Here is a 144,179-nt window from a genome sequence, read left to right on the forward strand (position 1 = left end):
AAATTTTATTTATTTATTTATTTTTTGAGACAGAGCCTTGCTCTGTCACCCAGGCTGGAGTGCAGTGGCGCGATCTTAGCTCACCTCAACCTCCGCCTCCCGGGTTCAAGCGATTCTCCTGCCTCAGCCTCCCAAGTAGCTGGGATTACAGGCATGCATCACCACGCCTGGCTAATTTTGTATTTTTAGTAGAGACAGGGTTTCTCCATGTTGGTCAGGCTGAACTCCCGACCTCAGGTGATCTGCCTGCCTCGGCCTCCCAAAGTGCTGGGATTACAGGTGTGAGCCACTGAGCCCAGCAACATGGCCCAACTTGATGACTATGCGTTTCCAGTTATTGGAAGCCCCCATGTGAGCCATATGTGCCCTGTCTACCAAAATCCTAGAGCAATCTGAGATGCATTCATAGACAGTCCATGTTACTTAGACAGCACCTCCACATATAAATAGCAGTACAGCAAAAGTTGCAGATATTTCAACAACCGAAAGGGATAGGATGGGGAAAATCAAACAACACTTTTCTGACACTGAAATTCTGTAAACCAATGTGACTCTATGGTCCAGAATCAAGGGGAAAGGATGGTCCTACATGTGTCCTGTATGGATGAAAACACATCTAGACATGTGTTCACATGTGAACTGCATATTTTATAAGAGTTCCTGACAAATGGACAAAAGCCAAAGGAGGCCCCTAGAGTGAAGCACATCACATGAGGAACACATGAAGGGCTTCATGTTTACTTTCAAATGGGGTTTTGGAGACAAAATAGTTATCTACAAATATTTTATAGCTGTCCTTAAAAGTGTAAAAACTGCCTGGTACTCAATACTCCAGCTCCATTCCAAAACACATTCATCTATTAAGCAAACATTTATTCTGCATCTCCTTAGAGTGAGGCCCTGTGTTAAGTGGCTATCTAGGGTACATAAGACTCTTCGTAAGTAATGAAGAGTCTAGAAGCAGAGCAGGTTAAACAAGCACATGAATAACCCAGCAACCATAATACAGGGGAGAGTATGATGGGCACCATGCAAGCAGAACAAAGCTTACTTTAGAATTCAGAGTCAGGAGTCATCATGTCCCACTAGCAAGATCAGAAACGATACCATGAAGGAGATGGCATTGCATTGGGTTTCAAAGGTGTGTACTATTTCTGTGAGGAGAAATATACTAAAGACTTATTCTAGGTGGGGGGTAAAAGTGCAAATACTTAGAGGTGAGAAAAGGGCTGGAAAACATAATGGGACAGAGCCAAAGAACTGAAGAGTTCAAGTTGACCAACCATAGGTGTAGAAATCTCAAGTATTAGGGGGTAAAGCTGGAACTTTATAGGCCAAACAGTGAAGAGCTTGTATCTTAGGCTGCAGAGAATGACTAGGTGCAGGTATTATTAAAGGCTTTGGAATATAGTGTCACGTTTGTTTGACTCCTAGTATAGATCAGAGGCAGACACAGAGACAGGAGGTTTGCACAATGGCTAGTTAAAAGGAAATGAAGTCCTGAAGCAGGATTGAGGCAGGTAGCAGTGGGGATGGACATGAGGAAAGAAAGCTGTGTGGTATTTCTGAAACTGAATCAACAGCAGCCAAGACACTTATGGAAATATGGGAGTGGGTGAGGAGAGATGACTCAATTATCAAGTCTAAGGGACATGGAAAGAGCAGAAACCCCTGCTGGAGGAGAAACTGACTCAGGGTCAGAGGAGGCCGAGTGAATACGGAAGACAGTGTGGCTACCCTGGCAAGTGGCTAGGATAGGACCAGGAGAATATTCTAACCCAAAGCCTTGCTCCAAGCACCTCTCAAACCTTCCCCAACTCATGATCACCTCCTCAGAAGCTACTTGATAAGGAAATATCTGAAAAGAACAGGCAAGCATAGAGCCAATCCACCCTTGAGAAGCTCCACTGGCTACCCAAGGTGACCCTCCGTGAAGGCAGAGGCTGTTGCAGGGTTAGAGAAATGCCCGCTCCACCTTGAGGTCTCCCAATAGGGGATATGAAGAGCTACCTTCCAGCCCTGAGCCTGCCACTCACTCCCCCTGAAACCTTAAAAGATGATCCTCTCTCACTTTGGGAGGCCAAGGCGGACGGATCACTCGAGGTCAGGAGTTCGAGACCAACCTGACCAACATGGAGAAACCCGTCTCTACTAAAAACACAAAAGAATTAGCCCGGTGTGGTGGCACATGCCTGTAATCCCAGCTACTCAGGAGGCTGAGGTAGGAGAATTGCTTGAACCCGGGAGGCGGAGGTTGCAGTGAGCCGAGATCACACCATTGCACTCCGGCCTGGGCAACAAGAGCAAAACTCCATCTAAAAAAAAAAAAAAAAAAAAAAAAGATGATCCTCTCTGAGTCAATTCCTTCATTTGTAAGACAGGGGTAGTAATGAGTACCCCACTCATTTCACAGGTTTTATTAGATTAAGTATGAGGAGACAGAATCTTGCAAAGCACACAAAAGCCAAGGGTCATTAGAAGTTGAGAGCAGAAACTACAACAAATTCCTATGTGTATCCTGCATGGAGCTGTCTACGGAAGGAGGGAGGGAGCAAGGTAGGCAAGAAAATACCATAGCCTGGGCGCCACAGGCAGCTAAGTGTTAGTCAAGGAATACTGCCTGCCAGATTTCAAGAACAGCCTGCTCCTGAGAAATAGGAGGGACCTTTAAAATCATCCAGGTCAACCCCCTTGTTTAACAGATGGGAGGCTTCGCCCTGAGGGAGGCCCAGTAACCTACCAAAGACCTTTAGTGGCGTGACAGAGGGACCAGGGATCTGTCCAATAACTGGAATGTCTGTACAATCAGTGTACACAGTATTTCTACCCAAATTATCTTACTTATCTTCACAAGTAGCCTTTGAGCTGAGTGGGAAAGTATTATTAACATTCCCATTTTTCAACCTGAGGTTGAATGACTTGTCCAGGGAAGGAGTCAAATCCAGACGGTCATACCCTCAGCCCACTTCTCTTTCTCTATACCACAACTTCATGCTCGTGCTGGGTTTTAGCACAATCATTTCAACGTTCATCATATTGCAGATTCCAAATTCTGTTTCATTACAAGTTCTTTTTCCTCTTATTTCACACTGCCTTCAGCAATATTTCACATTCAACCTTACCTGGTAGGATCCTACCGATCTTTTGTCTTAAAAGTTCAGTGCCCACATTTGGCACCAGAAACTTTTTTCTAAACTTGAATTATCAAAACTGGGCCTTCCCATATAAATCATCTTTACAAAGTATGTCCTCACAAGTGTATCATTTGAGATGTGCATGATTATTACAGCAAACACGTTGGACTAATTGAGTCAACCTTTAAAATGCAAGTACCAAGAAAGCAGCTTTCACAAATGTGTAGAAAACGAAAGGCAAATAGTTCCCGGCTTTATCAATAAAAGCTGATTTGCATTCATGGGAGGACCTCCAAGCGCAGTCAGCAACAGAGAAAATGATCCCGATAATTCCAGTCGCCCACATCCAAAGGTTCTGAACCTCAATGTGTGTCTTTATTGAGGGGGGTCCAGGGAAGGCCAAAAGGAAGAAAGTGCTAAGAAAAAACTGACTGGGAACTGTCTCAATGTCCTGTTGCCCTTAGTCTGTGGGGCCTGACGTTCCATCACAACCCTTATTTCAGGAGCAAGCAATGCATGTTTTGCTCCTCTTTTCAACTCAGGGAAGAGGATTAAAATTGCTCAGTCTCCTTGGCTTGCAGAGGCTTCTCGCGGGGATCATGTGTGCTGACCCCTCCAGGCAGCACAGTAACAGGCCTAGTGGCCGGGCTGCGCAGGGGCGCTCCCATGTAACCTGCCTCTCCCTGCACTTTCTTATAAACAAGCCTTCAGTGGCGTAGCAGTCATTTCTGCTGAAAAGCACTGGCATTCGTTCCTCTTATGCCCTCTCCTTTCTCACTATCCCCAAAACCAAAACATAACTTCCCACCCACCCCACTCTCGTCAGAAGCAGCTAACAGATGGTAACAGCCCAGCAGCCCTCCGTTTGGAGCTCAACAGACTCGGCAACCACCTGGTGAAGGCACCAGCCTCGGCCCCCCGACCCCCACCAGCGGCGCGCCCCAGGGATGCCCCCCGCTGGGCACCGCAGGCAGGACCCAGAGCAGCGAGGCCCAGACGCCGGGCAACCCCCCAGGGAGCGCGCTGCCCCGGGGCAGCGGGTGAGGCCGGGGGCCGGATGAAGCCCAGAGACCATCCCCACCCGCCATTAATAAAACGCAGGAAAAATTAAAGCTTCGTTTACCGACATGAGTGATCACGGTGGCCAGTCGCCGGGTGAGCTCCTGGGGAGGCATCTCTTCTTTTAAGCAAGACAGCATGTCACTGAAAAACCATTCCGTATAAATAAAGCCAAACAAAACTGTTTCTACCGCTGTGGTGGATGATTTTTTAAAGGCATCTTCGCCCAAGGATGCTCTGCCCTCGCCCTCTTCCTGGCTCTCCAGGCAAGAAACGAGAGTCCCTCGCAGCCTAGGCCAGCTCTCCCTCGCCACGCCCCGCAGGGGCTCCCGTGACAGACCAAGTCTGGCGCTTTCCCAGCGTCGCAGCTGGACCGAGAGGGGAGCGGCCGCTCTGCAAAAGGAAGCAAGTCGCCAGTCTCGCCGGAACCGCGCCCCGGCTCCTCGGGCCGGGCGAGCGCCGGGGCTTCCAGAATCGCGGTCCCGGCCGCCAGGTTTCCGGCGCCACCTCCAGGGACTGTAGGGTGAGGGATGCTCCGCCAGGTGCAGGGGAGGCGGCAGGTGGCCGCGGCTCCTCTGCGCCGCCGGCCCCACGCCCCAGCGCCCACCTCTTCCAGCCCGCGGGTGGCGCCCGGGGCTCTCGGGGAGGCACGCACGCTCCCAAGCGCCGCTCGTTTTGGGGTCGGGAACGCTGCGCACCTTTCCCTGCGGGGAGCCCGCGCTCCAGCCCCCGGAGTGGAGGCGACTCACGGTCCTTACTCGGAACCGTGGGGCGGGGAGACAGTGACTGAGGCGCTCCAGCCGCACCGGGGTCGAGATAATCAGACGCGCGCCGGCCAGGTCTCCGCCCCTCGTTCTTCCCCGCCCAGTGTCTGCGGAGGAGCTGCGGAGAGAAGGGGGCTGGCCCGGAGAGGTGCCGCCATCCAGCAGGACCTGGAGCGGGAGCCTGGGTGAGGCGCCGCTGCTTGCCCCACCTCCTGACCCAGGGGGCGGCTGGCGTGTGTTTTCCCCCCTTGGGATTGTTCCACGCAGTTCTTGGCCTCCGCTGGCCACACCTGCACTGGGAGCCCGGCGCCCCGGCTGCGCTCCGACAAGGCTGGGCACACATGGGCGCGTTCACCCTCTGTGTGGGCCTTTTCCTTCGTGCAGCTGCGCCCTTGCCACTGCTCCGTCTGTCACCTGTCAGGCGCGCCAGTGCTACCTTTTGGAGGGGCTGTGGCACATCCTCCATGCCGGTCCTCCTCCCCATCAGCCCAGTATTCCGTGGTTTCCCTAGTTGGGCCCAGACACTTTCTGACTGGCAGCAAAAGACTAACAGCAGGTCAGCAGAGCGCCACGGGAAACGCCTGAGCAAATGCGAATTCAGTCAGGTTGTCCCCCAATCCTTTCTACAGCGGGAGTCCCTGAATACTCAGCCGGCGGAATGGCGGGACCACCCACGTGGATGTTCTCAGCCATCTCTTTCCTCTTCCATGTGTAAAAAGCCAAGCCGCAAACACCCTGGATCCAAATTCTAGGAGTAGCCACCCATCCCAGGGGGCTGAGGGTATTTTTTAATGCTTTCTCTTTTCTTTGTTTGTTTGTTTGTTTGTTTTTGAGACTGAGTCTGGCTCTGTCGCCCAGGCTGGAGTGCAATGTCGCGATCTCAGCTCACTGCAAGCTCCGCCTCCCGGGTTCACGCCATTCTCCTGCCTCAGCCTCCTGAGTAGCTGGGACTACAGGTGCTCACCACCACGCCCAGCTAATTTTTTGTATTTTTAGTAGAGATAGGGTTTCACCGTGTTAGCCAGGATGGTCTCGATCTCCTAACCTCGTGATCCGCCCACCTTGGCCTCCCAAAGTGCTGGGATTACAGGCGTGAGCCACCGTGCCCAGCCCTTTTTAATGCTTTCTCTAACAATTGTGGGCTGTGGTTGAAAAGCGACGTTAGTTCACTGTGTCATGAGATTTGTAGAGGTTCTTCCCCCTGTGTAGTTTGGGCACTTTGCACTCTGCCTGCAAAACAGAGTAAGGATTTTCTTTTTCTTTTCTTTCTTTCTTTTTTATTTTTTCGTTTTTAGAGATGGAGTTTCACCATATTGCCCAGGCTGGTCGCAAACTCCTGGGCTCAAGTGATCATGCCCGGCCACAGAGCAACCATTTTCACAACCACCTTTTGCAAGAGATTCAAAAAAGGGTTAAAAGGCTGGGCGTAGTGGCCCACGCCTGTAATCCCAGCACTTTGGGAGACCGAGGCGAGCGGACCACAAGGTCAGGCGTTCAAGACCAGCCTGGCCAACATAGTGAAACCCCGTCTCTACTAAAAATACAAAAATTAGCCGGGTATGGTGTCACGTGCCTGTAATCCCAGCTACTCGGGAAGCTGAAGCAGGAGAATTGCTTGAACCTGGGAGGTGGAGGTTGCAGTGAGCCAAGACCGTGCCACTGCACTCCAGCCTGGGCAACAGAATGAGACTACATCTCAAAAAAAAAAAAAAAAAAAAAAAAAAAGGTTAAAGATCCACAGGAGGGGAGGCAGCTTTTGAATTACATTTCCACGGTGGTTTCTGGCTATTCAAGGGCAGCAAGTATTTTCAAGGAACCAAATGAGATGTTTCCTACTGATAGTAGTCAGCACCCTGGTGCCCAGTCAGAGCCAACGGTGAGTTTTGGTCAGCAGAAACCAACGCCTAGTAAAGAAGACAATGATGTGGGGTATGTTGGACTTGAATGTCAGAGCCACTTTGAAGATCCAGTAACCTCAGCTTCCTGGCTTAGGCCGGGTCCTTACGGTGAGAATCATGAAAAGGAAGAAGAGAAGGAATGGAGGAGAGGAAAAGGAGGGAGGAGAAGCTTATGATTAAGAATGAGAACAAAAAGAAAAGAGAAAGGAAATAAATCACACTCAGAGAGCTGCCCACATCTTTGGTACTTTCACAGTCCTCAAAGGTTTCCATGGAGATAAATGAGCTCAAGTTATGGTGAGATGTAGCAGGCAGTGCCTATCCTCAGAAACTAGTTCTGCTCTTATCTCTGACACTTGCACTCTCAGGGCCTTCACTCTTTCCCCTGGGCAGTAAGGAAGTGGGTCTGTGATCTCCAAGTTCCCTTTTCCAGCTCTGAAATCCTATAACTGGAATTAAGAAGAAATGATCGGCTGGGTGCATTGTCTCACACCTGTAATCCCAGCACTTTGAGAGGCCGAGGTGGGTGGGTTATCTGAGATCAGGAGTTCGAAACCAGCCTGGCCAACATGGCGAAACCCCATCTCTACTAAAAATACAAAAATTAGCCAGACACGGTGGTGGGCGCCTGTAATCCCAGCTACTTGGGAGGCTGAGGCAGGAGAATCGCTTGAACCCGGGAGGTGGAGGTTACAGTAAGCCGAGATAGCACCATTGCACTCTAGCCTTGACAACAAGAGCAAAACTCCATCTCAAAAAAAAAAAAAAAAAGAAGTGACATGTTGTTGTACTTGAGTGAATTAGAGAAAACGCCACTCTTTGAGACGAATTAAGAGTCTGTTTATTTAGCCAGTGGCTAAGAGATGGCTAACGTTTAAAGTTCTCTCGGCCTTGAAGAAGGGGCTAGTTTTTTTTTATACTTTGGTTTAGAAACGGGGGGCGTCTAGTTAAAACAATTTTACAGAAGTAGGCAAAAAAGCTAAAAGGATAAATGGTTACAGGAAAGTACACAGTTCCAGGTGCAGGGGCTTTAAGACTATTACAAGGTGATAGACGCGGGGCTTTGGGCGTTATCAATCGGACGAATTCCTGGGAACTGCGGATACAGCTCACCACAGTATCTTATCAGTTAATTGCATTCTTGGATGTGCTGGGAGTCAGCTTGCACAAGTTAAGTCCTTGAGGAAGGGGTGCCAGTCAAAGAGCCAAGATAAAGTCTGTCTGGCTCTTTTAGCTAAAAGAGAGTCAATTCAGGTAGAAACAAAGTTAGGTGATTAAAGGAAAAAGAAAGTCTGAAAACAAGGTTAGGCATTACAATGTTACTTGAGCTCACACCATCCTAACAGTCATTCCACTGCCATCTTTTTGTTTTCTGAAATCAGCCTGCCACCCTGGCATAGGGGTGTATGTGTGAATGCATGTGCACACATGGGGGGTGGGGCAGCAACTCTCTCTCTCTCTCTCTCTCCCCCTCCCTCCCTCCCACCTTTCCCCTACTCCCTTTTTCTCTCCTGATTTCTCAAAAAGTCAGATAAATAACTTAGTTTCAGCTTGGTAGCATGGAACTTTAGTGTGATTCCATTTTGGTTTGGTCTATTGGGCATAGCAAAGAAGCTCAGTTTAAATCAGTCACCTCCTATAAATTTTATTTAACATGTTATGTTAATAAACTTCCATTTGTTCTATGGTTAATCTTTTGCTACAAGGGGTCCCACCTAAGAAGTATGAAGGATAGAGGAAAAAAATGCTTCTCCCCTATGGTTTCAATTATACATCTTTTTTAAAAAAGTTAGTGATGTCCTAGAGTTTTCCATTTACATTTACAACTAATATAAGTAAATCTTCTTTCAAATAACATTACACGACTTCATATATAGTACAAGTATCTTATGACAGAGTATTCCCAATTCATTCCTCTCATCCTTTATTACATTTCTGTCATTTACTTCACTTATCTAGAAGCTATCATCACTCAGTACATTGTTGCTATTATCATTTTGAACAAACTATTAACTGCTAAATAAACTGAGAATCAGAAAAATAAGAGGTTATATATTACCTTCATTTATTCTTTCTATAATGCTCTTTCTTTAAGTAAATATGAGCTTTTGAATTATTTACCTTCTTTCTGAAGAACTTCTGTTAACATTTCTTGCAAGGCAGGTCTATTGGTGACAAATTCCCTCAGCTTTCATTTTTCTAAGAATGTCTTTATTTCTCCTTCATTTTGAAGGATAATTTCACTTGATACAGAATTTCAGATTGATCATTTTTTCTTTCAATAATTTCTTTCAATAATTTAAATATTTCACTTCACTCTTCTTGCATGGATAGTTTCTGAGAAGTCTAATGTAATTCCTCCACAGGTAAGGTGGCTTTTTTTTCTGGCTACTTTCATGATTTTCTCTTTGTCTTTGATTTCCTGCAATTTGAATATATGTCTAGATGTTGTTTTTTTTGTTCATTTATCGTGGTTGGTGTTATCTCACCTTCCCGGATTTGTGAATTGGTATCTACCATTATTTTTGGAAAAGTTACAGCCATTATCACTTCAAATATTTCTTCAAATGATTTTTCCTTTCACTCTTTCTGATCTTTCTGGTGTTTCCATTATGCATATGTAGGATATAATAAATTCCTCTTCAAAGGTTTCAGCCTGTAAATTGTTAAGTACAACGAGTTCTGAGATCCTCTCCAAAGAACCAATGTATCAGTGTGTTCAGCTCCCCGTTCTTTGTTCTTCATTTTAAAGTTTAACTTCCTCATTCTCCTCGTCTCCTTGCCCCTAGTTTCAGTAAATAACCCACCAGTTCTAATCAGTTGTTCACATCTGTTCCCCTGGTCACCTGCTCCATCCTGAGTCACCCGTGGTCACCTGCTCTGACCTAGGTCACCTTTAGTCACCTGTTCCATAACTGTCTTTCCCGCCGAAGCTACTCACCCTGTCACTCCGACTCATATCCCTGCTGTCTTTAAAATAGCCAATTGGAATTAACTTAGACTGTTTGGTCCAACCCTAGCCAATAGGGGAACAACACAGCAGTAGGGGCTACCTATGTCAGGAATAAAAACCCCTTCCCCTCCCTTGTTCAGGTGTGCTCTTGCCATTGCTCCATCCATGAGTCACACCCTTCTATAGAAGTAAAATTGCCTTGCTGAGAAAATTAAATTTATGTTTGAGTGCTATTTCTTTTGTGGCACCAAAAATTTGCTTCTAATACATATGTCACACCTTTTGTAATTGTCCCATAATTCTTGGATACAGGCATATATTGTGATATTACACTTCACTTTATTGCACTTCACAGATATTATGCTTTTTACAAATTGAAGGTTTGCAGCAAACTTGTGTCAAGCAAGTCTATTGGCACCATTTTTCCAACAGCTTGTGCTCACTTCATTAGCATTTTATATGCACTGGGAAACCAAAAATTTAGTGTGACTTGCTTTGTTGCAGTGGTGTGGAGCCACGCCTGTAATATCTCTGAGGTGTGCCTATATTCTGTTCGATTTTTTTTGTTCTTTTTTTTAATTCTTTTATTTTCAGTTTGGGAAGTTTTAATTGACGTATCTTTAATTTCACTGATTTTTTTCTTTGGATGTGTTCATTCCAATAGCTAAAGCATGCATATGGTACAAAATTTGAGTCAAAAGTGTATACAATGAAAAGGAATTTCTCCTACTTCTTTCTCTGAGCCACCACATTTTTCCTTCCCAGAGGAAACACCTGTGTATACATGTAAGTAATCGCATCTATGTTTCCTTTTGATTTTTTTAATAAAACTTATAGCATAATAGATGCATTTCTGTATCTTGCTTTTTTCATCCTTCAGTATATTTTAGAGATAATTCCATATCAGTACACATGATGCAGAAACTCTAGAATTTCAATTATTTTCAATGACTGCATAGTAACCCATTGTATAAATGACTATCCTATAATTCATCAGTTTTGCACTGATGGGCATTTAAACTCTTTTATCTTTGCTATTATGAATTTAGAAATGAATTTCCTTATTCACCCATCATTTCAGCATGTAGGAGTACACCTGTAAGATAAATTCCTAGAAATAGAATTGCTAGGTCAAAGGTTTGTAAATTTGCAATTTGGGTACTTATTGTTAAACTGTTCTTCATAGCATTATTGCCAATTTCTGCTTCCATCAGCAAAGTATAAAAATGCCTGTTTTCCTGCTACTTCCTCAATTACAGTATATTTTAAAACATATTTTCTAAAATGAAATGTATTTTTTTATTTTGAATAAAATTGAGCCCTTTTATTCTGTATTTGTGTTTTCTGTGAACTGTTGATATTGTGTCGATTTTTCTAATAAGTTGCTAATATTGTTGAATTATAGGTACTTTCTCATGTATTAGGGAAATTAGTCCATTGTCTGTGACATGAGTTGCAATTTTTCACCCGGATTGCTGTCTGCCACTTTTAGTTTATGTACTTTTGCTGCTTTTTAATTTTTTTAAGTAATTGAATACATCAGTTTTCTCTCTTATGGCATTTGGGTATTGCTTTATAAAATTTCCTGTGTTACAGAATGTATGAGGATTTAATGAAGTACACTTATACTTCATTTTTTCCATTTAATCTTTATCTGGAATTTATTTTGATGTGAGGTATGAGTTTGAGTTGGGATCCAACTTTACTTTTTCTAGATGGCTACCCAGTTGCATCAGTATCATTTGCTGAATTTTACAAGTTTTTTTAAAAATCAAGAATGTATGTTGAATTTTATCAAATACCTTTTTGCATTTTGGAGATGACAAATTTTTATTTTTCTTCATAATGATGTTTAGAGACGGGAGGTCTCACTACATTGCCCAGGCTGGCCTAGAACTCCTGGGCTCAAGGGATCCTCCCACTTCAGCCTCACAAGTAGCTGGGACTACAGGCACGAGCCACTGTACCCAGCTATTTCTAATAAAATAGAAATACTTTATTATAATTTTTATTTGATTTAGGATTTTTCCAGTAATATTCATGAGTATGAATTTTTTTTTTTTAATTTTTTAGAGATGGAGTCTTGCTCTGTCTCCCAGGCTGGAGTGCAGTGGTGTGATCTTGGCTCACTGCAGCCTCCACCTCCCGAGTTCCAGCGATTCTCCTGCTTCAGTCTCCTGGGTAGCTGAGATTACAGGCACACACCACCATGCCTGGCTAATTTTTGTATTTTTAATAGAGACAGGGTTTCACCATGTTGGCCAAGCTAGTCTTGAACTCCTGACCTCAGGTGATCTGTCTGCCTTGGCCTCCCAAAGTGCTAGGATTACAGGCGTGAGCCACCGCACCTGGCCATGAGTAAGAATTTCTATGGTCAATGTATATGTATGCTGTATGGGTGTTTTATGAGATTTTGGTATAAATGTTATGCTCACTTCATAAATAGAATTTGAAACGTTTCCTCTTTTTTCTGTGCTTAAGGCAGAATCAACAGCAACCAACTCTCTGTTCCTTAAATTTTCACAGAATTATCCTATGAAGTAATTTGGGCCTAGTGCTTCTGTGGATTCAGCTATGGAGAAATGCAGTTCTCTAACAACATCTATTTCTTTTTTTCTTTTATTTTTGAAACCGAGTTTCGCTCTTGTTGCCCAGGCTGGAGTGCAATGGCACAATCTCGGCTCACTGCAACCTCCACCTCCCAGGTTCAAGCGATTCTCCTGCCTCAGCCTCCCGAGTAGCTGGGATTACAGGCATGTGCCACCATGCCCGGCTAATTTTGTATTTTTAGTAGAGACAGGGTTTCTCCATGTTGGTCAGGCTGGTTTCGAACTCCTGACCTCGGGTGATCTGCCTGCCTCGGCCTCTCAAAGTGCTGGGATTACAGGCGTGAGCCACTGCGCCTGGCCAACAACTATTTCTTCTATGGTAATTGGTCTACTTAGAATTTCTATCTCTGGAATGTTTTGGTAAATTATATTTTCTTGGAATCTTGTCCATTTCATTCAAGTTTTCAAATTTATTACATAGAACTGACTGATCATGCAATTCTTTTAAGTCTTCCTGTATCTATGGTTATTTCCCCTTTATCATTTTGTATTTTGATGTGCTCCTCTTTCTTTCTTGAGCCAACCACCCTATTGTTGCCTTTTTCAAATCTCTTGCTTATTAGTATTCCCATTCCCATTTCTATTTTTTATTTTCTTCTTTTATTCTTACGAATTCCTTCTTTTGGCTTTTCTTAGGTTTCCCTTGCTATTTTTTTCTGAATTATTTAATTTACTTTTATTTTGAATTTTTAAAAGCACTGCATTCGTATATCCCACAGGTACTAATATGCACAGCTTTCTCTTTTTTTTTTTTTTCATTTTTAAGATATTCAGTAATCTCAGTTTTGAGACGGTTAAGAGGATTTCTTAATCGATTTTTTTTTTTTACATTTTGAAAATGTTATACAATTTTGCATTGTTTTATTCTCCACTCCTTTGTATCCTACGACAGTCTCCCGCCCCGTTTCTTCACCTCAGTTCTCTAAAGATCGAAGGTCAAGAGGACGGTTTCTTGCCCTGGAGCCTGCGAGAGGGTGGGCCCTTGCGGTTCTTGCGCGGAAACGGCGATAGGGACACCCAGGGCCTAAGGAGGCTGGGGACAGAGCAGATCCTCCCAGCCCCAACCACCACCCCGGAGTAGATGCAAACCCCCAGGGTCCCAAGGGCCGAGACCACACGCTGCGGGCACGAGCCCGATTGGCAGATTGTAGCCGAGTGGTTTCAACGGTAACGCCCCCACCTGAATGCCTCGCTGGGATTGGCTCATTTCTTGGTTCAGACCTGGACGGTGGCCAGAGGAGGACAAGAGGCTTTCACACCGAACTGAGGTGATGTGGACGGCAATGGAGACGCAGCCGCACTTCAACAAGCGGCGGGACCGAGGGGACATGGCGGCAACCTTTGCAGCGTCAGTGCTGCTGGCGGCTGCGAGAAACTGGTGGCGACATTGCCCTAGCCCGCTGCTGTTGCCAAGGTGACGGGGCATAAAGCCGCGGTGGATCGGTGCGTGGGGGCGCGGGGTGGGTGGTGAAGGGAGAAGGAGGCTCGAGCGGGAAGACAGGACGGCGTCCGCTTGTCAGGGGATTCGGCTTCCAGTCCCCCTTCCAGAGGGCGTCCTTCTGCAGCCAGGCCTCTGTCTTCCCCCGCCCCCACAAGGCACGAGCTACAGAATGCTTTTCTGTTTTCTCTTTTTCTATAGTAAGGAAGCGCTTTCTTTTCTCCCCCGTTTATTCATTTACTTCTGGTTCCCGTGTCCTTTTAACATGTCCCCCGTCATTCCCTGTTTAAGGACACAAGATGTTCCAGGCTCATCTTGTACTTAGCTCCTGCCTTGGCGTCATACATTTCTCCAAAGAATCCTGGTTCCTTTTTTTGGAGAATGCTATTTTACAGCCGTATCTAGACTGTAGGTTGTGTTCGTTGCTACTAGGATGCCATTGCTTCTAGACTGTCTCAGCAGACAACGCTAGGAAATTTTATGTATATATATATAGAGAGAGAGAGAGAGATGCACACACACACACGTATTTATGTATATATGTGTGTGTATGTACGTATATATACATATATATTTATATGTGTACACGCACCCTCCCCACACACATCCATACACGCATCAATCCAGGCACATCTATATCTGTTTTATATCTATCTATCTATCTACATGTATGTTTAAAAAACAGCTGAGTTCATACTGTTACCGCAGTTCCAGTTCAGCATCTCACGGTTCAATCAGATCTGCCCTTTCTATAATTGTAACTATTTTCTGAGAGTGAGAAAGCTGGCTCTCCTTATCCACAAGATATTCACTTCTTTGCTCAATCGTGTGCAAAAAGTAGATTCAAAATTGCTAACCCATACCACTGTGAAAAAACAGACCAACTAGCCAGAGTTCAATATTGGTTTACAGTTATGTTTGTCTTTAGTTTCTGTAATTAAAACTGTATTATACAGGTTATGAAGGCAGTCATAGAGGTTTTATGACTATAGAGTTACAAAGTCTCTATAATTAAGGTGTGGAACTAGTGTGTGAATAATATAAAAAGACAAGTAGAATAGAATAGAAAATCCAGAAATAACCCCAAGTGCCCATAGAAAGTTAAAGATAAAAGTGCTATCACATATCTTGGAGCAGAGTTGGGCTTTGTAATACACAGAGCTGGGCCAACTGGTTGGCCATTTGGAAAAAGATAAAATTAGATCTACACCTTATAGCATAACAAAAATAAAGTCTAAATGGATCAGGGATCTAAATGTGAAAAATGAAACAATACAAGTACTAAAAGAAAAAGGCTTTCTAACTATGACTCAAAAACCCATAAGCAATAAAATAAAAAGTTGATAAATTTGACCACATAAAACAAATAGCATAGCAAATACATCATAAAGTCAAAAGAAAACTGAAAAAAAACTGGATTTGGAGAAAATATCTGTAGCACGTATCACGGGTAAAGGATGAAGATCTTTCATATTTAAATTTGAATTTTAAAACTTTTCCAAATCAGTTTTCTCTGTTTACATTAAGCAGTGGCAAAGTGACTTTATCTTTTACATCAGAATATGTCAAAAAAGTAGCAAGTTATACTGCTTTTAAAGATAGAGTCATCCGTTTAAAAATACTTATTGTATCATGTGTCTTAGGGCCCCAGAAGTAAACCCTAACACAGGAATTCCTGTGCAAATAATTAGAAAGTTTCCAGGAAAAAATCGCAGGGGAATAGAGAAATAGAATAGAAAGGGAAGGAAGGCCAGTGAGCCAGCTGCTCTAAGCCTGTTCCCCTGGAGGTGGCTCACTGCTGCTTAACTCTAAGTCAGCGTGCATAGTCGATCCTTGCAGTTGTCCTTACCAGAGAACCAGCAAGCTGGTGTGTTTATGTCTCTACCGCGTCGTTAGTTAAGGTCTGCCCTCAGGGAGACCTAACTTCCCAGATACTTGGGGTTTTATAAAAATATAAAACTTTATGCTTAAGACTTAGTATAAAGTTGTCCATTCAGAACCTTCTTTTTAACTATTGTCCCTGTATGCAGGGAGTTTTTGTTTCAAATTAAACAAAAACTGGGGTTGCAGATATGGTTTATAGGGCCGTATCTCAACAGATCGACAAACTGAAGCTTTCTTTCTGGGTAGACTAGGATGCATGCCTTTTCTGTTCACTGTTGTCAAGTTTAAATGCAGTGTGCAACATGAAAACTGCAGTGATGTGTTATTAGTTGGGAATCTTTGTCATTTGGGATATCTACATGCTATCTGTTTTCAAAGCTCACTGCTGTATTAGCTATGAAGTAAAGCTTGTTTTAACAAAGCAATAGGCTTCATTAAGATCAAGGCTGTATATAAGTCATGGTTTCCTACTGGAAAGATAATTATCTTTAAAGTGAATGATAACCAGTGAATACATATCGGAACAACTTGCTCTGGAGATGTAAATGCAGAGCTTATTCCCTGTTTATACATCTTAAACACAGAATAATAATGTAGGAAATGTCTATTTTGATTTTTCCTAGGACTTTTTTTAGCCAGTGATATTTAGGATATGGGAGGGAAAATAGCCTAATGAAGCAAGTTGCTACACATGAATATCTAGAGGTGATACTAAGACTTTTGAAAAATAGACTTTATTTTATTTTTAAAATGGTTTTAGGTTTCCAGAAAAAAAGTTACAGGTTTACAGAGAAGATAGTACAAAGAGTTCCCATATACCTTGCACCCTATTATTCCTGTTATTAACATTTTATGTTAGTATGGTAAATTTGTGGGGTAATTATATTATGGTTATTATGATACCATTTTTTTCTTTTTTCTGGAGTGCAGTGGCATGATCTAAGCTCACTGCAACCTCCACCTCCCAGGTTCAAGTGATCCTCCTGCCTCAGCCTCCCGAGCACCTGGGACTACAGGCGCACACCACCGTGCCCAGCTAATTTTTGTATTTTTAGTAGACAGTGTTTCACCATATTGGCCAGGCTAGTCTCGAACTCCTGACCTCATGATCCACCTGCCTTGGCCTCCCAAAGTGTTGGGATTACAGGCGTGAGCCACTGCACCCGGCCAGTATGATACAATTAATGAACCAACATTGATGCGTCATTATGAACTAAGGTCCACAATTTATTCAAGTTTTCTTAGTTTTTATGTAAAGTGCTTTTTCTGTTCCAGAATCTTATCCAGGATACCACATTGCATTTTGCTGTCATGTCTCTTTAGACCCCTCTAGGCTGTGACAGTTTCTCAGATTTTTCATATTTTTGGTGACCTTGACAGTTTGGAGGAGGAGTATTCAGGTATTTTGTAGGATATCCTTCTGTTAGAATTGACTGATGTTTTCCTCTGGATTAGACTTGAATTTGGGGCTTTGAGGAGGAAGACTACAGATAAAAAGTGTGATTCTCTTTTTTTTTTTTTGAGACGGAGTTTCGCTCTTGTTGCCTAGGCTGGAGTACAATGGCGCAATCTTGGCTCACTGCAACCTCTGCCTCGCGGTTTCAAGCAATTCTCCTGCCTCAGCCTCCCGAGTAGCTGGGATTACAGGCATGCACCACCATGCCTGGCTATTTTTGTATTTTTAGTATGGGGTTTCTCCATGTTGGTCAGGCTGGTCTCGAACTCCCGACCTCAGGTGATCCGCCTGCCTCGGCCTCCCAAAGCACTGGGATTACAGGCGTGAGCCACCACACCCAGCCTAAAGTGTGATTCTCATCACATCAGATTGAGAGTTATGATGGTTGCTGTTGACCTTAATTACGTGGCTGAGGTAGTATTTGAAAGGGTTCTGTGCTAGAAAGTTACTCTTCTACCCTCCTTCCACACTGTACTATTAGGAAGGAGATCACAATGTCCAACTCACACTCAAGGGAAACATTTTTTTTCTAACTTTTCAAAAGGAGCAGTTTGTTTTGGATGAAACAGATAAAAATGTTGAACCAAGGAATTAAGGATCAAATCCATGAGATTTACTAGAAATTAAATACAAGTACTCATGTGTGCACATGAGTTTTCTCCAGCTGGCAGGTTGGATTCATTGTTACAATATAGCTGTGAAGTGCTATGTTGTCCGTGCCCCCTGCTCAAAGCAATTGTTTCCCACAATCTCTGTCTCACTCAGTTCTATAGTAAGACATGGACGCTTGGTCTCAAACATTATTTCTCTAAGTATTGTTATGAAACTATTATATCTGCTTAATTGATTTGTCAACATAATTACTCATTGTCTTTTTTTTTCAGAGTCTCACTTCATCACCATTATGGAGTGCAGTGGCACTATCTGAGATGACTGCAATCTCCGTCTCTCAGATTCAAGCGATTCTCATGCCTCAGCCTCCCGAGTAGTAGCTGGGAGTACAGGCATCTGCCACCATGCCCAGCTAATTTTTGTATTTTTGGTAGAGACCTGGTTTCGCCTTGTTGGCCAGGCTGGTCTCAAACTTCTGACCTCAAGTGATCCGCCTGCCTCGGCCTTCCAAAGTGCTGGGATTACAGGCGTGAACCACTGAGCCTGGTCAGTTATTGGCTCTTTTTAAAGATTGTGTTGCTTTCTGCCTCAATATTAATATGTTGGAAGTTACCAAGAAGTTCATGACAGATCTATTTCAAATTCCGGTGAAGAAGGAAGAATTGGCCCTTGAAAGAATCAATGTTTTACAATAATTTTGAAAGAGGGTAATGTTTTTCTAATTGATACACATAAAAACCGTAGCCAGGGATTTAAAATTTACCTTCTTGTTTAAGCTCTGTACTAAAATTGCAGAAACTAATAGCATGTCTTAGCATTTGTAATAAAGCTGTCAGAGAAAACCCAAGAAAAAAAAACAGCTGTACCAGATAGAAAAACTGAGTTGAACCTTTTTTTTTCTTTTTTTTAGATGGAGTGTCACTGTCATCCAGGCTGGAGTGTAGTGGCGCAATCTCAGCTCACTGCAGTCTCCACCTCCTGGGTTCAAGTGATTCTCCTGCCTCAGCCTCCCGAGTAGCTGGGATCACAGGTGCCCACCACCATGCCTGGCTAGTTTTTTGTATTTTTAGTAGAGACAGGGTTTCACCATGTTGGCCAGGCTGGTTTTGAACTCCTAACCTCAGCTGATCTGCCCGCCTCGGCCTCCTGAAGTGCTGGGATTACAGGCGTGAGCCATTGTGCCTGGCCTGAGTTGAACCTCTTTTTTAACAACAGGGTACTTTGTTCTAAGATTTGGTACAGTAATATCTATATATAGGCAGAATTAGTAAAATCAATGAATAACTATTCTCTTCCAGTGGTAGGGATGAGGTGTAGAAAGCAAATGGCTTTTTATTCCAACTCTGACATGAATTAACATTTTCCTCTTGGAAATACTATAAGGAGGGAAATTGTATGCTCTTTATGACGAGAGCCTGACCAGTCAGGTTGTTCCTTGTAGAACACAGAGTGAAAGGTATCTGGGCTTCTAAGAAACAGCATATGCCAGTTTCTGGTGTGATAAGAGCTTCTCTTCCCTAGTATTGCTAATTAAGATGCTATTAATAATCTGATTATAGTTGAGCCTTGAACGACATGATTAGGGGCACCAACCCGCATACAGTCGAAAATCTGCATATAATTTTTGACTCCCAAAAAACTTTACTACTAACAGCTTAATGTTGACCAGAAGCCCTACTAATAACAGTCGATTAAACACATATTTTATATGTTATACCTATGATATACTGTATTCTTACAGTAAAGGAAACTAGAGAAAAGAAAATGTTATTAAGAAAATCGTAAGGAAGAGAAAATACATTTACTATTCGTTAGGTGGAAGTGGATCACCATAAAGGTCTTCATCTTCCTCGTGTTCATGTCAAGTAGGCTAAGGAGGAGGAGGGAGTTGGAGGGGTTGGTCTTGCTGTCTAAAGGGTGGCAGAGGCAGAAGAGAAGCCACTTATAAGTGGTCCTGCCCAGTTCAGACCCATTTCCTTCAAGGGTCCACTGTATTTTCTTAGTAAACTGAGGCAGGATCTAGTTACATTGTAGCTGTGAAGTGCTGCATTGTCTTTGCCCCCTGCTCAAAATAAAACTGTTACCTTTCAAGCCCTGTCTGCCATGGTGCTCTAGCAGCGGGGATGTTTGGTCTCATACATATTTACCAATTTAAGTACTGACTTGACAAATGACTCTTGAGAATTAGGGGTTGGTGGTGTTTTGCAGGTAGCGACAGAAGGAAGAAAACATTATCAGGAGGGAATTCAGATAAAGGACAAACCATATTTTGACTGCTACTGACTTGTTGGTAAGTATTCCAGTTCCTTATTTAATGGCAGTATCTATCTAGCAAAAGTTGGTTTAGGGGGAAAGTTTATAGTAGACTTTGCCAGCTGAAGTTATAGGGGGATAAAGGTCACACTCCGCAGTGAACTATGCTGTTATATATAGTTCATTACTCTTGTGTGGCCTAGAGAGTGTGCAGCAGTTGCTTTTTGAAACATAATTTAAATATATACTATTATATCTGTGGTTCTTGTTGACCAGAAGGAGTCAGGAGTGACAGATAACATGTGACTATTGAAATGTGCTTAAGGCAACCTTTTTTTTTTTTTTTTTGAGATGGAGTTTGGCTCTTGTTACCCAGGCTAGAGTGCAGTGGTGCAATCCCGACTCACTGCAACCTCCGTCTCCTGGGTTCAAATGATTCTCCTGCCTCAGCCTCCCGAGAGGCTGGGATTACAGGTGCCCACCACCACTCCCGGCTAATTTTTGTATTTTTAGTAGAGACAGGGTTTCACCATATTGGCCAGGCCATTCTCGAACTCCTGACCTTAAGTGATCCACCCGCCTTGGCCTCCCAAAGTGCTGGGATTACAGGCGTGAGCCACTGCGCCCAGCCTATTTCATTTAATTTTAATTAATTTAAATTTAAATAGCCATATGTAGCTAGTGACTATTTATTGGACAGCGTAGTCCTAAACAACAGTGAACATTTCAGAGCTGACATCTGTAGTTAATTCTGAAAGTGTATCAAATGGATTCATAACTGTTCCTTTTGTTTTGTGCCTGGTGTTTACATCTGTCCCAGACTGACATGACACCCACTCTTGGCTGGCCCATTTGGTAGGGGCTTTAATTTTACTACCCTAAACCCAATACTTTCATCTGCTTTGTAAGTAGTAATGTTCATTTCTCAGCCAGATGAGCCTTTACTCCTTTTGTACTAACTGCAAAATAAATCTTTTCTTTTTCTCTAGATATTTTGATCAGTATCTTGTATTCCATTTAGAAGCACTCTACATATAATTCTGGCAAATAAACAGCCACCGATGATTAACTAGTAGCTCAGATTGTTCAGTAGTTCATGTAGTACTTGCTGAATAATATTCTGATTCATGTTTTTTCTTTTGTTCAGAACTGGCAGTAGAGGTCAACTTGGGAAGACAGCTGTGAGCACAAATATTAAAGAAGACAAAAGGATTCTTTGTGACACTGAGACCTTCTGCAGTGCTATAGTGGGGGAAATGCCAGTGTACACAGCTGGCCTCATTTAATTCTTGGGATGAGATAGTTTGGGATGCAGTGCTTGCTGTTGCTGAGCAGGCGATCACAACGCATACTGTGTTTCTTTCTTTGAGAATATTTGAATCTTGCCTGAATACTCAAAACCGATGAGAGACGCAGGTTTTGATAGCATAGATTTACACCATCATTAGTCATGAGCTCTTGGGAGGAAAGTAATTGGTTTTATCCTCTTCAGAGTTAGACCCTGTGGTTGGGTATGAAAGATGAGTGTCTGTAAAAATCTTTCTGAGAAATGTTACTTCCTCAAGAATCTGTCTCAAAAGAAAAAAAAGAAATTTATTTCCTAGTTCTGTAAAAATTGCTATATTGAGTGTTCTCTATCACTTAATAATATACTTATTTTATTATTAAGTGGACTTAAAGATATGCAGTGTATAAAATCAGCTAATTATGTTAAACCATGGTATCTCCCTTTATTGTGTTAGGCTGAATAGAACAAACTTTAAAATAATTTTTTTAAAGAAAATATTTGAATTCATTTTGTTTGGTATTATGTTTTTATTCAGAAAAGCATTTTATTAGTGCTAGGTGTGAACCTGAGCCTTTTGCTAAATACCAGCAGCAATCATGTCCTAGAGTTAAATCCCAGAAAAATTGCCATATTGTATATTAAAGGTTCAATAAATTACAATAAAGTATTTTTTCTTTAAAGTGATTTGGTCCTTATTCGTTAAAAATCATACTTTTTGCCGTAACTCCATATTTTCAAAGGAAGAAGATGAAATGAAATAGTACTCTATAGTAAATATTTTATTCCAGTTACAAAATTACACAGAAATGTGGCTTTTTGTAAAAAGGTTTAGTAGTTCCAAATTGGGCTGGGTGTGTTGGCTCACAGACTGGGCATGATGGCTCATGCCTGTAATCCCAGCACTTTGGGTGGCCCAGGCGGGCAGATCACCTGAGGTCAGGAGTTCGAGACACCAGCCTGACCAAAATGGTGAAACCCTGTCTCTACTAAAAATGCAAAATTAGCCGGGCATGGTGGTGCGTGCCTGTAATCCCAGCCACTCGGGAGGCTGAGGCAGGAGAATCGCTTGAACCTGGGAGGCGGAGGTTGCAGAGAGCTGCGATCATGGCACTGCATTCCAACCTGGACGACAGAGCGAGACTCTGTCTCAAACAACAACAACAAAAGTTCCAAGTTAGCTGCTGCTTGGCAGTAGCACAAAGACTGATCAATGAGGGTGTTCATCAGCACCATCTGCCAAGCATTATCTGCTTCTTATGAGAAAAAGGAAGCATTTGAACATAAGATTTCTCCCTCTTCTGGTGTGGCAAAAATTTTCTGGTACGTGCAAAGTAGTTACATAACAGCAAAGTTTTCTTTGTTAATGGACTAATATTAATCAGTAAAGTTTTTTTTTCCGTAACAATAACACGGAGTAGATATAATGGGTCCTATAACAGAAAAATTGACATTGAACGTGACCTTTTTTTTTTTAAAACAATAGACTTTATTATTTAGAGCCATTTTAGGTCAACAGAAAAACTGAGCAGAAAGTACAAAGAATTCCCATACACTCCCTGTTCTCACACACGCACAGTCTCCTGCACTTCTACATCCCACACCAGAATGGTACATGGGTTACAATCACTGAACCTCTATTGACACGTCATTATCACTCAAAGTCATAGTTTACATTAGGATTCATTCTTGGTATTGTACATTCTATGGATTTAGAGAAATTTATGATGACATATGTCCACCATTATAGCATCATACGGAGTATTTTGACTGCCCTGAAAATCCTCTGCTCTACCGATTCATCCCTCCCCGCAACCCCTGGCAACCACTGATTTTTTCTTTTCTTTCTTTTTTTTTTTTTTCAAGATGGACTCTTGCTCCGTCGCCCAGGCTGGACTGCAGTGGTGTGATCTTGGCTCACTGCAACCTCTGCCTCCCGGGTTCAAGTGATTCTTCTGCCTCAGCCTCCCAAGTAGCGGGGACTACAGGCGCCCGCCACCATGCCCGGCTAATTTTTGTATTTTTAGTAAAGACGGGGTTTAGTAAAGACCGTGTTAGCCAGGATGGTCTCGATCTCCTGACCTCGTGATCCATCCGCCTCGGCCTCCCAAAGTGCTGGGATTACAGGCATGAGCCACCACGCCCAGCCGACCACTGATCTTTCTACTGTCTCTATGGTTTTCCCTTTTCCAGAATGTCATATAATTGGAATCCTACAGTATATAGCCTTTTCAGATTGGCATCTTTCACTTAGATTGCTTAAGCTTCCTCCATGTCTTTTCATAACTTCATAGCTCATTTCTTTTTAACATTGAATAATATTGCATTGCTTGAATGTACTACAGTTTATCCATTTGCCTACTGAAAGACATCTATGTTGCTTCCAAGCTTTGGCAATTATGAATAAAGCTGCTATAAACATCAGCGCACAGGTTTTTGTGCAGACATAAGTTTTCAGCTCCTTTGGGTAAATACCAAGGAGAGTGATGGCTGGATCATATGGTAATAGTATGCTTCGTTTTGTAAGAAACTGCCAAACTGTCCTCCAGCTTGGCTGTGCTATTATATTCCCACCAGCAGCGGATGAGAGTCCTGTTGCTGCACACCTCTCCAGCATTTGGTGTTGTCATGTTTTGATGACAGACATCAGATTCTTATTTTTTCCCACTCAAATTATCTCAAATTATTTATCAAGGGCCAGGCGTGGTGGCTCACGCCTGTAATCCCAACACTTTGGGAGGCTGAGGCGGGCAGATCACTTGAGGTCAGCAGTTCGAGACCAGCCTGGCTAACATGGTGAAACCCTATCTCTACTAAAAATAAAAAAATTAGCCAGGTGTGGTGGCTCACGCCTGTAGTCTCAGCTACTTGGGAGGCTGAGGCAGGAGAATTCCTTGAACTGGGGAGGCAGGGGTTGCAGTGAGCCGAGATTGCACCACTGTACTCCAGCCTAGGCTACAGAGCGAGACTCTGTCTCAAAAAAAAAAAAGAAAATTCAAGTTTTGTCTTGACCACAGTTTATAATTTGTTAAAAGAACTTGTCTGACGTGCAATGAGTTCTACCAAATAGTATTGCCTAGAAAATAATACGTTAATGAATTTCGGGAAAGAGCCCCTGTCCTTTCTCAGTCCCAGTATTGATACTTGCCATTTTCTTCACCATAAAACTGCTGCTGTGGCAAGGTAAATGCTACACTCCTTGGAAGTATTGTATCAATTAAAAGTTATCACTGCCTTCAGTAAATAAATGTGCAAAAGGAGAGCCAATGAATAAGCTGCAGGAAAGGGCATCTACCCTGATGTCCATTCCCTACGAAGTGTAGGAGACAGATGGGGAGAGCTGCATAAAGATGAGACAAAAAATCGAAACAGGCCAGGCATGGTGGCTCTTGCCTGTCATCCCAGCACTTTGGGAGGCCAAGGGGGGCGGCGGATCACCTGAGGTCGGGAGTTTGAGACCAGCCTGACCAACATGGAGAAACCCCGTCTCTACTAAAAATAAAAAATTAGTCGGCCGTGGTGGTGGGTGCCTGTAATCCCAGCTACTCGGGAGGCTAAGGCAGGAGAATCATTTGAACCCGGGAGGCAGAGGCTGCGGTGAGCCAAGATTGTGCTGTTGGACTCCAGCCTGGGCAACAAGAACGAAACTCTGCCAAAAAAAAAAAAAAAAAATCAAGATTAAACAAAACCAGCAAACAAACCCTAACATGCTGTATTAGGAAAAGGTATAACTACCTAATTTACTAAGTAGCCTTTACAGCCCTGTGTCTTTTTTTTTTTTTTTTGAGACAGAGTCTTGCTCTGTTGCCCAGGCTGGAGTGCAGTGGTGCAATCTCGGCTCACTGCAAGCTCCGCCTCCCGGGTTCACGCCATTCTCCTGCCTCAGCCTCTCCGAGTAGCTGGGACTACAGGCGCCCGCCACCACGCCCGGCTAATTTTTTGTATTTTTAGTAGAGACGGGTTTTCACCGTGGTCTCAATCTCCTGACCTCGTGATCCGTCCGCCTCGGCCTCCCAAAGTGCTGGGATTACAAGCGTGAGCCACCGCGCCCGGCCAGCCCTGTGTCTTAGTGTGTTCGGGCTACTGTAACAGATGACCATAGACTGGATGGCTTACAAACAATAGATACTTATTCTCACAGTTCTGGAGGCTGAGAAGTCTAGGATCAAGTCACTAGCAGACTTGGTGTCTGGTGAGGACCCACTTCCTGGTTCATAGATGGCCACCTTCTTCCTGTGTTTTCGCATAATGAAAGGGACAAGGGAGCTCTCCAGGGTCTCTTTTATAAGGGCACTAATCACATTCATTAGGGTACAACCCTCATGACCTAATCATCCCCCCAAAGTCCCACCTCCTAATAACCCTCACACTGAGGGTTAGAATTTTAACATTTGATTTCGGTGGGTCGGAGGAAACAAACATTCAGGCTGTAGCATTCCACCCCTGGCCACAGCAAATTCATGTCTTTCTCACATGCAAAATATATTAATTACATCCTAACAGCCCCCAAAATCTTAACTCATTCCATAGTATGATCTTAAGATCAACTCTATAGTCTAAAATCTAAAGTCCTATCTAAATATCTAGATCAGATATGGGAGAGACTCAAAGTACAATTCACGCTGGGGCAAATTGTTTTCTAGCTGTGAACCTGTAAAACCAAACAAGCTTTGTGCTTCCAAAATACAATAATAGGACAGGCATAGGATGGACATCTCCATTCCAAAAGAGAGAAATAGGAAAGAGGAAAGTTATAACAGGCCTCAAGGATGTCCAAACTGTAAGACAAACTCTATGAAATTTTAGGCTCAAGAATAATTCTCTTTGGCTTGATGCTCTGCCCTCCAGGTCCACTGGGGAGAAGGTCTTGCCGTTCGGTCCCACTGAGGTGGCGGTTCTGCCCTCACAACTCTACTTGGCAGGGATTGTGTCCCCCAACCACTAGGTAGCTCACACAGGTTTGGACAGAGGCAATCTGGCCTATTAAAAGCAAGCCAATGATCCCCCTTTTGAGACTAAGAAGGCAGCTCTGATGGTCCCTGAATTGCCTTTGGGACCATTCTTCCCTTGTCTTGAAGAATAGTGCACATTCCTAGCCAAATGGTCCCATTTGGCTATCCAAGAAGTCTGACAGCCTTCCTTTGTTACTTCCCATCTCCTTCCCCTCCACACACTCTTCTTAGGTGTCAGTTCAACTGCTAGTTTTTCTCTTGGCATGACTAATTAAATTCATGATTCACATCCATTCTAATCTCCCTCTCAAACGGTTGCTTGGCAATACTCTGAGCATTCTCATTTTTTGCAATATGGATAGCTGGGAATTTTTCAACTGTTTAAATTCTGCTTGCTTTTTGCTTAAAAATTCTGTCTTTAAGTCATTTCTCTCTTCTGGCATTTTACTATAAGCAGTCAGGAGGAGCCAGGCCATGCCTTCAACACTTTGCTTAGAGATTTCCTCAGCCAAATACCCAATTTCATTGCTCTCAAGTTCTACATTCTGCAAAACAGTAGAACATGAACTCAACTCAGCCCAGTTCTTTGCCACTTTATACTACAGACCACCTTTCCTCAAGTTTCCAGTAACATGTTTCTCTTGTCCATTTGATACCTTACCAGAATGACCTGTACCATCCATATTTCTACCAAAAATCTGTTCATGTTTATCTAGTGCATTAGCCCATTCTCACTTTCCTGTAAATAACTACTGAGACTGGGTGGTTAATAAAGAAAAGAGATTTAATTGACTCACAGTTCTGCAGGTTGTACAGGCCTCAGGAAACTTACAATCATGGTGGAAGGGGGAGGGGAAGAAAGCACATCTTCACATGGCAACAGGAGAGACAGTGAAGGGGGAAGTGCCACATACTTTTAAACCATCAGATCTCATGAGAACTCACTCACTATCACAAGAACGGCAAGGGGGAAACTACCCTATGATCCAACCACCTCCCACCAGGTCCTTCCCCCACCATTGGAAATTACAATTAAACAAGAGATTTGGATGGGGACACGGAGCCAAACCATATCACCTAGGTATCTATAAGAAGATGGAGGCCGTCTCTCAGAGGCCTCAGCAGACACCTTGCAACTGAGCAATAGCACCAGCAATAGCACCGGCCAGAGATCTTCTTATTACAGCCCTTTCCCTGCCAGCACCAGCAGGGGCCAAAGCAGCCCCTTCGGCAGCCCTTTCCACAACTTTAGCATGGTCAACAGCCTCATCTACTCCTGAGAGGGCTCCGAGGTGTAGAGCAGACTCTCAGACTTGAGTATGCACACCTGAGACGTGCACACATGCTGATTAGAATGCAGATTCCAAGTCAGTAGGTCTGGGGTAGGACGTGAGTTCTGGGTTTCTGTCGAGTTCCTAGGTGATCTCGTGGTCCTTTGACCACACTTGGAGTAACAAGGGTGTAGTAGATAACTCTTGCTACAACCCAGCGAGCTTTTACAGGTTTCTCTGCATGTGGGACTCTCCAGAGAGAAATCCGTTTCACTGTCTTCTGTGATAGGTAGCCTGTGAGCCCCGTGAGGGTGGGGACCATGTCTATTTTGTTTATCACTGTATGCCAGGATTGCAAGCTCAAGTGTGTACAGACGGCTAAAAAAACATAAGCCAACGAAGTTACTGGGTGAGAAAACTAACATCATTTGGCAACTGAAGCAGTAGAGGGTAGTTGGGACTGACTAGCGGAAGCCTGCTGGGAACAGCTGGTTCTTTCTCTCCCCTGGCAACATTCTGATTCTTTTTTTTTTTTTTTGACAGTCTTGCTCTGTCGCCCAGGCTGGAGTGCAATGGCGCTGCAACCTCCGCCTCCTGGGTTCAAGCAATTCTCCTGCCTCAGTCTTCCGAGTACCTGGGATTACAGGTGCCTGCCACCACACCCAGCTAATGTTTTGTATTTTTAGTAGAGATAGGGTTTCGCTTTGTTGGCCAGGCTGGTCTCAAACTCTTGACCTCAGGTGATCCACCCGCCTCGGCCTCCCAAAGTGTTGGGATTACAGGCGTGAGCCACTGCGCCCAGCCAGCATTTTTATAGAAGAGCTAGATATCTGAATTTTTACAGGAAACCTCCAACTTTGTGTTATTTGCCTCTAAAGATTTTTTTGTCGTTGTTATCATACTGTCCTAGGCAACACCACAAATCCTTGAACTATGCATTGGCAGCTCACAAATCACCTCTGTCTGGTACATGGTATATTCTAATGGCAATAAAATGGCACAAGCAAAAAAAAAAAAAAAGAAGATGGAGGCCGTCTCTCCAGCAAGCCTCGCTTCCTTTTGAGCCCTCACCAGAATCACCTTTCCCAGTCACTTAATGGCAATATCAGCTTTTTCTTTTCCTTTTATTTTTTTGTTTTGTAAACAATATAGTTGCATACAAATATAAAGTTATGTACCTTCAAAGGTGTGATTACAGCAAAGTATCTTAAAATGTTTTAACAATGTACAAATACATTCATTAAATAATTAATTTTATTAATTATGAATAATTAATTTTATTAATTATGAATAATTAATTTTATTAATTATGAATAATTAATTTTATTAATTATGAATAATTAATTTTATGAATGAGTTGTGATAAATAATCAGTTGTGAGAAAAACTCTGCTAGCTGAACTGAAGGGGAAGGAGATGAGAAGAAACGAAGGAAGGCTGTCAGGCTTCTTGGATTTTATAGGATGGGACCATAGCACTATTTGGCTAAGAATGTGCACCACTCTTCAAGACAAGGGAAGAATGGTTTCAAAGACTCCAACAGAGTTTATAGTACCTATAATACAATCTGCAGGTGCCTACAGTGATTTATAGGTTGGTTTAATTTGAAATTATATGTATTTCTTCGTGTAAAAGAAGTCATTGGCCGGGCGCAGTGGCTCATGCCTGTAATCCCAGCACTTTGGGAGGCTGAGGTGGGTGGATCACAAGGTCAGGAGTTCAAGACCAGCCTGGCCAATATGGTGAAACCTCATCTCTACTAAAAATACAAAAATTAGCCAAGCATGGTGGTGCATGCCTGAAGTCCCAGCTACTTGGGTGGCTGAGGCAGAAGAATTGCTTGAACCCGGGAAGCAGAGGTTGTAGTGAGCCAAGATCGCACCACTGCACTCCAGCCTGGACAACAGAGCGAGACTCCTTCTCAAAAAAAAAAAAAAAAAAGTGATTAATGATTTACCATGTCCCCATTATAGCAAGAAAAAAATATATGCATAAAATAAAATGTATTTTAGACCTTTATTAGGTCAAGTATTTAATGATTATTCTCACTATAACATAAGAATAATACTCTTTTAGTGGTAAAAGATTTCATTAGACCAAGGACCACTGAAGAGCTTCCATAAGTTCCAAGAAGTAAAATCTTGCTATCCGGTCCATAAAATAAATAGAACAGCAGAAATCTCTGAGTTTCCCTTATATTATGAAGATTCTGTTTATATTAATTTGGCCTTAAGAAAAAGACTTGTTACAAATAAAAACAAATAAAATTTTAGAAACTAGATAACACCACTGGCCTGAATTTGGTTTTTACTGGCTTGCGAATCTCTAGGATGAGAAATTTCCCATGAAGTACATATTAAGTTGTAAAATTTACAATTATTTCTAAGTTCTACATAAGCCAAAGTACTCACTTTTATTATGGAAACAAACCTTTCTTCTGAAAATGATGTACAGAAATAATAAGTAAACACATAGAACTTTGAGACAGGCTAAGAACATTTGTCTATGTTCTGTAGATCAAAATGATGCAAAGGTCTCCATTACATATGTTTGTGAACACAAACATTTTTATTAATTTGGGATATATGGACATTACATAAGTATATGCATACATGTGCACACCATAAAATACATTTTAATAATGTTTCCAGCTGCATCATGATTTCAAGCCTCAACTGTTAGAAAAAAGAAAGCAAACTTAGTATGAACACTGCTTTTCCTTTTTTAAAATAAAAATTGTCAGTGGAAAAACAAATCCAACTTCTTTGCAGCATGTACTGAACTCTAAAAGGTTCAGAGTCAAGAATCTTGTTAGTTGCTCCCTAATATAACAGAACATGTATGTTTTCTCTTTCTATTCAGGAAGTCTGATTATCTCCAATATTTTGTCCTATGAACTTTCCAAGATAAGACATAGCCATGCTGGTTAAATTCTTTCTGCTGCCCACCTTACACCTGATGTAGCCAGATAGCTTGGCACCTTATTGCACCATAGCTCTGATGATCACTGCCAACCACTGCACTCTGAAATGAAACACAGCATCAAAGGAGAATATCACCCACAGCACTGAATAGACAATAAGCCCCAACCAGAAAATGATGCTGCCTCTGGGACAGTTTTATTCTCTTGAGGGGATGCCTTCCTAACCTTCCTGGACTCAAATACCCAATGGCCCCTTCCGCCAATGCAGGCCAACCATTAGTCTACCTTTGACATTACATTGCAACATCAATATCAGCTTTTTCTAGCAGGTACTGCAAAACTCTTCCAGCCCCTACCCCTTACCCAGATCCAAAACTGCTTCTACATTTTCAGATATTTGTTACAGCAACATCCCCATTTCTTGGTCCCAGTTTCTTTGCTCATCTGGGCTGGAAAGTCCAAGATCAAGGCATGGGCAGATTCCGTGTCTGACTTCCTCATAGATCGTCATCTCCCCTGTCCTCTATGGCAGAAAGAACAAGGGAGCTCTCCGAGGTCTTTCTTTTTTTTTTTGAGATGGAGTCTCGCTCTGTCACCCAGGCTGGAGTGCAGTGGCGCGATCTCGGCTCACTGCAAGCTCCGCCCCCCGGGTTCACGCCATTCTCCTGCCTCAGCCTCCGGAGTAGCTGGGACTGCAGGTGCCCCCGACCGTGCCTGGGTAATTTTTTGTATTTTTAGTAGAGACGGGGTTTCACCGTGGTCTCGATCTCCTGACCTCGTGATCCACCCACCTCGGCCTCCCAAAGTGCTGGGATTACAGGCGTGAGCCACCGCACCCAGCCTCTCCAAGGTCTTTTTTTTATAAGGTAACTAATCTCATTTGTGAGGGCTCCACCCTTATACGTAATCACCTCCCAAAGTCTCCGCATCCCAATCATATCACAGTGGAGGTTAGGATTTCAGTATGTGAATGTGTGGGGTGGGGGTTGGGCACAAATATTTAGCCTATAGTACCCTGCTAATTAATGGGGATTTTATTCAGCAAGGGTGGGGATCATTCATTATCTCCATTCAAGGACACCTTTGATACTTTCTTGAACTTCGTAGCACAAGGCACTCCTTCCTCCTCCACATTTCCCCTTCCAAGGGCCCCATTCCCACTTTCTTCCTCCCACCTCTTTAACTCCCAAGCCTCCTTTTGCATGCCATTAGATGTGATGCTCTGCTATCCTCTCCACACTCTTTTATTTATTTATTTATTTATTTATTTATTTTGAGACAGAGTCTCACTCGGTAGCCCAGGCTGGAGTGCAGTGGTGCAGTGAGCTTGGCTCACTGCAACCTCTGTCTCCTGGATTCAAGCAATTCCCACGCTTCAGCCTCCCAAGTAGCTAGGACTACAGGTGCGTGCCACCACGCCCAACTAATTTTTGTATTATTAGTAAAGACAGGGTTTCACTATGTTGGCCAGGCTTGTCTCGAACTCCTGACCTCGTGATCCGCCTGCCTTAGCCTCCCAAAGTGCTGGGATTACAGGTGTGAGCCACTGCGCCCGGCTCTCTCCACACTCTTCTTAGATGTCCTGTCTGCTCCTCCAAGCATCAGACCAGTGTTCCCCAGGTGTGTTCAGTCAGATGACCTGCTGGCACCTCAACATGTTCAAAGCTGAACTTACCATCTTGCCACATCGCTACTAACCTCATTACCTTGAACCTCTTCCCTAATCTAGACTTCAGCAAACATGTCCAACTTTTCCTACCTTTGGTCTTGTTTTATCGAATCCATTTACTATGCAACCCCCAGCGTACAGAAACAGCTGGATTGTTACATCACGGTGTTTGCCTTATTTGAACACAGTTCGAACAGTTGGCCACCTTTGGCCGAAACTCAGTGATTGGTACAAGACTAGATTACAGTCTGTTTACATATCCAGTTAGGTGACACTTCACTATGTACGGAGAAACCTTTAGGCTGAACTTAAAATATGTAAGGAGGCAGCTTTAGGCTAAACTTAATTTAACAGGTGGTAGCAGAGATTCTAAGGAGGGAGATTCTTCATTCAACAAGCAGGGAACCCTACACGGGAGGGGCAACATGAAGGCACCCAGGCTTGGGCTCACTCCTGTTTCCCAGCTCATCCTTGTAATAAATGTTTTTCACCATCAGGACATACTTCTTGTTTATAGATGACCTTTAGCAGAATACGTTCATGTATATATATGATATAAAACAGGATGATTGCCAAGTAGCAATTTAACTGCTACAATACAGTTTATCAACTCTCATATATCTACCTGTTTGAAAAGCTTATCCGTGCCAAGCGCAGTGGCTCACAACTGTAATCCCAACACTTTGGGAGGCCAAGGCAGGTGGATCGTCTGAGGTCAGGAGTTCAAGACCAGCCTGGCCAACATGCTGAAACCCCATCTCTACTAAAAATACAAAAATTAGCCAGGTGCGGTGGCGGGCACCTGTAATCCCAGCTACTTGGGAGGCTGAGGCAGGAGAATTGCTTGAGCCCGGGAGGCGGAGGTTGCAGTGAGCCAAGGCAGAGGTTACCATGAGCCAAGATCACGCCACTGCACTCCAGCCTGGGCAACAGAGCAAGAATCTGTGAAAGAAAGAAAGAAAAAAAAGAAAAAAAAAAGAAAATGTTATCCTTTTTAATATGAATACTTTTTCCTCTTTTCTTCGGCAATTCTACTCATCAAAAAGGTTTTTTTTTTTTTTTTTTTTTTGAGCCAGGCTGGAGTGCAGTGGTGCGATCTCGGCTCACTGCAAGCTCTGCCTCCCGGGTTCATGCCATTCTCCTGCCTCAGCCTCCAGAGTAGCTGGGACTACAGGCGCCCGCCACCATGTCCAGCTAATTTTTTGTATTTTTAGTACAGACGGGGTTTCACTGTGTTAGCCAGGATGGTCTCAGTCTTCTGACCTCGTGATCTGCCCGCCTCAGCCTCCCAAAGTGCTGGGATTACAGGCGTGAGCCACTGCGCCCGGCCATCAGAAAGGTTTTCAGTGTTCCTTTGAGTTCCCTGATATGCCCAGGATATGCTTGTATTATGCTGTATCATATGGCGACCCAGTTTTAGAGACCCAACCTGGAACACAGTCAAACTAGAAAAAAGGACAGATAATAAAGTAACATAAAACAAATATATGTGTGTGTTTACTTTAACATAAAAATACGAAAAATGGGAGTTTATTTGAAATTACATATTATTCTGTATTGTTTACTTTTCTGTTACATAAATGCTATTATTTAGGCAAAAGAACAATAAGAAAAATTATCAGTGACGTTTAGTAGTAGCAAATACTAGTACTGATTAAACAAATAATATATGTGAGAAAAATATAACAATATTTTATGTTTCTATTCTCTGATACAGCAATTTATTTTAATTCTCTTTGTTGCATAGTTAAACTTGGCAGACTATTATTATGTGTTCTTAAAATGAACACTTTTTAAAACAGAACATGAATACAATTGGAACAAACAGTTTATGACCTATATTTAATTTAAAATAACATGTTTTTTTTTTTTTTTTGTCCCATAACACAGAATACTTTTTCTGTTTCCTTTTCCAATAATATTCTCTAACTACCTGCAGCCAGTTTCGGGCATCTGTCTTGTCTTTTATATAGTAATAAAATTGAATACATTCTAGTGTAAAAAGTCACTTTGCCTTGCTGCCCTGCTCTTATAGAACCCCCATTACACTGATTCCTGGTGCCAGTCTATGAGGACATCAAACTCAGTATCCTCTCGACAAAAATGTTTGAGCATGGAATACTTGGGATTTACTTAGGAGCAAGAACAGGTTTTTAGACTTGCAGGAATTTGTTTTCAGCTCTCCAAGGTGCCCACTCGCTTTGTAGCCACAGGCTTGTTTTGATTGATCAGCTGTTTGTCAGTCAGGTCCTTTGCTTCTGTTAACATATGGCGGGCAACAATGATAGCCATCTTGTAGGCACAATCTAAGGGAGCCATCTCCTTCCATTTTTATAATGTCAGAATTTCATTAAATGATTCTACACATTTTGAGAATATTGAAAAATGACCAAAACTTTCATTGTGAAAACCCTCAGTATCATGGTAAGCAAATTACACCCCCCGTCCTTTTTTTTTTTTTTTTTTTTTTTGACAGAGTCTCACTCTGTTGCCAGGCTGGAGTGCAGTGGCGCGATCTCGGCTCACTGCAACCTCCGCCTCCCGGGTTCGAGCAATTCTCCTGCCTCAGCCCCCCGAGTAGCTGGAACTACAAGCGTGCACCACCACACCCAGCTAATTTTTGTATTTTTAGTAGAGACGGGGTTTCATCATGTTGGCCAGGATGGTCTTGATCGCTTGACCTTGTGATCTACCCTCCTCGGCCTCCCAAATCACACCCCTTTTTAACAGTGTTATATATACAGGATATGCAGGATTTTTCGCAGGTAAGATCTTTGCATTCTGTTAAGAAGTTCATAAACAGAATCAAGTTTGCCAAAATTATATGTACTATCTGCCAAATATATGCAGAGACAGTTAAAGTCCAGTTCGTATTTATTTGGATAAGATAGCAACAATTTTTGTTTTCTCCTATTTTATGAAAATTTTCATAGAAATAAAGAAGATAATTTCAAACTGCATTTTTCAAACCAAGTACCTACAAACGAGGGAGAACATTTTCTTGTTGCTGCTGCAATTTGATGTACTGCTTGATACAGTGTAGAAAAACCCTGTAGTAATAATATCTGACAGATGCAGTTCTCCACTGTAAGGGGCCAATATATCCATTGTCAAAACTTTCCTCTGGCCTGGGTGTGGTGACTCATGCCTGTAAGTCCAGCTACTTGGGAGGCTGAGGCAGGAGAATCGCTTGAACCCAGGAGGCAGAGGTTACAGTGAGCCAAGATCGCACCACGGCACTCCAGCCTGGGGAACGAGAGTGAAACTGTCTCAAAAACAAAACAAAACAAACAAACAAACAAAAAAACCAGTGTTGCTTTCAGGCCTATGGGGGAGGGGCTGCCATATGGATTTATACATTTTCCCCAACTTTCCACGCCCATTGCTTAAAACTGGGACTGTTCATGTACTGGGAAGGGTTTCCTGGGAACCCTTTGGCCTCACTGGGCACACCATGGTCTCCACCTGCTTACTGTAGCTTCCTGGATACTGAAAGTTTCTGACTGAAAGGTGCTCTTGATTGTGCATTCATAGATACATAACTGAAACAAAGTTGCACCAAACAATATTTACTCTTGCCATATGTGATACATATTTTCCTGCTTCATTTTTTCAATTTTGTTGGTAACTCACAATTCTGTGAACCATTTAGTGGAAACCTGCAATTTGAAGAGAACACCAGAAGAGGGATCCAAAGTTCTATCCAACTGTAAAGTGATCCTAAGGCTTGATCATTGCCAAAACAAAAATAAATCCCATGGTGAAACCCCATCTCTACTAAAAATACAAAAATTAGCCAAGCGTGGTGGCGGGCGCCTGTAATGCCAGCTACTCGGGAGGCTGAGGCAGGAGAATCACTTGAACCCGGAAGGCGGAGGTTGCAGTGAGCGTAGATCGCACCACTATGCTCCAGCCTGGTGACAGAGCAAGACTCCGTCTCAAATAAATAAATAATAACCCCCAAAGTTCATGTAAGTAGGTAGTACTATTCAAAAGAAAAGCTAGTGGACTGTAATCAGGGGATATTCTATGACTATCAGAAAAAAAATTAATTTAATCATTCCATTCTGACTCCAGTTTTCTCTCTTTGTTGAGGAAATAATGAAACCTGCTCTTCTAAATGTTTCTGTCTCCTTTTTTTTTTTTTTTGAGACAGTCTCGCTCTGTTGCCCAGGCTGAAGTGCAGTGGTGCAATCTCGGCTGGCTGCACCCTCCACCTCCTGGGTTCAAGTGATTCTCCTGCCTCAGCCTCCCGAGTAGCTGGGACTACAGGCATCCGCCACCACAACTGCCTAATTTTTGTATTTTTAGTAGAGATGAGGTTTCACCATATTGGCCAGGCTGGTCTCAAACTCCTGACCTTGTGATATGCCCACCTTGGCCTCCCAAAGTGCTGGGATTACAGGCATAAGTCACCGCACCCAGCCTTCTCTGTCTTCTTTGTGGAAAATACACTCAAATTTTAGGTCTCTTGTTCTAGTCTGAACAGGCTCATATGAATTAGGAAATGGGACTGGCGTTCTAATTAAAAATCAATCTGATATTCAAAATGCTCCATGAGTCACATCAGTATTACAGATGAAACTGAATCAGGCCTAAAAGTCATGATCATATCACCTGAGGTCAGGAGTTCAAGACCAGCTTGGCCAACATGGCAAAACATTGTCTCTACTAAAAATTAGCTGGGTGTGGTGGAGGGTGCCTGTAATCCCAGCCACTCAGGAGGCTGAGGCAGGAGAATCGCTTGAACCTGGGAAGCGGAGGTTGCAGTGAGCTGAGATCACGCCACTGCACTCTAGTCTAGGTGACAGAGTGAGAATCCATCTCAAAAAAAAGAAAAAGAAAAGAAATGAAAGGTAAAACTACCTGTAAATTCTCTCTTACATCAATTTCTACATTTTAATTATTTTTTTCTTTAGTTTGTTGTGGTGATCTATTCCTTTTTAAACAAATATGCTCCTGCTAAAACTAGTCCAAGAGCCATACTGACATGTTTTTAAAAATCACAAATCACTCAGTATTTACTGTAAAGCTTGTAATTTCAACTTCACAGATTTTTCTTAGTAAATCCATTGTAGTAACTGACACTGGGAAGCATAAATGGTTACCATTTAGTAGTAGTGATTTATCCTGTCCACCTAAGTAAGAAGGGAACAACCTAAAGTTTGCATTTATAACCCACATTTTAAGTGTGGAAAATGATATATTCTCTCAGCTGTTGTATCATTTATTAATTCAATTTGAGAGCTTCCAGTTTGTTTGAACAGAAAATATGAAATTCTACTCAGTAGCTGTCTTGGGGTGTTTGGTGGCTGTGACTTGAGCCAGGAAACTTTAGCTCAAGCCATGGGCAAAGATTAGGGGCCATTTGGAGCTATTGTCCCTCTAGATACACACACACACACACACACACACACACACACACACACACAGCATTTGTATTAGAATTAGTTCTTGATTTAACATTAGTTCAAAGACTTTAAATTCTAACTGAGCACGGGTATGGGACAGAGGGAAAATCTGAATTACTTTATTCTCTCTCACGGCTGGCAATGTAAGACCTGTCTAAATTCAACAAGATCCCCACCTATTGCTGAAAGATATAAGCTGTTATATCTTTCCTCACAAGTTAAACATGTGTGTAGATTTCTGTTCAATGGCATGAAAAAATGAAAGCAGGGAAATGCCAAGTGAACAAACAGGCAAAGATGAGCCCTGAATCTTCACTCAGGAAACTGGTAACACAGAGATTATAGAGTGTTATCAAATTCTAAAGGAGTTATGCTATAAGTCATTTTAAAATTCCCAGTAACTAATCTGATTACGCAGAAGTCAAAACTCATTAAAAAGGCTGAAATATAAAGTAGGTCTCAGAGAAGTCAAACATTTGCTTCTCTTAATTGGCCCCGAGTATTTAATCTTGAGACACAGTTGTTTTGCTAACATCTGCTTCCTTTTCTAAATATAATTCTTGTCAATGTTTTCTCTTTCTTTCTTTTTTGAGACAGAGTCTCCCTCTGTCGCCCAGGCTGGAGTGCAGTGGCACGATCTCGGCTCACTGCAAGCTCCGCCTCCTGGGTTCACGCCATTCCTCTGCCTCAGCCTCCCGAGTAGCTGGGTCTACAGGCACCCACCACCGCGCCCGGATAATTTTTTGTATTTTTAGTAGAGATGGGGTTTCACCGTGTTAGTCAGGATGATCTTGATCTCCTAACCTCCTCGATCTCCTAACCTTGTGATCCGCCCTCCTAGGCCTCCCAAAGTGCTGGGATTACAGGCGTGAGCCACTGCACCCAGCCTGTTTTTTCTTGCCCACTTAGGAAACAAAGTTCTTCTTTTTCGGGTTACTTATTTTCATGTTGACATAATTTGGATGTTTGTTCCTGCCAAATCTCATGGTGAATTGCAATCCCCCGGGCTGGAGGTGGGGCCTGGTGGGAGGTGTTTAGATCATGGGGGCAGATCCCTCATGAATGATTTGGTGCTGTCCTCACAATGGTGAGTGGGTTCTCGTGAGATCTGGTCGTTTAAAAGTGTGTGGCCCCTCCCCTCCCACACTCTCTTGCTCCTGCTCTGGCCACGTTAAGTGCCTGCTCCTGCTTCACCTTCCACCATGAGTAAAAGCTTTCTGAGGCCTCCCCAGAAGCAGATGCTGGAGCTGTGCTTCCTGGACAGCCTGCAGAACCATGAGCCAATTAAACCTCTTTTCTTATAAATTACCCAGTCTCACGTATTTCTTTATAGCAATTCAAGAACAGCCTAACACATGTGTGTTTATTATACAACAGGCACTGTTATGCATGCTTAACATATATAGTAGCTCTTTAAGCCTCACAACAACCTATGAGGGGGAGATGAGCTCCCCATTTTGCAGAAGAAGAAACTGAGGCACAGAGATACCAGGTTAACACATAATGTCTATAAATTCCAGACAGACCCCATGGCAGCTCAGAACAGCTAGCTGGTCAGCCCAGGTCCCATCCCTCCTCACCTGCCCTTCCTCCTCCATGCAGCACGGATCATCCCAAGTTCTCATCAGGAGGAAAGGGCAGGGGGACAGGTGGGTGGGGTCAAGAGAAGCAATCCAAGAAGGAAGAGCATTTGCTTCACTGTCTGAAGTTTGGAATCATTTATGTTTTGCTACCTCCTGCGTTTTACTAGTCCTTGTTCTCCTTTTTTTTTTTTTTTTTAAATGGAGTTTCGCTCTTGTTGCCCAGGCTGGAGTGCAATGGCACGATCTCAGCTCACTGCAACCTCTGCCTCCTGGGTTCAAGAGATTCTCCTGCCTCAGCCTCCCTAGTAGCTGGGATTACAGGAGTGCACCACCACGCCCAGCGAATTTTTTGTATTATTACTAGAGATGGGGTTTCACCATGTTGGCCAGGCTGGTCTCGAACTCCTGACCTCAGGTGATCCACCGGCCTCGGCCTCCCAAAGTGTTGGGATTACAGGTGTGAGCCACTGTACTCGGCCTCTTCTTCTCATTTTCTTTGTAATGTAACCTTTTCCTAGCCCTCCATCTTCATGTTTCTAAATAGCACTGCTTTGCTAGAAAAAGAGTGAACCACCCTCCTTTGTGTACCTACAGATTTCCCCCAGAAGGAAAGTTAAAGGACAAGGGGAAGGGACCTGAGGTGGCAATTGCTGCTATCAGCAATTTGATTCTTTTACACTAGGAAACAAGATCCAGGCAGTAGTACTGATTTAGGCTGCATTTGTTAAAGAGGCTGCTTTATGGAACTGAACATTTAAGGATGGTCAGAGACGTGGAAAACAATGATATAGCACTGGCCTAACTCAGAAGGCAGAACACTTTTTCTGTAAAGGGCCAGCGAGTAAACACTTTAGGCTCTAGGGGTCATATAGTCTCATCACAATGACTCAATTCTGCTCTTTTTTCTTCTTCTTCTTCTTATTTTATTTATTTATTTTTTTTGAGACAGAGTCTTGCTCTGTTGCCCAGGCTGGAGTGCAGTGATGTGATCTCGGCTCACTGCAACATTCACCCCCCGGGTTCAAGCAATTCTCCTGCCTCAGCCTCCCAAGTAGCTTGGATTACAGGCGCCACCATCATGCCCGGCTAATTTTTGTATTTTTAGTAGAGATGGGGTTTCACCATGTTGGCCAGGCTGGTCTTGAACTCCTGACTTCAGGTGATCCACCCGCCTCGGCCTCCCAAATCCAACGCCTGGGATTACAGGCGTGAGCCACCATGCCCAGCCTTCGATTCTGCTCTTGTAGCACAAAAGCAGTCATAGACAGTAAGAAAACAAATGGGCATGGGTGTGTTCCAATACAACTTATAGACACTGAGATTTAAATTTTATATAATTTCATGCATCAATGAAAAAGTATTTGTCTTCTGATTTTTTCAACCATTTAAAAATGTAGGCTGGGCGTGGTGGCTCACACCTGTAACCCCAGCACTTTAGGAGGCTGAGGCAGGCAGACCACCTGAGGTCAGGAGTTTGAGTCCAGACTGGCCAACATGGCGAAATCCCATTTCTACTAAAAATACAAAAATTTGTCGGGCGTGGTGTCAGGCACCTGTATTCCCAGCTACTAGGGAGGCTGAGGCAGGAGAATCGCTTTAACCTAGGAGGTGGAGGTTGCAGTGAGCCAAGATTACTCCACTGCACTCCAGCCTGGGTAACAGAGTGAGACTCCGTCTTAAAAAACAAACAAACAAACAAACAAACAAACAAACAAAAAACAGTAAATACCATTCTTAGCTGTGGACCACACAAAACAGACATTTGGTCCACAGGCTGTATTTTCTGACCCCTGAAGTAGCAAATAGAAAGAGGGGAGGATGATTTAGAGTGCTGCAGAGGACAATCTTTTCTTATTTGTAGAAATGATGTGTTAAAAAAGAAAGGAAGAATGAAATGAAAAAGGAAAAAAGACAGAAGAAACCAGACAAGCTTAGAGAAATAAATCATGAAAAACTAGGCCATGTACAGCTCTGTAGACCTTTTTGAGAACCTTTGCTTTAAGTGAAATGGTTGTGATTAGAGGGTTTTGATCAGAGAAATGCTGTGATCTGATTTATGTTTTTAAAGGATCATGAGGTCCAACTTTAACCTGGTTTTGGAAGAGGAAGTAGTTGAAATTGAGTGTATGAATTCACAAATGAAACACCAAGGGGAAATTCTCTCCTAATACTTAATTATTCTCCCAGTTGTGTGTGCTCAATTAGTTCATGGCTTAGCTAAATCACAGGATATAACTAAATCAAAGGGGAATACTTTCAACCCGAGTGAAGTTTTTTCCCTCCGTGTGTCCAAAGACTTTTCTCTATTGAATCCGACGCATGATAAAAAACATTTGGATTCCATTTAGATCGTTATTGGTCAGAAACAAGCTCCAAAGTTTGGATATTCATGCTGAACAAATTATTTTTCTTTTTGAAACCAGTTTGTATAATTTAGCAGTGGAGCTGGATGCGGTGGCTGACACCTATAATCTCAGCACTTTGGGAGCCCGAGGCAGGTGGATCACCTGAGGTCAGGAGCTCAAGACCAGCCTGGCCAACATGGTGAAACCCCTTCTCTACTAAAAATACAAAAATTAGCCAGGCATAGTGGCAGGCACCTGTAATCCCAGCTACTTGGGAGGCTGAGGCTGGAGAATCGCTTGAACTCAAGAGGCGGAGGTTGCCGTTAGCCGAGATCACGCCATTGCACTCCAGCCTGGGTGACAAGAGCAAAAGTCAGTCTCAAAAGAATAAATAAATAAAATAAAAAATAATCCATCAATGGAAGTATTATAGCAAGTCCTATATAGGCTAAGACTATGGCTTATATTTCTGTGTTAGTCCCCACTTCCCTTGGCAGAATGTCGGCTACAGAGATAAGGCTGACTAAATAATCCTAGTGGCTCAATGCAAATGCCTTGTGCATCTTACCATCTTCAAGGCACCCACATCAAGGGACAGTAAGTAAATGAGGATTAAGTGATAGGTAAGGCACCAAGCACCATGCCTGGTGCCCAGTAGATGAATAAATGGGCCCTGGTGCTGAGTTATATGGCAACCTGCTCAGGCTGGAAAGGAGAAGACAAACCCTTCTACCTCTGGCTATTGTCTTCATGGGTTCCCCCAGCTCCTGCTTTTCCTTTCTGGACCATGCTCCATGTTGATTCATTCATCCAGATATTTCCTGCTTCCTTGCATAAGAAGTATATGATGGTCACATTAGCTCTCACTACCAGAGATGGAAACTCTGGCACCCAAAAGAGGTCTCTTGCTGGGACTAGCTTCCCTAGACTCAGTGTCTTGGCCAGAATCTTCACTTGGCCAACGTAGTCACTTTGAAATTGTTCTATCAGAGCTCTTACCTACAAAATATCTATGCAACAAAATGACAGCTTTTAAACAAAAGGAAAGAGACTCTTTATATAAAGCCTCCCTGTGCAGAATAAATGAGGAGAAGCTCACAGTCCAGCACCCGGCTTAGGTAAGCTTCCTCTTACACTGTTCGGTCCTCCAAGATAAGAGAAAAGCCCCTGAGGGTTAGGCCATCAGATGGGGAAACGGCAGCCTCCATTCTTGTGCTAGAGAGGGTCCTTTAAAAGCTGTGCATAAATGGTTTACCTTTCTTTTCTGAAAGGAGAAGAAAAATGTAGATGGAAGCAAAACAAAAATAGACTTTCCTCATTTTATTATTTTAGATTTTTATTTCCTTTTTATTGATACCTAATCAATGTACATATTTTCTGGGTACATGTGATAATTTGATAGAGTCATATGATCAAATCAGGGTAACTGGGATACCCATCACCTTAAATATTTGTCTTCTCTTTCTTCTCTTTCTTTTCTTCTCTTTCTTTCCTTCTTCCCTTCCCTTCCCTTCCCTTCCCTTCCCTTCCCTTCCCTTCTCCTTCCTCCCTCCCTCCCTCCCTCCCTCCCTCCCTTCCTTCCTTCCTTCCTCTCTTCCTTCCCCTCCCTCTCTCTTTCTGTCTCTCTCTCTCTCTCTGCCTTACTCTGTCACCCAGGCTGGAGTGCAGTGGCACAATCACGGTTCACTGCAGCCTCAAACTTCCCAGGCTCAGGTGATCCTCTCACCTTAGCCTCCTGAGTAGCCAGGGCCATAGGTGTGCAACACCATGCTCAGCTAATGTTTGTATTTTTAGTAAAGACAGGGTTTCACCATGTTGCTCAGGCTGGTCTCAAACTCCTGGGCTCAAGCAATCTGCCTGCCTTGGCCTCCCAAAGTGCTGAGATTATAGGCATGAGACACCTCACCCAGCCTTGTCTTTTCTTTGTGCTGGGAACATTTGAATTATTTCCTTCTAACTATTTTCCTTATTTTAAACCTGTGTGGGAAGAGCAGCCTCCGCAGGTAAGATCTGTGGGTCCCATTCCTCATAGTGAACAAGCAGGTAGATGCCAAATTTAGAGCAAAATTATTGATCTTGTCACAATTTTGTTTTCAAACCATATAACTTACCAAAAAATGTATTTTTTGATCAGGGTAATTTAAATTCTCTGTAAGGTTCACTTGTTAAGAGATCTCATTGAATTAGTGAAAGTAAAACAGCAATTCTAGATAAAACAGTAAGCCCCAGAATTGAATTTCCCATGTCATTTAATGTTTACACAGTATGAGCTATGAAGATGTCCTCTGAGAAGAGACATAATGCTTCCCAGTCCTTAATATTTTCCCAACCTTTTCCACTTTTCTTGTCCTTACCTGTCCACGCACTTTGGGTGCACTCTGATATGTGGACTGGGAGTGTTCCAGAGAATGGGGATATGTCTTCCCAGCATACCACAGGACCTCGGCTGGGACCAGAATCATTCTGTTCATTTTCCAAGGATCCAACTATCACTTGTAACCAAGGTGAATGCTTGGCAAGAGCCTGTGTCCTGGGTTTGGTTTTAAGCAAGGTGTTTTCCTCTTCTTCTATTATTAAGGCTGTTCATAACCTACATAATCTGCTTTCTCCCCTATGTGCTTATGAAAAGTTCCTTTTTGTCTAGGATGAAAACCATGGCAGCCAGATCTCCTCCAAAACTAAGTAATAGCACACCTGCCGTACCCACAGTACTTTTGAAACCCTCTAGTTAGTATTATTGTAATGTATTATTGTAATTACTATCAACAATAGTCATAACAAGTGCTATTTTTTCTTTTTTTTCTTTCTTTTCTTTTCTTCTTTTTTTTTTTTTTGAGACAGAGTATCACTTTGTCACCCGGGTTGGGGGCAGTGGCGCAATCTTGGTTCACTGCAACTTCCATCTCCTGGGTTCAAGTGATTCTCCTGCCTCCACCTCCCAAATAGCTGGGATTACAGGTGCCCACCATGCCCAGCTAATTTTTTTTTTTTTAGTAGTGACAGGGTTTTACCATGTTGGTCAGGCTGGTCTTGAACTCCTGACCTCAAGTGATCCACCCACCTCAGTCTCCCAAAGTGCTGGGATTACACGCATGAGCCACTGCACCTGGCCAACAAGTGCTATTTTTTAGTTCCCATTATGTGCCATGGACTGCACATCATATACATTTTTGCTAATCCTCACACCAATCCTACAAAATAGATATTTTTTTATCCTAATGTTAGAGATAAGGAAACTGATGCTCAGAGAGCTTAAGTGACTTACCCAAGATCACACAGCTAGTGAGTGACAGAGTGAGAATCAGGTCTGACTGCACTCAGGTCTGACGGACTCCGAAGTGCCTCCTCCTGCCGTGGGGCAATGGGCCTTTGAGTTGTTCCCTCACACGCCTGTGACTGGCCAGACCCTGAGTCTGAGATTCTGGGGTCCCCTCAGTGCTGCCAGCTCCTTAGTCCCTAAGACTCTTAGGACCACAGAACCCATGGCCAGTGAATCCAGCAGGGGGATAAATATGCGGATGATATAAGACAGCAAAAATCAGCAGGGCTGGGACTGGAAGGCCTGGGTGAGGAAGGGAACATGGTCTCTAGGAGTCAGGACACCCTGGTCCTGGCCCTGACTCAGCTCCCACAGGGCCTTCAGCCAGTCCCCACAGGGCCCACAGCCTGGTGGTCAATCACTGTCCCTGGTGGGATGCCCCGTGAGCCGCACTTTCCTCCCCAGAGAACCAGGGGCTTTGCCTGCAGGATGCTCTCTAAGCTTTTCCAGTTCTGAGAATTCTGAGTTTCTTCCAGGAGCCCTGGGAGATCCTGGTCAATAGGTAACTGTCTCTGCTGCCACGAACCCAGGGCCTGAGGGGAGACAGGTGAGGGCACACCCAGAGCAGCTGCAGTTTGTCTCAGGAGAGACGTGTCGCCCAAGGGCCTGGATGAGACTCCCCGACCTCCACAGCCCCCCTCCTGCTTTGTCTCCTAGGATAGAACAGAGCACGATAGGATGGGGTGGGACAGATGAGGACTTCACACACTCTAAGGGTAAACATTGTTTCGTCTGCTTGTGTTTGAATTGTATAAATGTATTTCTGTGTTAGGGGGTAAAATTTGCGTCTCCCTGAGGTTGCACTCTAAGGAGTATGGAAAACCTGGCTCTAGACTAACTGGGCCTCCCGTGGTGCTCCAGGCATCCCCATCCTCACCTGCGCCACCCGGAGCTCCTGCTGTCACCAGCCCAGCTGGGTCCTGTGTCTTTCTCTGCGTTATCAGGGCCTGCGCTGACAGTCCACCCACAGGGAGGTGGAGTCTGGGGCTTGACAGGGCTGGGAGGATCCTTCCTCTTTCCAGACTCAGGCAAATCCTCACCTGGAGGCGGGGAATGGGCTAGATGACCCCTGAAACAGTTCAGTCCAGGGTCTGAGAGCCCCTCTGTGCCCAGCGCTGTGCCCCCTCCCCTTCCAATGCTTCCCTGCAGGGCCCGCGAGAGAGTGGGGAAAGCAGCTGCCGGCTCCAGGCAGCCATTTTACCCCAGGTGCCACTTACCCTGTGGAGGGGCTGGAACCAGCTAATCATTTTACCTGGAGGTGCCACTTACCCTGCAGAGGGGCTGGAATCAGCTAATCATTTTACCTGGAGGTGCCACTTACCCAGCAGAAGGGCTGGAATCAGCTAATCATTTTACCTGGAGTTGTCATTTACCCTGCGGAGGGGCTGGAGCTTGTCAGGTTTTCCAGTTCCTGTGTTGCCTCCCAGCCCTGTCTACCCCAGGCTGTGGGTGTCTATGGCTGACAAAGGCCCCTGAGCCAGGCCAACCCCCAGCCTCCCAGTGGGTGGCTCTGTGGTCCCTGGCAGCCCCGGCATCATCCGGAGCACAGAGGCCATGGACCCTGGAGACACAGCCCTTCCTATTCATCCAGGGCACGGCTCCCTCTGCCCCTCCATCCCTCCCTCACAGAGCTTTCAGCAAGATAGATGATCATTCTCCTGTCCTCACTGTTTGCTCCTGGCATAAGGGGACCCCAGGGCTGGATGACTTCCCTAAAGAGGAGTCTCTCGGGGTTTCCTCAGATGCTCCGAAGTCCCATCTGGAGGATGAAGGTGGGGGGCACATCCCTGAGGCAGTCTCCCCGCTGCCCTCCCTCCACCCTTCACCGATTCCCCATGTATTAGTTTTCTACAGCTATGTAATAAATTTCCCAAACCTTAGTAGCTTAAAGCAACAAACATTTATTATCTCACAGTTTCTGAGGGGCAGGTTAGCTGGGTGGCTCTAGCTCAGGGTCTCTCTTGAGCAGCTTTCAGCCAGGGGTGCAGTTCTCAGACGCCTTGAGGATTAGAGAATCTGCTTCCAAGAAAGCCTCAAACTTTCTTGCAAGGTAACAAATAAGTGCTGTAGATCACCTAAAGAAACAGCGCTGTATTACGCTTTGTTACCGAGAACCCGCAGAAGGACAGCCTGGATTACGCTAAACAATGCAAGGGAAGGGTAGGGCAAATGGCCAAATCCCTGACGGTAGAGGACAAATTCCAGAGCAAAGAAAAGCTGGCAGGACCGATTCATGGATTGTGAAAGCCTATCATCAAGGCATCGTACCATTTTTCCTGCCACAGGATAACCTATCTTGCAATCAATGGCTTCTACGACTCAATAACCCCAGGATAGGACCAGCTGCAGTCACTCTAAGAGCTCCCTCTGGGAGGGGAGGCCTGGCAGGGAACCGTGAGGACAGAACAGAGCTCTAGGGCTGGCAGTTCAGACAGGAGCTTCTTTCCTTTTAGGAAAATTACCCCAGGCTGTCCTTGGGGGCACCCCATCACTAGGAGTGTAACTAAGGAGCTTGTGGTCATCTTTTGTCCCCTCGTGGACACTTTTAAAAGTGCAGCCTGGCTGGGCACGGCAGCTCATGCCTGTAATCCCAGCACTTTGGGAGGCTGAGGCGGGCGGATCATGAGTTCAAGAGATCAAGACCATGCTGGCCAACATGGTGAAACCCCGTCTCTACTAAAAATACAAAAATTAGCCAGGTGTGGTGTTAACTGCCTGTAGTCCCAGCTACTCGGGAGGCTGAGGCAGAAGAATCGCTTGAACGTGGGAGGCGGAGGTTGCAGTCAGCTGACATCGTGCCACTGCACTCCAGTGTGGTGACAGAGTGAGACTCTGTCTCAAAAAAAAAAAAAAAAAGTGCAGCCCTTCCTCCTGTATGAGACTCTGTTCGGGTGGAAGTAAACTCAGAAGTCACCTTCAACCACTAGGGGGTTTTACGGCACAGTCCCTGGCCTTGCACAGATCACAGAGTGAGTTAGTAATAAGTATTTCCAGATTTTTTTCACGGTGACTCTAAAGTTGTGACATGCTTGATTTAAAAACATTTGAATCATAGAACCATGGACTTAGATGAGACCCGCGACATCACCTCACGGCAATACACATACCCACTCCCTGCAAGCAGCAATGGGCAGAGAAGAAGCATTGCCAGCCTTGGAGACCCCCACACCTGCGTTCAGTCTGTACTCTGGGAAGTCTCTGAGCCTCAGTTTTCTCATCCATATAGCATCAATTTACTTCACAGAGTTTATGCAAGAATTAAACAAAATGGCATACGTCAGAGACTGCAAACTCAAGTGCCTTCGGGGCCAAGTAGGTCAGTGGACACTGGCAAACCAGACTTATAAGCCCTTTTATTTTTTCTTTCTTTCTTTTTTTTTTTTTTTTTTTTTTGAGATGGAGTTTCACTCTTGTTGCCCAGGCTGCAGTGCAACGGCACGCTCTCGGCTCACTGCAACCTCCGGCTCCCACGTGCAAGCGATTCTCCTACCTCAGCCTCCCGAGTAGCTGGGATTACAGGCATGCGCCATCACGCCTGGCTAATTTTGTATTTTTAGTAGAGACGGGGTTTCACCATGTTGGTCAGGCTGGTCTCGAACTCCTGACCTCAGATGATCCGCCAGCCTCGGCCTCCCAAAGTGCTGGGATTACAGGCGTGAGCCACCGCACCTGGCTTACAAGCCCTTTTCTAAAGGGAACAGTACCTGTTCTTTTCTGTCTAGTGAAGTAGGGATACGGCCCCTGTGTTGCCAATTTTAAAAAATATGGCAGAGTCCAAAAAGATATCTATGGTTTTCATTGTTCAACCTGTGGCGTGTGTAAAGTGTCCAAGAGGTGATCAATAATGGTGGTGGTAATTGCTGGGGTGGCAGCGCCTCAGGACCCCCACCCTGCCCCACCCCTACCCATACATTACTCCCGGTAGGTGTTGATGTAGTAACATTCTTGGAGTGTCACTGTGTACCTGGCACTGTGCTAAGTGCTATAAATACAAACACCAGCAAGAAAACAGCCCCCAGCCCCGTGGGCCTTCAGTCAAGTAAGGACAATTACAGCAGCTAACATGTGCGGTGCATTTACAATCTGTCGGGCGATGAGCTAAGCATTCCACGTGTATGATCTCGTCTAATCCTCACCCAGACTCTATGAGGCATAGTCTATTATTACTGTACTTTCAGGATGAGGTGACTTAGAGTGGAGGTGAGTAACAAAGCCGCAGCCTTTTCTAACCCTCAGCACGTCTCCAGGCTTGCTTCCTGCTGAGGATTGCAACCCACCTCCCAGGGAGATGAATTCTCTAAAATTGGAAATAATTTCAGCACCTAATTTCTAGCTTGCATCTGAATTGCTACACGTTCTTTTACAGGTTTTTTTGTTGCTGTTTTTTGTTTTTGTTTTTGTTTTTGAGACGGAGTCTTGCTCTGTCACCCAGGCTGGAATGCAGTGGTGCGAGCTCCGCTCACCGCAAGCTCCGCCTCCCGGGTTCATGCCATTCTCCTGCCTCAGCCTCCCGAGTAGCTGGGACTGCAGGTGCCCGCCACCACGCCCAGCTAATTTTTTGTATTTTTAATGGAGACGGAGTTTCACCATGTTAGCCAGGATGGTCTCGATCTCCTGACCTCGTGATCTGCCCACCTCGGCCTCCCAAAGTTCTGGGATTACAGGCGTGAGCCACCACGCCCGGCCTACAGGTTTTTTAAATAGTTTGTTGGTTTGCATTTAGCCATTGAAATTTTTATTAGTTTGTTTTTTAATGTGCTGGATCTCAGGTCACATGATTTTAGGCTGCCAACAAGATCTTTTCAAAAATTAACTGGGCTTCCTGGAGCACACTAACTTAAGAGTTCTGGCTTTTGCCCCCTTTTGCCCACCCCCACTAACACCAGCACTGATGTTCGCACTGCCACCAGGATGCTGAATGGATAAGTGGTCACATGATCAGAGTACTGCCTTCCACCTACACCTGGAATGAGTTGGGGATCGTAGCTCCTGGAGAGGCGTCCCCAACACCCCTAGGGTGTGTGACTAGGCAATTTGGAGAGTCAGCCCCAGCCCACCATAATATGAGTGCCCAGAACAGGACCATGCCCGAGACAGAGCATGGATTTGGAGAACAAACTCAATATTCATTGGATTCATAAAAACATTGGGCTCAGGGTGGCAATTCCTTGCTGTTACGCACCTGCGAGCATAGCTGACTTGGATTTGCAAGCCACAGGCTTGGGTGTGGAACATTTGTGAGTCTCTAGCATTTCTGACTTGTCTTAAGAGCTATCACCTTACTCTGATGACATTCAAAGTGCTTACACAGGCCTCTGAGACTCCCTACCATGGCTCTGAATTTACTCCGGCTACGCAGGCCTCTTGACTGTTCCTTATTTATTTATTTATTTTTTTGAGATGGAGTCTCACTCCGTCACCCAGGCTGGAGTGTAGTGGCGCAATCTCGGCTCTCTACAAGCTCTGCCTCCCAGGTTCAAGCGATCCTCCTGCCTCAGCCTCCCAAGCAGCTGGGACTACAGGTACGCCACAATGACCAGCTAAATTTTTGTGTATTTTTAGTACAGACAGGGTTTCACCATGTTGGCCAGGCTGGTCGTGAACTCCTGACCTCAAATGACCTGCCCATCCTGGCCTGCCAAAGTGCTGGGATTACAGGCATGAGCCACCGTGCCCAGCCATGACTGTTCCTTAAATACACAGAAGCCTCCTGCCTCAGAGCCTCATTAGCTCTTCCCTCTGCCTGGAGTAAGCTTCCCCAGATACTCTCAGGCCTCTCACACTCTCTTCACTCAAGCCTGTGTTTAAGTGTCTCTATCGGAAAGGATGGCTGTGTTCATTCTAGCTGAAGCAGCATGCATCACCCTTCCCCTGAGTTACTTTCTTTGGACATTTATCTCTACTTGTCATTACATTATGTGCTTGTTTGATTCTTGCCTGTCTCTCTCTACTAGAATGTTAGCTCATGTGAACAGAGGCTTTGTTTTGTTCACAGATGAACAGAAATCATCCCTGGCACATAGTAGGCGCTCAATGAATATTTGTTGCATTGTTTCACAAAGACTCACCCCATTCCTTCTTTCACTAATGTCTACTTAGAACTCAGAATAAAATCTAAGGCATCATTTTTCCTCCAGAATCCTCCAGTGACCTTTTCCGGGAATGTGACATTCTACCAGAATGCACTTTGACAATTAAAAACCTCAGCATTTCTTCCTAGACTAGTTTTGTCACTGTCCTAATCTTTTTCTTTTTTTTCTATTTCTAGCTTGGTCTCATGTTTCTGGGAAATTACTCAATAGATGCTCCTGTTACTACATTTTTACTATGAAAGAATAGAATTTCAGCCAGCTGTGGTGGCTCATGTCTGTAATCCCAGCACTTTGGGAGGCCAAGGCAGGCAGATCACCTGAGGCCAGGAGTTCAAGACCAGCCTGACCAACATGGCAAAACCCTGTCTCTACTAAAAATACAAAAATTAGCTGGGCGTAGTGGCAGGTGCCTGTAATTCCCGCTACTCAGGAGGCCGAGGCAGGAGAATTGCTTGAATACAGGAGGTGGAGGTTGAAGTGAGCTGAGATCTCACCATTACACTCCGGCCTGGGCGACAGAGCAAGACTCCATCTCAAAAAAACAAACTAACAAAAAAACAAAGAATAGAATTTCACCAACAAAAATCCTGTTTATCTAAGGCCAGACTTACAGATTTCTCTGCGCAGTCAGGTTTTCCCTCTACCTTCTGTGTATTGCCACTTTGTTAAATCAAGGTGATATGGTTTGGCTGTGTCCCCACCCAAATCTCATCTTGAATTCTAGCTCCATAATCCTCACGTGTCATGGGAGGGACCTGGTGGGAGGTAATTGAATAATGGGGGTAAGTTTTTCCCGTGCTGTTCTCGTGATAGTGAGTAAGTCTCACGAGATCTGATGGTTTTATAAAGGGCAGTTCCCCTGCACAGGCACTCTTTCCTGCTGCCATATAAGACGTGCCTTTGATCCTCCTTCATCTCCTGCCATGATTGTGAGGCCTCCCCAGCCATGTGGAACTGTGAGTCCATTAAACCTCTTTCCTTTATAAATTACCTAGTCTCGGGTATATCTTTGTAGCATATGAAAATGGATGAATACACAAGGCTTTGCCAGTGTCATCTCCGCTCACCCCTGCCCTGTCTCCCCAGGTCAGTGCCCTCCAGCCTTGTACCTTTCAGATATGGGTTGTGACTTGTGACCTATTAGTGGGTGATGAAATTAATTTGGTGGCTTTTGAACAGCATTTTAAGAAAAAAATAGAATAGGAAATACCGAAAATGTGTTTCTTATTGTGATACACATTCAAGAAAGTTTGAAAGCACTGCTCTGGCCTGTATGGGTCAAAGAAGCTTTAGTACTATTTTTCTTTTTAGTTGCCTTCAGCAGATTCTAGAAGGAGGGGTTTCGGCACTCCTGGCCTCACACAGTGGGCCCGTGGTGGATTGTAGAAAATGGTCAGTTCTCTTTTAAAATGCTGCCAACCGCAGCGCAGGTGGTGGGCACACCTGTTCTTTTAACTGTATCTGTTTCGTAAAGTAAGTATACCTGGGACACTGAAACTCTCAGTACCAGCACTCCACTCACACCCTGTGCTCAGAGACTTCACCAAACCATCGCATGGCTTCTAGCAGCCTGAGGCCACGTCCCTGGGATGGCCCAGCCCCCTTTTGAGTTGCTGTCTGGGAAAGCTTAAGGCTGTCAAAAGAATTTAGTTTGTTCCACCAACATCCGACAAAAGGCCCCTGACCTCCCTTTTTTAGAGCATTTACTAAAAAAAGGAGGCTTACCAATGTGAATCCTTCCTCTGTTGCTCTGAGCTACTATGTATGTGTCCCCTACAGCTCAGGGGTGTCTTTCTCAAGGACCTGAAAGCCATTCCCCTTAAGGTAATTATCAGGAAGGAGAGAGCCTCTGACTCCCAGGCTCTGTCTGGAGAGGATCCTGGCTTCGAGAACTGCCAGCTAGCAGACACAGCTGGCCTCATCACATTGACTCTGCCCAACACTTTGTCATTTTTCACTTCCCTGACTCTACCTGAACCTGCTCGCTCCACCTCCTGGCTCCCTTATTCTCCCTTTAAAAGGCCCAGTCAGCATCTCTGCACAAATCAGAATAGAGCTCAGCTCTTTCCCCTACTGTCAGCAGTTACTGAATAAAATCTGTTTTCACTGCTTTAACTAATGTCCGGCTTGTTTATTTTTATTTTTAAACCATATATGTACACATGCACACGCATGCACACACACTTCTTCTCAAGACAAACATTGTTTCTCAGAGATAGCTGATTCTTGTCATCCTCATAATCTAGAGTATTTTCCCTTCCTGTGTTTATCCCCTGTGTCATCTCTAAGTTATAAGTAAAGTTTTAACTGTTCCAGCCTGGTCTTTGATGTTCCTTAGGAAATTAAATGAAGAGTTGTGTATGGGACTCTTTCCTTACAGGGAAGAGTTGGGGCTATGAGGTCCAACTTTCCGTGCCCACTGGGAGCTTCTCCTTCCACTGCCAAACGTGGAGGAACAAGGATTCATGTTATGAAGGGAGATTTCCAGTTGTCTTACACATCAAAGGCCACCCCCTTTTCCCTCTACCCAGCTTTAACTTTCCTAAAGAATTTATAAGCAGGAAGTCTCATATTCTCTATCCAGGCAGATGAGTAGAGATGATTGGGCATGGGTTTCAAGGCAGCGTTTCATGTGGGAATCAATAACAAAGCAGACATCTGAATGTGCAAAAAGAAAAAGAAAATCCCCAGGTGCCAGTAAACAAACATGGAAGTGAAAAGCAGAGTGACTGGTAAGCAGCCAGGCCAATGGTGGGGAGCCTGGGGAGGGTGGGACCGGACCTGGATTCATCCCCAGCACCAAGAGTCTTCAGCTGTGGCCACATGCAGGAACAGAACATAAGGCATGGGCCTACGGAGGGCGGGAGAGAACTGAGATCCTGTGTGAAGGCTGCATGTCCAGTGAAAAGGAGCTGGTCCAGGAAATGCCATACATCAGCAGGGAGCAGCAGGTGCAGGGGGAGGCGCTAAGAAAAGCCAGGCAGATGCCTGGCCCCAGCGAAACTGCCCAGACATGAGATTATCACTTAGACCCAGCAGGGAAATTGGAAGGCTCAGCAGCAAAGTTAAGGTCAAAACTCCGTTTGACTCACAGCTGGTGCACTGGCAGTCAGATCCAGGGCCCAGGATCACTCCAGAACACTCCCTACCAGTGAGGGAGCTGGGTCTGTGATTCCCAAGGGTTTCCACCAAGAAGTCCTAAGGCAGAACATCTACGTCTGGTGATGCCCAGAGGGAAAGGTCTGAAGCTATTCATGGAACCCCAGATTTCTTTAAAGCCTCTGATTTTCCTTTTCAAATACACAGGACTCTTGCATTGTAACCAAAACAAACTAAATTGATAACAAGGTTTCCCATGGTTAAAGGAAAGTCTCATACCCCAAGTTACACAAGCCCCAATTTGAGAAGCACAGACCAGGGAGGGCTTCAGAGACAACACAGGAACAATGGTGGAGGCGCGGGCTAAGAGGTCAGACCTGTAATCAAAAACCTAACAGGGGATCTCCTGTAAGAAGAGGTGAGGCAGGCAAGAGGGGAGTCACGCAGTTTGCATATGGGTTGGTAAAAGCTTGCTCAGCGAGGCAATGCATCTTTAGGGAGGGAAAAGCTGTCTACTGTTTGACATTCTATAAATCAAACCTGGTGAATTTTAACCTATGAACTTATCTAAAGTCCCATGAACCAACTGAAATGTTTTAAATTTCCACCTTCTAAATTAATTTCTATTCAGACACCACTCATTTATATAAACTAAAAACAGCAAAAAAAAAATCACTTCGTGATTGTATATAACACATTTGCATCTGTTCTGTGCATATTTTATTGAATAAATAAAAACTTTATTGGTTTGGTTTTTAAAACCTATAAACAATATCCTTAGTTTGATCACTTAAAACATACAACTTTATGGAACCAAAATGCTTAAAGGATTTTGTTCACCGAATGTTGGCTATTTATACCTATACATATGAAAATTTCACCTGTCAAAACTGGTTTTGCAGTAGCCAGATGTGAGATATATGTGGATTTCTAAAAGGTTAACTCTTCAAATTATGAGATTTAATACAATACCCAGGTATTAAGGGAAAAAACGATTTTGCAACCCCAAGTTGGGACTTAACATAAATCCTTGTGGTGTTACCAACGTTAAAAATTCTATTGAGCACTTTCATTTTTCAGAATAAAACAGGATAAGTAAATAACTCACGACAGTACCTCAAAGACTTCTGTAAATAGCTAAGCTATACTTTACAGCTATAAGAACATGATATTTGTATTTCCCTGAGAGCGTAGTTTGCTTTGAGTTCAAGGGCACAGTATATGTGTATGTGTGTGTGTTTCCCGAAGCCATTGAGACCAGAATAGATGAAAGCTAAGACGAGAACATGAATCTGTTGGTGTTCTGATGAGCTTAGCTCCCTGCCTGTTTCAGACCAACCTTGGCAACTGGAGTCCCTTAACTTCATCTACAGATTCTGCTCCACCAAAGACTCTGGGCCACCTTCCCTCTAGGACAGGAGACCCAGCTGAGCAGCTCAGAGGCCCCACAGTAAGTTGGCCCAAATGCTGGGCCTGCTCTAACCTGTCCCTCTGCTCTAAGAAGTGGATTCCTTCCTTACTTGCTTGCCTAGAATTCTCCCTTACCCTTATTCTCCCTTACCCTTCTTGGGACTAGAGTCAAGCTCACAAACTCCGGGGCCTCTGATATCATTTTCCAGACCTGCATCCTTGGAACCTGACCTCCTCCTACCCCATCTTCTTCTTCCCAGCCAGGGCTGCTCTGTCCACTCACAGGCCCTGCCTCAATCTCCGGTCTGCTGTGCCGGAACATCCTGCCATGTCCTGCCTGAGTCCGAGGGTTCTTTGTCCCTGGGTTTATTCTCAGCTTGGCTTTCCCCCTGCTGATGGTGTGGGTTATAACAGTTACCTTCCTGCAAATGTGTTTGTCTTTATTTCTTGGAATGGATTTTAGATTTTAGAAGTTCTCATCCCTGGCTAGTGCCTAGAGGCTAAAACCCTGATGACTATACTTAAGTTTTCCCCAAATGACTTGAACTTTCTTTCTCGAAGAGCTACAGACTGGCAGCTTCATATACAGAACCCTAGATCTTCTAACCAGGTGTAACTGTTCCCTACCCATGCCATTATTAGGAAACCCTATTTCTTGAGTGCCAGCTACATGAAATTTTCCACAATTCACCTGCATATCTGGTGTTGTAAAAAATCATAAAGAGTGTTTCCATGATTCATTTAGGTATTCTGAAGTAGTCCAGAAACTTGGGTCCTACATTTAGAATCAAGTTTATAGCACAGAAATCCCAAATCCTCACTTTCCCAGCATAGGGTTGACCTGCTGATGGGCTCGAAGTTTGCCTGTGGGTCTTATCAAAGGACCGCCATCCCCTCCCTGACAAGGAGCGCTGTCTTTTTGAGGGGAGGCTCCCTGTGTATGCCAATACCGTTGTCACTGGATTTCCTCTCTGGAAGTTCCTCCCTGCAATAGTCTTTGGAGTAAGACTGATTTTTCCTTCACAAATCAGTTCACAAATGGTTCTGGTGGCGATCTCAAAAACAAACATGTAAGCAATGGCCACTGGTTGACTTCACTGCACAGCTTACCACCTTGAGCCCCTGAAAGGCAATCAAGACTTGGATCCAGCCTCTTCACTTCATACACATCTCATTTTTAGCTAACTTGAAGAAAATAAAAACAAGAATATTAATTGGTGGCCTATTTACCTGTATTGAGTGTCTAGCATGGAGATTTGCCATTCGTGGGTGTCCTCAAGGCTTGACGGACATGAAGAACTCCACGAATGTTTGCTGAATTGAAGTAGATTACATGGTTACATTGCTTCAGTTTGGAGCTTCCTGATGGTTATTATAGTGCTCATGAGTCAGCGATAGTTTGTTCTAAAATTCCACAAATATGTTTCTATTGCCCTGTGTTACTTTCCACAGCAGAGAGCGGAACTGTCATGCTTCTAAGGCACAGAGCCTTTCACACACCAACATACATTTATATTTATCTTCAGTAATCTGGCATAAACAGAAATCTCACCTGTAATTTTTCAAGTTTTTAAAATCTGTTTCAAATATTAGCTGCTTCTAACCATGACTGTTTAATGAAAATTAAATTCACTATCACCTCTAATAACTCTAACTTCCCAAACTGCTGAAAAGAACAAGCCACACTGGATATGAAATAAAACTCTATAAAGAGAATTGAAATCATATGATGAAAACAAAGTCCATTGGGTAATGCAGTTACTATGTTGTTATCATTGTTGCTTTTTAAATACAGCATATGAAACAAGATCTCTTAACCTGTTTCTCCAGCTTGGGGATTAGAATGAATTTCCAGTGAGCTCATTTGAAAGCTGTAGCTCTTACAGTGAAGGACAGATTCTGTTCTTTAAGTCACAGTTGAGCTACACTTCTACCAAGTAGAAGTGCTTTATAAAAGTCTTGAAAACAAAGGCTTCAGGAGGATGGGGTAGCAGGAACGTGGACCTAAATCACTGTCTAAAAACTAGAAAGTGTACCGTCAAGGAGAATCTGTCGCTCCTGTGGAGGCCAGCTGTGTTCAGGTGTTTACTTTTTTAATAAAACAGTAGTTTGAGTCTCTAGAAACATCTTTTCTATATCACAGTACAATTGGTGAACACTGAGAGGCCAGGGCACCAGACTGTGCTAAAGGTACAATTCTGTCTGGCAATGACAGTTCTGGTCCAAAATGGGCCATCTTATGATCATTTAAAAAAAACAAGACCGGGCCCAGTGGCTTACGCCTGTAATCCCAGCACTTTGGGAGGCCGAGGTAAGCAGATCACAAGGCCAGGTGTTCAAGACTAGCCTGGCCAAGATGGTGAAACCCCGTCTCTACTAAAACTACAAAAATTAGCCAGGCGCAGTGGCAGGTGCCTGTAATCCCAGTTACTCGGGAGGCTGAGGCAGGAGAATCACTTGAACCGGGGTGACAGAGGTTGCAGTGAGCTGAGATCATGCCACTGCACTCCAGCCTGGGCAACTTCATCTCAAAAAAAACAAAAGAGGGTTTCAGTGGGAGGAAGACAGAACACAAGTATTTCATCTCTTTCAAAGCAAACAGGCCTTCCCAAGCCCATCCACCAGACCTTTCAAGTAGAATAACCTAAGAGATGTTCTTGGCAAGGAGCCCAGATGACTCCTTGGTTTAAATTTTGGTAAGGGGCGGGGACGAGGGAGGATGCAGAATAAGAAAGAAAAGGAAAGAAAACAGGAAACACCTTTATTTCCCTGCCGTGCTGAGTGAATCTTTTAGCAGACTTGCCGAAACAAGAAATGAGCCAGGTTTTTTTGTTTTTGTTTTTGTTTTTGTTTTGGAGACAGAGTTTCACTTTTGTTGCCCTGGCTGCAGTGCAGTGTCGCGATCTCGGCTCACTGCAACCTCCACCTCCCAAGTTCAAGTGATCCTCCTGCCTCAGCCTCCTGAGTAGCTGGAATTACAGGCGCCTGCCACTGCACCCGGCTAATTTTTGTATTTTTAGTAGAGATGGGGAGGTCTCACCATGTTGGCCAGGCTGGTCTCGAACTCCTGACTTCAGGTCATCCGCCCGCCTCAGCCTCCCATAGTGCTGGGATTACAGGCGTGAGCCGCCGCGCCTGGCATAAACCAGGTTTTGTTTTCGTTTTTTGTTTGTTTTTCCTGCTCTGAGATAGGGAGCATGGTGGAAAGAGCATTGACTTAGGAGCTGAAAGACCTGAGTTTTAGACTCCTGGGGTAGCTACTTGCTATCTGAGTGATGGGGCTGGGGGGCGGGGGGCACGCCACTTAGCCTCTGTGAAACTCGGTTCCCTCACCTGTAAACTAGAAGTGATAAGAGCCAGTTACCAGGTTAAAAGAACCGATACAAGGAAGTGCCTGGCACAGAAGCCGGCATAGGGTGGGTGGGTCCTGAATGCTAAATATTACTCTTCCTCGCCTCCCCTCCTGAGGTAGGTCATGCAAACATTCCTGGCCGGTCTCAAGTGACCCCAAACTGTGACTTCCAAGGTTCCCCCAAAGTGAGTCAAGGGGATCCCCTGATGTATGGCCTCAAACTCGAGCCTGCTGCCTGAAGTGGGACTGGAGGAGGGTGAGAGGAGAGGCGGGCACGCTGAGGGTCGGGGGTGGGGGCTCTCCAGCTCCCCATCCTGCCGTCAGACAGACACTGCTCCAGGCACGATCCTGCGGATGTGGGTGTACGACTTCCTGATGGTGACGCTGCCGTGGTGCGACACGCCCCGGGGCAGGACGCACTCCTCTGTCAGTTTCTGGGCCTCCGGGTCCCAGCACAGCACCGTGGCGATAACCTCGTTCTTCTCGTCCCGCCCGCCGGTGATGTAGAGCCGGTTGTTGCAGGGCGCGATGCCGCAGCTGGCCCGCTCGTGGCTGAGCTGGGTCACCAGGCACCAGCTGTCTTCCAGCGGGCTGTAGGCGTACAGCGCTCTCATGGCCCCACCTGAGGAGAGGGAGGAAACACGGTGGGCATCGCTCCATTTTTCTGGTTTCTTCCCTCTTAACCACTAAAATTCAACTTCTGGTTAAGCCAAGTCTACCCTCTTGCCAAGAGAAACCGTCGATTGATGGCTTTTCCGAAAGCCAGAGTGGATCCTAGGGGCAGTGAGTTGCCAGCGCTGGAGACACCGCGACAGACCCTTTACGTGCTAAAGCCAGGTGCTAATCAGGTTCTAAGCCATTCAGATCAATAAGAAGCCATTACTCACCAACGACATAGATGCGGTCCCGGAAACTCACGGCATTGATGCATTTCGCCTCCACCGGCATGGCCGCCTTCAAACTCCACTTGTTGGTGGAAGGGTCATAACACTGAGTCTTGTCTGTGGCCAGTTTCCCATTGGGCCCTCCCCCGATCACATAGAGCTTCTTCTTATGGCTGGTGGCTGCAAAGGAACTGACATGGACAAGGAGGGGTGCAGCCTGTAGAGGCACAGGGCACAAGAAGAAGCTGTCAGTCATGCTGCCCAGATTGCTGCAGTAGCTCCCAGGATACAGGACAGAGCTCCGGGACACGGAACTGGGCATCTTTTGCCTAAAGTCCCAAGGCCCATGGGCTTGACTCCCCTTAGGACACAGCAAGAATGAAAGCATGCATTTCCCACCCTCCCTCCAGGCTCCACTCAAGCTAGAGCAAGCTGTGTGTTGGGACGTGCCAGCCTCTCCCAGAATCCAGCTCTCAGGCAAGAATAAGTTTGTACAGATGAAGTCAGCCAATGTTGGAGGAAAATGATGTTTTATACATCCATATTCATATTCATTCATGTGCTCATCCACTCAAAAAATATTTATGGAGTGCCTACTATGTACCAGCATTGATTTTCCTTGGTGCTTATATCAAGGAAGAAAAGCTGGTATATGGGTTTATGGTGGCCACAGGTAAGCAGACGCTTCCATTATAGGGCAGCATTGAGGATTTTGAGATTAAGTCAGATGTGAGCTTCTACCCTGTGAACCCCAGGACACTAAAGGAGACTTCCAAGAGCCTCTTGCCCATTTATTTACAGGATCCTTTTAGATCATGGAGCAGCTCTGTGATAGGGCTTGTTTTGAGAAGATCCTGGGCACGCCCCCTATACATGTTAAGGGCTCTCAATATAGCACTTTTCAGGCTGACAGTCTTGGCTAGATGTGGTGACCTGGCTACCTTTGCTTGTGCCTACAATGACTGTGTTGTACATTCCATTAAGCTGGAACATGCTTGGACATCTGATCTGCTAAGGAGAAAGAAAATTTGAAATTGGGAATAACCTGGAAATGAGATGAGGTGGCTTTTCTTTTCCTGGGTCTGATATATACCTGAGGTTGCATTACTAAAGTCTGACATGCAGGCCTGTAAGTGGCTTATTATCATCAACAGGAAAATAAAGAAGGGATGATTTCTAACATGACCAAATCACTCTGGGTTCATAAACGTTGTAGTAAAGTGATCTGCATGTGTCCAGCGTGGAGAAGAATAGGAGAGAAGGCATCTGAGGAGATGAGACTCTACGCCAAGACATGCAGACCAAGAGATCTCCCATCTAAGCACAGAGTAAGCCTCTGTCCACATCTGGGGTTCTGTCCAAATTAGGACAGGTGCCCACACAGACCTTCACCACTTGGAGGGACATAGTTTCTGTGACTTGATCAGCAATACTGAAGCAATAGCTCCTAGGAGGAGGGAAGCTCAGAGCCACCAAAACTGTTCTCCTTGGAATTAAAGTGATCAGAAAGCTGGCCACCACGGCAGGCACATTCCAAAGCTTTTTTAAAAAGCACTGAAGTAATAATAGAGGCAGTTACTGGTAGAAATCGTGTCCTATACCTCTGACCAGCAGTTATGAAAGGGGTCGTAGGTCTCCACGTTGTTGATTCTCTGTAAGCCGTCAAAGCCTCCAATCACATAGACCTTGCCACCCAACACCACCATCTTATGCCTCCAGCGGCCTATGTTTAAATACTCAATCTGAATCCACTTGTTGATCGAAGAATTATATTTCCAAACATCATGCTGTGTTTCTTTGCCACCTGCAAGAGATATAAAGCATTTAAGAAACCACCAGATGTGTCAGAAATACAGCTTCTCCCATGATATCGCACATGTCCAAAAGTGCCAGGTCCTTAGGCAGGCTAGCCCTACCCGGAGGGGAGATACAAGAAACCTGGCAGGTGTGTGATGTCTGGCAGGGGAGACGAGGCAAACTCAGGGGAACAGGGAGAGGCAGAATGGATGATGTGCCACACTGTGTCATGTCCACCTCAGTGCTGTGAGAGTTCAGAGAAGAGGTGGCTAAGTGAGCAGTGCCCCGAGAAGGCTTCGGGGGGTAGGAGCCAAGCCAGCGTGGGTGGGTAGGGGCCAGAGGGAGCCTGGACTCAGTGTTTGCCCTCACAGGGGGCAGGAAGTAAGGCTGGGCGGGGACAGTGGGGTTTGTGCAGAAGGCAAATTACATGGCAGCTTAAATTCTATGTTTACTTTTTATTTAAACAAAAAAGCAAAGATGCAGACCTGGAAAACTCACTAAGAAATCCTACAACATTATTCTGGTTTGTCTCTCTGATCTGTATAAAAAGATCAGTGGGATTTATCCTATTTCTAAATAATTTTTGTTATAGAAGTATGAGATTCTCACAATAGATCATTTGAGAGTGATCTGGTAAATATTTTCTTGAAGACAACTCTCTTAAAAACCAGAAAACACAAAATTCAGCAGCTGGGGAAAGAGACAAAGACAAAGGAGAACTGACTTTTTTGGTGATTTTAATCAAATATTTAACAGCTTTGTGTTTCCATTTTCCCATCAGCATAGACTACCACCAACTACTTAAAGCAAAGATTTACTTTTCACACTTACATGTGTGCAATAGTGGAGAAATGAACATTACTGACCACAGTCTGTGTCAGGTGTGTTTCTCTTGTGTGGAACCCAGAAGTGGGTTTTCTAAGTCAAAGCCATGTGCACCCTGAATTTTTATAGGTGCAGCTAAGGCATCCTCTGCAGCTGTGGTGGTTGACTTTTCCTCATATCCACTTTTTGTTGGTGGTGGTGGTTTTGTTTTCTGTCTTTCTTTTATTTTTATTTTTTGAAGTCTGACAGAAAAGAACTATGTCAGTTTGGTTTTCGCTTACTACAAGGGAAGCTGAGCCTCCTCTTCCTTGAATCTTTTGTTCGTATAGTCTGGCTATTTTTCTTTGGGTGGGGTACCTTTCAGAGGTCTCCATTTATTCAAAACATTGATCCCATTTAAGTAGCATCAAAAAGTATAAAATAAATGTAAATTTTCAAAGAAATGTATGCAACCTTTATTAAAACCTGTGATTTTATTTTAGGACAAAAAAAAAAAAAAAAAAAAAAAACCCCGAGAAAGCATATTGTGTGCATAAATGAGAAGACACCTGATTGTGAAGATGTCAACCCTCCCTAGGTTAATCTATATACTCAGGGCCTTCAAGACTTTTGGGGGGAACTTGATGAGATAATTCTAAATTTCACTGGGAAGAGTAAGTTTGGAAAAATTTCTAAGAAACTTTTGAAAAAGAAAAGAAGGAGGCTTTCCTTATCAAATATTAAAATACACTAAAAAGCTATCCTAATACAAACAGTGCAGTACTAGACAAACTGATCAGTGAAAAACAAGAGCACAGAAATGGACTAAAATATATACAGATCATTAAATAAATGTTATTAGAACAATTGGTTATTCATTTGGATAAAAATTAAGTTACTTATTTTACATTACATTTAAAATAAAATTCATATGTTACTGCTATAGAAGTAACTGGAGAATGTATAGGATATTATGTTAATGACCTTGAGGTTAGGAGGGGTTTTCTAAGCATGACATTAAATGTAGAATTGTATAGGAAAGAAAACAAGTATATAAAGTTAAAAAACAACCACAGACTAGGAGAAAATATTTGTAACACAAATAGCAAAGGATATATATGAAGAGTTCCAAAAAATTAGTAAGAAAAAGACAAAAACTGATAGGAACTGTCAAAGAGTATGAACAGATAATTTTTAAAAATAAATACAATTATCTGGTAAATATATAAAATATGCTTAACCTCACTAATGACCTAGGAGTATAAATTCAAACATTGTAGTCTATTAAAAATTTAAATGACTAATAATAAAAATCGTTAGCAAGGATATAGAAAATGGGCACCGTCATTCATCACTGATTGAACTGTAAATTGGTACAATTTTCTGTAGGACAATTTCACAATATATACAAAATTCTCAATTCACATATGAGCACTTCCAGGAAACTTTCCAAGTAGCAGCACAAGTATGAAAAAATATGTGTCTAAGAACGCTTACTGCAGTATTTTTTAAGGAGATTAAAAAAAGAAAGCTAGAAAAATTATGGTTTATCCATTTGGTAGACTGCCATATAGCTGGTAAAAAGAATAACAGTAGTGATAATACTGGCCAACGTAATTAAGCTCCCACCATGTGCTTTGCATGTAGTAACTATATCGCTTAATATGTATATCCATTAAACCAACATGGCATCATGTCCAGATGATATTGTTAATTGAAGTACAAGTTTCTGTTGATTTAGCTGTGTATAACAAGCATGCTTTCAGGTATTGCTTGTATCATTAAAAAGTAAACAAAAAATTTATGACAAAAGAATAACATGTGGGCTGGGCACAGTGGCTCACACCTGTAATCCCAGCACTTTGGGAGGCTGAGGTGCATGGATCACCTGAGATCAGGAGTTCAAGACTAGCCTGGCCAACATGGTGAAACCCTGTCTCTACTTAAAATACAAAAAAAAATTGGGTCACGCACAGTGGCTCACGCCTGTAATCCCAGCACTTTGGGAGACCAAAGTGGGCGGATCACCTGAGGTCAGGAGTTTGAGACCAGCCTGTCAATATGGTGAACCCCCCCCCCCACCAAAACTACAAAAATTAACCAGGCATGGTGGTGGGCACCTGTAATCCCAGCACTTTGGGAGGCCAAAGCAGGTGGATAACCTGAGGTCAGGAGTTTGAGACCAGCCTGGCCAACATGGTGAAACCCCCTCTCTACCAAAAATACAAAAATTGGCCAGGCATGATGGCACGTGCCTGTAATCCCAGCTACTCAGGAGGCTGAGGCAGGAGAATCGCTGGAACCTTGGAGGCAGAGAGCCAAGATCTCGCCATTGCACTCCAGCCTGGACAACAGAATGAGACTCCATCTCAAGAAAAAGAAAAAAAGAATAACACGTGTAGTATAGGTGACAAAGACTGACTATGATGACCACACCTGTTGATCCCTCCTGGGCACATAGCTAAACTATATTTCCCAGCCCGCTGCACCCACAGCAGGTGAGGGGCGGGTAAAGGAGGTCATGTGGCTAGTTTTTACCAATGGAATGTGAGCAAAACTGATGGCACTTCCAGGCTGAGGCTTTTATGAGCAGGTGTGACTTCTCAACTCCCTCAGCTTTTTTCTTGTCCCTAAATCAGGGCCACGTGTAGGAAGAGGCAGTGTCACAAGACGGCAGGACCCTAGGCCCCTGAGTGCCTGAATGGAGCAGACCGTCCTCCCCCTGACCCCTGCATACTACTGTGTTAATTCACTGAGACTTAGTATTTGTAACAGCAGCTAAAATTATTTACCCTGAGCAAACAGAAAACAATTTTTGTAAAAAATGAAAACCCATAGAATTCTGATGGCACAGAGAAACTGCCCTATATTACTTTACTCGCTCGGTATTGTTTGGCTCTTCTACAACAATTAAGGCCAGGCGCAGTGGCTCACGCTTGTAATCCCAGCACTTTGGGAGGCTGAGCCGGGTGGATCACAAGGTCAGGAGTTCAAGACCAGCCTGACCAACACAGTGAAACCCCGTCTGCACTAAAAATACAAAAATTAGCCGGATGTGGTGCCACGTGCCTGTAATCCCAGCTACTTGGGAGGCTGAGGCAGGAGAATCATTTGAACCCAGGAGGCAGAGGTTGCAGTGAGCCAAGATCACGCTACTGCACTCCAGCCTGGGCAACAGAGCTAGACTCTGTCTCGAAAAAAAAAAAAAAAACAAATTAAAAAAAATGTCTACAAGATTAAAAGAAAGCTAGAACCTAATCAATGGTATAAATGCATCCAAAGAACGACCTGCCCTTGATTTTGGAGGAAATACGCTCTGGGGTCCAGCTTTCCCCACAAGTTCAGATTCGAGAAAAGCCTCTAAGAAAGGGGAAGGGAAGCTTGTCTCCTTCCTTAGGGTCCCAGGGAGAGCCAGGTGGCTTTTGATGTGATGGGGAAGAGTGTGGGCATTAGGCTCAGAGCTTGGGTTGAAGTCCTGCCTGACACCTACCAGTGTGCGACCTTAGGTATGTCTGAGAATCTCTCTGAGCCTCTGTTTTTTCCTACCTTAAAAACACCTACCTTGCAGAGTTGATGTGAGAGGCAAACAATTAAATGTTATTAAAGTATAAATGTATCTACCACTCAGTAAAGATGGTTGAGACTGTGTTATTCAATAAATATTTACTGAACATTTACCCCAAGGTCAGGCACAGTGCTAGGAACAGGGGCTCTAGTGTTGCCCCTCACGGAACTCCAGGTCTAATGGGAAAGGCAGACACAAAGTAACTATCAATACTGAAGCAAAAAGTATTGGGTCCTACTGAAGTATACCCAAGTACAACCTAATAAACATGGGAGGGGAAGAGCAGACGTGTTTACTCATTACTGAATTCCCACTGCGTAGCTCAGGGGCCTATGCCTATAGCAGACACTGAATAAACTCTTACCACTTTCCCTCTTCTTTTTCCGGAAGGACTGGACTTGTCTACCTCCTTCCCAGGTTTTCTATTAATAGTACAATGCTGGCCAGACGAGGTGGCTCACGCCTGTAATCCCAGCACTTTGGGAGGCCGAGGCTGGTGGATCACCTATGGTCAGGAGTTCAAGACCAGCCTGGCCAACATGGTGAAATCCCATCTCTACTAAAAATACAAAAATTAGCTGGGCATGGTGGCAGACACCTGATTGTAATCCCAGCTACTCTGGAGGGTGAGGCAGGAAGATCACTTGAACTCGGGAGGGGGAGGTTGCAGCTAGCCAAGATCACGCCACTGCACTCCAGCCTGAGCAAGAGAGCGAGACTCTGTCTCAAAAAAATAAATAAATAAATGAATAAATAAATAAATAAATAAGAAAAAAATAGTACAATGTTGCTCAGTTTGGTGTTTATTAAGTAGCAATGTACTCTCCAAGATAAGACCACCTGAGCTCCTGGGTCCATATACTGTCTCAGTCAGAGCCGGGTCATTGCCAATTCACAGTAATTCTTCTAGGACGGTTGCCTGGCTGCCACTCAGGAACATATGTAGTGCTACTGGGGCTTGCTTTGCCTTTCCATGACTCCTGCTTACCTGAGATGTAGACCTCATTTTTCAATGTCACGCATGCAAACTCCACCCACTTCTTATTCTCACTCTCCAGCTCATGCTCCGTCAGCGGGAGCTTGGCCACCTCCAGGCGGCTGCGCCTCAGGGGGTCCAGGCAGGTCACCTCTGCCACAAACCGTTCATCCTTCGTGCAGCCGCCGATGATCATGAACACCTCAGACTGGAACTCATGCATCCTGGGCTTGGTGCGCTCCGAAATGATCTGGAAATCGATGGGGGTACATGAAGGCAGGACAACACAAAGTTTCAGAGCTCAGGCTATGGAGCCATTAGGAGTCGGGTCCAATTCCCACATCTGCCACGGTATGACCCTGTGACTTCACCTCCCTGAGCCTCAGTTTCATCACCTGTATAATCGGGATAGTAGAGGTAACTACCTCATAGGTGTGTTGTGAGGGTTAAATGGGATAATGCACACGGTGTGCTTCACCCAGGGTCTGGTGCATAACAGGTACTCAATACATGTTACCTGTTTTTGCTGCTGTTTTAAGAGGTGAGGGTCTATTTACCATCAGATGCACTTCCTGCCTTTCCTCTCCTGCCTGGTCTGAAACCTTAAATCCTGGAATTTCATTTTGCGCTACTTTCCATTCCCCCTTGGCTTTAATTTCTTGATGATACCTCAGATTTTGCTCACCATCAGCCTTCTGGAAGAGACATCCTGGACAGTGATGACACAAGAGCATTCAGAGACTTAGGAAATAAGAACTAGAAGGAATCAGGGTGTGGCCAGGGAGGGAGGAAGGCTGGTTCCAACATACGGTATATGACCTTTCAGAGCTTTGAACAAGTGAAGAAATCCATATTATGAGTATTTGAACCCTGCTGAAAGAGCAGAGGTTTGGAAGTCAAATGTACCAGCATTCTATCACCTATGGCCATGTGACCTTGGAGAAGTAACATGACCTCTGTAAACTGCTTGTAATCATTTCTGTGCTATCAGATGACTAAGCATTCATAAGGTCATGAGGTAGAGGTGTGAACAGAGCACCTGGCACACACTTGCCCCTCAACAGCTAATTATGCCTGTAGGAGCTGTGGTAGATGCCATATTGATGCTGCTATGAAAGGAAGAGCTGCCCTTCCCTGGTTCCATTGATCCCCTGGGCTCCATGATGAAGGCTCCATATGTGTGCTGACAGGAGGCGGAGAGGCAGCAACCATTTCCCAGATGGCCAAAGTCGCCAATTTTCCCACCAAATTAGACCGATCTAACACAGACTACAGAACTTCAACTCTGCCCATAGGTGGTAACAAATAGGTTACAGTAGCAAAGACTGAGCCCTCAAATAGTGAATCCAACCAAGAGCCACAAATAATCAGATCAGCCAACTCCCAGCCTCTACTTTTCCATAACAGTCTTTGGTTGGTTGGTTGGTTTTCTGTGCCTAGGAGCCTGGTACAGTGAGTTCTGCATCCTCCGTTCTTGAGGCTGGACCATGGCCATAAAGTTTGTGGCAGGACTGTTCCTTACAGGTCAGCAGAGTGGGGATGGGTGTGGCTGGACAAAGCCTAGGCAAGAGGCTGGCCCTGACAGTGTGGACAGCAGAACGGTGCTGGGAGAAGGGTGAAGGGGTGGGCCAGGGAACTTGGAGGCACCATGAGAGCACCAAGCTGGCAGGACAGGATCTGGGCAATGGCAACACAGACAAACTTTGCTGCTCTGCAACTTTCTCTTTAGGTATCAGCCCTGGTTCCTGTCCCTAAACCCCATTCCCCACAGCCGAGGCACAGCCTCCAGCACTAATCCATCTGGTCCTCTTTCAGAGGGGATCTAGGTGTTTCAGGGCAATGCTTAGAAAAAAGCACTGGCCTCCCTGAATTCACTCCCTTGTGACCCTTTCTTCAGTTCTGGGAACCAGGCCTCAGCCTCCACTCCGAAGCTCCCCTCATCTTATTTGCAATGCCTGCTCTCCTGCCCCAGTAACCTGTTGGGTGATTAAGAGGCTGCTAGGAGGACTGGACTAGCCGTGATCTTGCCTCCTGACCCCCAGGGCTGGCATGTTGTTCCTTGGTCCTGACCTATGAGAGGCTCTCCTCCTACTGGCTAAAATTCCTGGGTTCCTGCCTGCTGCCTGGATCTCCCCATAATATTCTATTCTCAATTTCCCATGTACCACCCCAATCCACTTACCCTTTAAGGCATTGTGAATAATTTACCATGTCACTTTGTCCTTTTCTCAAGGAAGCCATTCCTAACTTTGCACACATTCTCATAACCCTGAATTTCCCCCACAACGACACTTTTCATGCTTCATTGTAATTTACTGTAAGGCCCCTGATGGCAGGAACAGCCCTTTTTCTCCAGTGGATCCTCAGCACCAAGAATAGTACCTGGAGCTTGTGGGCATCTATAAACATTGATTAAATGAGCAAGTGAGCTGGGTGCAGTGGCTCACGCCTGCAATCCCAGCACTTTGGGAGGTTGAGGCAGGTGGATCACCTGAGGTCAGGAGTTCGAGATCAGCCTGGCCAACAAGGTGAAGCCCAGTCTCTAATAAAAATAAAAAAGAAAATAAAAAAATTAGCAAGGTGTGGTGGCAGGCACCTGTTATCCTAGCTACTCGGGGGGCTGAGGCAGGAGAATCACTGGAATCTAAGAGGCAGAGGGTGCAGTGAGCCGAGGTCACACCATTGCACTCCAGCCTGGGCAACAAGAGCAAAACTCCATCTCAAAAAAAAAAAAAAAATGAGTGAATGGATGAGTGAATGAATGGGCAAGCTAGGTAACTCAGTCTAAATCATTGTGGTAGTGAGCATCCACAATGGCCCCAGTTATCCCTGCTTCCTGGTATTCACATCTGTGTAGTTCCCTCCACACTGTTCTAGAATTTGTCTCTATGACCAACAGATTACAGCAGAAGTGATGATACATCACTTCTGAAATTAGGCTATAAAAGGCACTACCAGCTTGCATCCTGATTACTCTCTCAGTCTTTCTTAGGTCATTTGCTCTGGGGGAGGCCAGCTGTTATAGAGATGCCCGCATGGCAAGAAACTGAGGCTCCCAACCAGCAGCCAGCAAGGATCTGATGCCTGCCAACAGCCCAGTGAGGGAGCCTGAATCCCATTTGAGCTTTGAGATTACCGCAGCCCCAGCCAACAGCTTTGCTGCAACTTCATAAGAGACCCTGAGCCAGAAGCACCCAGCTAAACCACTCCTACATTCCTGACACTCAGAGCCTGTTAGATAGTAAGTGTTTGTTATTTTAAAGTTTTCAGTTTGGGGGTAATTTGTTATGCAGCAATTGAGAACTAACACAATCATCTAGCTGATGGGCTTGGCTGGGGTAATGAGACCTGTCTTATAACTCAGCACCACAGAGCTGCCAAGTGGTGGCATCATTACCACATTGTAAGTTCAGCTACATTTGGCAAAATATTAACCCCAAAGCCATGACAAATGTCGATCTGAAGTCTGAGACGTGTCAGTTTGTTGCAGACATACGGAAGTGTTTGCCAGTGAATTGCATGCAACAGTCAGGCATAACCAGTTTATTCTCAGATTGTTAAAAACAGAGCAGATAATTGCACCTTAGTGACTGCTCACTGTCCACAGATCTTACACTAGGGGACAGAGTGAGCATATTGTTTCAGCAAAGCTGTCCTTGGGCTGGAGCCTCTGCTCCCCTTTACCCACATCACATATGTCAGAGTAATGTTTGGTATAGACCAGGTTCATGTCTGAAAACTTAAGAGGCAATTAAGTGAAGAGGCAAATTTCCTCTGTCCCCAAAGATCTCTTTCAAGGAAGGTTCCAGCTACCATTCCCAAATCAAATGGAGACTGACATTTGCTTTTGGTGTTCTAAAATTTCCTGTTGTTAACACCAGTTTAGAGGATGGGCAAGGTTAAAAGAGAAAGATGAGCTGGGCACGGTGGCTTACGCCTGTAATCCCAGCACTTTGGGAGGCTGAGGCAGGCAGATCACCTGAGGTTGGGAGTTCGAGACCAGCCTGACCAATATGGAGAAACCCCATCTCTATTAAAAATACAAACTTAGCCAGGGGTGGTGGCACATGCTTGTAATCCCATCTACTCGGGAGGCTGAGGCAGGAGAATCTCTTGAACCTGAGAGGCAGAGATTGCAGTGAGCCGAGATCGCGCCATTACGCTCCAGCCTGGGCGACAAGAACAAAAGTCTGTCTGAAGAAAAAACAAAACAAAATAAAACAAAAACGGGAAAGATGACGATAGGACAAGAGAGTTAAAGTTTAGTAAATGAAGGGTACGGGGAAAAGTGTATTCACAGAGCAGCCTCCAGGCTCATACTACTGTCATCAGGAGTCAATCCAAGACCATTCCAGCAGGGAGCAGACTGGCTCAGGGAATCAACTGGCAATGAGCCCCCAGTAGGAGGTCATGGTGGCTGATTGGTTGGTTCAGTTGCCCAAACTATAAAATGAAGATGGCAAAGTGCCTTGAGAAGGATTTGGGAAAATAAGGCCACAAAAATCTGCGACACAGTGAAAAGACTGATTTTAACCCCAGAGAAGGAAAATGATAGATTGTGAGAGACGGAACCAAGTGGCAATGGCAATAGCTTCCATTTGTGGGGCACTTAGCATGTGCCAGACACTGTACGAAGCATTCCATTCATTACTTAATTCTCAAAACAGTTCTATCAGTTGGTAGGTATTATTATCCCCATGTTACAGATCAGAACTGAGCCTTAGCATAGCTAAGTAATTGCCTGAGATTACACTGTAAATAAATTGTGGAGTCAAGATTAACACCCAGATCTCTGCCTGACTCCAAGCCCAGGTTCTCACCACTGAAGAATTTTCCAGATGTCAGAATTCTCTGTCCTCCTAAATCTAAAGCTTATAATGTCTGACTCTGCCCCCAGCACCTTGGAAATACAAAAGGCAATGAAAATATTTCATCGCAGCAATTTTGCAGAAGACAGGGTAGGGACCTTTTATATCAGAGAAAAGCCTTTATTATCTGCATTTCAAGGACTTAGAAAATAGGAAGCAGAAACAAAAATAGCAAAAGTATTGGAAGTATAGTTGATCAAGGCACTGTTTATGTTTAAATTGTTTTAAAGTGCTATTTATTTATTTTAACTTTTATTTTAGGTTCAGCATGTGCAGATTTGTTATATAGGTAAATTGTGTGTTGTGGGGATTTGGTGTACAGATTATTTCATCATCCAGGTAATAAGCATAGTACCTGATAGATAGTTTTTCAGTCCTCACCCTCTTCTCATCCTCTACCCTCAAGTGGGACCTGGTATCTTTTGTTCCCTTCTTTGTGTTCATGTGTACTCAATGTTTAGCTCTCACTTATAAGTGAAAACATGCATTATTTGGTTTTCTGTTCCTGTGTCAGTTCACTTAGGATAATGGCCTCCAGCTCCATCCATGTTGCTGCAAAAAACATGATTGCATTCTTTTTTATGGCTATGTAGTATTCCACGGGAGACACTGAATAAATGCTAAACTGAGGGCAGTTGCAGAGACTGAGACCTGTCTGCAATTATATGCAAGCTGTCTGCTAGACATCCAGCATAGAATAGGACCTCTGTGGTTTCCTAGGCTTCCCCCATCAATCCACTCATCACCCTTCATTTGTTAAATGTCCCATCTTCTCCAACACACAGACTGTTTAGCAGCACCTGGGTAAGACACAGACTGTTTTTGCAGTACCTGGTGCCATATCTGGCACAGAGTTGGTGTTCAGGATTTATTTGCAAAAAATGAAGGCATAGGGTGCTTAAATACATGGGATGCTGTTTAAGTAGTTTTTAGGGGGAAATTTATAGCATGAAAGCCAATATTAGAAAGAAAGAAAGTCTCAAATCAGTGGCCTCCACTTTCACTTTAAGAAACTAGAGAAATAAGTGCAAATTAAACCCAAACTAAGCAGAAAGAAAGAAAATAATGATCAGAGTGGAAATAAGTGAAATAAAAAACAGAAAAACAATAGAGAAAATCAAATGAAACTAGACATTAGTTATTTGAGAAAAATCAATAAAATTGATAAGCCTCTAACCAGATTGATCAGGAAAAAAAAAAAAAAAAGGACAGACACAAATTACCAATATCTGGAATGAGAGATGTGACAACACTATAGATTCTGCAGGTATTAACAAGATAATAAAGGAATGCTGTGAACAACTTTATGCCAATAAATTCAGCAACTTATATTAAACGAAAAAATTATTTGAGGCACAAACTATCAAAGTTCATTCTAGAAGAAACAGAGATCCTAAATAGTCCTATATCTGTTAAAGAAATATACATTATAGTTTAAAAACTTTCCACAAAGAAAACACCAGGCTCTGGTATATTCTACCAAACATTTAAGGGTATGTTTGCAGAGTAAATGAATGAATTAACAGCGGATCTAAGGACAACAAAAAAACTAGAAAAGAACACACAGGAAAAGGGAGAAACTCCAAAAGAACCTCAGACAGAAAATTCCTGGGCCACGTTTGGCTAAGGCTTCTACCAATGGCCTAATGAAGAAAGCTTGGTAGCTAATCCCAGAACCACTGCATAGTGAGATACATGTATGGGTGTTCATGTGTACAAACTGTTAGCAAACTGTCCCTGTATCATTACTTCCTCTCCACTAAATTTGTTCTTGTCTTTGTAAAGTTCTGAAGAAAAATCTTCAGGAATTGTTAAGCAGAACCAGGTAGATCCAAATGATATGATTATTCACCATTCATAGTACCCATTTAATCATTCAACAAGCATTTACTAATTACTCATTCACTATATAGCAGTCTTAGGACTCTCTTCTAAGATCTAGAGATGAAAAGTGCAATAAGACATATTTCCTACTATAACAAACTCCCAGTCTAGAGATATTTACATATGATAAATTCAAATCGTTGCCATACAGCAATTGGTGCTGTGATGGAGCAATGCACCAAGTGCTATGAGAACATGGAGAGTGGCTGGGCGTGGTGGCTCACACCTGTAACCCTAGCACTTTGGGAGGCTGAGATGAGAAGATCACTTAAGCTCAGGAGTTCAAGACCAGCCTGGGCAACATAGTGAAACCTTGTCCTACAAAAAATTTAAAAATTAGCTGGGTGTGGTAGCACATGCCTGTACTCCCAGCTACTTGGATGGCTGAGGTGGGAGGATCACTTGAGCCTGGGAGGTTGAGGCTGCAGTAAGCTATGATTGTACCACTGTACTCCAGCCTGGGCAACAGAGCAAGACCTCATTTCAAAAATAAATAAATAAATAAATAAAAGGAGAAGTCTCTGGAGAAAGTGATGCTTGGACTGAGTTTTAAAGTAGGAGTAGAAGTCAGCTAGATGAAGAAGAAGAAAAAAGCATTTGAACAACATTCATATTGACCTGGAGGCAGAAAAAGCACATCCACTTTGGGGAACCACAAGCTGTGCACCAGGACTACAGCAGAAGTGGGAGGTTGGAAAGGACACTAGAGAAGCAGGCAGGAGGTTAATGATGCAAGACCAGGCTCTGGGAACGTAGGCAGGAAGTATGGGCTTTATTCTGAAAGTGATGGGGAGCCAATGAAGAAGGCAAGCCCAGGAGCAAGATGATCAGACTTGAGTTTCAGATCGTTCAGCTGGTGAATAAATTGGAGGGAGGCCAGACTTGGGGCAGGAAGATGAGTTTTGAGAAATATCCAGAAATTCAGATGGTGAGAGTCTAAATCAAAGTGATATCAGAGTATACCCAAGAGACGCAAGATTTCACCAGAGTGGGCAAGGAAGAGCAGCACCCCCATGGAATAGTGACTAGACAGGGCACGTTCTTGTTTTTTGTTTTGTTTTGTTTTGTTTTTTGAGACAGAGTCTCGCTCTGTTGCCCAGGCTGGAGTGCAGTGGTGTGATCTAGGCTCACTGCAACTTCTGCCTCCTAGGTTCAAGCGATCTTCCTGCCTCAGCCTCCCGAGTAGCTGGGACTAGAGGCGCATGCCACCATGCCCAGCGAATTTTTTGTATTTTTAGTAGAGACAGGGTTTCACCATGTTGGCCAGGATGGTCTGGATCTCTTGACCTCATGATCCACCCACCTGGGGCCTCCCAAAGTGCTGGGATTACAGGTGTGAGCCACCGGGCCCAGCCCAGGACATGTTCTTGTTTGTGTGTGCAGTGTGACCCCCAACCTCCCACCCTTCCACAACTGGGAAGAGGAAGCACGGGCCAGGCGTGGTGCTGGGTGATTTCTACATCTCACCTAATGCGCTCAGTAACTGTCTGAACACATGGGATGGGCCTCATAGATCAGGAATCAGGGCTTCTGGAACTGCCCGACTCAGCAATGAACGGGGCAGTTTTTTCTCCTTAATGCCCTAAGGATTTTTGAATCCGCTTCACCTGCATCTCTGTGAGCCCCTAGCTAACTCCTTACTTCGCTGGTTAAATATAGCACCTCTTATCTTCTACTCACCTCATTGCCAGAAAGGTGGTACATCCTGGCTTCCTGGAGCAGCGGGAAGACCTCTGGGCACTGCCTGATGAGAGGATCTGCTTCCACCGTCTCCACAAAGTACCACGGGTCCAGAAGCGGTAAGCGCACGTTCTCGAGGACATAGGGGAGTAAGCAGAGCCGTTCTGATGGCTTGTGCCGGACCCAGCTCATCACGGTCTCAAACACCTGAGCTTCCTCGGTCACGTAAAGGTCATCACTCTTCAAGATGTGATGCAGAGTGTCCACGGGTAGGTCAAGGAACTCCTCAGAGTTCAGAATCTGCACAAAGTTTTGAATGATGTAACTCTGAACCTGCTTCTTTAGACTGTCCAGCGAGTGTGTGTCGGCCAGCCTCAGTATTCCAACACAGTTTTCTGGGTTCAAGGCTTCAGTGAGGAAGCTGGCACAGGCATCCACCATCCGCAAGAACTGATGAAATAGAAAGGGCGGAAAGGAGGCCAGAAAATGGTGAGTCCACAAGGAGGTTTATCAGTGAGTTGTGTGTAATAGCCAAAAATTGGAAACAACCTAAATGTCCAACAGTACAGGACGAGCTAAATACATATAATTCATTCATACAGTCGACTTAAAACAATGAGATACTTATGGGACTAGCTAAATACATATAATTCATTCATACAGTCGACAGCTCTGTAGATACTTAAAACACATGTTGTAGAAAATATTAAATGAAACAGAAAATGTTTATAATGTATTGAGTTTTAAAATCTGTTCATTGGATCTGATTAAGCCTCTACATTTAATCAGCAGTTTACGGGAAATACAGGGGAAAGAGGAACCTGCTAAAGACGCCAAGGGGACATGATCAGCAAAATCCAGACTGTGGAAAACTCTACAGAACAACGTGTTCAGTTTCTTCAACAAATACATTACAAGGGGCTAAAAGAGAGAGAGAAGGAGAGGGAGAACCTAAAGATAAACAGAGATTTAAGACACATCGACCAATTGCAAAGTATGGATCTTATTTGGATTCCTGATTTAAACAATATATATTTTTTAAAGTTGGAGAAATGTTTACAATGACTAATATTTGGTGATAATGAAACAATTATGATTCATTTTAGGTGCAATAATGGTTTCATGTTTATGTTTAAGAAGAATCCTTATTTTTTAGAGATGTAACTGAAATATTTGCAGACAAAATGAGAAAAGCACGTCACAAATCATATGTACATTATGATCTTATTTTTATAAAGAAAACATACACAGAATAAAGTCATAGAAAGAAGATGAAAGGATGTAGGTCAAAATATTAATGGTTATCAGGTATCTTAAGGCAAATTCTGCTGCAGTAGCAAAAAACCCCCACGTCTCAGGGGCTTACAATAAATGTTTCTCTGTCACCCACCATGTGTTCTTCACAGAGCTCTTCATTCCAGGGGCCAGGAAGATGGAAAGCCCTTACCTGAGATATGCTGGTGCCATGACAGAAGGGGAAAAAGATGGCAGAACCACACAGAGGCTTTTAAAGCTTCTGCTCAGAGGGGGCACATGCTATATCCATTTACACAAAACCGTCCAGAGTAAGTCACATGGCAAAATTTGTCATCAAGGGAACCATAGTTCTCCCATAGAAACAGGTGTCATGGGATGGACAGGGAATATACTATATAAATAATAGAAGGTATGATACTCTAATAAGACTATGAGAATTTTTCTGTTTTTGTTTATTTATATGTTTTATTTATTTATATATCCTTTAAAATGAATATGTACCACTTTTGTCATTAAAAAATTAATTTGTAAAGTTATTGATTGGCTCTCAGGTCCCACTTTTAAGTTATCACCATCCTCATAAAAATTCAAGTCCCTTATGCTTGTAGGGCACTTTACAGATGACAAAGCACTGTTATATCCATTATATTTTGTAATATCCATTTTACAGATGACCTGTCTCAAATGCATTGGTTCATTCTTATTTGTTGTTCTCTGGAGCTTAGCTTTGAACAAGTTCAACCTCCTAGCTCCCTTCCCTGTCTACTGGACTCCTTATAGGGTCAAGTTCTTGGTGCCCATGGGTTGATCGATTAATGGGGGAAGAGGAAAGCGGAGGCTGAGGGGGCAAGACCTGGTGGGGGAGGCCTTCTGAAGGCAGGTCCTGGTGAGAGTAGGGATGGGACAGATCTGACTGGGGAGGGATGGCAGGAGCTGTGGGGAGTGGGGCTATGGGGCCTGAAGGTTGATGGTGGGGCAGGACTGGTTCTAAGAGTGGACCAAGGTGACCTAGGCTCTGGACTTTACTCCAGAGCATTCCAGGGAACACATATCTGACTTTTTGGATCAACCTCTATTGCAAAATATTACTTTCTGTGTCAGATCACATAGGATTGGCAGTTTGAAAAGCATTTTTTGGGCCGGGCGCAGGGGCTCACGCCTGTAATCCCAGCACTTTGGGAGGCCGAGGCATGCAGATCACCTGAGATCGGGAGTTTGAGACCAGCCTGATCAACATGGAGTAATCCTGTCTCTACTAAAAATACAAAATTAGCCAGGCGTGGTGGCACATGCCTGTAATCTCGGCTACTCAGGAGGCTGCGGCAGGCGAATCGCTTGAACCTGGGAGGCGGAGGTTGCAGTGAGCTGATATCATGCCATTGCACTCCAGCCCGGGGAACAAGAGCAAAAATCCGTCTCAAAATAAATACATAAATAAATAAATAAAGCATTTCTCTGAGGGTCAATGCTGAAGGGTGCCAGCCCCTCCACACCTGTGGGTATTTCTCTTCAGGTGGGATGAGAGACTGGGAAAAGAAATAAGACACAGAGGCAAAGTATAGAGAAAGAACAGTGGGCTCAGGTGACCGGCACTCAGCATACGGAGGACCCACACCAGCACCGGTCTCTGAGTTCCCTCAGTATTTATTGATTACTGTTTTCACGATCTCAATAAGAGGAATGCAGTAGGAGAGCAGGGTGATAGTGGGGAGAAGGTCAGCAAGAAAACATGTGAGCAAAGAAATCTGTGTCACAAATAAGTTCAACGGGAGGTACTATGCCTGGATGTGCACGTAAGCCAGATTTTTGCTTCTCTCCATCCAAACATCTCGGTGGAGTAAAGAATAACAAGGCAGCATTGCTGCCAGCATGTCTCACCTCCCGCCACAGGGTGGTTTTTCTCCTATCTCAGAATTGAACAAATGTACAATCGGGTTTTATACCAAGACATTCAGTTCCCAGGAGCAGGCGGGAGACAGTGGCCTTCCTCTATCTCAACTGCAAGACGCTTTCCTCTTTCACTAATCCACCTCAGCACAGACCCTTTAAGCGTGTCGGGCTGGGGGACGGTCAGGTCTTTCCCATCCATGAGGCCATATTTCAGACTATCACTTGGGGAGAGACCTTGGACAATACCCGGCTTTCCAGGGCAGAGGTCCCTGCGGCTTTCTGCAGTGCATTGTGCCCCTGGTTTATCGAGACTGGAGAATGGCGATGACTTTTACCAAGCATACTGCCTGTAAACATTTTGTTAACAAGGCACATCCTGCACAGCCCTAGATCCCTTAAACCTTGATTCCATACAACACATGTTTTTGTGAGCTTAAGGCTGGGGCAAAGAGGTTGGGGCAAAGTTACAGATTAACAGCATTTCAGGGCAAAGCAATTGTTCAGGGTACAGGTCAAAATGGAGTTTCTTATGTCTTCCCTTTCTACATAGATACAGTAACAGTCTGATCTCTCTTTCTTTTCCCTACACAATGGAAAGTTGGAGAAGGCCTGAATTCTGCCTCGGAACCCCATGTCTGCTGGTCTCAACTGCTGGCAGCTCTGCTCTTTGCATGAGCAACCATGGAAACAGTTGAGAATGAGGCTGCTAACACCTGTTTAGTCGTTGGCAGATTTTCAGTTCAAAGACTAAAAATATGCAACAAAGACTAAGCCTCATGAGCCCTCAGAACTGGACATCAGAACCGTATCTGGCCCTGTTCACAGAGATATCTATGAGATCTGAAAGGAAACTCACTTAAATGGTAGCCCCCAGTGCAAAATACCGCGTTCACCATGCCAGCATTTGCGTGAGGGGAAGATGACAGGAAAATTAAGTAGATATTTCTAGATACTTAGACTATCTCTGGGAGGCCACATAAGACCTGATAACAGTAGTTGTCTCTGTTGGTGATAATGAAACAATTATTATTCATGTTAGGTGCAATAATGGTTTTATGTTTATGTTTAAGAAGAATCCTTATCTTTTAGGCATAACTGAAATATTTGCAGATAAAATGAGAAAAGCACTTCACAAATCATATTATGTACCTTATTATCTTTTTTTTTTTTTTTTTTTTGAGACAGAGTTTTGCTCTTGCTGCCCAGGCTGGAGTGCAATGGCGCGATCTCTGCTCACCGCAACCTCCACCTCCCGGGTTCAAGAGATTCTCCTGCCTCAGCCTCACGAGTAGCTGGGATTACAGGCATATGCCACCACACCCAGCTAATTTTGTATTTTTAATAGAGATGAGGTTTCTCCATGTTGATCAGGCTGGTCTCAAACTCTCGAACTCCCGACCTCAGGTGATCCACCCACCTTGGCCTCCCAAAGTGCTGGGATTACAGGCATGAGCCACCACGCCAGGACTATGATCCTATTTTATAAATATACATATATATTTATATATGTATATTTATATATATTTATATATGTATATTTATATATATACATATATATATATATAAAATAAAGTCACAGAGGCCAGGCACAGTGGCTCACACTGTAATTCCCATCCAATTTTAGGGAAGAAAGGGAGAAATTACTTTACACTCTTCACCCCTTCCTACCCTCTCCAATTGCGTGTAAGAAATATCTACTTAAAATAGACCAACTTTCTCATTTATAGGGAAAATACTAGAAGGTAACATATAAAATGTTAGCAGTGGCTATAGATAAAGTTATTAATTTTTTTAGAGTTTGTTGTATGACAACTTTACTATATTGAGCATGAACATTATAAACTCAGGAAAAAATATATAAAATAAACACATTATTGTGATTTTTAAAGGACACAATGAGAAAATAAAAGGTAAACACTAAAACAGCGCTTATCACAGGCCAGACTCTACATACTAACTGTAAGAGTTACTCAATCCTCACCACAATGCCATGAAAGAGGTATTTATTATCATCCCTGAGGAAACCAGATTCAGAGAAGTAATTTCCTCAGAGACTTACAGTTAATGAAAGGTAGAAGCAAAGTTTGAACCAGTCATCTCTGATTCCAAAAAATGCATGTTTTTTATACTATTTCAAGCTGCTCCAGGTCACACAACGTGTGTGGGGGACAAAGCCTTGGCAGATGCCAAACGTCATTTGCACACGTCACTGGGTAGCTCAGATGACCTGATCTGCCCTGACACAGGAAGGACTAGCCAACAAGATGCCAATTCCTATTCCTGCTTGGTGGCTGTTGATGAGCAAAGAAGGAAACCACAGAGGAGAATTAAGCCAAGTACTGAAGCTCACATTTGTTAGAAGAAGCATTGATCCAAACTTGTCTCTCTTCACTCCACCTGGCAATTCATCCATCCAGCTACCTGTGTATGGACTGAATGTGAACTGAGCATGTATTTTTTTTATTTTACTTTGAGTTCTGGGACACTCGTGCAGAATGTGCAGGTTTGTTACATAGGTATGCATGTGCCATGGTTTGCTGCACCTATCAACCCGTCATCTAGGTTTTAAGCCCCGAATGCATTAGGTATTTGTCCTAATGCGCTTTCTCCCCTTCCCCTCCACCATCCGAGAGGCCCTGATGTGTGATGTTCCCCTCCTTGTGTCCACGTGTTCTCATTGTTCAACTCCCACTCATGAGTGAGAACATGTGGTGTTTGGTTTTCTGTTCCTGTGTTAGTTTGCCGAGAATGATGGCTTCCAGCTTCATCCATGCCCCTGCAAAGGACATGAACTCATCCTTTTTTATGGCTGTGAGCAACTATTAATATTACGTAGGAGGCTCCCAACTAGTGCTGGGTGTACCGAGGTGAGCAGAGACAAAGTGCCTGTGCTCACTGAAGCTGACAGACCAGTGGAGGCGGCAGACGCTAACCAAATAATACAACATGGAGTGTGAAAGGATGCTTGAGATAAATGCTATGGACCAGAGTCCAGGGACTCCACTGCCTGAAACCTAGGACAATCCTACTTCCACCCTTTCAGTCTTCCACAATCTGGCTGTCAGTCATCACCAGGACCCTCCCTGAGAGAACCCCAGCCACAATCGCACCCATCTCGTCACTTCAAGTAGTCCCGAAGCCGCCCTGTTGCTGTGCCTTTCCACACTCCTGCCATCCCGCGGCCTGAGCTGCCTTTCCCCATCATCACCATCTGTTATGATCCCAGACAAGTCCAACTCCAGAGTCCAACTTTTTAAGGAAAGACTCAGGATAGCTCACCCCGTTTTCAACAGAGAAATCCCCCTGAAAGTTTACCTCAAGAAGGAGGAAGACGTGAATATTACAGCCATGAATCTATCCACAAAGGGCCGTTTTCTTTCTTTTCTTTTTTTAACTTAATTTTTTTTTTTAGATGGAGGCTTGCTCTTGTTGCCCAGGCTGGAGTACAGTGGCACGATCTCAGCTCATTGCATCCTCTGCCTCCCGGGTTCAAGTGATTCTTCTGCCTCAGCCTCCCAAGCAGCTGGGACTACAGGGGCGCACCACCATACCTGGCTAATTTTTTTGTGTTTTAATAGAGACGGGGTTCACCATGTTGGCCATTATGGTCTCGAACTCCTGACCTCAAGTGATCTGCCCGCCTCAGCCTCCCAAAGTGCTGGGATTACAGGCATGAGCCACCATGCCCAGCCAGGGCTATTTTCTTGATTCAGAATTATTACATCTGGGATCAATGGATCGATCCAGAAAGTCTGTGAACCCCTACAATAGTATGTGAACGTTTGCACATGTGGCATTTTTCTGGGAACTTAGTTGGCAGGGGACAGGTGAGTTACTCCCTGGCATCCATCCACCTGAGTACAAAACCAACACAAGAGAGAGAGCTAAGTCAAAAGAGCCAGAGAGGAAGAGAGCCAGAGTCCTGACTAGACTGTGCTTGGAACCCCACCTCTGGACATTTAAAATTCTGGGTCAATAATTGTTTAAGGGCTGGGCACAATGGCTTAAGCCTATAATCCCAGCACTTTGGGAGGCCAAGGTAGGAGAATCGATTGAGTCCAGGATTTCAAGACCAGCCTGAGCAATATAGTCAGACCTTGTCTTTACAAAAAATGTAAAAATTAGCCTGTTGTGGTGTTGCATGCCTATAGTCCCAGCTACTTGGGAAGCTGAGGAGGGAGGATTGCTTGAGCCTGGGAGTTCAAGGTTGCAGTGAGCCATGATCACACCACCGTACTTTAGCCTGGGTGACGGAGCAAGACTGTCTCTAAAAAACTAAAATAAAATAAAAAGGAAAAGAAGAATTGTAGAGAAATGCTACCTAGTCATGAAGTTCATTCTTAAAAGCTACTTCTTCCTTGATGGCTTCTCCTATTCCCCAACATGGAATCCCTCCCTCCTCTGTGCTCCACTGGGCACCTTGCTTTCCCCTTTTGTGGAGCACCCAGAGTACTATGGTCGGTTGAGACAAGCATCTCAAAGCAGCTTCTAGGTCATACTTGGGTATTTATTTCTAGCAGCATCTAGCACAAAGTCTGGAAAAAGAAGAGAAAGAGGGGCAGAGGAAGGACATATTTATCACTTAGTATGCACCAAGATCTGTGCTAGACATGTTCCCAGTCATTATTTCACTTAACAAATAAATTTTATTTTTTAACAAGTGTATTTTATTTAACAGGTAAAAAAGGGAAGGTGTTAGAATTAGCATTTGCATAAATGAACAAATAGAGAATTCAAAGAGCTATGCAAGTTCACACTGCTAGGAGGCGGTACAGGTGATGCTCCAGTCAGCATCATGGTGCCTTTGTAACTTGTTGCATTGTTGAGCTAACAAAATGCCAGGAGAGTCTGAAGAGGCTTTATGAGGACAGGGGCAGGTGGGGGATCTCCAAGTTGCCTAAGTTCCTCCAAAATATACTTCAATAAACACTTTTAGTGTGAGGGGTGTAGGGCAGCATCACGTGATCCCAACCAATGGCTGGGAAACTGATGATGTGCAGGGCAATCATGGGAACCAAAAATGGGTTTCTTTTAAATATGCTTTTGCTTCTTCACATTCAAGATTATTCAAGACTTCAGGGTAAATTTTCTGTCTCGGCCTGTCCCAATGACACATGACCTTGTTTGTCAGAGCTGAGAGATGACAGATAATGGCAAAAGACAGCCAGCTTCCTGTCTGGGGGGACATGTGAGCAAAAGGTTGCAGCCAGCCACCTGACTCTCAAATGAGGAGACTAAAAATACAATCAAAGAAACCACTTGAGACGTGGCTGCAGTTCCCACAAGAAGTGTCTGCCTCCAAGAGAAAGCACTGCCTCTTCCTCTTCTCCACTGCCCTCCTCTGCTTCGCCGTGATATTCTCCAAAATCTGAGGTCCTAGGGGACTTCACCCATGTGACTCCATGTCTCCCACAAGGTGCCTTCAAATCTACTTCAGAATCACTAAAGTCCTGTTTTAGTTCACATCAGCAATTCTGTTGACCATGGTGTCCAAGTGGCCTTGGCGTTATTGCAAAGGGTCTATAAAGACATTGATATTCTTACCTTCAGCTCCAACAAATCAGCATGTGTGAAGGTGTGATGAGATTAATATAATTTAAATTTATTTCAAAGTATTTCTGAATTCATTGTAATTTTTGTTGTTGTTGTTGTTTGAGACATAGTCTCATGCTGTCACCCAGGCTGGAGTGCATGGTGTGATCTCAACTCAGTGCAACATTCACCTCCCAGGTTCAAGTGATTCTCATGCCTCAGCCTCCCGAGTAGCTGGGATTACAGGCTTGCACCACCACGCCCAGCTAATCTTTATATAATATTTTTAGTAGACACAGGGTTTTGTCATGTTGGCCAAGCTGGTCTCGAACTCCTGCCGTCAAGTGATCTGCCTGCCTTGGCCTCCCAAAGTGCTGGGATTATAGGTGTGAGCCACTGTGTCCAGACTTGTAAATTTTTTGTCACAACTTTTCTTCTCCAGCAATAGACACTAAAAGTAAAGTTCGTCTCCTGTGAGGTCTGTGTTGGTGTTTAAAAGCGTTCTTCATGCTAAAAATGTGTGAATTACCATTGACTCTAATCTTCCATCCTTACCTCTCTTCCCCTCTCCCGGGCGATGCTCCAGCTCCAATCCCGTGGCAGTATGCCTCACAGTCCCCCAGGAGGGACATTCTCTGCTCCCTCTAGCCCCTCCTTTCAGTCCTGGCTCTAGACTTGGCTGAGAAACCTGCTGGTTCCTGGAAGCCTCATAGAGTGGGCAGAAAAGGAAGGAACTAAGACCTGCAAAAGACCTGCTCACTAAGGCATGGCAGTTGTGGGGGGACTGAGGCAACCGTGGAAGTGGACTCGGGAAAAGACCAGCAGTGTGGCAAGCTTAGTCAAGATTCAATCAGCAAACAGCCCCTGAGTTTCCAGAGAAGATGGTGGTAGCCCCAGCAGGCTAGCAGGGCACAACAGGCAATACATGTGACCCACATATTCAAGGGGCAAGTGGCATGGCTGGGGCTCAGTGATTCAGCCCAGCGACAAGGTAAGGACCAGGGAGAATCACTGTTGTAAAGATTAAGTAGAGTGATTGCATTTGGGACATGATTGATGCTCAGGGCATGGTGTGTGTGTGTGCATAGGGCACAGGAGCAGGAATGGAAGCAGAAGACAAGTGCTGAGAAGGAGCCCCATGAATGCAGGTAGCTGCAATAGGTGTGGTGGTGGGTAGGGAAGGCTGAAACAAATCCACTTCCAGGTTCTCTCTGCCTGGAATACTTTTCTCCCATTCCTACTGCCACCATCCTATGAGGTCCAATTCAGTGTCCCCTCCTTTCTGCCTTGGGCTCTACTTGGTTTGTCCAATGGCCTGGAGGCTCATTGAGAATCTTTCAGGGGGGGATAGTGGAGGGAAGTGGATATATGGAGTCAGAAGTTCTGGGTTTACTTGAAAACTCCACCCATAGCTTCACCACTTGATGAGCTGAACTCTCTCTCTCTCTCTCTCAGCTGGTTTTCTCATCTGGAAAGTGCTGAGAACATAAAATTCACCTGCAGCCTCACTGTGAGGGTTCTACCTAGGCTGCTCGCCCACAAGGACATGGTCAACATCAAATGGGATATATAGGGGACAAAATTGCTACATAAATGTGATCTGTACTCCACATTTTTAAACTTTATTTTCTCCTGACAGCTTCTCACAGAATACCTTGCACTTAGAACATGCTTAGTAATTTGTGGTCGTTGGGGAGCAGTTAAAGTCAGAATCTGGTAGCAATATGGATTTTCATTACAATTAAAAACACCACACCCCACTTCCTGTATTTTACACCCTATAGGCAGCAACCGAGCACAGGCTTTCTCAGGGAAGGGGTGATAGAGCAGGCAAAAGAAGATAATTCTTGGCTTTTGAGTTTCTAAATAGACTTTCAGAACTTAAACTAAAGAAGTGGTTTTGAAAGAAATACCAGTTAGTGGTAAGAACCTAGCCCTTCCAGCCTCAAAAGCCAGAGTCCTAAAGAGTCTGGGTACAAAGTTTATACCAAAACAGGAGACGTGGGAGAATGGATGACAAAGCAAGTCAGCTTTTCCCACCCTGGAGGCATAAAGATTCCCAGGCAAGGAAGAGGGACAAGAAAGAGATTGTCTAACAACAGAGTGAGAATCAGGGGTGGGTTCCCAAGATGATGCCTCGCTTCCCATCCCAGGCCAAATCTCCAGAGTGAGGGGGATGCTAAATGTCCCTTATAGGTTGTGAATCTGAGAACAAAAGAACGTGTGCTTTGATCGCCAAGTTGAAAGCAGAAAAGCAGCAGTTCAGCATGGCGGTAACAGATGAGATGAGAGTGTGTTGTTTCCAGACAAAGGGGCCCTGTGGCAGTTGCTCCACGCCCCCTGTAGCTCTGGATTTGTAAAGGAGAGCGAATGAAAGTGTCTTGTGTCTTGAGAGGGGCACAGATGTAGCTGAGAGAATTGCCAGACCTGAAGAGGCTTTTCAAACAGGACAGAGAGAATGCAAAGTGGCCTGCAAGGACCGATGACCAGAATCAGGTAGGACTGGGGACTTGTTGATGTCAGTGAGAAAGGAATGAAAAATCAGAGACTGATGGGAACACAGGTGCTCCAGTGGGTGGCACATGGACCAATAATGCAAATGACCATGGTAAGCCCAGGACAGATGCCTCTTTTTTCAATGCCCTGGCACTGTATAAATGTCCCCTGGAACTATGTAAGCAACCCGAATCCTGAATTGATTAAACTTTCCTGTGTTATCAACTATGATTTCTGCCACTGGTAGAATGAGAGCTCAGAATAGAAATTAAGTTCAATGATAGAAAAATAACAGGTTTGGATGACCACAGTGGCTCATGCCTGTAATTCCATCACTTTGGGAGGCTGAGGCAGGAGGATTGCTTGAGGCAAGGAGTTCAAGACCAGCCTGGGCAACAGAGCGAGACTTTGTCTCTAAAAAGTCGGGCATAGTGGCGCAGGGCTATATTCCCAGCTACTTGAGAGGTGAGGTAGGAAGATCTCTTGAGCCTGGAAGTTCAAGGCTGCAGTGAGCTATGATTGTTCTCCAGCCTAGGTGACACACCAAAACCCTGTCTCAAAAAAAAAAAAAAAACCAAGAAAACAGAAAAATAATAGGTTAAATCACATTCTTTTTGGCACACTTGAGTTTGTAGCCTAAGATTCAGACCCTCTATACTAGTTAGGACTCAAAAAGAACAATATGAAATTCAAAAGCAGGCAAAACTAACCCATGGCAACAGATGCTAGAGCAGTAGTTAGCGTGGGAAAGGACTGGCTAGGGAGGCTGTGAAGGAGAGTTCTGGGATGCCAGGGCCATTGTCAGTGTTGATCTGACTGGTGGTTGCATGGCGAAATACACATGTGAAAAATCATCAAGCTGGAAGCACTTTAAGGAGTGCACATTTTACTAAATGCAAGTTATACCTAAAAATAAAAGCATAAACAATTGAGATCAAACACCAAGAAATATAAAGACAAAAGAGATGTTAAATGGCCAGCAGCAGACTCATTCTGGGGACACTTGGTGGTGAAGGGGGCCAGCTCCTCCACACCTGTGGGTATTTCTCATCAGGTGGGACGAGAGACTGAGAAAAGAAATAAGACACAGAGACAAAGTATAGAGAGAGAACAGTGGGCCCAGGGGACCGGCGCTCAGCATACGGAGGACCCGCGCCGGCACTGGTCTCTGAGTTTCCTTAGTATTTATTGATCACTATCTTTACTATCTCGGTGAGGGGCATGTGGCAGGACTACAGGGCAATGGTGGGGAGAGGATCAGCAGGAAAACGTGTGAGCAAAGGTCTCTGTGTCATAAATAAATTTAAGGAAAGGTGCTGTGCCTTGATGTGCACATAGGCCAGATTTATGTTTGACTTTACACAAGCATCTCAGTGTAGTAAAGAGCAGTATTGCTGCCAGCATGTCTCACCTCCAGCCATAAAACGGTTTTCTCCTATCTCAGTAAATAGAATGTACAATCGGGTTTTACACCGAGACATTCCATTCCAGGGACAAGCAGGAGACAGATGCCTTCCTCTTATCTCAACTGCAAAGAGGCCTTCCTCTTTCACTAATCCTCCTCAGCACAGACCTTTACGGGTGTCGGGCTAGGGGATGGTCAGGTCTTTCCCTTCCCTCAAGGCCATATCTCAGGGTGTCTCAGTGGGGAGAAACCTTGGACAATACCCAGGCTTTCTTAGGCAGAGGTCCCTGCGACCTTCCACAGTGCATTTTGTCCCTGGGTACTCTTGAGACTGGAGAATGGCGATGACTTTTACCAAGCATACTGCCTGCAAACACATATTTAACAAAGCGCATCCTGCACAGCCCTAAATCCATCACACCTTGAGTCAACACAGCACATGTTTCTGCGGGCACAGGATTGGGGCTAGGGTTACAGATTAACAGCATCTCAAGGCAGAAGAATTTTTCATAGTACAGAACAAAATGGAGTTTCTTATGTCTTCTTCATTCTACACAGACACAGTAACAATCTGATCTCTCTTTCCTTCCCCGACAGGTGGCCCCAGGCATCCAAGTTTCCCCGGAGGGTGCTAGGCCAGTCTTGCCCCCGTCACACTCACACGGAGCACTGCTGGTTCTCAGAACATTGCACTGGGCAGTCCTGCCTGAGGACACCCTCCCGGGAGGCCCCAGCTGCCTTCAGGATGATGGCTTGTTTCAGGCGTCACTCTGAGGCATGGACAGAGCATGTGCAGTGGAGAACACACAGGCTACGCACAGGACCACAGGAGTCAAATCCAGACTCCCCTCTTACTAGCTGTGAAGACTTGAGCATTTCCTTAACATTGCTGAATTTTATGCCCCTCATCTATACATTGGAGGTAAAAAGACCTACCTGCTTTTTTTTTTTTTTAAGATGGAGTCTCACTCTGTCGCCCAGGCTGGAGTGCGATGGTGCGATCTCAGCTCACTGCAACCTCTGCCTCCTGGGTTCAAGCGATTCTCCTGCCTCAGCCTCCCAAGTAGCTGGAACTACAGGCACCCACCACTACACCTGGCTAATTTTTGTATTTTTAGTAGAGACGGGGGTTTTACCGTGTTAGTCAGGCTGGTCTCGAACTCCTGACCTCAGGTGATCTGCCTGCCTCCACCTCCCAAAGTGCTGGGATTACAGGCGTGAGCCACCACGCTTGGCCAAACCTACATGACTTTAAACAATGTAGTTCAGGCAAAATAGTCACTACTGGCTGGGCACGGTGGCTCAGGCCTGTAATCCCAGCACTTTGGGAGGCCAAGCCAGGTGGATCACCTGAGGTCAGGAGTTCGAGACCAGCCTGGCCAACATGGTGAAACCCTGTCTCTAATAAAAATGCAAAAATTAGCTGAGTGTGGTGGCACATGCCTGTAATCCCAGCTACTCAGGAGGCTGAGGCAGGAGAATCATTTGAACCCAGGAGGCAGAGGTTGCGGTGAGCCAAGATGGCGCCACTGCACTCCAGCCTGGGCAACAGAGCAAGACTCTGTCTCAAAAAAAAAAAAAAAAGTTACTACCTGGTGAATCCTCCGAAAAGGGCCACTGTGGCTGTCATGTGGACCCAGTAGACTAATCCTGATTGCTTAATGCTTACAGTAGCCACACAGCAACACTGGTTGACCAAATGTAAGTGTGAGAGGGAGTGCATCAAATAGTCAACAGGCTGATTTTATGTAGATGATAGCAAGGAAATAATCCAGCTGGTTTTCTTGCCTAGATTGACTGGCTTCTATGGTGTTGAATAGATATAATCTATGAGTCTCTGTCCATGACAACAGAAATTCATGTGTGTACATAGTATATCATAGCAGGTGCCTGGCATTTTATAGGTGCCTGGCACTTCATCAGGCACCTATAAAATGAAGCAATTATTAGTATTAGCCTGTGAAATATTTCCTCCTCTCTTGGCCCACACCATTTCCAAGAGCCAGGATTGGGCTTCTTAGTGTCTCCTGGAAGGAGAGCAAGTAATTTCTGTTGGGGTCTTGAGCAGTTTTTTTTTTTGGTTTTTGTTTTTTGTTTTGAGACAGAGTCTCACTCTGTCGCTAGGCTGGAGTGCAGTGGCGTGATCTCGGCTTACTGTAACTTCTGCCTCCTGGGTTCAAGTGATTCCCTTTCGAGTAGCTGGCACTACAGGCGCGCGCCACCACGCCCAGCTAATTTTTGTATTTTTAGTAGAGATGGGGTTTCACCATGTTGGCCAGGATGGTCTCGATCTCCTGACCTCATGATCCGCCTGCCTCAACCTCCCAAAGTGCTGAGATTACAGGCGTGAGCCACCGCGTCCAGCCTGTTGAGCAGTTTTTGAGAAGTCCTTATATCCAGCTAGTAATGAACAAGAGTGACACACTCATTAGCGTATTTATTCACATATTCATGTATTCAACCAATATTCATAGCATGCCCGCTATGTCCCAGGCATTGGATAAGCCAAAGAGCCAACCCAGGCCATCAAGTCAACCACTGACCACATGGCTACCTCACCCGCATTAGCCTCATGCACATTCATCCTATCGTAAACAAAAGCAATCCTAGGGAAATAAGCAACACTGGACCTTCACCAATGTCTCCTCTAACTGCCACCGTACCACTGCCCCAGAGGGTTCTGTGGGAGCCCCTCATGGGCTCTTCTCAGGCCCAGGCCAGATGACCAAGCTCCCACTCCAGCATCCCCCTTTTTTCCTCACTCTGGCCACGGGACTTAGCCTGGTTTTCTTCTCCTAAGTTGCTGCTTCTAACCAACTGTTATGTACCATAGGGATCCTTCCATCCCCAACCAAATGCAGGGTGAGAATGGTCTCCCTGACCTCATATCTTCTTGCTGCCTGCAGATAAGCTCCCAATCCCTTACTCTTTCATGAGTTGGTTTTTTTTCCATAAGATTTTGGGGTACAGGTGGTATTTGATTACATTTCATGAGGTATTTTGTTTTGTTTTAAATGGAGTTTCACTCTGTCACCCAGGCTGGAGTGCAGTGGCGCGATCTCAGCTCACTGCAACCTCCCCCTTCCGGGTTCAAGAGATTCTCCTGCCTCAGCCTCCTGAGTAGCTGGGATTACAGGTGCCCGCCACCACACCTGGCTAATTTTTTGTATGTTTAGTAGAGACGGGGTTTCATCATGTTGGCCAGGCTGGCTGGAACTCCTGACATCAGGTGATGCACCCGCCTCGGCCTCCCAAAGTGCTGGGATTACAGGCGTGAGCCACTGTGCCCGGCCTCATGAGTTTTTAATAATAAAAACGAAAGTAGCAAACATGGCAAACTTCTCAAACAAACATGGCAGTGCCCTGGTTGAGAAATCATTCTCCTTCGAGATGGAAAAATGTTGCCAAGTCCTTACAGTCATTGTCCCAGGTCCATAGTTTGGGGCTGGCTTGCTTACCTACGACTCAGAAGTGAATCACCTGAGGTTGGGATTTGAGACCAGCCTGGCCAACATGGTGAAACCCCATCTCTACTAAAAATACAAAAAAAAATTAGCCAGGCGTGGTGGCACATGCCTGTAATCCCAGCTACTCAGGAAGCTGAGGCAGGAGAATTGCTTGAACCCAGGAGGCAGAAGTTACGGCGAGCCAAGATTGCGCCATTGTACTCCAGCCTAGGCAACAAGAGCGAAACTCCATTTCAAATAAATAAATAAATAAATAAATAAATAAATAAATAATTTTTACCCACAAAGTTATTTCAACAACCTATAAACTTCTGTCCCTTATGATGCCTTGAAGCCTGAATATGACCCCAGTTTTCTCTGTCTGAGACTTCATAGCAAGTAACCCAGAGTCAATAGAAATCAGTGGGTTAAATAGATATTTGGAAGCCCACAGGAATCTTCTCTTATTTTCATAAGAATTGACACTTATAAGGAAACTGAGTACAATCGCTTCAGAAAGAAACTTACTAATTTTTGCCTAGAAAGTAAAAGATATTTGGGATTTTTTGAGGCAAGGGATTACCAGAATAGGGAAATCAACAACAAATAAAGCTCTGTCTCTGCACCATGTCTGTCCTCTCCCACTGTTCTCATTAAAACCAACATCTCTGTGGAAGTTCATCACTTGAGAGAAAATAAAAAATAGGGCAGGGGGTGGGAGGAATGGAGAAAAATACTTTATGCCAAGTGATTCTAAGTATATTAAAGTTGGCCGGGCATGATGGCTCATGCCTGTAATCCCAGCACTTTGGGAGGCTGAGGCAGACAGATCACTTGAGGTCAGGAGTTCAAGACCAGCCTGGCCAATATGGTGAAACCCCATCTCTACTAAAAATACAAAAATCATCTGGGCATGATGGCATGCACCTGTAGTCCCAGCTACTCGGGAAGCTAGGGCAGGAGAATCGCTTAAACCCGGGAGGCGGAGGTTGCAGGGGGCCAAGATGGTGCCATTGCACTCCAGCCTGGGCGTCACAGCGAGACTCTGTCTAAAAAAAAAAAAAAAAAAAAGATATTAAAGTTGTAAACATAACAAGACTGAATGAAATTGAATAAGGATATGATCAAGCAAGGGAAAGGCTAAAAATGCACACCAAAGACAAAAGTCTTCCAGGAAATGATCAATAGCTATGACTAAGTACTAGTTTTAAACTTTTGTACGTTAAAAAAGCTGTATTTTAAAATGACGAGTCAAGTGACTAGTAGGAAAATATCTGAAACAAACATTACAAAAGATTATAGTCTTTACTCTTTAAAAAGTTTTTATAGCTCTTTTGAAAAGCCACCCAAAACTGAAAGGAGAACAGAAAACAGAAACATAAACAGCACCCTCGATGAAACCAGGAGACATCAGTAACCCCAAACCACAGAAGAGCCACTGGCTCCAATTAAGCTTCTGCAAGTTGTACTTATTGTTCTTGGAGTCAGGACCCATGCATAGGTTCTAGGCACAAAGCTCCCCTGGCTTCATCTTATTAGGGAGTCGGCGCCCTATCTCACTCCCTCTCAGCAGTTTTCCAAAACAGCATCTTCTAACTTTCAAGTAAGCACGAGCCCAGCTAGGGGAGTGTGCGTGTGTGTGTGTGTGTGTCCATGTCCCAGGTGCAGGCCTGGGAGCTAGACCAGGTTTGGCCTCTGGAGAATTACTGCATTCACCTGCTTCAGAGAAGAGCACTGAGCCAGTTTGTTCACACACCTGGAAGAGGTTAGCAGCCTCCAGGACCCGCTGGACATTCTGCTTGGTGATCAGCGCCTTGCTGGTGTACGTGTAGTCCAGGAGAGTGTGCATGGTCTCAGCATCAACCCCTTTAATAATGATCCTTTTCTCATACTTTTCCTTTAAATCGTTGCAGAACATGGCCCTGGAAGAGAAATGTGTGAATGTGAATCGTGCCGAGACCCTTGGTTCCAGGCCTAAAGAGATTCCCTTTCAGACTCATCGGCCCTCACGGAACAGGGGGTTTCCCAAGGTCAGGTCCTGGGCTGGTGGCTCTCTGTTCACCAGCACCCCCTACACATTAGACATTTCATCAGTACTTACCGAGCTGAACTGAACTTCCCTGCTCCTCCATGCCCGACTGTGATCCCCGAAGTCAGTCCCAGATCTATTTTATTGGCTTTTATTGGCTCAAAGTGCAGGAGATTCATCTGAGGGCATTGTGGAATCCCCAAGCTTCATCTTTTCTCTTCGCCCCAGCACCCAAACAGGGCTTCTGACTCTCACACTAGCTCTCGTCTGAACTGGAGCCTGGCCCCACATTCTGGTCTGGCCAGCTGAGGCCCAGATACCTGCCACAAGTGCAAGTGGCTCCTGTAGCTGCCTCTCACCCCAGCCGCTGAACCCAATGTCTGCACGTTCCCAGATGCAGCTGGGAGCCTTGAATTCCCTCATTTCAGGACTCTGTCTCACCTCTGGATTCTGCCTTTCCTGCTCCCTCCCCAGGACTGGACTTCCAGATATTTAGCCTCCATCTTGGCAGCAGGGGAAGAGGATAGAAAGGATGTAGGTTTTATCATAGCATTGGATGGACCAGGATTTGAACACCAGCTCCACCAACCCAGGAGTTGGACAGGTTATTTAATCTCCATGACCTTCAGTTTTCTCATCTGAAATGGGGATTTTAATAGCTATGTTTTAAGTTTATTGTAAGGAGTAGGACCCAAAGGCCTATAAATCATTCCACCATAAAGACACATGCGCGTGTACGTTCATTGCAGCACTATTTGCAATAGCGAAGACATAGAATCAACCCAAATGCCCACCAGTGGTAGAACGGATAAAGAAAATGTGGTACATAAACACCGTGGAATACTATGCAGCCATAAAAAAGAATGAGATCATGTCCTTTGCAGGGACATGGAAGGAGCTGGAGGCCATTATCCTTAGCAAACTAACACAAGAACAGAAAACCAAATATCTCATGTTCTTACTTATAAGTGGGAGCTAAATGATGAGAACACATGGACACATAGAGAGGAACAACACACACTGAGGCCTATCAGAGGGTAGAGGGTGGGAAGAGGAAGAGGATCAGGAAAAACAACTAATGAGTACTAGGCTTAACACCTGGGTGATGAAATAATCTGTACAACAACTCCCCATGACATAAGTTTACCTATATAACAAACCTACATATACACCTGAACTTAACATAAAAGTTTAAAAAAGAGAGATATAGAGATTTTTTTTTTTTTTTTACCCCATGCCAGGCCCATAAGAATTTATCGTACTTCTTGGACTTTGACATTTAAACTGTTGGTCTTTTCCAGTGAATGTGTGAGCAATTTCATTTATTTTTAAAATGCATGTAACTTAACCATGCTCTGAAAAGATTTCTGGAATTCTGGAAACTTAAATGGTACCTAAAATATAGCAAGAATGCATGAATTAAAAGTAGGTGGGGGACCGGGGGTGGGGGCTCATGCTTTTAATCCCAGCACTTTGGAAGGCCAAGGCGGGTGCATCACTTGAGGTCGAGACCAGTCTGGCCAACATGGTGAAACTCCATCTCTACAGCAATACAAAAACTAGCCAGTCGTGTCTAATCGCTTGAAACCGGGAGGTGGAAGTTGCAGTGAGCTGAGATTGCGCCACTGCACTCCAGTTTGGGCAACAGGGCAAGACCCCGTCTCAAAAAAAAAAAGAAAGGAAACTCTAACCCCCCAGTGTGACTCTATTTGGAAATAGGGGTTTTAGGAGGTAATTAAGAAAAATGAGGTCATAGGGCTGAGGTCCTAATTGGATAGGATTGATGTTCTTATAAGAAGAGGAACAGAGACCAGAATTCTCTTGTGCATGCTGCCCCATGTGAGAACTCCGTGAGAAGGTGGCCATCTGCAAGCCAGGAAGGGGACTTCACCAGAGCCCACCACGGTAGCACTCCAATCTCGGACTTTCAGCATCCAGAACTGTGAGAAAATACATGTATGTTGGTTAATCCATCCAGTCAATGGTGTTTTGTTATGGCAACCCAAGCTGAATAAGGCACATTTTGGTACTGAGAAGTGGGGTGCTGCTGTCATAAATACTGAAAAAATGTGAAAACAGCTTTGGAACTGAGTAATGAGTGGAGGTTAGAGGAGTTTTGAGGTGAAAGCTAGAAAAAGTCTAGATAGCCACAAATAGAATGTTGGCAGAAATATGGGCATTAAAGATCATTCTGGTGAAGTCTCCAATGGAAATGAGGAACACGTATTGGAAACTGGAGGGAAAGTGATCCTTGTTATAAAGCGGCAAAGACTGGACTAAACTGTGTTCTGCTGTTTTGCAAGAGGTGGAACTTGCAAACAATGAAATTGGATACTTAGCTGCGGATACTTCTGAGCAAAGCCTGGAAGAAGCAGCTTTGTTCCTCCTACTGCATGTAGTAAAATGCAAGGGGAGAGGGGTGAATTAGAAAAAGAATGTTTAGGCAAAGGGGAACCAAAAATTAAAGAGTTGGAAAATTCTCAGCCTACTCATTCTGAGAAAAATGAGGAAGCATGTTCTGAAGAGAACACCAAAAATGTGGCTGGACTATCATTTAATAAAATGCTTATGGAATTATAGGAACAGAAAGAAACACTGCCAGTTTGAACTGAAGGGGAAGAGACAAGACAATTGAAGGAAGGCTGTCAGACTTCTTGGATTTGACAGTAAAAACAATGAGGTACTTAGCTGTGAACACGCACTTTTTTTTTTTTTTTTGAGACAGAGTCTCACCGTGTCACCTAGGCTGGAGTACAGTGGTGCCATCTCGGCTCACTGCAACCTCTGCCTCCCAAGTTCAAACGATTCTCCTGCCTTAGCCTCTGGAGTAGCTGGGATTATAGGTACTCGCCACCACGCCTGGCTAATTTTTGTATTTTTAGTAGAGATGGGGTTTCGCCATGTTGGCCAGGCTGGTCTCAAACTCCTGATGTCAGGTGATCCACCCACCTCGGCCTCCCAAAGTACTGGGATTACTGGCGTGAGCCACTGCGCCCAGCCCGCACTATTCTTCCAGAAGAGGGAAAAATTACCCTAAGGGTGATTCAGAGATAATCAGGGCCTCTGCCTCAGTTCAAGAAGCCAGACAGCCTCCATCAGACCCCTGGGAGTCACAGGAGGGGTTGTTGGGAGGACTCACACCTACAGCCGTGGAGGTGACACTGCCACCTCAGTGAGCCAGAAGGGAAGACAATCAAACCAAAAAGGATTATTCTGAAGCCTTAAAATCTAATAGAATTTATCTCACTAGATTTTGGACTTTCTTGGGACACATCACTTCTTCTATCTTTCTGTTCTTTTTTTGTTCTTTTTTTTTTTTTTTTTTTTTTTTTTTTCCATATTTTCTTTCTTTTCCCCTGGGTGGGTCAGTGGTGCAATATCGGCTCACTGCAGCCTCAGCCTCCCGGGTTCAAGCCATTCCCCTGCCTCAGCCTCCCGAGTAGCTGAGACTACAAGCACCCGCCACCACGCCTGGCTAATTTTTTGTATTTTTAGTAGAGACAGGGTTTCACCGTGTTAGCCAGGGTAGTCTCAATCTGCTGACCTCATGATCCACCTGCCTCAGATTCCCAAAGTGCTGGAATTACAGGCGTCAGCCACTGTGCCTGGCCCCGAATTCTTGTTTGGAATCACAGTCACTTAATAACATGCTGCCCCAGCTCAACCCATGCCTGACCAGGCATCTGGATTCCCTGGAAGCAGATCTCCTGTGCTAGTGATGTAAGGGAGCAAGGGGGCAAGACAAAGTGGGGAGGAAGCCCAGCAAGGCAAAAGTCATGCAGAAAGTGGCTTCAGCCTGATCCTGCAGGGACCTCTGGAAAAGACACTTCTGAATTGTCCCACCAGGAGTCAAGGGCTGTGATACTCTCTGGCCACACTGACTGTCTTTTGTTACAGGCCATCCAGGAGCAGGTAAATTCTCCAGCACATCTGGCTTTGTGTATGTGTGAGTTTGCATGTGCACAAGCAAAGGGACTTCCGGGAGCCTGGGGAGGGCAGGGGAAAAAGAGCAGCCACCTGGCTGTTGGCAGGCAGAGGAGGGACTGGTGTCTTGTCTGAGCTCTGATGCTCACTCATCGTGTGACTTAGTGCAAGTGAGTGAACCTCAGCTTCCTCATCTGTAAAATGGTATAATAATAGTCCCCACCTCAGTGAGCTCCACAGAAGAATAAGCAAGATGAAGTACACCAAGGCGTTAGCACAATACCTGGCACCTCGTCAGCACTCAATCAGGGAAAGTATTTTGGACCAGATCAGAGGAATCTTGGAAGGTTGGTGGGAGACACTTAGGGGTAAGTGGACCAAGCACCACAGTGACTCACAACCCTTATCTCTTCAGCATTTGGCCGGGTGTGTATCAGGTAACTGCGTGTTCGACTTGCTGCATTGCTGTCGACCATCCATCCAGAGCAAGCGTAGGGCTACCGCTGTGCATAAATCGGCCTAAACATCTCAGCTCAGTTCGTGGGAGAGAAAGAAAGTGCCCTCAAGACAGTGTCCTTCTCTCCAGGGCTCTTTTTATCAGCTTTGACTCCCCAAGTTCCAGCATTTCTCTGCTCCCTTTGAAATATTTTCATGAATTTTCTGCCACTTAAATACACTACCCTGGCCATGGCCACCATGCTGAACATGGATAAGATGAAACTAAGGGGAAATCTGCATATTCCTCATAGACGAAACTCCCAGGCCTCCTGCTGCTCCCCCAGGCCTCCTGCTGCTCCCCCGGGATATCCATGGGCACACTCCGGGATATCCACGGGCACACTTGGGCAAAGCTTGGTCCCCATGGGTTGTCAGCAATAGAACAGGGACCAGAACCTAGGGCTTCAGGCTCTGAATCAGGAGCTCAGCAGTGCACGAAAACCAAGAAAATCAGCAGGAGTTCAAAGCCTTTCAGAGGGGATTAACTCAGTGCCAGCGCTCAGTGGACCAGCCCAAACTTTGCTCTCTGAGAACACAGCTGAGTTGGTTGCTGACAACTTATCCCGTGGCAAACTTGCAAGATATTGTGTAATAAAAACACTTTCTAGAAAGACACTGACCAATTCTCATGAGATTGTTGTAAAACAGAGGTAGCTAGGAGGATCCTCATTATACAGCAGAAACAATCTCACAGCAGCGTACCAGTTGCCCAACACTTGGATGGTGAGTCACTGCCCACTCCAAAATAGAGCCAGACCCAGCAAGCTTGTCTCCCACAACAGTCATGAAAATATCCACAGGCCCAAGAATCTCCCAGCATGAAGTTGGGCCATGCCGCAAACACTGCCTGGCCGCATGCCTCTCCAGTCTCTACCAGGCTTCTGCACCTCAGGTCTCTGCCAAACATCGCCTTCTCAGAGAGGTTGTCCCCGACACTCCCCCTAATCTAAAATCGCCACTCCCTCACCTCTTCACTTCCTTTATTTTTCTTCATAGCTCTGCACATCCTGAAATCAGATTACCTATCTATTTGTTAACTATTGTCACCCCACTAGAATGCCAGCTGAGTGAGGATGTGCCATGCTCAGCACTGTATCCAGGGGCCAGAGCAGTGCTACCACCAAGTAGGGATGGTCCCTAGGGAAAGTGAGTGAATGAATGAATGAATCAACCAGCTTGTCCTTCCTAGTCCCTTTGCGCTTGCTTTTGACAGGAATCTGTACCTCCAAGAATTACCAAACATCCCTGGAGGATGAGGCCCTCCACCGCCTCTAGGGAACTCCTATCACACTCCCAAGTCCAGGGCCTAGAGCTTGAAGAGGACACTCAAACATTCGACATACCTGCACTACTTCGATGAGCTCTACAAGCTCCTATAGTTCCTAAACTTCACCAACTCAGAATATTTCACCCAGCCCAACTCCACTATAGCTGACCCCTTCCCTAGAACTCCACACCTCTCAACTCCCTGCCTCCTGCAACCCTAATTCTAACCCTATAAACAAATACCCACCCCATCACTCTCACTATCTCACTCCTACACCGGCTCCACCCGTCTGCCCCCTGTTCTGTCCCTCCTCTTATTTCTTCACCATCCCCGTTTATACCAGGAACGAACTCCCCTGTTTCACTGAGATATTCTGTGTGGGGGTGGCTTTAACATTAGTCGCAAAATGAGTTAAATTCTACTTAAGAATACAATGTCCATATGTATACAATCTGTTTAAAAGTTTTTTAAACTAGTCAGCATGTACTACACAATGAACACTATTGTTAAGAAAGGATTATTGGATATAAACACAATGAAGTCAATCAAAGGGGGTTCCATTGCAAAGAAAGCAGGGAGTCAGCAGATGCAAGTGTGACCTAGCATGACATGGCATCTCTGTCTATGGTACCCAGCACCTCTTAGTTCAAGGCACCAAAACCTGAGCCAATACTAACCAAGGGAAGCACGTAAACATTCAGCTCTGCTGTGTTTCTGAGCTCAAGCTGTTCCCTGAGTTTTATCATATGGATCCTGTCTCAATACTGGAGTCCTGCTTACATCCTTGGACTCAGATACTCCAGCCTCAAGAGGTGAATCTCAAAGTGTGTTCCCTGAACCAGCTGCATCAGAACCTTGGGGTGCTTATTCAGAAGGCAGAATCCTGTACCCAACCTACCTTAGACTTACTGAAGCCAAATCTCTAGCAGTAGGGCTGGAGGTATGTATTTAATCAGGTGTCCCTGGCTCCGACTCATAATTCCTTTGCAAAGCAAACTTTGAGAACCTCTGCCCTAGACAGAGGTCACCCCTACTTCTTAACACAGGCCTCCTCCTGAGAAGGAGATTGAACAAAGATCAAAGTCATGGAAACAATTGGCCATAGTGCTAGGGAAGATATGTTTCTGGAAAGTCCTCCCTCACTATGGATCCTTCCTTTCATCTTCTGAGACACAGACTTCCTAGAATTCCACGAGGCCTACGGCTGCCTCCCGAATCGGGTGGCAATCCCATTCCATTTGCCAGCTTTGCTCCAAACTGGCAGAGGAGCTGGAAGCCTACAACTGCCCCGATCTGACTCTAAGCATCAGCAGGCCTCAGAATAACTCCCTTCTGTGGGCAGGGTGCGGTGGCTCATGCCTGTAATCCCAGCACTTTGGGATGCCGAGGCGGGCAGATAGCGAGGTCAGAAGTTCAAGACCAGCCTGGCCAACACAGTGAAACCCTGTTTCTACTAAAAATACAGAAAATTACCCGGGTGTAGTGGCAGGTGCCTGTAATCTCAGCTTCTCGGGAGGCTGAGGCAGGAGAATTGCTTGAACCCGAGAGGCAGAGGTTGCAGTGAGCCAAGGTTGCACCACTGCACTCCAGCCTGGGTGACAGTGTGAGACTCAATCTCAAAAAAAAAAAAAAAGAATTCCCTTCTGCCAAGCTTCTTGCCCTAGTTCACCACTCCTCAAGGACACTGCCCATGGCCCCTGTGGAGATGAAAACTCTGGCCATGTTCCTAGGGAAGCAGAATCCCTCCAAGTCCCACCAGACCATTGCTGATGCCTCAGCCTGCCGTGAAATTCTGCCATCCAAGTTTATGACAGAAAGAAGGGCTTGTTCTGTCTGCAAGATCAGACAAGATAGAACATCAATTACAACAAATACTTGTGGTCAGGCTTTAGTGACGACACAGTCACAAAGATACAGTGGACAGTTTTTGTTTCATCTGCCCAACTTACTCCTGTCTCTTTTAGTAGGAGTACCCAGATCTTCCATTAGGAACCACCCCACCGTCCAAGCCCAAGCCACAATGATTGGTTCAGGGATGGGAATAGGAAGAAGCCAATTCAATTGGAGCCAATTCCAGAACTTTCTTTGGAATTACTGAGAAAGAGAAGCTGTCTCTTCCCACTAGAATTGCTGAGCTGGTGGACATGAAAGCTTGGAGATGCTGGCTACCTGCCTGTCCTCATGTGTGAAGCCATTCCCTAAGAGAGAAACCCACACAGAGGAAATCCGAACTAAGCGGGAGAGAGAAACTGAGTCACAGTAACATTAATTTGGGCACAAGGACCCAACTAGACCTGAAACCATTACCCCAGACTTTTTTTTAATTCCATGAGCAAATAAATTATTTTTTTCCCTTTATGCTTGGACCAGTTTGAGCTGAATGTCTGTCACTTGCAGGGTGGAGTGATACAATTGGACAAAAGAAACCGTAGCGATTCTCTGAATTGGAACTCCAGGCCCGTTTTTGTTTGCTTGTTTGTTTGTTTGTTTGTTTTGAGGCAAGATCTCTCTGTTGCCCAGGCTGGCCTCAATCTCCTGGCCTCAAGCAATCCTCCCACCTCAGCCTCCGAAGTAGCTGAGACTGCAGGCACAGGCCACCACACCCGGCCCCATTGATGATTACCCTAAGCTCTCCTACCTGAGAGTTTAACTTACAAAACATCGTGATTATTCTTTACCTTTGTTTGCTTTTGTTTTTACACATCTTCCACCTCCTTCCTGAAGGTGAAACCTGGCTTCCCCTAACAAAACCCCACTTCCCTCACAACCCAATGAGGTCGGCTCAGATTCTCACTTCCGCTCTGGGCCTGGAGTAGGGTCTGCATTTGCGCTCTTTCGCCGTCCACCGCCACGTCCCCACCAGGCTATTGCCTGGAGGCTCCACGTGACCCTCTTTTCCCACTGTCCACGCCCACCTCCAAGACTCTATGGCTTCCTTGTGACCATGTCATTGTCCAGAAGTTAGGGATCAGCCTCTGCTTAAAGGCTTTTTCTGAGCCTTCCCTGGTTCTAACCACTTAGAAACTTGCAAGCTGGCACTGGCCCCAGTCTTTGCCCCAAGGTATTCAAATGCTAAGGCTCCTCCAGTCATAAAAGTCATCCCTTGTGACAGGCAAAGATGATCCTGTGTGTGTTCTAGGCTGCTCCCTCCGCCAGCTGCCACAGAGGAATCTGGACTGCCAGTCCTGTCCCTTGGGCTTTCATGATACAGAATCCAGAGGGAAAGGGACAGAAGACAGGAGCTCCTCCAGCTGGGGATGGGGAGCAGTTATGAATCTAGACGTGAAGGAGGAGCTGCCACAGTTGGGCTACACGCAGGAGTGCACAGGCCAGGCTTGACTTGAGCTATAAAATCCAGCACCCTCCTACACCTGCCAAGCCTTGTGCACTAATGTGGATTGCAACCCCCAGAAAGGGGCCCCCGTTTCTAATTGGTCCTCCCAGGTAACTTATTTACATTCAAAGGAAGGAGCTGGGTGTGGTGGCACATGCCTGTAGTCCCAGCTACTTGGGAGGCCAAGGCAGGAGGATCACTTGGGGCCACGAGTTCAAGTGGAGCCTGGGCAACATAGAAAGACTCTAAAAAACACAAAACAAAAAAACAAAAAAAAAAATCAAAGGAAGTCACCCTAAAAGCCAGCAGTGGTCTCTATCAGAGATGTGGACAAGAGAGGGGAACATATTTTAATTATAGCTGTGGCTGTATCTCCAAGGTGTTCAAAAATTGCAAGTTCAGAACTTAAGTTGCTTTGTTTCTGAGCTTTGCTCTAAAATGGGATAGCCTGGGCAGGCGAAGGGTTGATAAGGTCAGACCACTTTCTCTTTCTCTTTCCAATCTTGAGGCTCAGAGCTGGCCCTCAGCAAAGAGTGGAGTCAGTTCGCTTTGTGTTCCAGGCCTCCTAACCTCACTTCCCCCTACCCTTCCCTGCTGGGCAGTGCTGCCTCTCCCTCCTGCTCTCTGTGGTCCGCCTGCCCTGCAGGCCCAGAGAGAGGACTGTGAATATTGCTGGAGGCCTCCCCAACCACACTGCCTACACCTTAATTCCAACCCTCATCTCCTCTCACTGAAATTTCTTGCAACTTACCTAAGGGTCTGCCTAGATTGATGGGACCCTCCATACCCACAGTGTAAAGGATTATTTTAAGGGGGAACTTGGATCACATCTCTTTCCTACTTAAAGACTCTTCCATGGCTTCCCACTATCTGTAAGTCATGTTTCAAACTCCTCAGCTTCACCCAACAAAACCTTTCCTGGTCTGACCATGTCTGTCTCTCAGCCTTATTGGCCTATGCATGTCCTTTGTTTCAGCCTACTCTTCTACCTGTGGTTACGCTGCGTGGCACCTTCTCAGATGTGTTTCTCTTTGCCTGGAATTCTCCTCTCTTCTCCTTTCTCCCCTCTGACCCCTTCTGGCCAATGCCTACTCATCCTTCAAAACTCCGTTCAGATATCACCTCTGCCAGGAAGCCTTCTCAGACTGCTCTTTCTTCAGTCTGATTTAATGCCCTTCTGTAAGCTCCTATAGCTCCCATGTAGCAAACCTCTCACAGCCCCTGTGCCGAGCTCCACCATAACCCCTGTGCAGAGCTGCATCATAGCACTTATCACCCTGTACACTAAACATCAATTTACTTATCTCTCTGTCCTAACTAGATTATGACTTCCAGGTCGAGCAGGAACCATAATTTATTCATCTTTGTAAACTCTGTGCCTGCCACAGAGTAGGCACTTAATAAATTTGTGTCAAATGGATGGATACATGGATGGATGGATGGATGGATGGATGGATGGATGGATGGATGGACGGATGGAAATTCACTAAGTCCACTCAGCACTGTAGTTCTGAAAGTTTAACATTTTGCATTCCTTCCCCTCCAGGTATTTGCACATTAAGAGAGATAATACTGGCTGGCATGGTGGCTCAAGCCTGTAATCCCAGCACTTTGGGAGGCCGAGGCGGGCAGATCACCTGAGGTCAGGAGTTCAAGACCAGCCTGGCCAACAAGGTGAAACCCTGTCTCTACTAATAATACAAAAACTATTTTGGTGTGGTGACCTGTAATCCCAGCTACTCAGGAGGCTGAGGCAGGAGAATAGCTTGAACCCGGAAGATGGAGGTTGCAGTGAGCCGAGATCGCACCACTGCACTCCAGCCTGGATGACAGAGCGAGACTCCATTTCAAAAAAGAAAGAGAGAGAGAGAGATAATACTATGCAGTGTTCCTTAACTGAAGGCCTGCTAATCATCGGTGGTACACTGGAGGAGCATGGGAGGAATGATAATTTTCATAGCAGTTACTAAGAATTCTCTGCCCCTCCATTTTGAGGCCCACCTGCTAATGAGACAGACATCATCTGCCAACCCAGCCTGCTATCCTGAGTTTTAAAGACACTGCTAGTCACCTGACAGTTTCCTAACTTTCCCTAATCTCCGTTCTCTTCTGTCCTATTCTTTTGTGTTGTGTTCGCTATACACAATAATACAATAAAATTCCACCTTCCAGGAGTTATCCACTGGGCCTCTGCCTCTCCCATAATTCCCCCAACACCAAAACGCCCTTGATACTCAGCCCTCCATAAACCTGAGCTTACTCTACAAGACACATGATCTTTTCAATCCAATAAGGTCTTACTTGACCCTGGACCTGAATCATCATATGCAAACCTGCTGAGTGCCTACTATTCATTATAGATCCCAGAGCATCTCTTCAGAAAGGGCTATGACGCAACCTGTTAGTTTTGGTTTGATTGTGTTTTAAAGCCGTAGCACAAGGCCGGGTGTGGTGGCTCACGCCTGTAATCCCAGCACTTTGGGAGGCCGAGGCAGGTGGATCACCTATCGGGAGTTCAAGACCAGCCTGGCCAACATGGTAAAACCCCATCTCTACTAAAAATACAAAATTAGCCAGGCGTAGTGGCACACACCTGTAGTCCCAGCTACTCAGGCGGCTGAGGCAGAAGAATCACTTGAACCTGGGAGGTAGAGTTTGCCGTGGGCTGAGATCAGGCCATTGCACTCCAGCCTGGGCGACAAGAGCAAAACTCAGTCTCAAAAAAAAAAGCCATAGCAGTATCAACACTCTTGTAATTATTGTGGCCTTAACGTTTTCCATAGAAGTTAAATACAGTAAAAGAATGCTGGCCTTTACAGCTGGCAGAGAACATGTAGGTTGCCTAAGTGATACTCTTTCACAGCAGAGGAGACTTATCTTTATGTGGAGATGGCCTCACCAAAAGAATTTAAGAAGGCTTCTAAAAAAGAAGCAGAGGTATCATAAAACACAAAACAGTAACAATAAAAATAAGAATACAAGAATTAAGAAATTAAAGTCGAAGGAGAATATATCTCTGAAACCACGGCTAAGGAAAGTGAATCCACAGAGCTTCCTGATAGTTGCAGCAAAGGTAAAAGTATGACAAATTGGCTAATAAGAAAGTAAAGCAGTGTTTGTTATCCCTCTTTAGCGGACTTTATTTTTCTTTTTGTCCAGCATCTTTCCATGTCGGGAAATGCTCTTCTCCCCATCCAGGCCCCACTCAAATCATGTGGTTCAGGCGGGAGCTCTCACGTCATTACAGGCCTCTCCGCCTTTCTGTCTTCTGTCTCTCTCTCTCTCTCAAACACACACACACACACACACACACACACACACACACACACACGCATGCACGTACAGCTCTTTAGCCAAGGGTGGACTCCTGACCTAGGCTGGGCTGATCATTGTGCCCCACCTCCCTGGCACGGTGATTGGCCTAGGATTGGGCAACTGAATGGAGCTGAGCCAATCAGAGTCTTTCCCGGGGCTTTTCAAGCCGCAGGTAGAGAAAGTCCCTCATTTTCCCTCTAGAGCCAAGGCTAGGAGTCTCATAGCAGCCAATAGGCAAACCCCCAACCGTGTGGCAGAGGTCAGCCTGAGAAATCCAACCTGAGAGAGAAGCCAAGTGAGGGGTGGAGAAAGAGCACGCGGGCTGCATGAAAGGGCCTGGTTCCTCTTCTCCCTGGGCTCTGCTGCATCCCAGCCCTTCCTATGATTTGATAATGTCACCAAATACCTTTCTCTTGGCCTAAGCTGATTGAGTTGATTTCTTATCCCTTGAAACCAAAAGAATGCTCACCAATAAAGGAACATGAAGCAGCGAAAATAGATGTTGCGCTCATGGCGGTTTTACCAAAAACACAAAGGCTCTGCATGTGGCCAGCTCTTCTCGTGGACTGTTTGGTGTTTACCATGTTAGAAACTTGTCCTGAAAAAACATTTTCATGGAGGGACAGTTGCATATCCATGGGTTTGATGAAGGGATAAAGCTCACAACTTGAGCTATGAATGATGAAAATATTTCTCTGTCGTGTTTTAGTTGGGAGCTGCATGGAAGATTATTTAAAATTGAAGAATAGATTTTCTAATCTTGATTGAAATAAGATCCACATGCTGTAGACACTAGGAGTAGGGGTGAGAGAGATGACACTTCCATGAAAAATCAAAGGACCTGATTGCACTTCTGCCCTGGTGCAGAACCCCTCTCCCCACTCCCAGTGCAAAAAAAAAAAAAAACAAAAGAACTGCGAGTCACATTGTATGCATGGCACATCTATATGCAGGTGGTCACATGAGCGACCAGTTCAATCCATAATATTCTGAGGCATTTTGGATTTTGGAACTGTTCCTTCCCATTTTTCCTGTGATAGCCATATTTTATCATCTTTCCCTTTTCTAAAGTTGCACAATAGCTTCCCACCCAACTCTGTGAGGACTTCCTGCTCTGGCCAGGATGCTACTTGATCAGTGACTGGACCTGCAGGAGGAAGATCCAAGTGTTCATTCACTTCACGCATTTACAGGATGTCTGCTGAGTGTCAGCCATTGCAATGGCATCGAGGAGAATAAGGTGGCCACTGCCTTCACATGGCTTGCATTTTTCAACCTGCTTTTAGTCCACCCATGATGGATGATGCCTTCATGCCACACATCCCTACAAGTGTATCCAGGGCTCCTCACAGTTTTGCAGGGAGCAGAGGAGTGAATGTGCTAATAATTACCTTCTTGCGTATTTGGGTCTCAGGATCCATATCTCTGATGCCTGTGTGACAAGGGTCATGGAATCCCCTCATAACTGTGTAGTTTTCGTGATACTTTAACATCTGTTCTGCACATATTGCAAGCCTAGCAAATAGTTTTGAATTGGAAGCCACTGATATCAAGAAACCCAGATGGAGGAAAGCCTGCTTGGGTGGAGGCAGGACAAGCAGCAGCAACCTCCAGCTTCCAGAGACAGCCCTGACAGCAGTGCCAATGGCTGCAGCTGTGCAGCTGTGGCCCCAGCATTGTACAGCAGCAAGGAAGTCCTCCCCAAAGGAGTCCTGGGTGGCTTCGGGCTGCGGTCCTGGCCCCTGTCTATCCTCCCTTGCACCTGTTTGTCCTCTGGGTTTGGTTCTCCAAACTTCTGTGGGGATTTTGTGAGTTCCTACTATCATTTACATAAATTCCTCTTCTCAAATAAGCCAGAGTTGATTTCTGTTTCTCAGAACCAAGAAATCTGACTTATTACCACGCATAAAGTGTTGGGGCAAATAAATTAATAAATGAATCCATTCTACTATTTGCATTTCACAACTTGCTGGGATTGGTAGACATAAATTTTTAGCCTCGCTCTATTGTAGACATCAGTGTTGAGCCTCAGAGAAGCCAAGCAGTTCCTCCAAGATTTACATAGCCAGCAAGTGGCAGAGTCTAGACTGAAACCCCAGTGCCGTAAGTCTTTTTTTTTTTTTTGACGGAATCTCTCCCTCTGTCTTCCAGGTTGGAATGCAGTGCCATGATCATAGCTCTCTGCAACCTCCGCCTCCCGGGTTCAAGCGATTCTCCTGCCTCAGCCTCCTGAGTAGCTGGGACTACAGGCACACGTCACCGCGCCTGGCTAATTTTTGTATTTTTTAGTAGAGACGGTGTTTCACCATGTTGGCCAGGCTTGTCTTGAACTCCTGACTTCAGGTGATCCACCAGCCTTAGCCTCCCAAAGTGCTGGGATTACAGGCGTAAGCCACCGCGCCCGACCTCAGAGTCTTTATTTATTCCACTTAGGACAACTATTCGTATACTCACTGCTGAAGTAGTAATCCATTAAAGAGTGCTGGAGGTGCTATATAATATTTAAGATATGCTAATATCCAAAGAATTCTGAATGGCAAAGCACATCTGGCTCCCAGATATTTGGGTAAGGGATTATGGGGCTTTCTGATAATGTTAACAGTTTTCATTTTGGTGTTATTTGTCTACCTTTTCTCACATGCATATCTTTCCATAGTTTACATGCAATTTTGCATCTTGCTTTGCCCCCTCTTTTCATTATAATATTTTTCCTACAGTGCTCCATACTTCTCGTAATGACTATTTATTATATTGCTACCAGTTTCAACAGAGGCATAATACGAAAATCATTCTCTCACTGTGGACATTTAGGTTGCTTCCAGTATTTTGTTTTTATACGTGATGTGGTAATCTTTGTATTAAGCATTTTTTCTCAGTTTGGAATATGGACGGCCAACATTTTTTCAGGCACTTTGCTGGATTCTTTTTATTTCATTCAATCTTCATAATATCAAGTAGATAGCATGGTGTCCATTTCATCCTCGGGGGAGCTCACTTTGATGGGAAGAGTGGTTCCCCCAGGATGTCTAAACTGAAAACAGGCCTCTTCACGGAGAACAGAAATGTGGCTAACAGGTCATTTCCTATGACCCCTCAGCTCCCCAAGACTCTTTTGCTAGTGTAGGCTACATAAGCTGAAAAGGAGGAGGAAATGTAAAAATCAGAGCCTCCTCGTGCTCATACACACATGCGCAGGCAGGATACTGTTGGAACATTCATTCCGGTTTATGTCTGGGGGCTGAGCTGACACACCCCCATAGCAGCAAGGACCCAGCATGCCTTAGGACATCAGTCTGGATCAAAGGGTTAAAAAAGAAACAAGGAAGCAGGGTCAGGGTGTGCAAGGTGAAAAGATAGTGTGCTCTGAAAATATATGGGACATCACTGCGGCTAGAACCAGAAACTGGTTCTCACCATTTGGGAAGCCCAACTCACTGCAAAATATGGCACACTCTATAAGTGACAGTGACCTGTGAGGGCAGCCCTGCTGTGATTCCCAGGGTTGGCAGAGGGAGGGGAGTCATAGTGATGAGGGGAGGGGTAATCAGCCTTTTCTCTGCCCTGTCTCATGACTGGCCCTTCCTACATGCATAGAAAAGCTTCCAGGCTGAGGCTGAGTCAACAGCAATCTCCTTTGTTGATACTGCTGCCTGGAATCCTTGTCTAGATTCCTGTCTCACTCCTGTCTCATACCCCAGTCTCTGGGTCTGGTTTCTTGAGGCTATGTTGAGAGGACTTTGCCCGCCAGCTACAAAAATCAGGCATAAGGCCAGGAATGGGAAGGGTATTGTGAGCACAATCTATGCACTTGTTAATCATTATTACATGTTGACCAATTACTGCATGGCAGAAAAGTGGGGCAAGAGACTACTCTTAAGCCACATGTAGATGTTGTAATCCTGAGCTTTGTCTCCATAATGGGGTAAGATGTCAGAAAAGAGTCAGCAAGTCCAGGTGATAGAATAAGTGCCAAGAACATATACACCCATAGAATACTATGCAGCCATAAAAAGGAATGAGATCATGTCCTTTGCAGGGATATGGATGAAGCTGAAAACCATCATTCTCAGCAAACTAACACAGGAACAGAAAACCAAACACCGCGTGTTCTCACTCATAAGTGGGAGTTGAACAATGAGAACACATGGACACAGGGAGGGGAACAACACACACCGTGGCCCATCGGGGGGTGGAGGGCAAGGGGAGGGAGAGCATTAGGACAAATACTTAATGCGCTCGGGGCTTGAAACCTAGATGATGGGTTGATGGGTGCAGCAAACCACCATGGCACATGTATTCCTATGTAACAAACCTGTACATTCTGCACATGTATCCCGGAACTTAAAGTAAAATTTAAACAAATTAAAAAAAAGAGAATAAGTGCCAAGAAAAACAAGAATGAGTTAAGGCCATGTAGGTCTGTATTAAAAATCTGGCTAATAACAAATGCGTTGAGGATTGCTGCTGCCACAGTGGGTACACTTGAGAACTCAAGTGAAGCCAATGATTGTAACACCAGGGTCAGGCCCTATATTTTCCACTTTTAATATTTTCCAATATTGTGGATCAGAACCAATATGATAGTGAATATTTCAGCATTATATATCTATAATCCCTTATCTGCAGTTCCAAAATTCCCAAAGTGCTGATAAATATAAAGTTTTTCATAACTTATTTCATGGCTAAATCCAATTTGAATGGCACTCGTCAGGTCGGGACACCTGAGTCTTGCTCTGTTGCCCAGGCTGGAGTGCAGTGGCATGATCTTGGCTCACTTCAACCTCCACCTCCCAGATTCAAGTGATTCTCCTGCTTCAGCCTCCTGAGTAGCTGGGACTACAGGCACGTGCCACCACGCCCAGCTAATTTTTTGTATTTTTAGTAGAGATGTGGTTTCACCATGTTAGTGCTTGACTCTTAAATATGAATAGCTATCTAAAGACTACAAGATATTTAAGTATAGCCTCTAAAATAAAAGACAGAGGCCAGGTGTGGTAGCTCATGCCTGTAATCCTAGCACTTCGGGAGGCTGGGTCAGGAGGATCCCTTGAGCCCAGGAGTTTGAAACTATCTGGGCAACATAGGGAGACCTTGTCTCTAGGAAATAAACAAATAAATACATAAAATAGAATAAAAGAGACAAAAGCAAAGAGAAAAATACAGTGGAAACAAACAGTAAAAAACAAACAAACAAAAACAGAAGAGTGTTTTTTTAAAAAATATAAACCTCAAAGAGATTAAGTGAAAATATAACCTACACAAAACAAGAACAGGATGTTATAAAAAGGAAGCTTCATAAATAAAACAAGAAAAAAGTCTTGGAATTAAAAAACTGAGATTCTCAACAGGTTGGAAGATAAAATTGAGAAAAATCTTCCAGAAAGTAAAAAACAGAAAGATAAGAGGATGGACAACAGGAGAGAGATGAGAAAGCTAGAGACTGTTCTAGAAGTCCACATCTACCAAATAAGTGATCCAGAAATACAAAACAAGGAAAACAGTAACCATGTAATTACCAGGCAGTGATATGAGGAAATGTTCAGGATTAAAGGATGTGACTCTCCAGATTAAAAGGATTCATCAAATGCATAGCATAATGGTTGGAGTAAAACACACATACACACACACACACCCACACACGCACACACACACCCCTCCAAGGCACATCATTGTGAAATATCAAAATGTTATTTAAAATCAAAGAAAGTCTGGGCGTGGGGCATGGTGGGTGGCTCACAGCTGTAATCCCAGCAAATTGGGAGGCTGAGATGGGTGGATCACCTGTGGTCAGGAGTTCCAGACCAGCCTGGCCAACATGGTGAAACCCTATCTCTACTAAAAAAAATACAAAAATTAGCCGGGCATGGTGGTACATGCCTGTGGTCCCAGCTACTTAGGGGGCTGAGGTGGAAGAATTGCTTGAGCCCAGGGAGGCTGCAGTGAGCCATGATCAAGCTGCTGCACTCCAGCCTGGGCAACAGACCGAGACCCTGTCTCAAAACAAAACAAAAATATATGCAAGGCCTTAAAAATTTACTTCCCATGGGCTGGGCGTAGTGGCTTACGCCTGTAATCCCAGCACTTTGGAGGCCAAGATGGACAGATCACGAGGTCAGGAGATTGAGACCATCCTAGCTAACATAGTGAAATCCTGTCTTTACTAAAAATACGAAAAAAATTAGCTGGGCGTGGTGGCAGGCACCTGTAGTCCCAGCTACTCGGGAGGCTGAGGCAGGAGAATGGCGTGAACCCAGGAGGCAGAGCTTGCAATGAGCAGAAATAGTGCCACTGCACTCCAGCCTGGGCAACAGAGCAAGACTCTGTCTCAGAAAAAAAAAAAAAAAAATTACTTCCCATGCACTCTTTCTTAGGAAATTATTGGAGAATGTGCTTATCAGGGTAAGAGGGTAAACCAGGGAAGAGAAAGATAGGGGTTGAAGGGAGAAGGCTCCATTCAACATAGCAGATAGTTCCAGGGAATGATGGAGAAGCGGGTGAATCCTGGTCAGCCTGCAAATCCAGGGAACATGTGTAAGATGATGCAAGGCAGGAAGATTCTGAGGAAATGGAACTGGTAGATTCTTTGATGCATTGGACCATATGAAAGATTTTTGTGAGGCTGTGAGCAAAAGACACCCCAAAACAAAGCAAATGAAAAAATGAGTGAATTAATAACTTCAGGAAAGACAAAAGGTTTACAAGAAAAGAAACGTGATCATTGAGTAATTTGGCTCAACAGAGAACAAGGTTTTCGTGAACATAGTAATGTAAACTCTTGTTGTGATAACATTATGTTGAAAGATTACAGGGAAGGAAAGCATATGGTAAGAGGTTAGGTTGAAATCAGTAAATGATGTCTAACACCAAAAAATCAAGAAAGAGCAGTATAAGTGTGTTTTGCAGAAATATAGAGCTAGTGCCGGAAGAAACAAATGGAAGTTGAAAACGGTAGCCTTTGGTGCACGAGACAGGGTGGAGGAGGAAAAAGGAATTTTTGTTTTTTTCATTATAAGCCTTTAAATACTATTTAACGCTTTGTTTACTATTTGCAGATCTTTAATAAAAAATAAAATTTGCCGGGCGCGGTGGCTCACGCTTGTAATCCCAGCACTTTGGGAGGCCGAGGCGGGCGGATCACGAGGTCAGGAGATCGAGACCACGGTGAAACCCCGTCTCTACTAAAAATACAAAAAATTAGCCGGGCGTGGTGGCGGGCGCCTGTAGTCCCAGCTACTCGGAGAGGCTGAGGCAGGAGAATGGCGTGAACCCGGGAGGCGGAGCTTGCAGTGAGCCGAGATTGCGCCACTGCACTCCAGCCTGGGTAACAGAGCGAGACTCCGTCTCAAAAAAAAAATAAAATAAAATAAAAAAAAAATAAAAAATAAAATAAAATAAAATTTAATTTAATTTAAAAAATATATGAAAAACAGAAAGACAGTTCAACAAAAAAAGAACTGCAGATGCCCCTGAAACATATGAAGAGATGTTTGATCTTATTAAAAATAAGAAAAATGCAAATTAAAGCTAAATTGAGATATTCTTTCTCATTTATCAGATTGGTAAAAATTCAACGGTTGGATGACACCCTCTTTTGGTGATGCCGTGGGGAATGCAACATGATTCAACCCCAGTGAAGGAGACGTTGCAATAACTGCTAAGACCACAGATGCATTTGACTCAGCAAACCCCCTTCAAGAAATGCATATGAAGAAAACTCATGTTTCAGGTTATTCATTACAACATTGTTTGTAATAGCAAAATGTGGATTAGAAATAGTCCAAATGTCTGTCCATAGGGGACTGTTTAATAAACTATTGTCAGTCCCTTAGTGGAAAGTATTTATTTTCTCAATGAATAAAGGAAAAAAATGACATAATTTTACAACCAGCTTCCAGGCCCCCCAAAACACAGAGAGCTGTGTTGAAAGCCTCCCAGACTGGCCGGGCGCGGTGGCTCAAGCCTGTAATCCCAGCACTTTGGGAGGCCGAGGCGGGTGGATCACGAGGTCAGGAGATGGAGACCATCCTGGCTAACACGGTGAAACCCCGTCTCTACTAAAATACACACACACAAAAAATTAGCCGGGCGTGGGGGCGGGTGCCTGTAGTCCCAGCTACTCGGGAGGCTGAGGCGGGAGAATGGCGTGAACCCGGGAGGCGGAGCTTGCAGTGAGCAGAGATCGTGCCACTGCACTCCAGCCTGGGCGACAGAGCGAGACTCCGTCTCAAAAAAAAAAAAAAGAAAGAAAAGAAAAGAAAAGAAAGAAAGCCTCTCAGACAGAGAGACTCTCTGACTTCCCTAAACCTGAGCGTATGAAGAACCCCTTTCGAAACCTTAGACACAAAGCGAGAGAGTGAGATGTAAAGTGAGACCATGTCAGATTTAACACAGCCCTAGGTCTAAATCCCAGCTTGGCTACTTTTTACTTGCTGTGACACTCTGGACTTTGGCTCCTCGTCGGTAGGCTGGGGATAGGACTCCCTGCCTTGTCAGGTTGCTGTGAGGGTGGAGTGGACTAGAGTATGTGATACAGAAGCTACGGGGCCTGGCCCACGGTAAGCGCTCCACAAACAGGAGTTGATATGAATAGTAGCACCGGAAAAAAGAATCCTGTCTCCAGGGCAGTATTCACTGTAGAAGGAAAGTCATGTTGGAAATCCCAAGAGAAGAAGCAAAAGTCACTTCTCTGAAGAGAAGAATTGAAGGAATTTCCTCCCATGACCAGGCAGTTTTGGGAGAGACTCTGTATACACAGTCAGATGCCTTCACCCTCATGTTCTCCAGCTTCTCATTGCTATTGCCTCCTCTGATGACTGGCAGAGACTTTCCCTAAGTATCCTAGTTCAGCAGGGCTGGAAGGATCTGAGCCCAAATTCCCATTTAGGATGAGAAACCCAAGCACCAGAGAAGACCAGTGATCAACTCGGGGGCACACAGCCAGCAGGCCTGGTCCACAGCCAGGCCAACCCACTAACAAAACTGCTTCCAGGTACACATTTTATGATAGCAAGGGATACAAAAGAATAAACCTAAATGTGCGTCCCCAGGGCATTGAGCTAACCTGACTTTACTCACTCCTGAGAGGGGCTGCAGTCAATGTGAAAGCATGTGATCAAGGTTGGTAGAGAAAGTAATGTGTTTATATCAACCCATTTTGATGGCTGTGTTTACACTTTACATTTTACACACTTCCCGTGGAATGAAGTCCCAAACCTAGTGGCAGCTTGCATTGCAGTAACAAGGATTTCTAGAACATACCCAATCCCTGCTCCAGCAATGACCAGATATGTAATGCTGAGTTTTCATTTCCGCATCTGTGAAAGGAGGTATCGGCCACCTTCATCATGCTGTTACAAAAATAAAATCAGATAACTATGTCTGTCTGGCGCACAGCAGCCACTACTTTCCTCAAACCCAGATATCCCCTTGTCTTATCGACACAGGAGACCTAATGAGTCCCACAGCAACCTGCTGATCCTGCTCTATGAATTACAAAGAAACATTTCCCCCCAAGCGCCTCAAAAAAAAAAAAAAAAAGAAAGAAAACACTTTCCATAATACTTTCATAGGTTAATTGTTTTCAATTTCCTCAGCCAGAATCAAGAGTTAAGAAGAATCTCATTAAGAAGAATTCTAAGGGTATTTCCTTTCAAGTTCCCAAATACTTTCTTCATTATCCACATTGCCCTTGCAGGCTGGTTCCCCCACGTCCATGCCGATATGGAGAACACTGGATCAGATGTATTCACTGGGTTCCCGGCGCTATAAAATTCCTACCCCAGGGATGTGCTCATGGGAAACACTCAATAAGTCATCCTTCGCTGAATCAAGCAGAATCAGAAAAAGAATTCCGAGAAAGATATATTGAGCATCTACTTACTATATGCTAGACACTGTGTAAGACCCTTTTCACGCTCTTGTTTAATTATGACAGCCCTGAAAGGTGATCATCATTGTGCTCACCTTACAGACGATGAAACAGACATTCAGAGCACTTTGTGACTTGCCTAAAGTTTCACTGTCGAGAAGGGACCAAGTCTCCTGACTTCAGGTCTTCCCACTATGAGATCACCAGTTTATTGTAACTAGAGGCTTCCCACATCTAAAGCATCTTTGTAACTGCTTTCCCTTTCCCCACACTGCCTACACATAAAGAAGCCCCTAATTTGTAACAAGTCATTTGATAACTCCAGAAGAGGGGCCACATCCTTTTTCTCTACGTCTGTTGATTAACAAAGACAACATTATGTTTCCAACACATTAGTCAGACCAAGGGGGAAAAAATCCCCGACTTCAGTAATTTTCCATCCTTTGGAACAAGGAAATATACACAAAAGGTTTACTATAGAATGTAAACATTACTTTTAAATGCTGCCAATCTCTCTTTTAATGTGGCCTAAATCCTAAAATTTAAAGTGTGATAAGCTGGGCACAGCGTCTCACACCTGTAATCCCAGCACTTTGGGAGGCTGAGGCGGGTGGATCACCTGAGGTTGGGAGTTCAAGACCAACCTGACCAACATGGAGAAACCCCATCTCTACTAAAAATACAAAATTAGCCGGGCGTGGTGGCGCATGCCTGCAAATCCCAGCTACTCGGGAGGCTGAGGCAGGAGAATCACTTGAACCCAGGAGGCAGAGGTTGCGGTGAACCGAGATTGCGCCATTGTACTCCAGCCTGGGCAACAAAAGCAAAACTCTGTCTCAAAAATAAATAAATAAATAATAAAATAAAGTGTGATTGTGTCCTTTCTTATATTTTAAGTAGACACACAAGCCTTAATATATATGTAAACCATAAATATCATGGCCAACTGTTCAAGATTGGGCTCTCACACTAACACACCTCTTCCTTGCAACTTGCACCCAGTTTGACTCTGGTCCTAGGCATGCTGACCTGAAATAGTTGCTGGCTGCGGCAAGCACCACGCGGTGGCAGGAGAATTCCTGAATGTCCACACACAAGATGACATCTGTCAGAGCGTTTTCCATTCGCAGGGTCTCCAGGCCATTCTGAAGAATTAAGGAGAGTCCCGCGTCGTCAAATTTGACCTTTTCCCCATTTAAGATCTCGACCAAGTCTCCTCTTTTCTGGGAGGGCTCATCTGTAGAAGGTGCCAGGGGCCCTTCCAAACTCTTCTCGACCACGTCACCCATGGTCCAGGCGCCCCTTTGTCCTGCCATCAACATCGAGACTGAAGGAGCACCCAAGTGTCAGGCAGGCCCCATTGCAGAAGCTGAGCGGATTTCCTGTGCAGGGCCCTCCACTTATCACCAGCTGTCACACACACATAACAGGAAGTCTCGCACTTTCTCATCCTGTTACTACAAATGCCAGCAACTTCTATTCTTCTTCTTTCTGTGAGTAATCACAGGGTTAGAAATTACTTATAATAGGTGTGTGGGAGGGGGTTCTGGAAGAGGCGTGGCCTCTCAGCGTCCACTGTGAGTGCTGTGTGTTTATTTTGGTGCATCTCCCACTTCATATCCGTGAGCAGGAAGCCTCCAGTGGTGGCTGTTACATTTGTACTCCTAATGCTATCAATAACCCAAGTCGTCAATGAGTGGATGGACAGGAGACAGTCTAGAATCTTCCCACTTCACATTTGTACTCCTAGTGGCTCAGTAACCCAAGTCGTCAAGGAGGGGATGGAGAGGAGACAGTCTATGATCCTCCCACTTCCTCCTCCCAGGAGTCTGAGATCCTACAATGATCCAACAACCGTGCTTTGTAAACCATGGAAACCCCACTTATCCCTGACATTCTCATTTCTGGCAGCACTGCAGATTGTCTATCTTCATCCTCCTCCCTACCCAGGGGAAAACAACGTCATGGCAAACATTCATGTCTTCCCCTCACCAAACAATGTCTATTGTTTTGGATATGCTTTGGGGGCACAGAAGAAATGGTTTCCAAAACTCCGTCAACAGCATCATCTCAGAGGACGAGTCAGGGTAGGTCTACACCGAATTGCCATAGCACGTCTCAAAGTAGCCCAACGTCTACTGACCATGCATCTAATGTTGGATCCTGAAGTATTTTCATTACCTCTGCAGGTCTCAGTTAAGTAGTAATAACTGTCATTATTAAAATCCCATGATATCCTGGGGAAGTTATAGGAGCGTATTAGTTAGCGTTCTCTCACGCACAACGGTAATGCTTTACCAGGTTGCTAGGTATTTCTTAGCCAAGCAAACTTGACATCTAAAATTAACCATCACAATTACAGTCATATCCAGCATAATGATATTTCGGTCGATGATGGACTCCAGAGGACAGAACCAAAAGGATACCTAGAGAGGCATAGCAGAGGGAAATTATTAAGGGAATTGGCTCACATGATCATAGAGATGAGAAGTCGTGTGACAGACTGCTGAGAGCTCAGTTCAAGTCCAAAGGCCTCAGAACCAGAGAAGATGGTATAACTCTCAGTCCAAGGCCAAAGGCCTGAGAATCCAGGGGGTGGGGAGACTGATGTAAGTCCTGAAGTCCAAAGGCAGGGGATCCTGGAGTTCTGTTGTTCAAGGCAGGAGATGGCTGTATCCCAGCCTCAGGAGATAGAGACCTTGACCTTTCTTCTGTTTTTGTTTTCTCTGGGCCCCTGGCTGATTGGATGGTGCCCACCCACACTGAGAGTGTATCTTCTCTACCGAGTCCACTCAGACTTGCTAATCTCTCCTGGAAACAACCTCACAGACACTCCCAACAGTAATGCTGTTCCAGGTTGCTAGGTATTTCTTAGCCCAGTAAACTTGACATCTAAAATTAACTGTCACAAGTACAGTCATGCCCAGCATAATGACATTTCAATCGATGATGGACTGAATATACAATTGTGGTCCCACAAGATCATAATGAAGCATATAAAGAAACATGACGGCCAGGCGCGGTGGCTCATGCCTGTAATCCCAGCACTTTGGGAGGCCAAAGTGGGCGGATCACAAGGTCAGGAGATCAAGACCAGCCTGAGCAACATGGTGAAACCCCCATCTCTACTAAAAATATAAAAATTAGCCAGGCGTGGTGGTGTACACCTGTAATCCCAGCTACTCGGGAGGCCGAGGCAGGAGAATCGCTTGAACCTGGGAGGTGGATGTTGCAGTGAGCTGAGATCGCGCCATTGCACTCCAGCCTGGGCAATAAGAGCAAAACTCTGTCTCAAAAAAAAAAAAAAAAAGTAATGGAAAAATAATGCCATTCACAATGGTAATAAAACATATGTAAATGCCTAGGAATAACAGCAACCAGCAACATAAAGAAAACTAACAAACTTTACTAAGAGTTTCAAAAGAAAACTTGAATAAATATACCAAGTTCCTTTATGGAAAGACTAAATAATTATTAAAAGGACCAATTCTTTCCAAATGCATTTATAGGTTTATTTTACTCTAATAAAAATTACAAGAAAGTTTGGAGTTTAGGTTTTTTGTTTGTTTGTTTGTTTGTTTGTTTTTTGAGACAGAGTCTTACTCTGTTGCCCAGGCTAGAGTACAATGGTGCAATCTCAGCTCACTGCAACCTCTGCCTCCCAGGTTCAAGTGATTCTCCTGCCTCAGCCTCCCAAGTAGCTGGGACTACAGGCATGCACCACCACACCTGGCTAATTTTTTGTATCTTTAGTGGAGACAGGGTTTTGCCATGTTGGCCAGGCTGGTCTTGAACTGCTGGGCTCAAGCGATCCACCTGCCTCGGCCTCCCAAAGTGCTGGGACTACAGGCTCACACCACCACACCTGCCCCAAGTTTAGGTTAAATTTAAATGAACAGTATCAAGATAGGTTCAAAGCACAGTGGGACTATGTGTAAAAGGATAAACATTAAGTCTAGACTTTACAGTGGACCCACAGTCTTTTCTCCCCGGAAGCTACAAAATTGAGATAAATGTGGAACGTTGCATTCAGAAGCCCCGTATTTGAGTTGGAAATTGAGACTGCTTCCCAAAGTCAAAGTGATTTAGATCTTCCAGACAACTATGAGATGTCTCATTCTTACTGATACAATGGCAAACGACAAAGTTTCTGATGGTCTGTGATTTTTAGAAAACAATTTTTCTCAGTAAGAATAAGTAGTCACCCACGAAGAGTATCCTTATGACACATTTATAATTGCAAGGAGTCACTTAAAAAACGTTGTTTCTTTTTAACGTTTCATCTGTGTCTGACTTCCTAGCCTGATGAATGGGAGGGCAGATTTTTTACTTTCCGATCTGACCTAATCTTAGAAGAAACGTTGTTTCTTTTTAACATTTCATCTGTGTCTGATTTCCTAGCCTGATGAATGGGAGGGCAATTTTTTACTTTCTGATCGGACCTAATCTTTTCTTTCTCAGCCTTTTTAAGATTGATAGTCATGAATTTAAACTGACACCTGGCAGGCGGCCAAGGTCAGCTTCCAAAAGTTATATGCGGCCGGGCGCGGTGGCTCACGCGTGTAATCCCAGCACTTTGGGAGGCCGAGGCGGGCGGATCGCGAGGTCAGGAGATCGAGACCATCTTGGCTAACGCGGTGAAACCCCGTCTCTACTAAAAATACAAAAAAAATTAGCCAGGCACGGTGGCGGGCGCCTGTAGTCCCAGCTACTCAGGAGGCTGAGGCAGGAGAATGGCGTGAACCCGAGAGGCGGAGCTTGTAGTGAGCCGAGATCTCGCCACTGCACTCCAGCCTGAGTGACAGAGCAAGACTCCATCTCAAAAAAAAAAAAAAAAAAAAAAAGTTATATGCTTGGGCCAGGTGTGGTGGCTCATGCCTGTAATCCCAGCACTTTGGGAGACCAATGCAAGAAAATTGCTTGAGTCAAGATGTTCCAGATCAGCCTGGGCAACATGACAAAACCCCATCTCTACAAAAAATATAAATTAAAAATTAGTCATATGTTGGGGCATGCATCTGTAGTCCCAGCTACTTGGAAGGCTGAGGCAGGAGGATTGCTTGAGCCCAAGAGGTAGAGAGGCTGCAGTGAGCCATGTTCTCACCACTGCGTTCCAGCCTGGGCAACAGAGTGGAGACCTTGTCTCAAAAAACAGACAAACAAAACAAAAAAGCAAAAAAAAAAAAAGTCGTATGTTGAGCTGTGTTCAATGGAACTATGAAGGGTTGGCTGGGTGCGGTGGCTCACGCCTGTAATCCCAACAGTTTGTGAGGCCGAGACGGGCAGATCACGAGGTCAGGAGATCGAGACCATCCTGGCTAACACGGTGAAACCCCGTCTCTACTAAAAATACAAAAAATTAGCCAGGTGTAGTGGCGGGCGCCTGTAGTCCCAGCTACTTGGGAGGCTGAGGCAGGAGAATGGTGTGAACCCAGGAGGTGGAGCTTGCAGTGATTCGAGATGGCACCACTGCACTCCAGCCCGGGCGACAGAGTGAGACTCCGTCTTGAAAAAAAAAAAAAAAAAAAAAAAAAACTATGGAGGGTCCAGCTAGTTAAACTGAACCTGCTCTTAGACTTCAGTGTCAAGGTGAAGCAGAGATGAAGCCAGGTGAATGAAGGAGACCGAGGTAAGACAGGACAGGAGGGTAGGAGGAGCAAGGTGGGAATTCAAGAGGGTCTAAGATTTTTGCATATGTCAGAGCTGGGCTCCAGGACTCCCACTTAGCCCCACTGGTGGCCTCCTGTTTAGCTAAGAGGGCCTCAGTGAAAGAGGTAGGGTCAACCAGATTCCATGTCATACCCCATCCCCAGCTCCTGTGACCTTTCTCCTATACATAGATGTCAAACCCTTCTCCCTAGTCACTCTCTTCTGCTTTCTATATTTTAATGCCCTAAATCTCTGTTCAAAGTACGGTGTTGTTATATCCTTGCTATTGATTGTACCTTTTATTAGTATTAAATGTCCCTATTTATCCTGTTAATTTTTTTCTTCAAATAATTTTCTGATTTGTCTGGAGTTTCTATTGCCACTTCTGCTTTCTTTTCATTTACTTTTTCTAATGTATCTTTGCCTGTTCTTTGTGTTCTGGGAAATAGACATCTTTTCTTAATGTTTCTGATGGTTGCAATGATGTTTCAACAAATAGTAAGCCAATATTTATCTAATTATCATAGAAAAAACCTAGAGATGACTTGGATTATCTCCAGGCTTGGATAACTTGGATTATCTCTAGGCTCTGTGCTACAATAACTAGATAAATATTGGTATCCAACTGCTTACTTAACATCTACCCTCGAGGGTCTAACATTTGAGGCATCCTCCAACTAAATACATCCCAAGCCAAAACCTGGATGGAACACATCAAACATGTCCCTTCACCCGGCTGTGTTTGGGCAGGGACACATGAAAGAGATTTGGGGTAGTGGGCAAAGTTCAATTTCTTGACCTTAGTGGTGTTTACAACGGTACTGTGTGCCTTATAATAATTCACTAAGCTATACATTTGTTTGTATCATTTTCCATGTTTTATTTGACAACATAAACGTAATAACAACCATAACAATAGTCAACATGTATCGATGCCACCAGCACTTTGCTAATTAGTAGCTGAATGGGACTGCAGTTCCAGACTTCCAGCTCCTGAGCCAGCGCCTGATCCCCCACCCCATGCGGAAGGAGCACACTCAGTACTTCACCTCTTCCTGGTAAGTATGAGGCAAATGAAATATCCACCCATGCCTCAGACAAGACCAGCTTTGCCTGCCATCTTGTGGCCTCTTTCTGGTTCCAGTTAATACCTGAGGGCCCAGAAAACAGAGAAGCTGCAGTTTTTACCTCAGGTCAGGGTTCCTCTGAGTTTCCTCAGCTCCCAGGTACAGCGTGCCGGCCTCTCCCAGTCGCGGCCTCCTGCAGACGCCGCTGGCCTGGCCTCTTCCTCTGCCTGATTCAAGGGTGCCCAGTGCTCCCAGGCTCCTGCTCATCAAATGCCCGGCTCTGGGCTCCTCAGGCCAACTCCTCTTGCCAACCACATCCCGTCATAACAATAACGAAAGATAAATGCTTTCATCCAAAACAATGACGCGGGGTCTGCCTGAATCCGAAACAGGAAGTTGGAAAGTTGCCGGAGGAGAAAGACAAGCCTGATGGAAGTGGTGAGCCCAAGAATCGAAATCCAAGAACACAGCGGAGCCCAGAGGCAAGTGTTTTATAATTTCATCTAGAGGGGATTCTTTTTAAAAGAGCAACGTTAAGGCTTTATTTCCTCTTACAAATTCTGCGTACAACACACACTTTCCGTAGCATAATGTTTCTAGCCAACATAATAAAAGGCTTGTCATATAAGAGTTATAATTTTTTAACTTTCTATTCAGGACCATCCAGCCTGGTCCCTAGGCGTTACCCTGAAATGTCCCCTGCAGACCTGAACTTACGAAAGCCAGGTGTTCCCAAGACCCCTACCAGGTGTTTCTGAGCAACCTCTCCTTAAAACAATGTCCACAAAATGGTGGAAGTAAGGCCAGGTGTGGTGGCTCACACCTGTAATCCCAGCACTTTGGGAGACTGAGGCGGGCAGATCACTTGAGCTCAGGAGTTCGAGATCAGCGTCTTTGCCAAAAATACAAAAATTAGCAGGGCACAGTGGCGCATGCCTGTAGTTTCAGTTATATGGGAGGCTGAGGTAGGATTAATTGAGGCCGGGTGCTATGGCTCACACCTGTAATCTCAGCACTTTGGGAGGTGGAGGTGAGCAGATCACTTGAAGTCAGGAGTTCAAGACCAGCCTGGCCAACACGGTGAAACCTGTCTCTCCTAAAAATACAAAAAAATTACCCAGGCATGATGGTGGGTGCCTGTAATTCCAGCTACTCTGGAGGCTGAGGCAGGAGAATCACTTGAACCTGGGAGGTGGAGGTTACAGTGAGCTGAGATCACACCACTGCACTCCAGCCTGGACAACAGAGCAAGACCTAGTCTCAAAAAAAAAAAAAAAGAAAGGTGTAGAGGCAAGTGACGGCAAAAGCCAAGACTGACCCTTTACCCTCAACAAGTAGTGAAATTAGGGAAGTTTGTCCTTAACAAACCACATCCCATTTTTCATCCCACCCCAAAACCCCACATTTCTTTTATTAAAAAATTAACTTCTGCTGGGTGTTTTTCTGATTATGAAACAATAATAAATTACCTTGTTGAAAACCTGGAAAATTCAGAAAAGAATCAAAATTAACATTTGGTCTGCTGCAGTAGACTTGTACTGACTCTAGGGAGTTGATTTTGTGCATTTCTTCCTCACTTCAAGGGCAGTGACTTGGTGTTGGTTGAAATTAGCCATGGTAGGGATAGTTACACCATAGAAATTGATAAATGCTATGAATCAGGGCTTTGTCCTTGAGAGCCAATTGTCGAACATTCACTCTCACTCCACTGTGACCCCACTCTCCTCTTTAGATTGCCGAGGTCCTGCGGCCTCCTTGCTTCTGCATCACCCTCCAGCTCCAGTTCGAGCTCTACTCTTGGATTTCAGAGAGATTCTGCCTGACCCCCTTTTCACGAAGTAGATTGATTGTGTCTCTGCTCCTTATAGGCAAATGCACTTCCCTGAAACAGAGGCAGAGCAGTATTGGGACACTCATCTGCCAGGCCCAAATGCTGTACCACTCTTCCTCTGCAGACCCCAGTGTGGTTCTCACCTCCAAGTACTCGCTATAGAAGCCACATCTGCTCCCATCAGCAAAAAAATAAAATAAAGCAAAAAAGAAGCCACTTTTACAGCCCAGTTTGACACCTTCCAGTTTCTATACCTGCCCTGAGGCAAATCTAATTTTCTCATAAAGGGAATTTCCCGACAGATACTAACTTTTGGACCATCCCATGTAGCCTCACGCTTGTCCCAGGATGGTGTTGTGTCCTGGTTTGCCTCTTGGCCAGGCTTGCCCAAGTTATTAAGGGGTCTGGTGGCAGCCCTAAGGGAGCTAGCCTTCCGGTTTGGAGTTCATGGAAGAACATTGTCTCTGGAAGGAAGTGGGAGGAGCAAGGCGAGACTCTGGTCCTAGAGGAACAGCAATACAAGCCCAGAGAACCAAGGACTGCAGACAGGCATAAGGTCAAAGTAAGGTCAGTTGATTATAGTTTCAAGGCCGGGCACGGTGGCTCATGCCTGTAATCCCAGCACTTTGGGAGGCCGAGGCGGGTAGATCACCAGGTCAGGAGATTGAGATCATCCTGGCCAACATGGTGAAACCCCATCTCTGCTAAAAATACAAAAATCAGCTGAGCATGGTGGCGCGCACCTATAGTCCCAGCTACTCTGGAGGCTGAAGCAGGAGAATCACTTGAACCAGGGAGGCGGAGGTTGCAGTGAGCCAAGATTGCATTACTGCATTCCAGCCTGGGTGATAGAGCGAGACTCCATCTCAAAAAATAAAAGAAAAAGAAAAAAAAAAACAGGTCAATGCCTCAGTTTCATATACGTACAAATTGGAAGTAATAATAGTATCCACCTCAATGTGTTATAGAAATAAGGAAATACGTGACGCCTGTAGAACAATGCCTGGCATGTATTAAGCACTATGTAAGCATTAGCTATTATTATGCAAAACCTTCTGTAGAAGAAAAAGTGTGTAGATTTCATTCTAAATCGGGCTTCTGGCTTCAGACCAAAAACTCCTTCAATGCCCTTTGTTAGTATCTACAGGCCGTCTATTTTTCCCATGTTATCTTGGATCATTTTCACATAGTCAGTGTAGATGGGTCCATACACCACCACCTCCCCAGGGAAATAAAGATTTCCATCACCCAACCCTCTGCATCAGAAACATTATTCTAACCAGAGTCATAACAATCCATAGAAGGATTTATCCATCTGGGACAATGTTCCTTTAAAGAGCCTGAATTAGAGAGCCATTTTGAAAAAAAGTATTTTATAGATGATACTAGTACTAACAGCGCCATTTATTGAGATGTTACAAAGTGTTCTGTGTACCTTTCCTCATTTTATGTCCTTTTATCCTGGTAACTTGATAAAATAGATTACTTTCCTTTTTACAACTGAGGAAACCCAGGCTTAAAACCGAAGTTGGCTGTTTTGTCCCAGGTCACACAGGTAAGTCAGTAGTAGTGTTTGGCCGCCCATGCCCTATTCTAATGAAAAGTTACCAGCCCACATCCTCTATTCCCCAGGAAGCCATTTTCCAGTACCACATGACTCAGCTGTTTCCCCTTATTACTTGGACTAGAGTGAGTGCCCACCACCCAAAGACAGCCAAGTACAGAGATTAGTTCAAGGACACGTACAGCTGGCTCAAAAATGTCAGATGGGGCCTCACCTGATGCCTCATGCCTGTAATCCCAGCACTTTGGGAGGCCAAGGCAGGTGGACAGCTTGTGCTGAGGAGATCAAGACCAGCCTGGGCAAAATAGGGAGGCCCTGTCTCTACAAAAATGTTTTTAATTAGCTGGATGTGGTGGTGCACACCTGTGGTTCCAACTACTCAGAAGGCTGGGGCGGCATGATCTCTGAAGCCTGGGTGGCGGAGGCTGCAGTGAGCCATGATCACACCACCGCACTCTAGCCTGGGCAACAGAGTGAGACCATGTCTCAAAAAAATCAGATAGAACCATTGGAGTCTCTCTCTCCCTCCCTCCCTCTCTCCCTCTCTCTGAAATTTGAAATAAGGAACACAGAGTTTGCCATCTGGCAGCAGAAACAGGAGGCAAAAGGATTCATCAAGAGATCCACGAGGTAGAGTCAGAGCCGTGGCAATCTAAAGCCCTGTGCAAGCCAAACTTCTGCAAAGCAAAAACTGTTAGTAAGCAGAGGGACCCAGAAGGCATAAAAAGGAGACTGAAGCCAATATGCAGAAAGTAGCTGAGACAGGTCACCCTGAGGCTGGGTGGAAGGAAGACCATGGGCTCCTGTTGCTGAAGTCCCGAGCCCACCGTGGATCTGGACCCACCCTCCTGCTCCAATTAGGGCTCTGCTCATGAATTTTAGAGAGATTTCTGCCTGGCGCCCACATTTCTCAGTGTGGCTTGATTGAGACTCTGTTCTTTTCATCCAAATGAGCCTCCCTGAAACAGAAGCAGAGCAGTGGTGTGAAGTTCATCCATCTGACCCCACATACTGACCTCTGCCCTCCCATCCTCCACAGACCAGAGATGTCACCAGGTGCACAGATGGGCCCTAGAAAAGGATCAGATACCATAGCTGCAGCCAGTGCTAATTCAGGTCTGCTGTCCATATCCAAATCTAAAGTGTACTTTGCAAATGAAGAGTCAAGGAGTAAATGGGAAACAGCAAAAATTCCAAAAAGTGGATTTTGTCAATAAGAACAGCCCCCGAATGTTCACTTACTGCTAAGGGGAGGGAAGCTACTAAAAGCTAATGTACATTATGACCAGGTGCAGAAGCTCATGCCTGTAATCCCAGCACTTTAGGAGGCCGAGGTAGGTGGATCACTTGAGGTCAGGAGTTCAAGACCAGCCCGACCAACATGGTGAAACCCTGTCTCTACTAAAAATAAAATTAGCCAGTCTTGGTGGCGCACACCTGTAGTCCCAGGTACTCGGGAGGCTGAGGCAAGGGAATCACTTGAACCCAGGAGGTGGAGGTTGCAGTGAGCTGAGATTGCACCACTGCACTCAGCCTGGGTGATAGAATGAGACTCCATCTCGAAAAAAAAAAGTAATGTACATTATGTTGCCATTTTGCAAATATGATTTTGTGTGTGTGTGTGTATATATATATGAAAAGAGCACAAGGAAAGGCCTTCACTCATCATCAAATATTTAATATTTAGTGATATAATGGTGTGCAAAAATCTGTTCTCCAGATACAGTGCTGAATAAAAAGTAACACAGTTCCCACCCTCAAGGAGCATACGGTCCAATGAGGGAGAGCAACCGTAAGAAACAAACACACACGTTGCAATCATTCTAAATGCTATGAGGGAGACGCACTTGGTGAAGAACCTTTATCAGGGGCAATTTGATATGGTCAAAGATGTCAGTGAAGGCCTTTCTGATGACCAAGATTTGATGGGTAAATATGCACCACCCACATGAATAGCAGGGAAAAGAGTTGTCCAGGAAGAGGCTACAGCATGGGCTAAGCCCCATTGGAGGAGACACTACAACAAGTATAAGAAACTGAAAGAAGGCCAAGTGGTTGGAGTAAAGAAAGTTTGGGCTGAGAATGGTGTGGGATGGCAGAGGTAGGCAGGGCCAGATTATCCAGGGTCTTAGGGACCAGGTTCAGCAGTTTTGTCTTTATCCTACAAGCAATGGGAAACTACCAAGGGACTGGGGGAGCTAGTGGGGTGGGGTGTGGAAGATATAATCAAATTTGCAATTTGAAAATATCTGTCTCAGCATGGAGAACAAATTACTAAGGGCCAGCACAGATTAGATAAAAGAGAAGAGAGCCAGTCCAGAATCTATCACACTAATCCAGGTGGCAGGTGATGGCAGCATGAACTGGGAAGTAGTACTAGGGACAGAGACAAGTAGATGCATTTGAGGGCAATATCAAAGGTAAAATCATGACTGGGTGCAGTGGCTCACGCCTGTAATTCTAACACTTTGGGAGGTCAAGATTGGCAGATCACTTGAGGTCAGGAGTTCGAAACCAGCCGGGCCAACATGGTGAAACCCCATCTTTACTTAAAAAAAAAAAAATTAGCCAAGCATGGTGGCAGGCACCTGTAATGCCTGTAACTCCAGCTACTCAGTGGCTGAGGCAGAAGAATAGCTAGAACCTGGGAGGCGGAGGTTGCAGTGATCCAACATCACACCACTCCACTCCAGCCTGGGCAACAGAGCGAGACTCCACCTCAAAAATAAAAAATAAATAAAAAATAAAAACAAAGCTAAAATCAATAAGACTTGGTGAAGGATTGGATGTGGAATGTAAAGGAACAGGAATTTTCAAGAATGACCTAGGTTTCTGGTGTGAACAGCTGGATAAACAGAGGTACCAACCCTCTGAAATGGAGAACGCTGGAAAGGAAACAGGTTTGGGGGTGAAGAGTATGAGTTAATGCTTGGTCATGCTGAGTCTGGAGAGTTTGTGACAATCAAGACGTGCTATCAGGTAGGATATTTAATATGCAAGTTTAGAACTGAAAGACATTTGGGTCGGAGATATAAGTTAGTGTGCCAAAACATTTAAAGCAGTTATTTCTGGGTGGTAAGCTTTTGTATGTTTTTTTGTTTTATTCTTTGTGTTTTTCCATTTTTCCCAGGTTTTCAGCAATAAACAATGTTTGGAGTTTTTTTTCTAAATGGAATCTAGAAAGAAAACAGTAAAATTTTCCTTGTGTCTGTAGCAGAGGGTGCCAGGGATGGGGGTATATTCTACTTCTCACGGCTGGAATTAGTGATCTCAACAGGAATGTCCCTAGAGTCTGGAAAGCCAAATTAGTTTGATGCTAATGTCTCTTTGGCAACACGAAATTTCTCTTACTTGGGTCTGCTCAGATCTAGCCATCTTCCACATTGCAATTTGGTGTCCTGAGCAGACTTAATGCAACAGGAAAGGGTTCACCATGTAAGTAGATGGTCAAGTTTGGGATCCAGGTGTCTCTCTGATAATCAAGGTGTTTTAAGGGCCCAAAAAAGCAGCAACCTTTCCCCTCTTCGTCCTGGAGATGAACCAGTTGAGAAGTAAAACAAAGAATTAGGAGATGAGTACCAAATACTTCGTTCTAGCTAAGTCAGAGAGCCAAAGAGTATGATCAACAGATTATCCACACAGTTATGGCAACACTGAATCAGGGCTGGCTCCTGCCCCATCTCACTCCCAGAATTACAAAGCAGAAAGTGCTGTAGAGTAGCCACTCCCAAACGTGGAGGAGAAGAAAAGGCTGGGCCATATACACAGCATCTATTTTCACCATTTTCCTTGTGGCAGAATGAGGGAGGAGTGTGAGAATGGAGAGAGGCCAGTAGTGTGAGGCTAATGCCAGGAAACATCAGGTGTGGAAGCAGCATTCACGCTCACCAACACCCCTCTGAGTTAATGTATTTAGCATCAGGTGTTGTTTTTGTTTTTGTTTTGAGACAGAGTCTTGCTCTATTGCCCAGGCTGTAGTGCAGTGACGCCATCTCAGCTCACTGCAACCTCTGCCTCCCGGGTTCAAGCAATTCTCCTGCCTCAGCCTCCCCAGTAGCTGGGACTACAGGCGCCCGCCACCACATCTGGCTAATTTTTTGCATTTTTTTTTTAGTAGAGACGGGGTTTCACCGTGTTAGCCAGTATGGTCTCGATCTCCTGACCTTGTGATCCGCCTGCTTCGGCCTCCCAAAGTGCTGGGATTACGGGTGTCAGCCACTGCGCCCGGCCTGTATTTTTATTAGAGAGAGAGTTTCACCATGTTAGCCAGGATGGTCTCAATCTCTTGACCTCGCGATCCGCCCGCCTCAGCCTCCCAAAGTGCTGAGATTACAGAGCATCAGGTTTATTAGTCAAGCACTACCACGTACAGTGTAGTGTGCTGTCCCACGTACATTTGGGTGGTCTGAGTCCCTGGTGACTAGCAACAAATCAACGTTAACTGATTTTTAGCAGAAGCAGAATTTATTAACAGAATATTGGGGATGTAAATCTTGCTTGCATCTTGGATTTAAAAAGAAAAAATAAATCTGTGTTTATAGCAGCATTATTCACAATAGCCAAAAGGTGGAAATAACCTAAGTGTCCATTGACAGAGGATCAACAAAATGTGGTATTGAGAGAATGGAACATTACTCAGCCTTAAAAAGGAAGGAAGTTCTTTTTTATATTTTTTTTATTTTTGTGGATACATAGTGGGTGTATACATTTATGGGGTACCTGAGAAGTTTTGATACAGGCATGCAATGTGAAATAGGCACATCATGGGGAACAGAGTCTCCATCCACTCAAGCATTTATCCTTTGAGTTGCAAACAATCCAATTATACTCTTTAAGTTATTTTAAAATGCACAATTAAGTTAGCATTGACTATAGTCACCCTATTGTGCTATCAAATAGTAGGTCTTATTCATTCTTTCTATTTTTTGTGCCCGTTAACCATTCCCACCTCCCCACCCCCAACTCCCCACTACCCCTCCCGGCCTCTGGTAACCACCCTTCTACTCTTTTTCTCCATGGATTCAATTGTTTTGATTTTTAAATCCCACAAATAAGTGAGAACATGCGGTGTTTGTCTTTCTGTGCCTGGCTTATTTCACTTAACTTAATGACCTCCAGTTCCATCCAAGTTGTTGCAGATGACTGGATCTCATTCTTTTTTATGGCTGAATAGTAGTTCATTGTGTATATGCACCCCATTTTCTTTATCTGTTCATCTGTTGATGGACACAGGTTGCTTCCAAATCTTAGCTATTGTAAACCGTGCTGCAACAAACACAGGAGGGCAGATCTCCCTTCAGTATCCTGATTTCCTTTCTTTTGGGTACATACGCAGCAGTGGGCTTGCTGGATTATATAGTAGCTCAATTTTTAGTTTTTTGAGGAACGTCCAAACTATTTTCCATAGGGGTTGTACTAATTTACATTCCCACCAACAGTGTAGGAGGGTTCCCTTTTCTCTGCATCCTCGCCAGCATTTGTTATTGCCTTTTGGATATAAGCCATTTTCACTGGGTTGAGATGGTATCTCATTGTAGTTTTGATTTGCATTTCTCTGATGATCAGTGATGCTGAGCACCTTTTCCTACGCCTGTTTGCCATTTGTATGTCTTCTTTTGAGAAATGTCTATTCAAATCTTTTGCCCATTTTTTGATCGGATTATTAGACTTTTTCCTATTGAGTTGTTTGAGCTCCTTATCTATTCTGATTATTAATCCCTTGTCATATGGGTCGTTTGCAAATATTTCCTCCCATTCTGTAGGTTGTCTCTTCACTTTGTTGATTGTTTCCTTTGCTGTGCAGAAGCTTTTTAACTCGATGTGATCCCATTTGTCCATTTTTACTTTGGTTGCCTGTGCTTGTGGGGTATTGCTCAAGAAATCTTTGCCCAGACCAATGTCCTGGAGATTTTCCCCAATGTTTTCTTGTAGTAGTTTCATAGTTTGAGATCTTAGACTTAAGTCTTTAATCCATTTTGATTTGATTTTCTTGTATGGCAAGATAGTAGGTAGGGGCCTAGTTTCCTTCTTCTGCATACGGATATCCAGTTTTCCCAGCATCATTTATTGAAGAGACTCTCTTTTCCCCAGTGTATGTTTTTGGCACCTTTATCAAAAATGAGTTCACTGTAGGCGTGTGGATTTGTTTCTGGGTTCTAATAAAAGAAAGAAAATTCTGACACATACTACAACGTAAATGAACCTTAAGGAGATTATGCTAAGTGAAATAAACCAGACACAAAAGGACAACTACTGTGTAATTCCACTTATATGAGGGACCTAGAGTTCTCAGATTCATAGAGACACAAAGAATGGTGGTTGCCGGGGGCTGGGGGAAGGGGGAAATGGGTAGTTGCTGTTTAATGGGTACAGAGTTTCAATTTTGCAAGATGAAAAATGTTTTGGGCTAGACTCGGTGGCTCTTGCCTGTAATCTCTGCACTTTGGGAGGCCAAGGCAGGAGGACTGCTTCACCCCAGGAGTTCCCAAGACTAGCCTAGGCAACATAGTAAGACCTCGTCTCTACAAAAAAAAAAATAATAATAATAATAATCAGCCAGCCGGGTGCGGTGGCTCATGCCTGTAATCCCAGCACTTTGGGAGGCCAAGGCAGATGGATCACCTGAAGTCAGGAGTTCTAGACCAGCCCGGCCAACATGGTAAAACCCCGTCTCTACTAAAAATACAAAAATTAGCTGGGCGTGGTGGCAGGCGCCTGTAATCTGAACCCAGGAGGCAGAGGTTGCAGTGAGCCGAGATCGTGCCATGGCACTCCAGCCTGGGGGGACAAGAGCAAGACTTTGTCTCAAAAAAAAAAAAGAAAAAAAAAATCAGCCAGGTGTGATGGCTTGCACCTATGGTCCTAACTACCCGGGAGGCTGAAGCAGGAGGATTGCTTGAGCCCAGGAGGTCAAGGCTGCAGTGAGCTGTGATGGTACCACTTCATCTATTCCAGACTGGGCAAGAGAGCAACACCCTGTCTCAAAAAAAAAAAAAAAAAAAGAGAGAGAGACAAAGAAAAAGAAAAATGTTTTGGAGATTGGCTGCATAATAATGTGTATGTACTCTAACACTGCTGAACCATACACTTTAAAATGTTAACATTAAAAAAAAAGTTTAAAAAATCAGCTAAAAAAAAGTACCTTTCTTTTTTTTTTTTTTTTTAGACGGAATCTCACAACGTCGCCCAGGCTGCAGTGCAGTGGTGTGATCTTGGCTCACTGCAAGTTCCACCTCCCAGGTTCACGCCATTCTCCTGCCTCAGCCTCCAGAGTAGCTGGGACTACAGGCGCCCACCACCACGCCCAGCTAATTTTTTTTATTTTTTAGTAGAGATGGGGTTTCACTGTGTTAGCCAAGATGGTCTCAATCTCCTGGCCTCGTGATCCGCACGCCTCGGCCTCCCAAAGTGCTGGAATTACAGGCGTGAGCCACCGCGCCCGGCCCCTTTCTTTCTTTTTTAAAAAATAATGTCAATTTTTATTTTGGATTCAGAGGGTACATGTGCAAGTATGTTACACGGGTATATTGTGTGATGTTAGGGTTTGGAATATGGATGATCCCATCACCCGGGTAGTGAGCACAGGACCCAATACCTAGTTTTTCAACCCACAACCACCTGCCTTCCTCCTCTAGCAGTCCCAGACTCTATTGTTCCCATCTTTATGTCCATGTGTACTCAGTGCTTAGTCCCTCTTATAAGTGAGAACATGCAGTATTTGGTTTTCTGTTCACCCATTAATCACTTAAGATAATGGCCTCCAGCTGCATTCTCATTGCTACAAAGGACGTGATTTCACTCTAAGGAAAGGAATTTTCATTCTAGGTTTAACATATTGCAAATACTAAGCAAGGGGTATTCCAGAGTTCCAAAAGTATTTATGCCAAATGTGTGTTTCAAAATATCCTTAGATGAAGCATATTGAACTTGGGCCTGCATTTGAAATTGAATGTTAATGAAAGTTGAGTACTGGGATATTTGAAGCCATCTAAGATATTTTCAATTTATGTGTGAATTAATTTAGCATAAAAGTGATATTAAAAGGTTGATTACATTGCCCCCAAAAGGTAGCCATAAAGGATATTTTGGGGAAAGAAGGAAAATTTGAATATGAACTATGTTCGGTGATATTATATCGAGGTTATGTTTCTTGGATGTGATGGAGGCACTGTGATTATGCCAGAGAGTGTTCTCAGGAGACACATGCTCTTTTAGCAGTGAAGCATCATAACATCGGCCATTTACTTTCAAGCAGTTCAACACAAGGAAATATTTTATATAAAAAGAGAGATCAAGCAAAGAATATATGGGATCTCATTATTCTTTCATTTATTTATTTATTTATTTTAATTTTTTTGAGACAGAGTTTCACTCTTGTTGCACAGGCTAGAGTGCAATGGCGCCATCTCAACTACTGCAACCTCTACCTCCCAGGTTCAAGCGATTTTCATGCCTCAGTCTCCCGAGTAGCTGGGATTACAGGCACGTGCCACCACACCCAGCTAATTTTGTATTTTTAGTACAGACAGGGTTTCACCATGTTGGTCAGGCTGGTCTCAAACTCCTGACCTCAGGTGATCCACCCATCTTGGCCTCCCAAAGTGCTGGGATTATAGGCATGAGCCACTGCGCCCGGCCACTTTTATATTTTAAATTTAAAATGTTTGAGGGATCATATGGGGGTCACACAAAAACCCAGCATGGAGGAAGAACTAGACTTGAAAGATGCAGTCAAGAACAAGGCTCTAAATCACTCTAAAGGACTTGCCTGGCGAGGATACCACTCTCCTCATCCCCCAGTGTGAGATGCTGTAGTTTGCACCACCGACCCTGCTGGTACCAGGCACTGGATGCCACTGCTACCTACACCCACTGTCATTGCTTCCTCAAGAACTCAATCTTACAACAACCTCCAATTGTGTAAATAAATCCCCCCAAGTGATGGTCACCTCTGGCTGTGCCGGTGCCATTAGAATTAATGTTGTGAACCTGATCAGCTAAGGACAAGACCAAGGTATCACACAGGGCAGGAAGTTAAGGGGCCAGGGACTTCCAATCACTCTCATTCTGAAGCAGCCAGGAGGCCTTTCCATCTTTAAGACACTTCATCTAGAGTAAAGAAATCTGTTCATGTGTGTTTGAAGTCTCAAGCTACAGAATTTTAATATATTTTTAGATGAGAGAGGAGAAAATGAGGAAAATAATAGGTTAATAAAATCTGCTTTTTCACTCTCCATTTCAAGGAAAGCTTTCGTATATTTTCATGGGAGTATCGTCCATATTATTCAGAGATCGCTGAATTAACCAAAGTTCTTCTAGACTTAATGTCTTGGAACCTGCATATGACACAGTAGCTCTGATGTTTTATAATTCTGAAAAAAATACGTAGAAACATTTAACACGTTTAAAAAAGACTTTTAGACAAGCCCCAGTTAGGGTTAACAGCACTGCTGCTCAGCATTGTAGATCGCGTATATAAGAAAACACTATTCAACGATGCCCTAAATAGCCAATATAATTTATCCATAATAAGTTTATCATTACACTAATCCTTCCAGGTACAAATATGGCAAGAGAAATTGAGGGTGGCAGGACTTAAAACTCCCTGCTCACTTCCGACTGCCCCACTGCCACTTTGCAAAGTGCTCCTTCAGCGTGGTATGGGGAGGTATATTATCAGATTCAAACTGGAGACCGAAAAATTTAGCCATCACATTCTCAGAGAGATCATCGGGATTTTGAGTGTTCAGACTTGGAGGCAGAATCCTAGTGTGGGGAGAGCCAGAAGATCCATCACCTCATTTTAGGGGTCTTGGGGCCCTATTTGAGGAAGCAGGAAGGCAGATCGGTGCCCACTGGAAAGGGCGCGAACTCTAGAGTCAGACAGACCTGGATTTGAACAGCACTTGTAGCATCTACCAAAGTGGGGCCTTGGGTAATTTGCTTAAGTCTTTGGGTCCTCAGTTTCTTCATCTATGAAATGGATTCCTCATCTTATCACATTGTTGTGGCTGTTAAATGAGGGGTCATTATGGAAAGTTCTTAGCCCTGCACCTGACATACGGTAGTGCTAAATAAATAGCAACTATTAATAAATAACCAAAGTTTCAAACCCTAGGCAAAGAAGAACAGAGACATAAATTTCCTCCAGACATAATGAAAACCATTTTGGCTACTGACTGCCTGACATGTAAATCATTTCTAACCCTCTCAAAATAACCCACTTTAACGGGAAGTCATTTCTATGTCTAAATTGGACAAAGTGCACCCCTTTCACCAGGCTGCCCCTTTCTCTGTGGGCTTCGTTCTGAGTCATCACCATGTCCAAGAGAATATGAACAAGGAGGACTTTCAAACTGGCCCCTTTCCAGAATTTGAGTTTACGGAATATTTATCAAATGTCAAGCATGTGCCAGCCACGGTGCTAAACACAAGGAGATATAGAGGTGAATAGCCCTGCCCTCAAGGAGTGTCCAGCCTCATATGGCCAACCTGTGGACAGAAAAACTCTCATAGAATGTGGAACATGCAGGCTACTAGGAGAAAATAAAAAGTCCTAAATTGTATGGACCCTTTTAGACCCAATCTTTTTTTTTTTTTTTTAGACGGAGTTTTGCTCTTGTCAGGCAGGAGTGCAATGGTGTAGTCTTGGCTCACTGCAACCTCCACCTCCCAGGTTCAAGCAATTCTCCTGCTTCAGCCTCCTGAGTAGCTGGGATTACAGGCGTCTGCCACCACACCCAGCTAATTTTTGTATTTTTAGTAGAGACGGGGTTTGACTATGTTGGCCAGGCTGGTCTCAAACTCTTGACCTCAACTGATCCGCCCGCCTCAGCCTCCCAAAGTGCTGGGATTACAGGCAGGGGCCACCGCACCCGGCCTCAACCCAATCTTTAATCATATGTTTTCAGCATTTTATACTAGTCTTCAACTTAGTTCTTTTTCTCAAAAATCAAACACTCAGGCCGGGCATGGTGACTCATGCCCGTAATCCCAGCACTTTGGGAGGCCGAGGGAGGTGGATCACGAGGTCAGGAGATCAAGACCAGCCTGGCCAACACGGTGAAACCCTGTCTCTGCTAAAAATACAAAAATTAGCTGGGTGTGGTGGCGCATGCCTGTGATCCCAGCTACTTGGGAGGCTGAGGCAGGAGAATCGCTTGAACCCAGAAGGTGGAGATTGCAGTGAGCTGAGATCACACCATGGCACTCCAGCCTGGTGACAGAGCAAGACTAAGTCTCAAAAAAAAAAAAAGCCGGGTGTGGTGGTGCATGCCTGTAATGCCAGCTACTCAGGAGGCTAAGGCAGGAGAATCGCTTGAACCCGAAAGGCAGAGGTTTCGGTGAGCCGCGATCACGCCATTGCACTCCAGCCTGGGTGACAAGAGCAAAACTCTATCTCAAAAAATAAAAATAAATAAATAAATAATAAAACGTTCAGCAAATGGGCTTATATCTAATGCACATTCAAATGAGAAAACAAAACCCACCACTCTTAGTTTGCTTAAAACTGACCGATTTTGTCTCAATTGTGTTAAATTTATGAGTGCTACTAGTATCAAAGGAGAGCTACCTAATTCTGTCTAGAGAAGGATCTCTCTGTAACACTCCAGCGGTCCACTGTGCCTGTTGAAGGGCAGGATTGCACTCACAACTGCAGACACAATTTGCAGAGTGCTATTGAATTGGGCTGCCTGGAAGGTCTCCAGTGGAGGATGCATTGATTGACCCTCTCCTGGTGAAGCTGGTCCACACAGGGAACCAGCAACCTTTCCCAGGACAATCCTAGTATTATAAATTGTGTCCTGCTGGGTGTGGTGGCTCACACCTGTAATCCCAGCACTTTGGGAGGCCAAGGCAGGAGGATCACTTGAGCCCAGGAGTTGGAGACCAGTCTGAGCAACAAAGCAAGACTCCATTTCTACAAAAAATAAAAATATTAGTCAGGCCCAGTGGCGGGCACCTGTAGTCCTAGCTACTCAGGAGGCTGAGAGCATCCCTTGAGCACAGGAATTTGAGGTAGCAGTGAGCTATGATCACGCCACTGTGTGCCATCCTGGGTGTCAAAATGAGACCCATCTCTAAAAATAAAAAAAAACTTGTGTTCTTTTCCCCCAGAGACACATTGCTATTTATCACTCCTATGAGAATTAGTATAGTGCAATGGCTAAGAGAAGGTACTTGGAGTCAGACTGCCTGCCTGAGTTTGAATCTCATCTTTATCATTTACTAGTTGTGTGATCTTGGACAAGTTATTAAACTTTATGCGTCTCAGTTTTCTCATTTGTAAGATAAGATTGATGGTAATAGTACCTAGCTCATAGGGCTGACAAACTCTTTAATTAAACATTTGCTTTTTTTCCTTTATAATATACACTTGGCAGATTTAAGTCCAATGGGTTTAAATTGAGGATAGGATAGTCACAACGTCAAGCCTGCTTAATTGTTTCCATCTTTGTCTTACTTAACATTAAACCTGACATCTATAGCCCAGTGCCACAGTCCTCAAATTGGATCCTGAGAGGAGCATCACCTGAGAACTTGTTAAAAATGCAAATTCTCGGGCAGGCCCTACTCCAGCCCCACTGAATCAGAAACTCTGGGGATGAAACCCAGAAACTCAGGTTTTAAGAAACCATCCAGGCCAGGCACAGTGCTCATGCCTGTAATCCCAGCACTTTGGGAAGCCAAGGCGGGCAGATCACCTGAGGTCGGGAGTTCGAGACCAGCCTGGCCAACATGGTGAAACCCCATCTCTACTAAAAATACAAAAATTAGGCCGGGTGCGGTGGCTCACGCCTGTAATCCCAGCACTTTGGGAGGCCGAGGCGGGCGGATCACAAGGTCAGGAGATCGAGACCATCCTGGCTAACACAGTGAAACCCCGTCTCTACTAAAAATACAAAAAATTAGCTGGGCGTGGTGGCGGGCGCCTGTAGTCCCAGCTACTCAGGAGGCTGAGGCAGGAGAATGGCGTGAACCCCGGGGGGCGGAGCCTGCAGTGAGCCGAGATTGCGCCACTGCACTCCAGCCTGGGCAACAGTGAGACTCTGTCTCAAAAATAAATAAATAAAAATAAAATAAAATAAAAATAAAAATACAAAAATTAGCTGGGCATGGTGGCATGTGCCTGTAATCCCAGCCACTAGGGAGGCTGAAGCAGGAGAATTGCTTGAACCTGGGAGGCGGAGGTTGGAGTGAGCCGAGATCATGCCACTGCACTCCAGCCTGGGCAACAGATGGAAACTCCATCTCAAAAAAATAAATAAATAAAAAGAAAGAAAGAAAAGAAAGAAACCATCCAGGTGATTCTAATGCTCACTAAAGTTTGAGAACCACTGGCTTAACGTTTAAGATGAAGGGCTCTGGAACTAGCCTGCATGGATTTAAAGCCAAGCTCTGCCACTTTCTCGCTGTGTAAACTTGAGCAAGTTGCCTAACCACTGTATCCTTTAGTTTCCTATCTGTAAAATAGTAATAATAACGTTGACTTAATTTTTTAATTACAATAGATAAATAGATATAAGCAACTTCTTAGGATTATTGTTAGATTCTTAGGATTATTCTTAGAATGAAGTGAATTGGATAAATGCTTATGTCAGGGTCCAATTAGGAGATGGAAAACAGACAGTTGTTTTAACAGTGAGAATTTAACACAGGGAATGCTTAACTAGGTAATAAAGAATGAACGATGTAACTGAAAAGGCAAAAAGAGAACAATAAGCTATCACAGAGGTAAAAACTGCAGGAAGCAGCTTGTAGGGCTGAGGGAACAAAGGGAAGAGGTTGCCGTTATTAAGACTTAGAAGCTCAGAGGGGAGTCCCATGGGACTGAGACACAGACTTCTGAGGATGAGGTACCAGCTGGCTCTCAGCCATCTCTTCAGAGATGCAATGAGGCTGGCTTTGCCAATTGGAAAAACTGCAAGCTGGATTAAACTGCTTCTGCTAGACTGAAGAAGCAGCATTGCTGGATGATGGTGACAGGCACAGGAAGTCAACCAGAAATAAATGGAAAGCCAACGGGAAAACGTCCCTTCTTTCTCATCCAGTCCTGCAATCTCCCTCTAATTGTCCTTTATTAATAGAGCCTAACAGGAAGAAGGGGACAAAGGAAAAATGTAGTTTGTAGAGCCCCAGCCCCTGCATCACACAGCCAAATATAGAAGAGTGGGAGACAAGTTTGAAGCTGAGAGGCAAGAGTTTCATCGCTGACATGGTGCTCAATAATTGTTAGTTATTCTAATCAATCACTAGTATCAGAATTTTATTTCCATTACACACATTTTTATAATATAATGAGGGCAAGGTACAGTCAATTATTTGAATAATTGAACACACATACTGGATCACTGCTAAAGCTGAACTAATGGCTGGCAGGCTGGAACAGCACCATGCGGCAGGTCATTTGTCCACTGATATACAGCAAATGTATCGGTGGCCTTCAAAATTGACCTATGAAAAGCCACCATGTAATATGCATGTGTGATATGTACGGGGTATAAGAAAACTTAAAATTTGCAAATCAAGGAATCAGCGAGTAGTACCTCTATTTTATAGCTCAGGAAATGAGGGAGAGATTGTTTGCCCAAGTCATGCAGCCAGTAAGTGGCAGAGCAGGGATTTGAGTTGAGGTCTGATTCACTGTGCCTCTCTCTATTTCCTCTCTGCTGAATGAAGATGAGTAGCTATCCCACAGAGCTATTAGGAGGACTAAAGGAGTTAATGTATGTAATGAGTTTGGGACATAGCCTGGCATATTATAGAGAGAGTTCAACAAATGTTGGCCATTGTCAGAATTCCAAGTCTGGAGCTGTTTCTATCATACCAAGCTATCCCATACATGCACTCATTGTCAAAACTTCACAGCATTTGCAGGATGGAATCGCAAAGAAGAAGAGAGATGAAGTTGGAAAAAAATGCCTTTAAAAATTATTTTAATTGGCCAGGCGCAGTGGCTTACCCCTGTAATCCCAGCACTTTGGGAGGCTAAGGCGGGTGGATCACGAGGTCAGGAGATCGAGACCATCCTGGCTAATGCGGTGAAACCTTGTCTCTACTAAAAATACAAAAAAAAAAAAAAAAAATTATTTTAATCGTAATCTATTTGCTACCAAATCTTTCTGAGGGCAATCATTCATTATGGACTCTCAATTATAGACAAATACTTATTGAGTACCAGCCATATATACAATAATTGCTGGAGACATAACGCTGAGATGGTCACAGCCCCACCTTCAAGTGTCTCATCATCTCTTTGGGGACTTAGGCGGCAGAGATGATGCAGAGTGAGGGCTGTGATGGAGGGCAAACTGGATGCTCCGGGAGCCTGTAACAGGGGAACCTGACCTAGACTCGAGGAAGCCAGAGAAAGCTTTCATGGAGGAAGTTACATCTAAGTTGAAAGCTGAAAGACACATAGGAGATTGTCAAGCATTCTAAACAAAGGGACCAACATGAAAAAAAAAATGCTCAGAGAGAAGAGGGAGCAAGAGGCATTCGGAGAACTAAAGGAAGCTGACTGTGGCATGGAGCTTGGGGAGGCCAACGGGTAAAACTGGAGAGGTCCTCAAAGCCTGTTCCTGAAGGAATACGTGAGCCACAGGACCCTGCGCATGAACTGGAGGGCAGTGTAGGACACTGGTCTTTAAGAAAGCCAGTGACAGATATACCCAATGTAAATGACGAGTTAATGGGTGCAGCACACCAACATGGCACATGTATACATATGTAACAAACCTGCACGTTGTACGCATGTACCCTAGAACTTAAGGTATAATAATAAAAAAAAAGAAAGCCAGTGACAATCAGATGGACACTTAAGATCTACCCTGGCTATGGTGTGGAGGATGGCTTGAAGTGAGGTAAGACAAGAGGTGAGGAAATCAGAAAGCTGCTTCCTGCTGCCCACAGATGAGAGAAGACAGAGGTCTGAAATAGGGAAGGGGCTGAGGGGATGGAGGAAAGTGAACGGATTCAAGAAATATTTAAAAGGTAGAGCTGATGGGATTCGGTAAATGATGCCACCTGGGGAGCAAGGGACAAGTTAGGAAAAACAGAGAAATCAAGGAAAACATCCAAGTTTCTACTTTGGGCATTGGACAGATGGTGATATCCTTTACTGAAGGTGCAGGAGGCAGAGCAAGTTTGAGGAAGAAGATGATGGGTTTACATTTAGACAAGTTGAGTCTGAAGTATACAAGAGTCATCTCGATGAGGAAGAACTGTAGGTAATTGGATTCTCTCTAAGCCATCACATGCCTCAGTATCCCACTTCAACTGGTGACCGCGGTCCTCCTCTCTAAGCTGCAGAGCTCTCCATAAACCAACCAAGAAGTGCTTTGAGTACCACCTGTTGTCTAGATATTATTAGCCTCTCATTTTAATAACTAATAAATTTAAATTTGCTCTTCTCCAAAATTCATCCTAAGTGAGAACAGGATGTGGGTACACCCAACAGATAATTATGTATGTACTCTCACTCGACTTAAAGTGAAACGATTGTGGCTTTTCTAATTCAATTAGGTTTTTGCTTTTTTGTTTGTTTCTTTTTTGAGATGGAGTCTTGCTCTGTCGCCAGGCTGGAGTGCAGTGGCGCGATCTCCGCTCACTGCAACCTCCGTCTCCCGGGTTCAAACGATTGTCCTGCCTCAGCCTCTCAAGTAGTTAGGACTACAGGTGCCCGCCACCATGCCCAGCAAATTTTTGTGTTTTTAGTAGAGAGGAGGTTTCACCATGTTGGCCAGGATGGTCTCAAACTCTTGACCTCGTGATCCACCACCACACCCAGCCAATTTTTGTATTTTTAGTAGAGGCAGAGTGTCACCATGTTCGCCGGACTGGTCTTGGACTGCTGAACCCAGGTCATCCGCCCACTTCAGCTTCCCAAAGGCATAATATATTTTTATCTTTGAAAATGCAATACATTGATAAGGTAAACCCATGTTAATTCAGAAACATACGGAAATTTGCTCTCCAAAGTTAAATAATATCTGCTAAAGTATTTCAGTTTTCTCAGAGCCACTGAGAACTGATCAATCTCGAGGGATCCATATGAAGGTACATCCAAGTTTTCCTTGGCCTCCCTCTATGTGGGTACCTGCTTAGGGGCTTCCCACCCCCATTACCATGTCAGGATGGCCAAAGGAGGACAATGATGCCTACCCTCATGTGGCATCATTTACTAAGGTCCTTCAATTGCCTGCTTAGATGCCACGCTTGGGCAAATTTGGGGAAGGTACCTCCGGTGGGTGTGTTAGAAAAAGGCACCCCTGGCCAGGCGTGGTGGCTCATGCCTGTAATCCCAGCACTTTGGGAGGCCAAGGTGGGCAGATCACGAGGTCAGGAGCTCAAGACCAGCCTGACCAACATGGTGAAACCCCGTCTCTACTAAAAATACAAAAATTAGCCCGGTATGATAGCTCATGCCTGTAATCCCAGCTACTCAGGAAGCTGAGGCAGGAGAATTGCTTGAACCCAGGAGGTGGAGGTTGCAGTGAGCCGAGATCACCATTGCACTCCAGCCTGGGCAACAGCGCGAGACTCCATCTCAGAAAAAAAAAAAAAAAAAAGAAAGAAAAAGAAAATGGCAACCCTTCCTCCCCCACAGATGCAGCCTCCCTCAAGGGTACACAGCTCAGTGGGCAGATTTTAATTCCAGTCCGCCCCCTCAGCATAGTCCCACAGGGAGGCCCTGCCGCCCACTCCATGGCCCACTCATTGGGTGCAAAATCCATCCATGCAGTTACATTACAGGTCTTGTAAATTAACACTCATCGCTAGGGAAACCAGTTTTCTGGGAAATTATTAAGCTGTATGGAAACCATTTCCTAAGATTCCGGCAGCAGCCACAGAAACTTAAGCATGATTCAAACTCCTCAAACCTCTTCCAAGATTGCAACTTATTTCCTCCAAATAACTCTGTAACTCTTCAAAACCTGTGACTTCACCAAGCTCTCGGCAGTACAGAAATGGAAAATGAGCACAGTCTCCAGTCGTGCGGTTTGAAACTAAGGCCCTGCGCCTCCCTGGATAAGTATCAAGGTCAGTGTTCCGACAACTTGCCAGAGTTCTATCACTCAGGAAGTGCAGTCTACTGGCCTTTGAGTGCCTCAGAGCTTAAGTTCCCAATAAGTCGCTTTTCTCAAGAAGCAGGTCAACAAATCCCCTCATCCTAGTCACTCACTATCTTAAAATAAGCTACTCTCTATATCCTTTCACTTCAACTACCTCCATATGTCCATAAACTGGTAATGGTTCAGAGTTCAGGCATAAGGAAAATGCAGAATCTTAAGCATTTCCTCCATCACATCATTCAATAAACCTGACTTGAAATGTAGCCCGGTGTCAGCTGGAGGAGCCCTGCTCCTTTAGGGTCTAGATAAGACAGGTTGCAATCCCAATCCTGTGTCCTGTGGAAAGTCCAGGACTCTCCCTGAGACTTCTGCAAATGGGGCAGGGCAGGGAGGACTGTGCACATAGCTCCTGCAGCTCTCAGTCCCAGCCTCCTCTGCATTGAGGGTCTCCATTCTGCCCCCACGGTTGTTCCTTTATCTAGGCACTGGTGTTATTTCAGCAGGA

At 44.6% G+C, this 144,179-nt stretch overlaps 2 protein-coding genes, 1 long non-coding RNA gene and 2 other non-coding genes across 6 annotated transcripts in view; 3 read left to right on the forward strand and 2 right to left on the reverse strand.

Annotated features, from left to right (window-relative positions):
• Positions 1-5,035, reverse strand: part of MCF2L2 (MCF.2 cell line derived transforming sequence-like 2) — a 253,611-nt gene extending 248,576 nt beyond the window's left edge. Inside the window, exon 1 of the mRNA XM_032171721.2 lies at positions 4,258-5,035. Coding sequence (XP_032027612.1) covers positions 4,258-4,333 — 76 coding nt within the window. The 5' untranslated portion in view covers positions 4,334-5,035. The remainder of the gene's footprint in view (positions 1-4,257) is intronic.
• An 8,636-nt stretch (positions 5,036-13,671) lies between these two features.
• LOC116479876 (uncharacterized) lies at positions 13,672-22,028 on the forward strand. 2 transcript variants are annotated; one of them, XR_009209492.1, is made up of 4 exons: positions 13,672-13,860; positions 18,080-18,514; positions 20,016-20,097; positions 21,208-22,028. It is a non-coding gene; the product is annotated as an uncharacterized LOC116479876 (long non-coding RNA). The 2 variants fall into 2 exon arrangements; XR_004251147.1 differs by having other exon boundaries at positions 13,672-13,831.
• LOC116481375 (small nucleolar RNA SNORA81) lies at positions 18,569-18,734 on the forward strand. The gene has a single exon (XR_004251538.1). It is a non-coding gene; the product is annotated as a small nucleolar RNA SNORA81 (small nucleolar RNA).
• On the forward strand, positions 19,818-19,948 carry LOC116481319 (small nucleolar RNA SNORA63). Its single transcript, XR_004251487.1, has one exon. It is a non-coding gene; the product is annotated as a small nucleolar RNA SNORA63 (small nucleolar RNA).
• Positions 22,029-54,711: 32,683 nt separating the features above from the next.
• KLHL6 (kelch like family member 6) lies at positions 54,712-116,864 on the reverse strand. The gene is made up of 7 exons (XM_032171724.2): positions 116,519-116,864; positions 93,011-93,176; positions 75,229-75,678; positions 66,809-67,046; positions 61,256-61,458; positions 59,658-59,871; positions 54,712-59,392 (listed from the first exon to the last, which is right to left on the reverse strand). Exons 1-7 carry the CDS (start codon positions 116,809-116,811, stop codon positions 59,091-59,093), a joined length of 1,866 nt encoding a protein of 621 aa, XP_032027615.1. The 5' UTR covers positions 116,812-116,864; the 3' UTR covers positions 54,712-59,090.
• Between the last annotated feature and the right edge of the window lie 27,315 nt (positions 116,865-144,179).

The sequence above is a fragment of the Hylobates moloch genome, unplaced genomic scaffold, assembly GCF_009828535.3.
Source record: "Hylobates moloch isolate HMO894 unplaced genomic scaffold, HMol_V3 SCAFFOLD_13, whole genome shotgun sequence".
Taxonomy (NCBI): domain Eukaryota; kingdom Metazoa; phylum Chordata; class Mammalia; order Primates; family Hylobatidae; genus Hylobates; species Hylobates moloch.

What these genes read in the sequence shown, in the direction of transcription:
- KLHL6 (XM_032171724.2), bottom strand. Translation starts at nt 116,811, where the DNA reads ATGTTGATGGCAGGACAAAGGGGCGCCTGGACCATGGGTGACGTGGTC. An exon ending in ACCACCTTTCTGGCAATGAG is followed by an intron (nt 67,047 to 75,228) that starts GTGAGTAGAAGA and finishes ATCGATTTCCAG; the next exon opens with ATCATTTCGGAGCGCACCAA. An exon ending in GGACCGCATCTATGTCGTTG is followed by an intron (nt 59,393 to 59,657) that starts GTGAGTAATGGC and finishes CCCTCTCCTCAG; the next exon opens with GTGGGGCCATGAGAGCGCTG.